Raw genomic sequence first — 144,179 nt, forward strand, 5'->3', positions numbered from 1 at the left:
GGAGAAGTGAACTAAAAGAATAGCATTTCTAAATGCCTGATTACAGTTCCAATTAAGCACAGATGTCTGCTCTGCAACACCAATCTCACCTCAAACTCAACCTCGAAGGACAAATCACTTGTTCACACATAAAACTCTCTCTGATAATGCAGATATAACATCGACATCCAAATTACATGAATATATCACCTATATATACAAGTCATCAACATTGGTAACAAGGTCGGCTAAACCCTCAACCCTTAATTACAAAATTACATCACACAATACAAAGATCGACTACCAAACCAATATAATGGTTTACATAACATAACATGGTCCTAAATCAAATTCCCAAATGCTCAACTCCACCGAAAATCACACCAAGATCAACCGCAACACGCTACACCACCAAAAAAACCACATAACACAAAAATCAATACCGCATGATAGAAACCACCAAAAACTCGCACAACGATCAATTTAGATTGCCAAAAAAAATAGGACATGAATAAGAAACACCAACAAGTATGTTAGAATCATCAAGAATAGCTGCACCAACACTACTTTTCAAATCTTCATCGATCAACGTTTGAAAGCTCAAGAACACAACCAATTAAAAACTGTCACTAAGAAAGATAACTTGCAGAGCACCAAATCATGACCCATCTGAAATGAAGATACACAAGACCATCCCAAGCAATATCCCAAAACCTCAACACAAGATCTAATCACACCGGAATATACCGGAGGATATACTAAACTCTACAAAACAATGATCAACAAACCAACACTACAAACTGGATCATAAGATCTTCCCAATCTACAATCAATGGAGAAAATCACAGGAATATGTTGACATTAATGACGACAACATATCCTAGCAGGAGAAATGACCAATAGTATCCAACACCATTTTCTTGGCAATAGGGCCAATTGAGTATATTTTGATTGCATGTGTTTTTGACAATGCATTTTATGTTTAATTGTTGAATTTTGGGAATGTGGGCTTAATTGTGGTAATATTTGGTATTGCATATTGGTTCTTGTCATGATTATCATGTTTTAATTCCATTGAGCCTAGGGTAGGTAATAGGGTCAATGATGGGAGTGGTGTCCAATGGGGGTTGGGGCATAAAGGGGTTGCCAAGATAACCCATTGAACATTTTGTAATCAAGTGATTTATAAAATGTACCAAGATAATAGATACCCCCTTTCTTGTCATGAGTGCTTGTTATGGCTATGGGCGCATTGGGAAGGCATGTCATTTGTGGGATGTTGCCTAATGGCATGATCGTGTCCCTTGTCCATATGAGAGGACTACTCGATTTTGCGTGAGCCAACTCTTTGAGCTACGTGATGAAACTCCTCACTCTTGAATCCTATGTATCTAGCCCTATAGTTATGAGTAGCACCCAGAAGAGGATTTTGATTCCATGTGATTGTACTTATTGATGGATTCTAGAGGTATCCATATTTGATGGCTTGTTGGCCTTATGATATCTTGGGTGATTGGTTTTCAAGATTGGATTATTCTTGATGGTTTTGGTGTTGACACTCCTTGTCGAGTACTTTCATACTTGTGTTGCATATGGTTGCATTGTGGTTATGCTTCTCTTTTTGTTATATATTGATGTGGCATTATGTTGTTGGTTGATTGTATGTTCATGTTGAGTGTCACTCTATGTTTGCTCTTGTGTGAGCCCATTTGTGTCCCTTTCTTGAGTGTGTGATTGTTTGGGCCGTGTGACTATCTTCACGAGCATAGTGGGGTTGGAACCTATAGGTTCCACATGGTCGGGTGGCGTTGCCAACCATCATTAGGGATCAAAGGACTAGGATCATGTGTAGTTGAAGAGTTCCTTCTCCTTCCTCAACACTTGTTCTTCTCTTTTTCTCTTTTCTTGCAAGTTGTAATCTATGTAATTGGATGTAAGCATTGTATTCATGCATGATTTGTATATTGGACACTCCCAAAGGAGATATAGGTGTAGACACCTAAAATTATCCTAGCCTAATTAAATAATTTTATTTATTTATTTAATTATTTTATCCGAAGCCCTCTATTAATTAAATAGATTTTTATTTATATAATTAATTCACTAATCCTTTTCTAGCCTTTCTCTATTTAAATAAATATTTTTATTTATTTAAATTATCCTTTCCCTAAAAGAAATATTTTTATTTATTTAATTGGCCCCACTTCTTCTATTAATTAAATAAATCTTTATTTATTTAATTAATTCATTATCTTTTTCTCTCCATGACACTTGGCATTCATCTCTGAATTTTCCTTTAACCACTTCTCTAATATTTTTCATACCTACCCTCTAATTTGAGCCGACCATTTATCCCTCCACCGCTTAATCCCATCCCTCCATTTCTAGAGTACTGTCTATATAAAAGGATCCTTTCATCCTTATCAATCCCAAATGAAAATCCTAATGTGAATGCAAATCCCTAATGATATAGCGATCAAGAGTCTACATACACAACTACAATTTGTTCTTTATTGAGCTCTTGTGCACACATACAATTTGAGAGAAACCAACAAATCAAACCAAGATCAATGGAGATAGTAAACAATTGAGGGCAAACCCTACTAAGCATGTGAAAGTATAATTTTATATTTGTTGTTTGTATTTTTTTTAGGTTCTTCATGGGTGTATGGTGGATTTCATTGTAGAACTAGGGTTTATATGGTTGGATTTCTATTTGGTTTTACAATTTTTGAATTTACAATTTCACCATATACAATATGTAATTGTAATATATGGTAATGATTTGATGTATCTTTACGTAAAACTGGTGTTGGAACCGACCACCAAACATAATTTTTGTTGGCATTCAGGTGCATTTTTGTATGACTAGTGAATGATATGGTTGTCATTGTTGGCAACATCATCTCCTAAGTCTTCACAATCTATCGGCAATAAGTAGACCGGTATATTGAGGTTAACCGACTAAGAAATGAGTAAACATGGTAAGTAGGGAGTAGACCGACACATAAGAGATCAACCGGCAAGCGGTGAGTAGACCGATGCACAGAAGGTCAACCGACAAGCAGTGAGTAGACCGACACAAAAGAGGTCAACCGACTAAGCAAAGATCAAATCGATATACAGGAGGAAATCGACTATGTAGATTTTGATCGGTACACCGGTAGAGTTTGTAACCGACAGATTGGTAATGTTCAGTTAACATTTAGTTAAACCGACAGTCTTCTCCAGTCAATCGACAAACTTATTGGCATGATCGACTGTCTTGACAGAGATTCCTGTAATGATTCCAGGAGAGTGATTTAAGGCATGGCAACATAATTTTGAATAGGATGTTTTGGAGGGAAAGTTGGCGACAGATTGATAGGATAATAAATTCACATAATTCATTCTCGAGAAGGTTGTTGTTCATGCAAATAGTGATAATGTGAAAGTGAACACAGGGGGAGTATAACAGAGTGTAGAGCCAAGTGACAGAGTGCAAAGTCGAGGATCAACAAATCTGTAGAGGGCAGAGTTGAAGGTATATTCAGGAAACCGGTGTTGTGCAGAGCAAACACAACCGATGCAGATATAGTATGATTTTCAATGTGATCTGATCAAGCTATCAATAGCCACTCCAACAAATCATCTTTATGTTGCTCTCTAACCATTGCAATTAAAATCCCTTAATAGGGTGGACTTTAATAGGTCCCATTGTAAAAATCCCTTAACTGGGTGTCATCTTAATTGATGATCTTAAGACCTTTGACAAGGCTACCTTTAACAGGGTAAAGGCACTAACAGGCCTTAGACAAAATACCTTAACCGGGTGGCACCTAACAGTGTCTTTGTAATCTCCTAACAGGGATGGCTCCTAACCGGGTGTACTCTAGATGAGTACAAATTTTGTGAGTTCCTACTCACACTATGGTTTTCTCCCATTTGGGTTTCCACGAGATAAATCTTGGTGTCACTGTGTATCTTTTCATGCATGCTTATTCTTCTACAATAGTTATTTGTATTGATGAATGTTAAGTTAGTGAAAAATTTAGTTAAAAGTTTTAATTGAGCAAAATTGGTAAAGTGTTGATTCACCCCTCCCCTCTCAGCATCGGTTGGGACTAACAATTTTGTATGCTTTTCTTTTAATGGGATGATATGATGTTGTCGTAGGAATACTTGGTTTGGTTCTTAAAATGAATGTAGTTGTTGATTCTTATGGCATCAAAGATTGAATTGGTTGTCTCCTATTATGGTCATGAAATGTTGACCAAGCCCAAGTGTTGGATTGAGCTCTCAAGAGCCAATCCGGGCTTAACTGAAACCAACTGGTGTGTGTTACATGATGTCCAATTGCGGAATTTAGTTGTGTTGGAAACCCAAGTGTCTCTTGGTGTTAGTTGTGGCTGAATTGGGTTGAGTGGCAGTGAAGTGAGTCCTTTCAAATTCTGCCTTGTCTTGTAGGAGTCATCTGGTGACCCAACGACTCAAGATTTGACCCATTTTCTCATTGTTTTGTCCAATTCTCTCAACTATAGGATTGGATGGTCATTATAACTTCACTAGAGGGTTTAGTATGTCTAGGGCTCCGAGTAGTTCATCCAAGAAGCTCATTGGTTTTGGACAAACACGCGCCTCAGGGACAACAATGCGACTTCATCGGTCTAGACGACTCCAACATAGAAATTGGACACCAACACGGGTTTAGGACACCTGTGCAATTAAAGGAAACTAACACATTGTGATAGTGTCCTCCTGATGTGCTAGTGTCCAATGGGGATACTCGTTTGGCTGTCAGGAGGCCTCTCTTGCCAGTTTAGTTCAGGGGTGTTTCTGGGGGCTAGAGTGGGCAGTTTGAACTAGTTTTGGTTGTGTTGAGAAGGTAGTGACATTAGAGAACCATTTGAGGGGTCTTGAGTAGGTTTTGAGTAAGTTTAGATGGTGTCGGGGGTGTTTTTCCATAGTTAGGGTTTTACCGGAGCCCATCCATGACACCTAGGACCTTGTGGTTGTCTTGTTTGACGAGTCAAACTTGGTATCTTTGTGAATGGTCTTATGTGATCCTAAATACCTCTTAGACCTTGTCCTAATGTTTGAGAGACCTTTCCACTTGTTCGTTTGGAGTGTTTAGTCTTCTACTTGTGCTTTGCCGGTTATCGATATGATTAATGATGCCTTGAGGTGAGTGATATAATTGTATTGTTATGCATGATGACACTTTATTACTTCAAAAAAAAAATCCTTGCATTTCTTGTATAATTTTCTCCTATCTTCTAGGGTTCCTTGGCAGGGCGTTACATGGAATCACTTTCCTCCTCCTCCTCGAAGAGATTCTCTTCCATTTTATCCACCATTAGGGGTGTGGTGTTTTCCTTCTTTGGCTCCTTAGGTGTGTCTAGTAGAGTAGTAGAGTCATTAGGAGTTTGGAACCTTATGTTTATCTTATTATTTTGCATTACAATATGATAACATATCCTTTAGGACCTTTTCCTATATTCTCTTATCAAAGCCCTTTTTTTTCATCCTTGCTCAATGTTCTCACTCTCTACTTGAAGCAAGGGCTGGGATGAAGCTTGCATATCTTCCTTTTCAAAGTCATATAACAATCTTCTATCTCCAAATTTCTTAGAGCAGTTGGCATCGATTGCCTCTATTCGCCTCTTTGGTTTCCCTCTAGGGTTTATCGAGGGTCCTGATCTATTGTGGGAGTTGGTTTCTCCTCTTCATAGGTCACCTTCAAGTACTCCTCTAACATATGGCCCTCAACTTAACACTTCTATAAAATGCTACTATCTCCTCCACCTCAAGCTTTCGTCTCCACACTCACTCTCATTTCTAATCGAATCTCTATCTCTTCTAGGAATGGAGGTAGAGGTTCTAGTTTCACACATTCTTGCATACATGCTATAATCTCTCCATTTAATTGATTCACCCACCTTTCAAAGGTCCCCAATTTATCACCAATGAGTTTTAGGGTTTCCTCCACCCAATATTCTATGGGAAAGTTATATAATTTGATCCAAACTAGTACTACATAGATCTCTTCTTTCAAAGGATTAAAGTTCACTTCCCAATTCTTGAGGTAGAAACCATAACCACCCATCATGTAAGAACACACATTTATAGTCTTCTTTTTGGTCCTTCTAGAAGGGCATTCAACTAACATAAATCCATTTGAGAGCATTTTCAACATTGTGCTTGTTCCTCAATTAGCATCACAACATTTCCCAACTCTGGTCGATGTTGACCATTCATTGAGTCACTACATTAAGAAGGCCTTTTCCTTTAACTCATAAATGGAGTTGGACAAACCTACACCTTCTAGATAAAAGGAAATACAACACTTAGCAATATTTGGGATAATAGGTATTTTATTTGCACCTAAAACTAGTAGAGTGTCCTTAAGGACCCATTCCTCTTGAAATCCAACTTGACTATTTTCTTGAAGTCCTTGATCCCTCTTTTGCCATCACCTCTACTCCAATCTTGCACTTTCACACTCTAGTGTTGGCGAGATCTAGGGTCTTTTGGGCAATTCCCTTTTGCATTCCAATAATGAGCCATCTATTTGGTATGCTTTTCGGAAGCCTCCCATCCCCATCCAACTTTGTTCCTCCACCTTGTGTTACCCTGCCTATAATTTTGGCACGAGATATCTATCCTACCTTTGGCACCAAACTTGAACCACGAGCTTTTGAACCCTTGAGAGATCTTCCCTCATACCATCTTATTCTAGTCCAACTCTTAAATCTAAGTTGACTGTTTATTTAATTCTCTTATTATTTTTATTTGTGTAGGTGTTATTGCTTCTCCTACATAATTATATATATCATCACGAAATTAAGTAACATAATTGTAATGTTGAAATTTGGATACTTGTGCCATTTTCCATTTAGTTCTAAGTATACTTTAAGGATATGTCTAGATAAATGTTTACATTGATAAATATTGCAATTTTTTGCAAAGTTAGAGTCACCCTCCTAACCTTAGTGTATCCCTATATACATTTATTTCCACATACTTATCACCTACCTTATCCTTGTATGTAAATGTTCTAATGCATTCACCTATACACCACATTTGTTTCACATATCCATACACTAATCACATCTATTTACTAACCACTAGTGATCATTTCATTGTCTAAGTTTGACTTTGTGGTGGTAGTTAACTTGATCTCATCCTTTTCAAAATTCAAAATTTAAATTTGGTCAACTGACCCCCTTTATTTTTCCACCCATAATTAAAAATGTGTTTTACAAAATTTGATGTTATGTGCAAGTATTTGAAAATATTCAATGCATTCATTTTAATCAATTTGAAACTCACATGTTCTCTCCCATTCTAGAACATTGATATAGCAATTAATAGAAATAAATTTCAATTTGATGCTTTAAAAAGAATAAAGAATTTGCATACACTATCATAATTCCTCACTTATTTCAAATCTTTATACACATTTATATTCTTAAATACCACCTATCTTACAAATATAGAGCAAAGGCACACAAGCAAACAGAAGAACAAAATTCTCTCATTCCTAAGCATGAATGCAGTTTTAAGAGACTAGTTTGCAACTCTAAACTTGTTCCCTTTTGTCTCCATATATTACATTACAGTATCAAGAGAATTAAATAACCCTATCTTCTTTATTACTTTCCTAACATAACAACAACATTATCCAAATTATCAATTGCTATCATTAATTTCTTTAATGCTTACTTGTCTACACCTGATTAGATTATACTATATTAATCTTAACGGGACCTTGTTTTTATTTCAATTATACAAATCTCTCACTAATTTATGTGACGTTCCCCAATCTAATACAAATTTTCGAATCCTTATGAATGGATATTGTTGCATTGCAGTTGATGTTGGGAAATTAGATAATGAGAGCATGGAAATAGCGAGAACAATTGGTGTTTCTGCTCTATGTAAATGCAAACCAATTGCGTGCTTAATTTTTGCCTCTTGCAATCTTCGAGAGCCCAATAATTTATTAAGCAAGAAAAATAAGAGGGTGGCAGTACAGCGAGTGCAGTGCGAAGCAACCAGAAGCAGAAGGCATATGTGCCTGGGAAGTGCTGGAGCTATGTGGGCATTGTTGTATGGGTTACAGTCTCAGGAAGCTGAGGCCAAGGAAATTCAGGTGGGCGCCTACCTTCCCCCTGCACCTTCCAATGCCGGCTTCGTACAATTCAAGGCTACCAACAAGGACACTCCAGCTCTCCGTGCAGGTAGGAAGTTTTGATACCCATTTCCAAAATCTTTGTTAATTTTGGTCAGTCATGGTTTATGAGATTTTTGGTGCATAAACCAGATAGTAAGGAAAGTTGCCAGAAGATTAGATTAAGTTGGTTAGTAGAGAACCCAATTTAATTTGTCTGGGTGTCCAGGAATGTTGAGCTTTTTAAGTTAATTTTGTGCTTTACTCCGAAAAAAATGGTTGTCGTCTAGTGGACCCGACTGTGTAATTGGTTCCACTTTTATATGATGGCAGTTCAAATTAGAGAAAGGGAAATATATTTTGGAAAGGGCTAGCCCAACCGGTGGTATTACTAATATGGGTTCCTGCAACAATCGGAAGCAAGCGATATAATATATTTCCTGCATTAAGATGGGAGCTCATTTTTTAAGCACTAATAACTTGGAGGTTGGTTAATTTACTTAATTTTATCTTATTGAATATTATACATTGTTAAGTCTCTTCCCTAAAAATCAATCAGCATTTTTTCCCTGAGAGATATATGATTTTCTCACATAAAAAATGCAGAGTTACACTTGTCAAGTCAAACATTTATTGTACAGTAAGTAACCTATTCTACTACTAACACAAGTTTGGAGTGTTCTTCAAACTACCCCTTTTAAGAGGAGGCAGGCACCACTCTTGTGGAATCGATAAAATTTGAACTTATTTGGGGAGTTTTGAATGCTCTCATTTCAGGTTGGACTGCCAATTTACCTAGGCTCCCTTCCTCGTACAGTAAAAAATTGACAATGAAACCTTATTGAAATCTGAAAATGGCCAAGTCAGGTCAGCATCCAGGAGCGTCCAAAGCAAGGGGCAGCTCCTCGAGGAGAAAAATTGAAATTAATACAAATGGTGCAAATGTACATAATATGTCACTTGACCAACCAATATCGCCATAGAATAGGAAAAAACATAAACCAACAACCGACTATTCATCTGGTCTTTGGAGGCAGAACAGTTGAAGGTATCGTGCTAAAGACATTCTAAGCCAAGTTCTAGATCTCGAAAAATAGTTGTCAGTTCATTCACTAGATCCTCATTGGTCCTCTTAATCTGAAACCACAAGATAGCAAATAGCTCATTATGCAGAGTCTTAGTGTTCACAAGCTTCCCTAAATGAGGATCTAGAGGTATGCACCCAGCTTGTGGAATGCCTCTAAACCATCCTAACAAGGAAATAATTTTGATGAGCACAGAACTTTCATCAGAATCGTTGATTCTTAATTGATAGTGGAAATTGTGTAAGTTTGTAGTGATTTCATAACTTGAACTTTGGTAGTTATTGATAGATGGCTTCACCTCCATGTTATAACTTAAACGGCTTTATGAGGATCACCTTGGTGCTATTTAGCCCCTGTTGTCAATTCATGCCAAAAGGAAACCACAAGGTTCCATGCCAATAGACAGAAGGGCTCATCACTCCACCACTAGTTGGAGTTTACACTACACATATGATACCCCTTATAACTTCTGGCACATACAAATCCCACACATAATAGAAATGACCATATAAAATTTGCAATTGCATATGTTTATGTTTTCCCATAAGATCCTTACGTTTTCCGTCATTAGCAAGTCAATTATCAAGCTATATGCAACTAGGCAGAATATGCATAGTTCAATCAATATCGTTTCTAATCCATAAATAGGGAGGTTATACCTCTATTTGCTACGGGTAAATGGATTTCAATGTAAAGAAAGCACCTCAACAAGCATTCTTAAATCACTTGTTAGTACCAAAATTGGTACCCCAAAGGAGCTTTGCACTTCACATCAGATTTTTAGTCAATATACTTGATTAGCTAGGTGGTCCTCCTTGTCATCCTAGTCAGTGTTAGTCACGTGATCATTTTTTGTCAATCTGTCAACTCATCAAGTGACAACCTAGTTTGTCTACTAACAATGTTTACAGGATATTCATGGATAAGGAATGCCAAGCTATGATCAGCCAAGCTTTCAGTGGTTGAAGGCACCATGGTGAAATAGAAGATACATCAACAAACGCCAGAAGGCAAGGACAACTGGATGGAATAGTTTATAAATTCTAATGAACACTCCATGCAAGCAAACAAATGTGAGCTATATTGTATGAGGAAAGCAGTTCAATTGATTACTTCACGAGAAAACAGTGATAGGGTGAATATATAGTCATCTAAGGCCAAGTTGTGTCACCTTTCAGATGGTAAAACCAGTCCAAAAGAGTGATTTCAGTGGCCAAGTTGGAGGAAAAGTGTGATGGAAAAGAAAAAGCAAAAACCATGAAGTGAAATTCACTTCTTTCAAGTGGCAGAACCAGCATGAGAACATGCTAAATGGGGCGGGGACCTTGCTCATCAGCACTCAGCCTAAATGGGTAAAAATAGATCTGAATGTGGCGCTATTTGGAGGAGGAAAAGCCAGTCTAAATCAGTGCTTAATATGGCAGTATCATTAATAAACCATGCCTAGACAAGGGCAATAAATCAGCAAATTGACATGCTGTTTTTGAGTGGCAATGACAGCTTGAAATTACACCAAAGATGGCAAATATATTATGAAACCCTGCCATCACTTAAAGAGCATTGAGTAAAATTATGTCCCACTTTTTCAATGGTTTTGCCAGTGCAGAAATGTGATCAAGAAGTGGTTCTGCAATCAGGAACTTGCACAAAGAGGGGCAGGGCTGTTAACCGCATCATGGCAAAATCAAAAAGTAAACTTTCTGAGTGACACAACCAGTCCAAAATCATGAATCAGAATGGCAAACTTCAAGTAAAATTGTGCCATGTTTTAAGCAAGAATATACAAGTGAAAGTCATGCTTTTTACATTGCAGAAATAGTCAAAAATGACTTCTCGGTTGAATGGCAGATGAATGTAAAAATACAACCAGCAAAGAAAATTAAAAACATAAAAATTGGTCATGATTTTCAGCCAGCATAATCATAAAAAAAGGGGTAATTTACATGGCAAACATAGAAGAAAATTGCACGTGATCAACAGCAGTTTAAAAACATAAAAATAGCTCACAGTTTTCACATGGTCCAGCCATCCAAAAAGTCTGCCATTCGAAGAGAATTAACCAGGATCAGATTCAGCACGAAGTGTAAGGGTTTTTTTTTAAACAATAAAGCAGCAAGACATAGACCATTCCTTGACATAATCAACCATTTTTGGTACTAAAGCAGATTTAAAGCACATGAAATCCCATTTCAGGCCATTTTGAAGGGTTTATTTCCTCTTTGCAATAAATAAGAGTAGGGTTTGCTGTAAAGATACTATTTTATTATTAAATATAAACAAAAAGATAATATTTTATTTTTTGATCCCTAAAGGCTACCTTTGGAAGGCTATAAATGTGTCTAAAGTACGTTGTAAAAAAATGATGGTCGATGCTAGACTTATGTGTAGAGATTTAATTTGAATTTTGAAGTCTCGTCATTGTATTTGCATGTAACAAAGGATGGTGAATGTAAAACTTATGCGATAAAAAATATATAATTATTATTGTTATATGGTAATTGTTAAACTTATGATTGTAATCCCACTAGTTAAACTGAATAGAGTGACTTTATTAAACTTTGCTTTGTTTTTCATTGTTAATTAAAATAATAACATTGCATATTGCTTTAGCAATTCATTATTTGGAACCAGGCGAGTAATAATTTTTTGTTGATGTAGAATATTGACTAAAGTTTTTGTGAATTTAGTCAATAGTCAACATCCTTTGATGTTATTAAGTTAAATGTTTGTTTATAGACTAATATTGGTCTTTTCCTTAACCAATAGGAGGCTGTGTTTGTTCACGTTTAAAAGTTTTTAACCTACATAATTTGAAGACCTAGCTGCAAGTTTTGGTTGTTAACAATCTGATCTCGCATCTAGGGAAAAAACAAGTCATTTAGATGTTTATATTTAATGCAAAACCCCCATAGAAATCTTGTACATCATGCTTACTTGTAAATTTTGTTAGTTTTAGGTTAAGTTAGGTCTCAGGGAGCTTCCCCTTACAATTTGATGAACAGTTCTACCATAAACTGTTTTGTTTTGCATTGTTTTGAAAGAGACAAATTAAAACATTGACACCACTTAACAATGATTGTCACACACACAATGATGCAAGTCAAGGAAATATTGAAGTCTTAACACACATGCAGAAAATAACAATGGAAACATACACAATTTGATCACATATATTTTGCCCTAGAGAAAAGTCAACTTAGGTTGAAAAAACCCAGCTCTAGAGAGCATTTTACCTTCTGTTCTAGAGTCAAATGGTTGATAATAGATGGTTATAGTGTCAATGTGGCTACAATCAGCTCACACAATGGTGTTAGAGTTTCTACTGCGCTTGCAACTTACTGTCACCATACACACATGCTTCCACCTTGTAAGTGGACTGTTACCACCAACACAATGAGAGCCAATTGCTTCTCATAAGTGGAAAGGCAACATATGACCTGATAGCTTCCTAGATACACAAGTATGGAAAATAAATCTACCAAATGAAAGACCAAATTCCAAACACTTCATATTTTATTCATTGCCCACACCATGATGAGTTCCTTGGTTTGCATAGTATGTGTTTGCTACCTGTTGCAAGTTGCAAACTTCCCAAAGTAGGTTTTTTGGATCTTTTCAAGGCTTGCAACTTTGACTGTGGACTTCTCAAAGATGTCCCATTCCATCCCTATATGTCCTTAGTCATTAGATTAAAACTCTTTTTTTATGCAATCATTGTTGGTGACCCAATGAAGGATTATCCAACTGTTATTTTTAGTATTTTCAGATTGAATAAAACTCAGAAAATTAGAATAAGGTTAATTAACTTATTGTTTTCCAGACTTAAGCATAATAAAGGAAATGAAATGCAAAAGACAAAACACAGTTACCCTGGGAAAACCTCCTAGGAGGAAAAACCCAGCCAAAGGATCCTCAGATCTGATTATGATTTTAATTCAACTGAACATTACATATGATCTGCAGCCTCTTATGAAGTTCGCTGTATGGTCTGTTGCTTCTTATGAAGTTCGCTGCCTTTAATTATGGATCTGCAGATGTCTGATGGAGTTCGCTGGCTGCTATTGAGGATCTGAAGTTCGCTGCCTTTAATTAGGGATCTGCAGATGTCTGATGGAGTTCGCTGTCTCCTATTGAGGATCTGCTGTTACCTAAAGGAGTTCGCTGCCTACTGCTGCTATCTATAGTAGTTCGCTGGTTGCCAGATACCTGAATATGAAGTTCGCTTTTCACTGAATATAATTTTCATCTGCTTGAGTTGAATGATAATAATGAGAAGCAAATGTCACATTTATAGGAGACTTATTTCCTTTTAACATGTCGGCCTTCTTGTATTTAAACATTATTAATTATATTAATTCCTTTAATTAAATAGGATAGGGTCGGCCCTATCAAGGAGGCGTGATGTGTTTAAGTGTAGCATGGGAGCCTTTTTAGGTGGGAGCCGAGGTGTATTGGGCCTGGCCCTATATGAAGGAAGTGGATTCCAATGTTGCCCAAGGCAATTGGAATCCGCTAGCCCTAATTACAAACAACACTCCCTCTTAATTAGGGAATAGAATCATAATCATAATCTTCCAGCTTGCACACAAGCATAGACTGGATCCACCTTGCATTGCTCACAGAGGGTGGAGAGGATCCTTTTCTACCATCTTACATTGCCCGCAGAGGATGGTCAAGGTTACAATACCATCTTACATTGCCCGCAGAGGATGGTTAATAAATACACTTCTCCCTGAGAAGTTTACAATACCACCTTACATTGCCCGCAGAGGGTGGCTAACATTTACAACACCATCTTACATTGCCCGTAGAGGATGGTTAAGAATTATACTTCTCCCTGAGAAGTTTACACTACCACCTTACATTGCCCGCAGAGGGTGGATTTATACAATACAAAGTATCACTGAACTTGAGACTCCCTCTCAATTAGAGTTTCATTTTCTACAATACCAAGTCTATCCTTGAAGTACACAAACTTCACTTTGGATAGAGGCTTGGTAAGGATATCTGCAACCTGCTCATCAGTGCTGACGTATTTCAGCTGAATGGCACCCCTTTGCACCATATCCCGAATAAAATGATAATGGGTTTCCACATGTTTTGACCTGTCATGAAACACTGGATTGATAGACATTTTAATACAACTCTGGTTATCACAGTGAATAACTGTAGGGTCCCATGGCTGACCAAACAGTCCAGCAAGAAGCTTACTAAGCCACACTGCTTCTCTGGATGCTACACTCGCTGCAATATACTCAGCTTCAGCAGTACTCAATGCCACTGAGGATTGTTTTCTGCAGGCCCAAGAGATCACTGCAGAACCCAAGTTGAAACAAATACCAGAGGTGCTTTTCCTGTCTTTGACGCTTCCAGCCCAGTTTGCATCAGAATAACCTTCCAAGGTTATTGGAGTGTTACGTGGATACTTCAGCCCAAAGCCAACTGTGCCCCGCAAGTATCTTAGAATATGCTTGGCTGCAACAAGGTGAACATTGCTTGGGCAAACTCATGAACTGACTGAGAGCATTCACAGCAAAACATATGTCTGGTCTAGTGTTAGCTAGATACATCAGTGATCCAATCAACTGTCGGTACTCGGATGGATTTGCAAATTCAGAGTTAGTTGCAGAAACACTTAACTTCTTTAAGTTAGATTCCATAGGAGTAGACATTGGTTTACAATCCATCATTCTAAATCTTTTCAAAATGTCAATAGTATACTTTCCTTGACTTAGAAAGATTTCGTTAGGTCTTTGCCATACTTCTAGACCTAGAAAATAATGCATTAGACCTAAATCTTTCATTTCAAATTCTGAAGCTAATTCTTTCTTGCATCTAATAATAAGTTCATCTTTACCAGTCAGAAATAAGTCATCCACATAAAGAACTAGAATTAGCATTTCATCATTGGCTACTTTAAAGTAAATGTTAGGGTCAGCATCATTTTTACAAAAGCCTCGACTTAGCAAATATTTATCAATTCTTTCATACCAAGCACGAGGAGCTTGTTTAAGACCATACAGAGCTTTCTTTAACCTGCATATATGGGTTAATCTATCCTGAATCTCATATCCCTCAGGTTGCTCAATGTAGACTTCTTCCTCAATGACACCATTGAGAAAGGCAGTCTTAACATCCATCTGGTGTAGTTTCCAACCCTTAGAAGCAGCAATACCAATAATTGTTCTAATGGAGGTATATCTAGCAAAAGGAGCAAATGTTTCTTCATAGTCTATGCCTTCCTTTTGGGAAAAACCACGCGCTACAAATCTAGCCTTATATTTTTCAATACTACCATCAGCATTATGTTTAATTTTAAATAACCATTTAGAGGAAACAACAGACTTACCCTTGGGTCTGGGCACAAGGTCCCATACATCATTCTTGATGATTGACTGATATTCTTCATCCATAGCAAGCTTCTAGGCATGATGACTTAAGGCTTCTTCAACATTGCAAGGTTCAGTTTCAATGAGATTACACATTAAAGAAACATAGTTGGAAAATACCTGAGGTCTCTTAGTTTCACGGAGGGTGCCACTTGGAGCAGCAAATCTTTCAGCTTCTTGAATGGTGTTTCTTACCCAAAGTGGTCTCTTCTTGGTAACGACAATGTCACTAGGAATATCAGTGGGATTCATGGGTTCTGGAGGATCATCATGATCATCTTGAGGTGGAGGTTCAACTTGCTCCCTCTGAATCTCAGGGTTAGTATCAACGTTTATATTTTGATTATCATTAGATTCATCAATAACACAGGAACCTTTCGATTTCTTAAACGCAATGTCTTATTCAAATTTAACATCCCTACTTACCTCAACATACCTTTGACCTGGGATGTAAATCCTGAATGCTTTGGAGGATTCATTGTATCCGACTAGCATGCCTTTCTTTCCGGAGGGTTCCAACTTTGATCGCTTTTCCTTGGGCACATGAACATAGACGGGACTTCCAAAGATCCTGAGGTGACTAATGTCTGGTTTGAATCCCGTGAAGGCTTCTTCCGGGGTCATGTTCTTTAGAGCACGATGAGGACATCTGTTCTGGATATATACTGCTGTTCTAGAAGCCTCAGCCCATAGGAAGGTCTGCAAGTCTTGATCGTGGATCATAGCCTTTGTAGCCTCCACAATGGTCCTATTCTTTCTTTTAGCAACACCATTTTGTTGAGGATTGCATGGAACACAAAACTCCCTCTTAATTCCTGACTCAACACAAAAATCATGAAAGCTACCGGAGGTGTACTCACCTCCATTGTCAGATCTTAAACATTTGATTCTTTTACCAGAGAGGTTTTCAGTTAATGCTTTAAACTCCTTAAATTTACTTAAGACTTCATCAGATTCTTTAGATTTCAAGAAGTAGATCCAAGTTTTCCTAGAGAAATCATCTATGAAGATTACATAATAAAGGAATCCACTAGGAGATGCTATAGACATAGGACCACATAAATCAGAGTGAACAAGTTCTAGTTTGTCTTTAGCTCTATTTTCACTTTTATGAAATGGACTTTTAACATTCTTACCAATAGCACAACCTTTACAAGTGTTATCATGAATTTGACTGAGTTTAGGCATACCTTTGACTAACCTTTCAAGGGATGGAAGGGCTTGATAATGTAGATGTCCAAGTCGTCTATGCCATAACTCACATGATTTTGGGGCCTCATTAATGAGGGCTTGAATAGGGTTAGTAGAGAGCTTATAAAGACTATCATATCTATGACCAATTATACGAGCAGATTTAAAACTATCTTTCTTAGACCAAGCAAGAACTTTTCCTTCAGAAAATGCAATTTGATAACCTTTATCTTCTAGAGCAGAAATGGAAATTAGGTTTCTTTTAATTCCAGGAACAAACAATATATCACTAAGATGCAAGGAAATACCAAAATCTAATTTTAGAGAAGTAGAGCCAGAACCTCTTACCGAATAATGAGCGTCATCACCAATTACCACGTGAAGGCTGGTATCCTTTTCTACTAGGCCTGAAAGATGATCGCAGTAACCTGTGATGTGTCTGGAGGCACCACTGTCAATCAACCATGTATTGCTATCTGAGGGAACACTGCTAGATAGAGCGGAGATGAATAAGAAGTCATCATTTTGTTCTGAGACTTCATTTAGGTTTGCTTCACTTTGGTTAGGGTTAAACTGACATTCCTTAGCATAATGACCGAATTTGTTACATCTAAAACATCGCACACGCGAGGTATCTCTTGGTTTCTTCCAAGGGTGTTGGGAACTAAAGGATTTGGAATCCCTATTTCTTTTAGGATAAGGTTGCTTCCAATTTCCCCTTTTCTTGCATTGAGCTGCAAGCATGTGATGTTTATCTACATGGGGGCTCTTCGACTGACTCCTTGTGAAGAGGCGAGACTCTTCTTGGATGCAATCATTCTTAAGGCGATCAAGAGTAGGTAACTCCGACCGACCACTTACGGTTTGGATAAATGACTCCCAAGAGTGAGGTAGACCATTAAGGGCAATCATGACAAGGTCTTTATCTTCCATGTTATGGCCAATTAAACTTAGCTGATTCTTTAGTTCTGAAATTTTTATGAAGTAGGAAATAACAGAATCTTCTTTAGCCATTTTGATATTAAGTAGTTGCATTCTTAACGTAATTGCCCTACTAAGATTGTTAACTTCATATGTACCTTGTAGGTGGCTGAACATTTCCCTTGCAGTGGTGAATGAGGCAATAGAGGTGACGAGGTGGTCTTTGACTGAATCAATGAGAATCTTCCTGGCCTTGATAGCATCCCTTTTGAATTGTTTCAACTCAGCTGCATCCGAAGGCTCAGTTAGCTCTTTCGCTTCAATGAATTGGAGAAGATCTTCTTCCTCAAGAGCCAACTTGATTCGAACTTTCCATGCAGTAAGATTTAGATTCCCATCAAGCCTATCTTCAACTTTCAGCCCCATTGACCTGATCTGCAAAAGCTACAACAATCTGGAAATAAAGGTGTACTGAATTTTAAATCTGAAGATTGATCTAACCAATTAGCTTTGATACCATGTTATTTTTAGTACTTTCAGATTGAATAAAACTCAGAAAATTAGAATAAGGTTAATTAACTTATTGTTTTCCAGATTTAAGCATAATAAAGGAAATGAAATGCAAAAGACAAAACACAGTTACCCTGGGAAAACCTCCTAGGAGGAAAAACCCAGCCAAAGGATCCTCAGATCTGATTATGATTTTAATTCAACTGAACATTACATATGATCTGCAGCCTCTTATGAAGTTCGCTGTATGGTTTGTTGCTTCTTATGAAGTTCGCTGCCTTTAATTATGGATCTGCAGATGTCTGATGGAGTTCGCTGGCTGCTATTGAGGATCTGAAGTTCGCTGCCTTTAATTAGGGATCTGCAGATGTCTGATGGAGTTTGCTGTCTCCTATTGAGGATCTGCTGTTACCTAATGGAGTTCGCTGTCTACTGCTGCTATCTATAGTAGTTCGCTGGTTGCCAGATACCTAAATATGAAGTTCGCTTTTCACCGAATATAATTTTCATCTGCTTGAGTTGAATGATAATAATGAGAAGCAAATGTCACATTTATAGGAGACTTATTTCCTTTTAACATGTCGGCCTTCTTGTATTTAAACATTATTAATTATATTAATTCCTTTTAATTAAATAGGATAGGGTCGGCCCTATCAAGGAGGCGTGATGTGTTTAAGTGTAGCGTGGGAGCCTTTTTAGGTGGGAGCTGAGGTGTATTGGGCCTGGCCCTATATGAAGGAGGCGGATTCCAATGTTGCCCAAGGCAATTGGAATCCGCCAGCCCTAATTACAAACAACACCAACCATGCAACAAACACACACAACACACATACACATCCAAACCTAATTGATAAAATAATAAAATTTTATTGATTTGCTTACAATCATGAATTGTATTACAATCTGTCACAATAGGCTAACAACATGATGCCCAGCAACCTTTAAAGATATATGGGCACTTTATGTGCGAATTACAAAATTCTCACTGCAAATTTTGAGTTAATGCTGAACTCCAATTTTTAACAAAATCCAGTCTTTTCCAGGCTAGAACCAGAGGCAATTGCCTTAAATTGATAATGAGTGATGCTTGTAAAGCATTCGTTAGCCTTTAGGATAATTCACGTCAACTGCAAGGTGGTGCATGGTTGGATGTAAGATGAAATGTGTAATTGGGTAATGTGTTGCAGAGAAACCTTTTAGAATGAATGTGGTGAAGACTGAAGAATATGTTTTAGATCTCTATATTGTTCATACCACAAACCTCCTTGGGATGCAAGGTTGCTGGAAAGCTCCTAAGGTTTCTACAAACTAGAAACAATGAATCTGGATTGGAATTTTGATATGCCTATAAAATGAGTTTGGAACTAGACTGTGCCTTTGTGGTGAGAACCACAACCTGCGCTGAACATATGATGGCTCAAAGGTTGTTGTAAACTTGCAAACAAACAAGCAAAGATGAAAAAAAATATCTCTAGTCTTTAGTTGATGCAAGATTGCTTTTACATCTTGGATGCTCTTGTGTTAGACGGTAGGGATATTTTGACAAGTGAATCCCTTCACTTTGGGACTGATGGAGGGAAATCATAACAGTCCACCTCATTTTTAGTTATCCAAGATGAGTTTTCAATCAACATTCCTTTCCATTTTACTACGTACTCTTCATACCATCTATTTTTGGTGCTTCTTCCTACTTCGTTGTCCAAATTCTCCTCAATTTCTTCTTTCTACAATTACAGTAATTGTTTTCTCTATTCTACATTTGTTCTACCTTCTTGCAACTTTCTTCTATGGTATTCATGTAAATCTGCTTTTTACTCTATTCTACATCTATACTACCTTCTTGCAACTCTCTTTCATGATATTCATGTAAATCTGCAATGTTGAAGACTAATGATATGCTTAAAGTTTAAACCCTCTAATAACTCTACTTCATATGCATTTTTTGAATTGAACTTCTTGATAATTCTACAAGGACCAAGATTCTTCATTGTCAATTTATTGTATGGCCCAACTAGAAATTTCTCCTTTCCCTGATAAACCATCATTTCATCTCCTGCAAACTCCTTATGTTTTCTTTCTCATCAGCATATTCCTTATACCTACCATTCGTTTTCTCCAACTAATTTCTTACCTTTTCATGTACTACCACAAATATAGAATTATAACCTCTTTGTGTTCCAGGGAATCTCAATACAAAATCAATACTCATGTCCTCCCTTGATCCCTTTGGTACTATGTGGCTTATACAAGCCAACATTCTGATGACTACCTTTTTCTACTTGACAAATTCTATAAGATTGAACATATTTTTTCACATCCTTATACATCTATGGCCAAAAATAGTTTTCACTAACCAATGCCATTGTCTTATGACTTATCTATCCCAAAATGTTATGTAATCCACTGCTATGTTTCCCTAATGTCACATTTTCTCTCATTGAGCTTTTAATAATACACATTTGACTATCTTTGAACAACATATCATTTTGAATCAAATGATCAAGTCACTTAATTTGTGCCAAATTTGGAGAAGGCTTCAATGCTTTGTATAGCATTTGCATCATGAATCATCTAACATAGGATAAACCTTGCCATTTTTTGAGTGAATCCACCACTACCAATATATAAATCATTTTGTAATACATTTTTTGGGCAAACATGCAATAAAAATCCATGCTCATTGCTAATGAGTTTCCACTTGTTACATGCAAATGATGAGGTCATATGCTCTTACAACTAGAGTTTGATAAGCCTTATTGAGCTTTAAGTTTCCACAATTCCATGAAGTTTCAAAACTTGGGGATGGCTTTCTAGGGCAGGATCACTAACTACCAAAAATTTGGGATGGCCGCACAAATATTATATAGAACTTGAAAAATTAGTCATAAAAATGTATAAAAAATTGCAAATTATGTTTCTCGTAAAGTTAAATTGTAAATGCAATGAATCAATTGAGCCAACAATGCATTGACAATTTTGAATATCAATACATAATTATATTCAATATCATGATTACATTCAAGTACAATGGGCCAGTGCTCTAATGATCTAATCATGCTTCCCAAATGTCATGGTAAACTCCTCTTCACTAGACTTGTTGGACAGATCTAGTTAAAGCTCCTCCAAAGAGACACCAAACAACCCTATTTGTGCAGCTTGGTTCTCATCAATATGTGTTGGTTTGTTTGGATGTACATCCAATTGTGTTGCTAGACTCTCCTTGTAATTAAGCTTTTTCCAATCCATGAGATGCAAGGCATTGTGTATAGCCACAAGATTTTCTACTCTCTAGAGTTAAGTGTGTTCGTCTTGATAGAGAGGATGAAGTTGTATGTAGATCAATACCTCTCAATAGAAGAGAAACTACAAACTTGTGACAAGAGGCAAATAGCTAGCATGGTTATCAATGAATGAGGCCTATGCAAAGTTGACCATAGTATTGGGTCATCTTAGACCATAGTCATCCTATCTAGCTTTGCCTCTTCCAAATAGCCCATGAATATGACAAATTTGTTTCACTCATGATGGATGGTCCTGGCCTTATTTGCATTGTACATCTTTTGATTACCTTCATGAATTCTTTCTTCACCTCAATATCTATCATTGGGATAACTTTATTAATCCTCTGTACATATCACTTCAGGTTCAATGCATAGGCAACCATGTGTTAAGGGATTGTTGATCTTAATGTGCTCATTAATAACTAAATGGTGAGGTCTTTCATCTGTACAAGTTTCATTTGGCCAAGAATTCATATAGTTCCTCAAGACTTGAGAGTGTTAAAATCCCCATATATAATAACTATGAAAATTGGAGATATGACAAACAGTGCATTTGTCATGAACTCAAAAAATGTTCCTCTTCACCATCTTATGTTACCCTCACTTGGATTGGGTCCACCTACTCCACTCAGGTGCCATGACTATTATAAATTAATCAACTTTGAGGTATGAAGCATATCTAATCTCAATGAGTTTGGGAATTCCTTATTGAAGAAAATAGTGCATATGGTATGTGGAGATTAACATCTGCACATCTCTTTCATTGAGTACAACCCTATTTGATTCATTTAATTTTTCCTATGACCTTCAATGCTTTGTTCATGGAATGCACACACAAGGGGTCCAAAATTTATATTTATTGGCAGCTTCGATCAACTTCCGTGTTGCCCCACTCATATAGGAGACATCTAAAATGACCTACATTGTATTCCCAAGGCTCACCTCCTCAATTACATCTCTAAGGAGCTGAAACTAAAAGTTTACATTCTTGTAGTAGTGCCTAAAACAATCAATAGTCCTAAGGAAGTAAGGGCCTTGTACACATGTAATGATATATATTGATGAGTGGATGTTTCCTAATGTTCATACTGTTTGCCCTCTCGGGTAAACGGTTAAATGCAGAAAGTAAATGCATAGAACATAATGGAAATATATTAAATAACCAGCCTCTATATTAATTCCACAATCCATATACAATAAGTGCTTATAACATTACATCTGACACGACTAACATGATCCCACTTCGAAGAAAAGGTACAAAATATATAATACCCGAAGGGGTGCGACACAACCGTCGCGACTCCAACTACCTACCCGTCGGCTAACTAACTGACCGCCATAACTCATTATTACTGACGACAACATAAACATAATATAACAACATAACATAATGATTATTCCCGTCAACATCATCCCCCCCAAGAAAAGAAGTCGACTCCGACGACTTAATACAAAAATAGAGATGAACGGCAGGAGCTACTGATGCTAGTCGGGCCCGGATCTTATACACTTGCTGTGTCCTCACCTGAAAACCCTTTTCTGCTACCATCCGATGCTCAAGTGCGGATTTCACCAATATTGCTTCCTTTGCCATCACAGTCCTCCTGTGCCTAACCCAAACTTGTCTGCAAAACACGTTTTCCAGTCTTAGCTTCCACCAACTGCTACTCAAATGATACTGTCTCCCTAGCCAATTTGTCCTCGATAGCCACCCGTGCTCCTCTCCCGACATCCAACTCCTGGGTACGCTGAACTAAGTCTCACACGACTATTGCCTCCAACCTGGTGGTCAGCTCCTCCCGAGCCCTCTGTGCATCCACCAAGGCAACCTCACGTCCAGCCGAGACATACTGCGAGTTCCTCAAAGCGTACCTATCCTGCCTGGAGGTGGCCACAATCCACTGGCACAAATGCTAGGAGACACCTCAAATCCTCCATCACACTCCCCAAAGGCTAAAAACTGAACTGAATAACTCCCTAGTGTCATACAACTGCGCGGACCTGCAATGCCTTCCCTCGAACTCTGTTTGTTCCCAACCTCGAAATCCGCCTCCCTCTATGGCTTATGGCTTCCCTGCCAATGCTTAGCTGTGGGCTTCTTTCTCACAATACGAACAACCACAACACTTCCCGTGGTCTTCTGTAGCTCAAAATAAACTGGGGGTCTGGGGGCAATGCCCCCAGCGGGGTCGAGGGGCAGCACCCCCGCGGGGTTGAGGGGCAGCGCCCCTCGCGGGGTCCTGGGGCAGCGCCCCATACGAAAGTCCATGGCGGGCATCATTTCTGTGATATTTTATGATGTCAAAACCCTTCTTCTACACTCCAATATTTTCAGTGTCTAGGCTCCAGATGTCATCGAATCATTTTTCAATCCGTCGTCGTTTTTTTTTTTTTTTTTTAAAGCACTGTAAAGTCCCCGATGGCACCCCGGCCATACAACCTCCTTGTACGGTCAACAACAGCACTGGCACCTCTGATCGTGCGGCCACCTTCCCATGCGGTCGACACCCTTCTTATCGTATGGACCCACCTCCAGTCAACAACAGCACTGGCACCTCCAATCGTGCGGCTGCTTGGTCTACCTGTGGCGGTCGTTTTGCCCTTACGTGGCTGTGTGGATTGTGCGGGCTTGGTCTCTTTTTTTCTTTTTCCTTTTGCGGCTGCTACGCGTTGGTGTGCGTAACCCTTGCTATGCGTGTTGATCGGGCCGTGCAGTGCGTGGTCGGGCCGTGCGGTGCGTCTTCCTCCTCCTTTATCCCTTGCTGTGCGGCGGTGTTTGGTGTTGTGCGGTGGTTGGGCTGTGCGGTGTGTGGTGGTGGGTTCATGTCTCGGCAACAACCTTCGGTGGCTCCCACCGCACGGTGTGACCGCCGCACGATGGTGTCACCGTCGGTGGTTCCACCGCACGGCGGTGTCACTTTCCACCACACGGTGGTGTCACCTTGGTGGTTTCACCGCATGGTGGTGTCACCTTTGTCCCACCGTACGGTGGCCATTTTCCCTTTTTCTTTCTTTTTTTTTTTTGACCGTACGGTCGCCGTCGTACGACTGTGCGATTTTTTCAAATTTTTTTTTTAATAAATTTTTGATCGTACGGTCGCCTGTCATACGACCATACGTTTCTTTCTTTCTTTCTTCCAACCGTATGGTCATCTGCCGTACGGCCCCGTACGGTGGTGTTTTTTTTTTCACAATTTTTTTTTTTTGGTTAAAGTTGTCTAGAGACTCTTCGGCTCGAGTCCCCTGTCTCTGGGATCGCTCTTCATCCTTCTCGGTTTTCCTCGCCCAAAAGTCTCCTGCTTTTGTCCCATGCCTCTCGAGTCGCTTGCCTGGCCTCTTAGGTCCCCTTCCATCCTCTCGGGTCCCCCTTCGGGCTCTCGAGTGTCCGTCCGGCCTCTCGGGTCCCCTGCGCGCTTCGCGTGGTAGGGTTTCAATTTGGGCCTATTGGTGGCAAGTCTATTTTCAATGGCCATCGGAAGACCTGGAACCACAAATTCTACAGGGACCATGACCTCCTTCCCATACATAAGAAGAAGAATAATAAAGATTTTGAAGACTGCGGTCTTCCACACAGGGTTCCAATCGTTGCCGACACTCTTCAGATTATTTACATCGCCAGGGTTTGGGGCGTCTCCCTTCCAATATTCTTTGTATTCCGGCAGGTACACCTCTGTTGGTTGCTCTGGTTCCTCTACTTCGAGCCTGTAGCTTTGGAACATTTCATAATCCTCCATTTGCCAGTGGAAGAGCCCGTTAAGTGAGCATACCTCATCTTCAGAACATCCCTCCAATTCGAGCACCCCTTCACTGTTCGGCTCCATCGCGCTCTTGCCCTTGCTTTCATTGGGACCCTCTTCCCCTTTATTAAAGTCCTCTGAGTCTGAGTCGGAAGAGGCGAGCTCTTCGCCAACATCTTGGGTGTGTAGGTCAATGGTATATTTCCGCCCTCCCTTCTCCATGGAAAGTGTATTTTTCTTCCAGTTGTGGTTTACCCTCGCGTTGATCAACCACGCTCTCCCCAGGATGGCGTCATAGCCTTTCTTCTTTGAGGGAATAACCACGAAATCTAACAAGAATGGTTGCGTACCAATCGTCACTTGTTGGGCCATCAACAGGCCGAGTGGCTTAATGTCGTGTTGGTCCGCTCCCACCAGGTTGAACGTGCGTGGCCACAGGGTGGGCTTCCCCAGCCGCTTCCATGTTTCTTCTGGTAGTACATTCACCCCAGATCCCCCATCCACAATGGTGTCCTTTAGAATGGTCCCACGGATACCCATTTCTACCACAGCTGGGTGTCTACCACTGCTCAAGGCTAGTAACATTGGGTCAGTCGAAGGGCTGACGGAAACCTCCACTTGTGGTGTACTCTTCGAAGCGGTGGCGGGAACCCGTACCTGTGGTGCACTCGACGATGCGGTGCTTTGCATATTGGTGAGGATGGCAGTCCTCAATTGTGGCATAGAGTCTAGGTCTTTTACCTTTATCGGCACCTCTATCTGCAAGATTTGCCCAATGATGTTATTTACCGCTTCCGTACGGGATGATGTACTCGCCACCTCGTTGTCTAGTTGTTCGGTCGTCATCTCACGTTCAATATTGGCCTTTGCCTCCCGTAATCTCTCCTTCTCCGTACGGGGGTCGGGATAAGTGACTTTTTTCATCTGGGCGCGGGTGATCTCCAGTACTTATTTCTCACCAGTCTTCTTAGCCTTCTCAATGTTGAGGAGATTAACCCCTGCCTGCGAGCAATTTGCGTCCTCATGGTCGCCTGGCCCACACCAACGGCAGAGGTGCTGAGGGGTGCCTTCCTTTGTGCAATCACGGGCGAAGTGCCCCCACTGATTACAGGCCCTACATTGGATAATTGGCCGGCCCTTGGCGTCATACTGGATACGGCTTCCGTTATTGTTTTTTTTGCTATTCCTTCCGCCGCCGCGTCTGTTGTCTCGGTATCCTCCAGATGATGCCGTTGTGTTAGTATGTTGGCCAGTACCCACTGGTGCGGATGTTGTGCCCTGCTCCGTGAACAACACTTGGTTCAGTTGCGTACTTCGGGTTTTCATGTTGTATGGGCACTCCTTGGTGGAGTGTCCCATCACTTGGCAAATCTCGCAAAATGCCTTCTTTTGGCAAGTACCCTTTGTGTGCCCTTCCTCTTTGCACTCAGTGCACCGTATGTCCCCTTCGTTTTCATTATTTTGAATTCCTTTCTCATTCGCTCCATGTCTTTCTGGAGCGCTTGCACCCATTTGCCAGCCTCGTCATCGCTGCTGCTTTCCTGTGAAGAGTCATCATCCTCGGATGAGGATTTATTACTTTTCTTTTTCTTTGATGTTTTGTGTTCGCTCTCCAAGTCCATCGCCCTATTATAAGCGTCGTCATATGACGTCGGGGGTACAATTTTCATCTTCCTCCGTAGGGAGGATTTCAACCCTTCAACGAACCATCATTTCTTCAATCCATCTGCGGGTTGGCTTTCCATTTTACCCAAGAGTTCTTTCAACCTTCGACTGTATGCCCGTATTGTCTCCCTGGTACCTTGTTTGGTACTGTATATCTCCGTTACAATTTCATTGTCATCACAGAGCAACCGAAACTCCCCCGCGAATTCCTTCTGTAGATTGGCCCACGTGGCCACTTTTTGCTTGTCCACATCGGAGTACCAATCTATGGCAACTCCTCGTAACGTGGCTGGGAACTACTGTACCCAGTCATCCTGGTCTGTTACTCTGTTGGCGGACCAAATGGTTTCACATGTACGGCAGTGCCATAAGGGGTCTTCCTTGCCCTCCCCTGTGAACTTTGGCAATTTTTGTTTACTCGCCATCCCTCCGCTGGGTCTCGCTCCTCTAATTCCTTGTGTGCTTGTACCTGGCGATCCTCCGCCTCCTGCAACTGAACCTCCACTCGTGGGTCCTCCGGAAAAAGTTGCTGACACCGAACCAACCAAATTGCCTCCCGTATGGTACCCTTGTGCTCCCTCGGCACCTTCGGTCGTACCGTCACCTTCCGGTGTCTCCCTCCGGTTGTCCTCTGAAATGGACAAATTCTTTAGCAAGTCTCTGGTAGCGTTGATCAGGTTTAGACTTCGCCTTGTTTGTTCCACCAACTCTTCGCAGCTTCTTACCCTATGGTGGTATTCTGGCGAACTGTAGAGTTCTCCTTTGGCACCCTCCATGACTCCTTCTGGCAGCCCTACAACAATGTAGACAGTGTAGTTCTCTCCGTCTATCTCTGCCTCCGCAACCTCCGTGACACCTCCTGGGTTCCCTTCGGGCAACCCCTCGACCGGTCGTCCCTCAGCAAGCTGCCTTAGCCTACGCCTTCGTTCTATCTGTTGTTTGAGATTCAACGCGGTTTGTGCCACTTCCCATTCGTCACTCTGTATCTTTTTATTTTTGTCCTTATTTAGTCTATTGGGCATAAGTCACTTCCATACACAACAAATACACGCCATGTACACAAAAAAACTTTTATTATTTTTATTTTTATTTTGCCTTTCGGTCACAGTTTATATCAGCAGTGTGTCGGGATTATCACAAGGTTTAATTTCCTCCTGGCCTGGCGCCATCTCGTTCTGTTTCCCGTCGACTGTTCTCTTCGTAGCGTTGCAGGATTTGTTGTCGTCGCTCTTCCTGGGCAATCTCCTCCAAGCGGGCCTGTTGTGCCAGCGATGCCTGTGCAAGCAACCGGGGGAGGTGGTTCATCAACCGGTTTACTGCCGGGCTAACCTCCAGCGCTGTCCACACGGCACTTGGTGGGATTTCTGCCTCCGCCGCCTCTCGTCAGACGTAGGTTTGAATGGCTACCTGGAGCAAAATTGAAAATTCTCGCGTTGCCGTGTCTTCTCCTGTGTAAAGTTCTGTTCGGGTGTCGTTGGCCTCCGGGTTTACTTCACCGACGGGTAGGCCCATTGTGTCTGTGCGCCATCCGTGTCTTCTGTTCCCGAGTTCGTCTAGGCAGCGGCGCCAAATGTTTGCCCTCTCGGGTAAACGGTTAAATGCAGAAAGTAAATGCACAGAACATAATGGAAATATATTAAATAACCAGCCTCTATATTAATTCCACAGTCCATATACAATAAGTGCTTATAACATTACATCTGACACGACTAACATGATCCCACTTCGAAGAAAAGGTACAAAATATATAATACCCGAAGGGGTGCGACACCACTGTCGCGACTCCAACTACCTACCCGTCGGCTAACTAACTGACCGCCATAACTCATTATTACCGACGACAACATAAACATAATATAACAACATAACATAATGATTATTCCCGTCAACATCATCCCCCCCAAGAAAAGAAGTCAACTCCGATGACTTAATACAAAAATAGAGATGAATGGTAGGAACTACTGACGCCAGTCGGGCCCGGATCTTATACACTTGCTGCGTCCTCGCCTGAAAACCCTTTTCTGCTACCATCTGATGCTCAAGTGCGGATTTCACCAATATTGCTTCCTTTGCCATCACAGTCCTCCTGTGCCTAACCCAAACTTGTTTGCAAAACACGTTTTCCAGTCTTAGCTTCCACCAACTGCTACTCAAATGATACTGTCTCCCTAGCCAATTTGTCCTCGATAGCCACCCGTGCTCCTCTCCCGGCATCCAACTCCTGAGTACGCTGAACTAAGTCTCACACGACTATTGCCTCCAACCTGGTGGTCAGCTCCTCCCGAGCCCTCTGTGCATCCACCAAGGCAACCTCACGTCCAGCCGAGACATACTGCGAGTTCCTCAAAGCGTACCTATCCTGCCTGGAGGTGGCCACAATCCGCTGGCACAAATGCTAGGAGACACCTCAAATCCTCCATCACACTCCCCAAAGGCTAAAAACTGAACTGAATAACTCCCTGGTGTCATACAACTGCGCGGACCTGCAATGCCTTCCCTCGAACTCTGTTTGTTCCCAACCTCCCGTCAGCTAACTAACTGACCGCCATAACTCATTATTACCAACGACAACATAAACATAATATAACAACATAACATAATGATTATTCCCATCAACACATACACCCTCCTACGATAATGTTGCATTTTCTTGAGGTCCATGTGGCCTTAATTTTCTCCATAAGAATAATTATTTTGGAATAGATCTTATCTAAGATAATGCCTTAGTTTCATCTTCCTTGTTGGCACATATGAAAAACTTTCTTTTGCCACCTTAGTGATGGCCTTCTTAATGTGAGGAAAGTGAACATGTAATGGAATTTCATTGGCAAAGAAGAATTTGCCAATGACATCATTTGCCTCATCTTTGATTTGTACATTGAACAACTGTAACATTAGGTCAAGAGTTTATGATGTCATTCTATATTTTCCCTCATGCTTTATTGCACTTGACACATAAAGAAAAACCTGTGCATGTTGCAAAGTGTTAGGAACCCTCAATGTCATGGTAGCAGCTAGTGTGTCATTCTAATCATTGCCATCAAACAATCTTGGTATCTCTACAGTTTATTTTAGTGACAAACTGTCAAATACCTCAATGCATCTGCTAGGGATTTGCAGGAAATGCACATTTATTCTAGTCATGTTGCTATAGAATTCAAGGACACAAAAATTCCTTTTCCCTAGTTGAACCCCCTCGAACTAGTAGATTTGTTTGACTGTATCTTTGAAGAAAACTGTCATAAACGGGCCTTCTTATTCAAGGGATCCCAATTAAAGTGAACAGCACTGCCAATTCACTTAGCTTCTTCACTCCCTTCCAAAGAAACGGGACTCGGACTCGGCTCGGACTCGGCAAGGCCGACTCGGACTCGGACTCGGGACTCGGCGTCGGACTCGGCTGGACTCGAGAAAGTGAAAAACTCAAGAAATTTAGAGATTTTTAAAGATTTAAAACTTGTTTCAGACACCCTTTATTGAATACACCTTAAAGACACAAAAACATCATTAAACTCGGCTCATTTGATTACATACACAAGTATACATCAATCACATAAGCATAAACGCAAATTGTAGCTGAAGAAAATAAGAAACATAGATATATAAATATTGTCAAATGTATACAATATTACAAAACTCATGGAATAAAAAATCCATGTCATCATATGATCATCATCAAATGTTTCATACAAATACCAAAGGTAAATAGTAAAACTAAATACAACTACAAGTGTACAAGCCTATGGCTGAGATGGCCGTGCACCCTCTCGCCCTGGCCCCCTGCGAAGGCGTTTAAAGTAGGTCCTGGATGATTCAGCAGCCATAGTTGCTCCCCGTGACACCATGCCATGCTCACCAACATCAGGAACGACTGTGTCATGCTCACCAACATCAGGAACAGCTGTGTCACTCCGAGTCTCAGTATTTCCTGTCTCTGCTCGTGTTCTCTACTCCTCCTCTACCATGGCTACAGCCTCAGCCTCTATATCTACCTGGTCGATCCAATCAATGTCATCATCACTAAATACAGCTGTAGGAGTCCCAGGAGCTGTCTGATTCTCATTGGCCCACTCTGCTTCAAGATCAACCTCATCTAGAATGATAGGAGACATGTCAACTGTTGCATTCTTTCTCATTCTCAGGCAGAGGTTGTAGTGAACAAAGACGAGATCATTCATCTTCTCCACAGATAATCTATTGCGCCTCTTGGAGTGTATGTGCTCAAACATACCCCAATTGCGCTCACAACCTGATGCGCTGCATGGTTGGCTCAAGATACGAATGGCCAACTTCTGAACATTTGGTGTCTCTGGGCCAAAAAAGTTCCACCAATGATCTGAGTTTGAAATGAGAAAAATAAATAAAATCAGTCTCACTCATGAACTCATTTAACAAGTTACAATATAGTATTGAATACAACTAAAATTAAGCCTAACAATTTATTTTTACCTGGCATCATAGTTGTTCTAGCGTGTTTGGCGACAGGACGAGAGAAGGTCTCCCCTTGTGCATCTGAGAACATCTGTAGCTCTCGAAAAAGGTCTATCTGAGAAGTACCGGCAGGTCCCATCTTCTCCATGATTGCATATAGCCCATTAAGGACCTCCGCATCAGCCTTGAAAGAAGGGATAAAACGGAATGCCGGATTCAGATAATAGGCTGCCGCATGGATGGGCCTATGTAGCTGATGATGCCATCTCCTATCAATGATCTCCCAAATGGGACCATACTCGCTCTCATCTGCTCCATAGACGAATTTGATGGCCTCCTTCGCCCTATCCATGCCCTCATATATATAGCCCATTGCGGGCTTATCTCCATCCGCAACTCGCAACAAAACCACCAAGGGCTTAACAAACTGCAAAATTGAAAATATTGTGTAATTTAGAAAAATGAGCAAATAAGAGAATACATATAATAACTTATAAAACATGAAGCTAAATTGTAGAATTTATAAAAAAATTACCTTCACTATCTCATCACAAGGGACCCAAAAGCCTTGCTCATCAAAAATGCAGTCTGCCATCTCTATCCCTGCAGGGGTGGTAGCATAGGATGAGGAAGACCACTCCTCACCAACAATCATACGTCTCAAGGCAGGCTTAGACCTAAGCATGGACTGCAATGTGAGGAAGTTTGTGGCAAATCTTGTGATTCCTGGACGATGCAACTCCTTCTGCTCTGTGTATTGTCTCATAAGAGCCAACACCCATGAATGATTATATACAAATTTGCAGACATTTCTTGCCCGTTCTACACATCTCTTGACCCATGGGATTTTTCCAATATCCTCCAACATGAGGTCAATGCAATGAGCAGCACATGGAGTCCAAACTATAGATGGGTGCCTCTCCATCAATAGTCTACCTGCAGCAACATAATTTGTTGCATTGTAAATTGTAATTAATGGAGGTACAAACTACAAGATAGTAATTAATTTGCAAACAAAATTAGTTTGTAATCAAAAGTTTACCCGCAGCAACATAATTTGCTGCATTGTCGGTCACCACCTGTACCACGTTCTCCTCACCCACATCTTCAATCACCTCCTCTATCTCCTCACATAGGTAGGTGGCATTCTTGCAATGGGCGGAGGCATCAATGGACTTGATGAAAACGGTGCCCCCTGAAATAAAAAAATAAAGCTAGGTCAATGATCATTCAATAAACCATTAGATAAAAAATAAAAAATTAAAGACTATATGAAACTATAATTAATCAATCACCTGCGGAAGAAACAAGAAAATTAAGGAGAGTTCTATTTCTCCTATCCGTCCAACCATCAGTCATGATGGTGCAACCTTTAGTGCTCCATATGTGGCGTTGTTCATCTAAATCCTTTTTCACATCATCCACCATTTGAGACAAAATGGGTCCCCTCAAATCACTCTCACTAGGGGCTTTGAACCCCGCCCCGCATATGGTAATGGCATCAACCATTTGTTGCCAATAAGGAGACCTGTCACAAAGAAACTCAATGAGATAAGTTAAGTATAAAAATTCAATGAGATAAGTTAAGTATAAAAATTAAAACAATCAAAGTTATCAAACATAAAAGTAAAACATTCACCTGGCTACAAAGAATGGAATACAGCTGTAGCTCCAAAACCTGCCAATTGCCATTTTAGCAGCGTCATGGACCTCCTTGTTCCAACCCATGCCCTCAAGCGACGGTTGGGACCCAGGAGTAGTGCAAGGCACAAAGAAGGAATCCAACCTAGATTTACGAATCCTAGGTCCAATGGTAACATTCCCACTATGACTACTAGTGGTAGGAGCATGAGAAGTGGCGATGGCAGTGGCACTGCCACTTATAGAAGCAGAAGCAGAAACAGAAGCACCAGCAGTAGCAAACTGAGTGGGACGATATGGAGGTAAGGAAGAAGGGCCTCCAACACAACCTAACTGTGTCCCTCTTCCTAAAACTGTCTCTCTCCCAATGGCCGCTCGATCCTCCTTTTGTTTCTTTTTTCTTTCAATCTCCTCAACCATTACATAACAATCATGTATGGCCTCAGAGACTGCTTTTAGGCATGGTTCGGCATCATGTCCACGCACACCAGCAATATGGTATTTCAGCCTATATATACCTCCATGGAATATTGTTTTGCAAAACATACATTTTGTTTGCCCCTTTCCTTGCCCTGGAAAATCCTCATGATATTTCCAAGCAGGGTCCTTTCTCATGGGGGGTCTAGAAGCCGAAGTAGACATTTTAGGATAGTTTTGTGAAAGTTGAAGTTGAGGCAAATAATAAAGTGAAGTTTGCTGCAATAAAACATTACAAATACAAAATAAAATTAATACATACATTCAAAAAAACTAAAGTAGGGTTTGTAAATTTTTTTTAAAAAAAATTGTAGGGTTTGTCAAACCCTACAATTTAAAAAAAAAAAAATTTACAAACCCTACATACAACCCTACATAGTACAACTACATACTACATGCTACATACAAATTACAAACATACAAAAGATCTTGCATACAAGAAAATGTAAAACTTTCAAAATAAATGAATAGAAAATGGAATTTTTGCATATAAGAAACAAAATAATGTTAAAAAAAACAATCATACCTCTTACAACAAGCTTGAAATGAGCTGCAAACTCTTCCTATCCAACTCTTGATGCACCAAATCGAAACACAATGTAGCTCTAATGTGAAAAATTGAAGAAAACTTGAGCTTCCTCCTTGCTGGTTTTTCTTCTATGCACCCTTGTTTTTCTTCCCAACTCACTTTACTCTTCCTTTTTTTGCAAGTGAATGAAATGAAAGTCACTTTTAGGGCTAGAAGACAATTAACATTAAAAAACGGATTTAAAAAAACTTTACAAACTATTTTTTTTTTGACTTTTTATTTGCTGCCAACGCCGGCCGAGTCCAGGGCTCGGGACTCGCCGAGTTTGGCGATTTTGGGCCAAAATCGCCAACTCGGCGAGTCTGCGAGTTTAGCCTCCAGACTCGTCCGAGTCCGAGTCCGAGCCCCTGGGACTCGTTTGGCCTGACTCGGACCCGGACTCGCCGAGTTTAGGCGATTTCGGGCGAGTCCCGTTTCTCTGATTTTGCCCCCTTACTTTACTTCGCACTTTGACTTTCCAAGCCGAATTCGAGAGCTCTTCGGCGATTTGGAGGGGTTTATATGGAACTCGGCCATTTCACAGAGAATGTGTGAGCTCCCTCCTCCGCAAAACTCGCAATTTTGGTGTTTGTGTGCCCTTTTGACAAAAAACGAATTTTGGGCCGGTTGGAGTTTTCGCGCTACTTTCTTTGTTTAGCATTCTGCAAATTTCGGCCATTTCAAGGGGTCTGCACGATTTTAGTTTTTCTACTGGGCCGAACAAGGAGGATGATCGATGGCCTTGTTCATAGAGACTCCCGATCTTCCTCTCTTCTACAAGGGTAGGCAAACATGGGGGGTCCCTGTCAAAAGGATGGGGGTGTGCTGTGCGAGGCACAACACACTCCACCTGCAATCTATTTATCCCATTCTTCTTCAATCTGAATTAGTAAATTATCGTTTTCATTTTCACATGTATCCTCTAAAGGATTCTCTCTTGCTGCAACCTCATTATCCTCACATCAATTTCCATAATAACATTCAGAAAAATTTAACTTTGCATCATTTACCTTCACCATTGCCATTCTTTCTTCAATGTCACTCATCATATCATTCAAGCATAAATCAAATTTGGTTCTAGCCTCATCAAAATCTGATAACTCTCCTTTCCTTACTGCTACAACATAATTTTCAGCCTCCTTATATCCATCCATTCCATTCACATGCAAATCAGAATCATCTGAAAACTCACAAACTGTAAGCTTTATCTTTTCTTTTATGGCTGCACCTTGGTTGTTCTATCCTTCAATGCCACTCAATTCTTTTTCTGTTGCTGCAACCTCTATATTTTCGTCCACCATGTCTTCTAATAGACATTCTTCAGCTTCAGGTTCATCAATCTCTTCATATTTATCCTCTTCTTTTTCCTCTATGTCACATGCATGACACTCCACTAGTTCTTCTTTCTTTCTTGCATTCAAAACATCATTAGAATAATAAAGATCAGCATCACCTCTTTTGTGATGAAGGGCTCTTCTCCTTTCCAACTCTTCTCCCATTTCTTTCACTTGTTGCTTCAACTTTATAAATTCTTCTCTCATTGGATCTCTTATTCCATCTAATGAAAAAAGTCCTCTTTCTCATTCTCTTTTCCATGCTGAAAAAATCAAAAACCTTGACACAAATCCTCAAACCCTCATCCCTCTTTCAATGTTCACAAGCATTATTGTAAACTGCCTGCTTCGGCGATCTGTTTATGATCACAGGAACTTCAGCTCCTCAAACCCTCTGAAAATTTCTTCTTACAACTTGCACATTCATCCGCAAGTAAAATCCGTACACTCTCCACCCTTAGGTCCTGGTGCAAACTGCCTCCATTCAGCGCTTCTGTCTGCACACTCAGGAACTCCAACTCTGATAGCACTAATGCAAGGACGAGACAACAACTCTGCCCTCAAACTTCAACACAACTCAACACACAAATGCAGTTAACAAAGAAGAGATTCTCTGCTACTAACCAAAACCCTTAACATATAACAATTCTTTTCATTACTACAAGACTAATACAGATTACAATTCAAAATTAATCACATTGAGAACAAACATAAACTCTGTGAATACAGAGACCAATCATTATCAAAAACTCCCTTCATCAATGTCTGTGAACTTAACATCGGGCTCCTTTTCACCACTTGGTTTGTCTTCTTTTCAAGCGTTCATCTCTATCGCAGTCATTCATGATAGCCTTACTACGCAGCCCTCAATCTCAAGGGGCCAGTGCCTCCACTATAGAGGTCCTCTTTGCAGAATCGCAGCCCCCCCTTCTAATCTATTTTGGTTGATCCTTTTAAAGTTGCAGCTGGCTATCTTATTTGATTCCCTTTTCCTCCTCTTGCTTTACTAATTTAGTACCTTTTAAAATTAGCATCCACCTCCCCATATCAAATTCAATTCCACTACACTTCATGCACACCTCTCTCCTTATGTGTCACTCCTCTTCTCTGCAGCCACCCTCACATTTTTGTCCACCTTGGCTGATACCTATTCAACTTCCTTTGACTGCTAACAACACTACACAGCCAGTCCCATAACCGATGCATTCTCTGCAATGTATTGATGTATATTTGAATTCAACCCTCTACTACCTAGGCCGTTACCCCACTCTCCCATATTTTGGGCCCCTACAGGATATTAATTAGCATCCACACTATTATTAGCTGCTCCACATTCAGATGAAAACAAATATGTAGATAACTGACACCCTGTTTGCCAGATGCTCCTGCATCAAGTGACCTAGAGTTTGTACCAACGATTAAATTTAGCAAATTTGGTTCAGATTTGCCTTGTGAAGTATTTGAGGGTTTGATCAAGTATTTTCCATCATTATTTTCAAATTTCAGTTTGTCTCTTTTCAAAAAAATCAGAAAATACAAAGAAGGTATAAAACCATAAAAAAATATAAAGGGGACATTACATTTGATAATTAGTGAAGTTCAATAGCTGTTGTTCGTTATGTGTTATTGATTATAGTTTTGTATAAATAAATAAAATACAAAAATATTGTTGGATTTAGGAAAATTCTGAAAAGGGACATTACAATAAGTTAGAGAGGCAGATTGGAGGATGTAAGCATGTGGAAGTTTGAAGCAAAACATGAACATTGTATATTGATGGGGGATGAGGAAGTAAAGTACATACTAAATGAAAAAAATTCACTTTCTCCTAACCAGGAAAGTATAATACAGGAATATCAGCCATAAGAAGAAAATAGAAAAACAGAATTTGCAAGAAAATAATACTTGTGAAATGAAACTTAAAATCATAATTTTGGTGATGAATCAATAATCTGGAAAATGGCAGCTCACACTATTATTCTGCGTGGAGATTTCATCCCAATTATGAGGGAATAAATATGGAGAAAAATATTTGCAGCTCTAAGTTTTGTTTATAGTAGAGAAGAGAATGTATGAAAAACAATTGGTGTGATGAGTGATCCAAATTTTTATTGACACTTGGCAATCCCATGGAATAATTGTTATATGCGGAAGACTAATTACTGAATTAGTCATATATTTAGATTGTGGGTGCTTAAGAGTTATAGTCAATTAAAATTTCACTACTTGTTAACAAAAAAGAAATTATATTAGATTAAAAAAATAACCAAAAATGTAGGCAAAGAGGACTCAAAATATACATTCAATTTTACTAGCAAACTACTAGGGTAAGAGGACCCTAGATAACAAAAATATAACCACGTAACTAAAACTAAATAAATGTAAACATAACAGTATAATAAGCTTACAACTACTAAACCCCAAACCATAACATCTAATCACAAAGATTCCTACGAGGATAGGACCCCTCAAGGAAGCATGGAGCTAACGAGGAGAAAAATAGGAACCATGACCAGCCAAGCTATATGTGTGTAACAATGCTCAAGCCAAAAAGATCCAATCTCGCCAATAGGCCAAAGTAAGATTAAATAGCACTCATAAAATTGTCTAGATGATAGTTTAATTATTACACCTATATATTAAGTTTACTTAGGTAATTTCTTTGTCATCACTTAGGTTGGATGGGATAGTGATTTCACATATATTCTCCTTTTATGGGATTCCACTTTTTAATTACCCTCTTGAATTGGAAACTTCAATATTATTCCCTTATTTTTTGGATTTTTGCCTCATTCTCATCGAATTTGGAAACTGTGAGGCTATATATTGTAGCTCTTTCCTTCCATTTCATATAGTCTGAATATAGACATTACAATATTGTTATTCATAATTTGTTTGCATTGAATTTATTGTTATCTTATAGTTCATCCTCGGGTAGATTTAGTTTTGCAAAATGTTTATTAAATCTAGCATGGTATTAGAGTATGTCAATCAATTTGAATACAAATATTGTCTTTTCTTTTTTCACCTAAGTTCATAGGCTTGCAAACTGGATGTTTTTCACATCACTCATTGTAAGAGGAAAATTAACTAGGTTGGGCTTTCAAAGAAATTGATTTCAAAGGGATCAAATTAGCTAGGCTAGGCTTTCATTTTGTCTTAATTGGACATTGTGAAGTCAAGTAGCCCGAGTTTCGTTTAACATAAGAGGGGCATTTAAAGTTAAAATTTAATATGATTGTTAAATTAATTTATTTAATTTTTCAAAATGATTATTAAAAGTGAAATTGATTGTTTGCAGATTATGATCGACAACATCGGAATGACTAAAGCATCAACCTGAAGAGTAAATTGGAGATGCGATCACGAGTGACGCCAGGAAGCAAAAATGAGGAATGCGCTGCAGAGCGCAGGATCAAAAAACCAAGCATGAGGAAGTGCGCCATTACCAGACCACAAGACGAAGCCCACCCTCAAGACCAAAGTCAGAAAAACATAGCTGGAAGAAATTCCAGAAAAACAGTTAAAAAATTGAACTGTTTTATTGTAAAAGAACTGCTTGTGGGTCCCGCTCAAGATATTTTAAAACAAGGGAACACAGATCAGTTATTTACAGCTACCCGATTGACCGAATTAATGCCATATAGTGGTAGGTAGTTGAGAAGGTTGGGGGGATAATTGAGAATTGAGTAGGCATGAGATAAAGTTGCCAGGCTTCTAGAAGGCAGATCGGGACTGTTGGATGCAGTCAATCGTGGCCTCTGATTCAGCATTGTAAAATCTATAAAAGGCAGGATGCCTCTCATTGTAAGGGGTTAGATTTTTAGAGTTAGACAGTTAGATTGTTAGATTCTGGTTAGATAGTTAGAGTTTTTTTTAGAAGGTTAAATTTTAGCAGTAGCATAGAAATGCTGCAGAAATTGTTGTAATAGCAGCTAAAATCAATATAATGGACATTGATTTGGTGTTTATCATCTTGGTTTTATTTTGTTTGCATGGTTTCTTTCAACAGGTTTAGATAGATTATTTCTGGTGTGCAGGTATTTGATGGATTTGGGTTCATACCATTGGGGATATGCTGATTGTGTATCCCTATGTATGGTGAGCCTGAGCCTTTAAAATTGTGTTTAGTTCAATTGCAGGTGTCCATCTGAGTTGTGCCAAAATTGGGTGTTTGGGTAAGCACCTGCAGTTTGAAAATCTTCTAAGTCCCCTTGAAGATTGCACCCTTCTTGTGAGGTTGTGAGTTATTCTGGCCAAGCAGGGATTGGTTATGTTGGATCCGTCTACTCGCACACTAGTCTAGTTAATTTTAGGTCTCCTACCCCTTCTTCTTTTCTTTTATTTCCCAGTTCGAGAATCAGATGTTGATCAGCTTGTTGCAAAACGTAAGGCCCCTTGCTCTCCCAACAAAACACATCGATCGTTGAGTTATCCTGTAGCTATGATCTGACAGTCGAAACATTGAGGTCATCCCCGGTGGTCAATCTAAACAACATTAGGGATTTCCTTATTTCAAGAGAGGATAGGATACTGAGCAAGAACATTCTATTTTGCGTTGGCCGGAGAGAGTTGTAGCGATATGATTTTAGCCACGTCAACAAAATTGGCACTTGAAGGAGGGCCCCCCTATCAGGTTCCCTGCAGCAAGTTAGTCTATTGAGCCCTTCAATGTTATATTTGGGATATGCTAGATCCTAGTTAAACTAGAAAAACCAAAAAAATCTGAAAATATCAAAAAATTCTGAGTCAAAATGTCGGGTCAGCCATTTCATGAAGACTGTCTAAACAACATTAGGGATTTCCTTATTTCAAGAGAGGATAGGATACTCAGCAAGAACATTCTATTCTGCGTTGGCCGGAGAGAGTTGTAGCGATACGATTTTAGCCACGTCAACAAAATTGGCGCTAGAAGGAGGGCCCCCCTATCAGGTTCCCTGCAGCAAGCTAGTTTATTGAGCCCTTCAATGTTATATTTGGGATATGCTAGATCCTAGTAAAACCAGAAAAACCAAAAAAACCTGAAAATCTGAAAATATCAAAAAATTCCAAGTCAAAATGTCGGGTCAGCCATTTCATGAAGACCGTCCGCAGTTCGAGATTTCCCAAATCCAGCAAAGGCTGAGTCTGCAATTGTATCCAAAGCAACTGTCTGAATTCGCATCTATAGGTCATTGCAGAATTCATGGCACAACGGAGCATGAAGAGTTGAGTTGCTTGACATTTCTGTCAATAGTCGAGTTAGCATTGCAGGGGCAGATATTCATACAGCCGGATATCCCCAGTCCTCCATCAAGCATTGATGAGTTTACATGATTTAAGGACCGGATTGAGAACCAGTTTGGTCTCAATGAAGAATTATGCTTGGAGAGCGTGTTGTCACCTTGGTGGTGTAGAATTCATCGCACTCCACATTCAGAATTCACCTGCTCATTATGCATGGAGGCAGTCAGTCAAGTTAAAGCCCAATATGGACTGTCGGAAGAACTAGAGGAGAGCATCACTAGCAAGGTGTGGAGTGCCTACCTTGCTGCAGACAAGTACCGAAGGATGCAAAATCACTACAGCGTCGCACTTTCTGAGGATGAAATTATGGAGTTGCCAAGTGCTGAGCAAGATGAACCAGTCAATCAGACTATGGTAGCGAATGATTTTGCTGTCGTTGTGCCAAAGGAAGATGTGACAGAAGATGACTGTGTTGTCCCTGCACTTGATGAGGACAGTGTTCAAGAGGATAACCAAGTGAGCCCTGTAGAGCAGCCCGATGCTGAAAAGCAATTTGCAGTAGCCCCACCAATGGAGGATATGGTCCAAGAGCTAGTTGAAGACATTTTTGAGGACCAATCAATCGAAGAGTCCTTGCTATTTAAGGATATGCTAACAGAAGTGCATAAAGCCGCATTGTTCATACAACCCGAAGATGCACCGACAGATGATGCATTCCACTTTCTTGAGTTCGAGTTCGAGACTGCTTTTCAGCCTGTACCACCCGATGAAGAATCTGATGCTGATTTGCACGAGCCGGATGCAAGTCAGATGCTGCACCACCAATTGCGATCTCCTGATACAACTGCCGAGGATCTTCTCCCACCTGACCCTCTGCATGACTTAGAATCGCACTAGGTTGTTTCTTTCCTTTCTGCTATTGATTCTAAAAAATTTCAATTTGATTTTGAATATTCTGGGAAAACAACCTATAAATGGATTAACCATGGACCTAATGAACTTCCTTAGCTGTTAATATTACCCGATGTCATGGTTAAACCTGAGAGTGTCCAACTGAAAATTTTCTTTTTAGAATACAAGGACAAGTCAGCCAAATTTAGAACTACCCCCGCTGCCTTGTTACTGCTGCACATATTAAGAAATCATCCTGGGTTGGGAACACGTGTATAGTCTGCATTTTATACAATCGGTCTCTTCTTGTATATAGTTAGTTTAGGGTTTTATTTTCTATTTTAGAATAGTTTATTTTCTATTTTTAGCTTAGATTTCTTGTTTTCTACTTTAGTCTAGTTTGCTTTCTGTAGCGTAGGTTTGCTTTCGGAAGGAGCTGTCGCCTTGTTGTTTTTGTAGGGGTTATGTTTGCTTTTCCTAGCATTGGTGTGCGAAGTCAGGATGTTTTCTGGTCTATTTCTTGGATGCCGATTTTGGTAGAGCACCTAATTGACGGTTGCCCCCGTAGTTAGTTCATTTGGTTTAAGGCTTAGTCATTTTAAAATTTTAGTTGCTTATTGTGTCTTGTCACTAGCATTGCAATCACTGCACATTTAATGCTTAAAATTGCTTCAGTCTGTTGTTTTGTCAAAGGGAAGTCGTTGCAAGTGAAAATTCTGAAGCTCTGCTTCAACAACCACTGTAACGCTCAATCCCACGTATGCTTCATTGCTTACCAGCCAATGTGAAAAAGTGAAAATAAAAACAAAATTAAAAGAAAATAAATTGAAACGCAAAGAAATATCAAATTACTTGGCTTTGGGAGTGCAGACACCTCTGCCGATATTCAAAAAAGAAAAATTTATCAAAAATAGAGCAATCTCTGTGAGCTTATAGGTGATAACCTCGTTCGGGCTATAGACACTCGCTGGCAGGGAGGCAATATCCAAGTTGTTTTTGAAGTCAGATTCACCTACTTAGTTTGCCATAACTAAATGATGATGTTTCAACTTTCTCTAAGTTGGATTGAACTTCACTGCACACACTTATTTTTCAAGGTTGGTGATTTGATTCAGTTTGCGACCTCATTTTTACTTTGAATCTGTCTTTTGTCATTTGGGTTGTTTTGTGGGGTATAGACTAGAGATTCTGGGGTTCGATCCGGATTGTCATCCTTGAAATGTTTAGCAACATTTCCCAGCCGAGTCGCCATTTGTTGTGCCTCGCACAACACATCCCCATCCTTTTGACAGGGACCCCTCATGTTTGTCTACCCTTGTAGAAGAGAGAAAGATCGGGAATCTCCATGAACAAGGCCATCGCTAATCATCCTCCTTGTTCGGCCCAGTAGAAAAACTAAAATCGTGCAGACCCCCTGAAATGGCCAAAATTTGCAGAATGCTAAACAAAGAAAGTCGCGCGTAAACTCCAACCGGCCCGAAATTCGTTTTTTGTCAAAAGGGCACACAAACACCAAAATTGCGAGTTTTGCAGAGGAGGGAACTGTTGACGTGTCTAAAGTCGCGGAACTACGACTTCATCTAGCCAACGTAGAATAGAATACTAAGAATTCTATCCTCTCTTGAGATAAGGAAATCCCTAATGCTGTGTGAATTTGATCAATGGGGATGACCTCAATGTTTTGGTTGTCAGGTCTTGACTGCAGGATAGCTTAGTAGTTTGATGTGTTTTGCTGGAAACACAAAGGGGACTTACGGTTAGACAAAATTAGTTTCGTACTGGTTCCCTAAAGTCTTACAGTCCTATATCATCTAATTTGCTTCTGATTGATGTTATTTCAGCTTGACTGGAGGGTTTCTTTAATGAAAAAGGAAAAAAAAGGAGGGATAAGGATAAGGAGTGAATAAGAACAGCTAACTAATTTTAACTAAGACAACATATTTCAACGCATAGACGGAAGTCTTAATACAACTAGAAACTACTTTGCCAGCTAATTAGCACAACTAGGTAAAAACCAGTGCAATCATCTAAGGATTTCAAATTTTCAAGCTATTTAGATATGAATGATAGACTCTTACACCCATTCATCCAAATTTAATAACCGAACTTAGCACAAGAGGGGTTCAGACTAACCATGCAGAGGAAACAATAATCAACTATTTCCTAATGGTATGAACCAAGCTTGAAAAACTCGGATTTTGCAATAACTCGGCAAGGCCAAAAAATTTTAAAAACTCGGGACTCACCAAAACTCGGCAAAACTCGGCAACTTTATCGAACATTTGAAAATACATTTTTTTTTTATATATAATTCAAAAACACACATTTACACCAAATTTGTATAACATATATGATTTCCATGATATATAAATCAATTTTTTTTGGTAATACATAGCAACAAATGCAAGTATCATAGCATAAACCAAAAATCAAGTGCAACATATGAATAAGAGTTCAATACATATCAACGTATCATAGTGACAGTCTCATAGAGTTATAGAGTCATAGACCACAAAACAAGAACCTCTGAAATTCTGATTACATATCAAGTTCAAAGTTTGGTATCAATGAAAATAAGAAATCATAAATTGCGTCTACGACTAAAGCTCAAAACAGATTGTGGCCGCTGGGTGGGTGGTGCTGAAGTAGTGGCAACATCCTCAACACTAACAGGTGCCTCTGCTGCATGATCAACCTCCTGCTCCTCCTCACGTGCTGCCACTTCCGCATCCCATTCCTCTCCTGCCCTCTCCAACTCACTCAGCTGCTCATTAGTAAGGAATGGATCCAAATCATTATCAACATCATCAGGAGAAGCAACCCATTCTGCTGCATATGGATCAATGTCATCCAAGTCAAGTGCTTCATGTGAATCTTGCCTAGCACCTTCTTCTCATGTAATCGAATGTTGTACCGCACATAGACAAGATCATTCAAGCGTTGTTGAGTCAACCTATTGCTCTTTTTTGTGTGGATGTTCTCAAAAACACTCCAGTTGCGCTCACAACCAGAAGCACTACAAGGCTGTGATAATATGCAGATGGCAAGCTTTTGAAGATTAGGCGTTGTGGCACCATAATCTTCCCACCACAAATCTGCAAGGATACAAAATGTGATTTATAACTTGTAAAGATTTCAATAATCTTAAAGAGAGAAATAAATGGTAAAAATTAAACATATGTTTTTTTTTACCTGGTCGTAAGGTGGCTCTCCTACGTTTGCAATCAGGTGAAGAAAACAATTCCCCTAAGGCCTTCTTATAACTCTGCAACTCATCAAGTATCAGGTCTCGAAGGATCTCATCATCAACTAATCTCCGAATGCATGTGTCAAGGCCAATTCTAACCTCTGCATCTGCTCTGAAACTCGGAGAGTAAAAAAACTTGGGACTCAAGAAGTAGGCAGCAGCATGAATATGTTGGTGGAGTTGATGGTTCCACCTCCGATCAATTATGCGCCATATGGGTTCATACTTGGTCTTGTTTGACCCATACAAGTGTTGAATCGCCTCTTTGGCCTTATCCATGGCCTCATATAGATACCCCATGGAGTTATGATCCCCATCCACTATTCGTAGCACCCTCACCAACGGTTCCGACACCTAGATATAAAAAATCTAACAAAATCAGCAGATTGAAATATTAGAAAATTAAATAATAAATCATCAATTAAAGTTTCAAAACTTACATTGATGATCTCCTCCACTATCTTGGCAAAATTAGTATCAAAAATGGCAATCACAACCTTCTTTGCTTCAGGCTTTGTAGCATAAGGACTCCCCAACCATCTTTCACTCACGAACATCCGCTTCAGGTTGGGCAATGTAGCAAGTATGCTCTGCAAGGTGAGGAAATTGGTAGCAAAGCGTGTGACCCCCGACCGCACAAGATCCTTACCTTCAGTGTGCTCTCTCATAAGATTCAGGACCCATGTGTGATTGTAGATGTATTTGGCGATATTCCTTCCATCTTCAACCACTTTCTTTACCCAACTTAGTTTCCCTATGTCCTCAAGGAGCAAGTCAAGACAATGGGCAGCACAAGGGCTCCAAAATAATGTCGGATGTCTAGCCATTAGAAGTTTGCCGGCTGCCACATATGCAGCTGCATTATCAGTCACAACTTGGATGACATTCTGCACTCCCACATCCATCACCACCTCATCCAACATGTTGCACAAGGTCTCCGCATTCTTCACTTCATTGGAGGCATCAATTGATTTTAAACATACTAACTGTCCTCCTGAAGCAACTAGAAAGTTGATGAGTGTCCTATTCCTACCATTTGTCCATCCATCAGAAAGAATGGTGCAGCCATTCTTTTCCCAATTAGTCCTTTGCTCTTCCACTAATGCATGAGTGTTTTGGACCTCATCCTGCAATAACGGTCCACTTACCTCGTAACGGCTTGGGGATTTGAACCCCTTACCTGCCACAGTCAACGCGGTGACCAATTGGTCCCAAGATGGACTAGAAATAGCATTGAATGGAACATCGTTGTAGATAAAAAATCTAGCACACGCCACCTTGGCTTGTTGGTGAGCCTCTTTATTCCATGCAGTGCCAAGCAATCCAGGTTGTGCACCAGGAGTGTTACGTGGAATAAAGAAGTTTTCCATGTTGCTGTCCAAAGTTCCCTTTGCTCGTATCCGTGGCCCAAGGGAAGAACCAGATGTCGCCGCATCTGTATGTGACCCTATGGAACTCAAATCTGCCCTTGGGGCTGCCATTGCCTCTGCTGTTCTCTTTTTTGTTGCCTTCCTTTGATCATATGCTTCAAGCGTTGCTATTGCATCTCTCGTAGCCTCTTCAGTACATTCCGTACAGCTTGTGGTATCTCGGCATTGAATTTTTGCAAGGTGATATTTGAACCTATTAATGCCACCTTTTACAATTTTTTTGCAATGGTTGCAAAAAACATCTCCTCGTTTTGGACCTGGTCTCCCTTGTTTCCAACAAGGGTCTCTCTTTTTGCCACCAACTTTAACTGTAGAAGCTGAATCCATTTTCTTTCAAAAAGATGTGGAAAAGAACCTAGCAAAAGAGAGACAACATTTAGAGATAAATAACATTGTTACCAAAAAAAATCACGAACATCCAAAAATTACAATGACTGTATAACTGTATTTTATTTACAGTCATCTATTAATAGATGACTATCTAAAATTAAAATTTTTAATTGGTTGTGTATTTTTTTAAGTTTTTAACTTCAAATTTAAATTTAAATGAAATACTTTAATACACGTTGACATTACACAGTTGACAGTCATTTCAAATGACTATGAGTATGTATTACACAGTCATTTCACAATTGACTGTGTAATACACAGTCATTAATTACAATGTACATTAATGATTAATGTATTACATAGTCATCAGTCATTTGAAAATTTGAAATGACTGTAATGACTGTGTATTACATAGTCATTTGAAAATGACTGTGTAATACACAGTCATTTCTCATTTGAAATGACTGTAATGACTGTGTATTACACAGTCATTTCAAATGACTGATGACTGTGTAATACACAGTCATTTGAAAATGACTGTGTATTACACAGTCATTTGAAATGACTGTGACTGTGTAATGATGAGTGATGACTGTGTAATACACAGTCATTTGAAATGACTGTGACTGTGTAATGATGACTGTGTAATACACAGTCATTTGAAAATTTGAAATGACTGTGTATTACACAATCATTTGAAAATTGAAATGACTGTGACTGTGTAATACACAGTCATTTGAAAATTGAAATGATTGTGACTGTGTAATACACAGTCATTTTCAAATGACTGTGTATTACACAGTCATTTGAAATGACTGTGACTGTGTAATACATAGTCATTTTCAAATGACTGTGTATTACACAGTCATTTCAAATGATTGATGGTGACTGTGTAACACACAGTCATTTTCAAATGACTGTGTATTACACAGTCATTTCAAATGATTGATGACTGTGTAATACACAGTCATTTGAAATGACTGTAATTACTAATGATTGTGTATTACACAGTCATTTGAAATGACTGTGACTGTGTAATACACAGTCATTTTCAAATGACTATGACTGTGTAATACACAGTCATTTGAAATGACTGTGTATTACACAGTCATTCGATTAAAATTTAAAATGACTGTGAATTCGAAATAAAACAATACAAAAAGATACCTGGTCGCGCGTGCAAATGCAAACAATACACAGTCATTTCAAATGACTGTGTATTACACAGTCATTTGATTAAAATTTAAAATGACTGTGAATTCGAAATAAAACAATACAAAAAGATCACGAATAAACAAGTAAAAACCTGGTCGCGCGTGCAAATGCAAACCCTACTGGAAATCGCGTGGTGTTTTTTGCCTTCCGGAGTCGCGCGAAATGGAATAAAGACTTAGGTTTTTTTTTTGCCTGCGACTTAAGTCGCATTTTTCTCGCATTTTGTGCCGCGTTTTCGGGCGGGTTTTGGCGATTAACGGCGAGTATTTGTCAAAAAAATCGCGGCGACTATATGAAAAAATCGCGCTGAGTATTTCCGCGATTAACTCGCGCGCCATTATGGATCGCGATTACTCGCGAGTTTTTTAATGGCTCGCCGACTTTTGCAAGCCTGGTATGAACCTATATTTTCCATCAAATATATGCATAAATAACTATCTGAAATCAAATATAGTTGCAAAAATATGAAATAAATGGAGAAGAGGACCATGCACTCACAGTAGAACAAACACAACTTTAACATCCATTAAATCCTGTATATATTTCGCCAGAGTTTTTGCAACAATCTTTGTTTTCTCCTCTTTACAAAGAGGAACTAATTCCTTTATATAGAATTCCAAAAACGGATGAATGGCCAAGATTAAACTTTAACAAGTGGGCCGAATTCATCCTCTATCAAAACTGCCCATACCCATAAATGGGAGGCAAAATATCAACAACAACAAAAGGAGAAACAATAACTACCAAAAAGGTAATCAATAACTACCTAAAAAGCTGCTCCAAAAGTGCACATGCACGAAGCTCAATATTTACAACTGTTTTGGCAGTTAGAAGTGAACTTTATGCCTAAAAAGTGCTTTTTAAGATTTTAAAAGAAACTTGCACTTTATGAAAGCACTTTCTCCCTTTCTGCTGTAGACCCTTTTTCCAAAAATTCATCCTCGCTGTGCAAATACTCCTTCCAGATGTCCCTACCTGTTGTACGCTCTGCCCGAACATATTCTTGAAATCTGATGCATAGCTGGAACAACACCATGCTTTGGGGCATGGGAGGATGGCGTATTTTATATTGCATACCCTCCAAGTGGCGATCTACATGCTTTAACCCACCCTTCCAGTCGGACCGATGAGCCTCAAAACTTAATATGTCCGAATGCAACCCACTGGCAAACTCTAGGTTCTCCATGGAGTATGCGACCTTATCAATTCTCAATCTATCCTCCCAATCTGGTTGTAGTTGATCATCGGACAAACTTTTTTTCCAGCCCAGAACCATTGATTGGAGGATCTTCCCACCAAGATCCCTCATGTTTTTCAAAATTTCCTCGCACTCCTCCTTCTCTTTATTAATGGTATCTTTTGTGTCATTCTTCATGTTGGCAGTCCAGTACCATTCTTCGTTTATCAAGGTCCTGCATTTAGCAGGATTCATGTCGTAAGCAACTTGTGCCTCATCTATAGTTGTAGCAATGGGATTATCGGGAAATGGGATGTCAAATGCTTCCCCAATGGCCTCAGGTGTGAAATCAGCTAGCACCATATTTTCTAGAACCACTAATCTGATCTCTGGCTGATAATGTCGAACAACCTCAACTACTAGCTCATAATTTTGCACGGATGGAGGGAAACTTGCTGCCTGAGCGATACGACTCTCCATCATCCGCCTAGGTTTGCTATAGGCGTTAGGAGAATATACCCTGTTTTTGAAATCTTGAATGTCTATGTGGCCTAAATCAGTATCACCTATGTTCTCCCATATGCTCTGGACTTTCGACTCCCTAACTCCTCTTTGGTACTGGTACTTCATCTTCTCGCCCCTGCGGGGAATGTCAGATTTAGAGACCCGAGATGTTCCGGTTGCACCAGGTGTTTTTGAGGATTCTACCACTGATTTAGGCATTTATCCTACACAACCGGACACGGATTACGAGACAAGATGAAGGAAGTGAACAGGTTAGTCAAAATAGAGGATGATGTTAGCACATAAGGATCAATGGGAAAACCGAAATTTGAAGAAAGTACGATGTTTTAGTAAAAGAGCTTGTTTATCTAGAAGCGAAATGTTATGAAATAGGAAATTAAGTTGGATTGTTTAAATCTGTTATTTTGAGCGAGCTTCAAAAAGTGCCACTTCCGACTAACTATGATGGCGCGGACAAATGTTCAATTTTGCAGCTGAGGGTTTGGGTCTTTTAACGATTGCCAATCTTTGTACATGGAGAAAAGTTTTGCCTAAGTCCAGTTTTTTCAAAATGTTCAAAATTTCCCTAAGTCTGAATTTTACATTTCAAGGTTAATTTTCTTGACAGGTTTTGCCTTTGCGCTATGTTTAATGCTTTGCTTGATACCTTTCAAAAAGAAAATTGTGATCTACAAAATTTCATCTGATTAATTCTCCATTATCTGTTAAGCATAGTGACTAGTTTTGCATTCATTAAAGATTTAAAGGAGAGAAAACGAACTATACTTGGCGACTTGCCCAATCAATGAACGAACTTCGGCTAAAACGACCCTTAACAAATTGCAATTTTTGAAATTTCGGAGAAAAAGGATCCTTTGAAAACCTCGCGGCTTATCCTCCTTGACTTGACTTCACGATCTTGGACGCCTTAGCGATTTTTGGATCAAACAGGAAGAATGCAGACGTTCGCGGTTTTAGTGCTTCGTGATCTTGGAGGTTTTAAAGACTAAATGCCTTACACATAACCCGTGCGATATTGGATTGCGAGGTTTTCTTTTGAAAGTTTTCCCTTTAAAATATCAATGCCATTCCAACCTACTTGCCCTTTCGGGATGGAAGCATAAAACGTAAGTGTTTGAAGACACCTCCTTTCCTCCTTGGTTTGCGATCTTGGATCCTCAGCTATTTTCAGGGTAGAAGAGACTGAAATGCAAACATTTTAAAGTTTAACGCCCCCTTTTAAACATTTCACGATTTTTACTTGCTTCGCGTTTTTCGGATTTGCCCATTTTTGGGCTAAGAAAGGCTTTTGCAAACTTCGCCAAAAATGAATGCCTTTCGTCTTTTCGCGATTTTTACCTTCTTGCCGATTTTCGAGCTGGAGGGGCGTTTTGAAAAGGTTTATCACTTATTAACTTGTCACTTTCGGGTTAAAAGTCACTTTCGCAAAGTTCGTAAGTATATAACGCCCTTTTCACTTAGTTTGGCATTTTCAGCCCGTGAGGCCCTTTTGCAAATGTTTTATAATTTCACAATTTCTAGTGCTTGCCCAATTTCGGGCTAGATGACCTTTTTGCGAACTTTAAAACTTAACCTCTTTTCACTTGGTTTGGGTTTTTCGGCCAAAAGGGTTATTTTGAAAAGTTTTCAAGTTATATCGCCTTTCTCATTACCTTCGCGCTTTTCGGCCAAAATGGGCTATAATGCCTCGCCTTTGACGTTTTTCGGTCTATGAGGCCCTTTTGCAAACTGTCAAAGTTTAAAACGCCTTACCAATTTTCGCGATTTTCACTTGCTTTGCCCATTTCCGTGCTGAAACTCACTTTTGCAAACTTCGCCATTTTCAACGCCTTAGCGATTTTCGGGGTGGAAAGGAGTTTTAAAAGGTTTTAAGTGAAACGCCCCTTGCAATTTCGGGCTAGAAGACCCTTTTGAAAAGCCTGATCTTGAAACCAAATTTGGCCCTTAAAGTGATTTTGCAAACCCTGGGACAACTAACACCCTTGCCTATCTAGCCGATTCTCAGGCTTGTGCTAAAACTTAGTCTCCCTTGGATTGATTTTAAGCATTTAGATTGCAAGACTCAACTCCGCCGGACTCCCAAGCCATGCAACTTAAAACTAACAGATACCCCATCTCCTAATGGTGACATAGCTCATTGCTTCACTACTACTTGTTGGATCCCAAAATGGCAGATAAAAAAACACATTCGAAAACTCAGCAGGACGAAGGTTGGAAAAGAAATGAGGGGGACCCTGTCGGCGACAGGGAATGTGTGCAACGCACAACAGGAACTCACGCATTCTCTGTGAAATGGCCGAGTTCCGTATAAACCCCTCCAAATCGCCGAAGAGCTCTTGAATTCGGCTTGGAAGGTCAAAGTGCGAAGTAAAGTAAGGGGGCAAAATTGCAAAAACGTTTCTCAAAGCTGTGAAAAGTCCGGACTCTCCAAAATCACGCATTCACAATAAAATGGCCGAATTTTGATTTATGCCTAAGTCGCACAGAGAACCAACATCACGTGAATGCTAGAAATCACGAATTTCATCCTTAAGGGCCGAATTTGTAAGTGAAACATCCCAAAAATTTCACTCATTCCAAGCTTAACGCCCGAGTTTGTGAGGCATCTGGAGTTTGGTGAAGAAACTGAGTCGCATAGAGAAGTTGAAATCACACAAAATGAGCCCATTAGCCGAAGGTTAAAGTGTCCAAGTTCACGCTTTTATCTCATTTGCCCGAGGAGACTAAAAGACTAATATCGCCCAAAAGGGGCTTCATTCGCCAAATTTAAGCTAAGTTCGCTTCCTTCACATTAGAGCCCGAATTTCATAAAACATAGGGGGTGAAGTAATAAAAGAATCGCACTTTTTTAACAAAATGCCAAGTTTCTTTTAAAATGGAAAACAAAAACGCAAAGTTCGTCATTTTGCACAAGGATAAGTAAATCACTCAAAACCTCCATGATGCCCGAAATTCTTAAATCAACTAGGCATTCAAATCTCACATGGCAAAATAAATCGCATTTGATAAGGAAGTTGGATGTTTAAACAAAAAAACCAAAAAAAACAAGATATACAAAATCGTGCAATTCCGCTGAATTGGCCAAAATTAGAAGCCAACTCCCAAAATCGGCTTGTAAGCTGAAAAAATTAGTCTAAATCCGCACAATAAGGTCATTTAGCCGAAATAATGTCAAGAGTTTAACATCGCACAAGATCCCCATCTAAGCCGAAAACTCAAAAAGTCCTCAAATTCGGCCTTTAAGCCGAAAATTAGAAAACAAAATGAAGTCTCACATAGGCCGAAAAGGTAAGGAGACTGAAGATGTGCAAAATCGGATTGGACGCCGAAGTTGAAAGATCGAAAGGCATCAAGTTCGCAAAATAACCTCATTTGGCTGAAAAACAAAACCTTCAAAAGGTGCACAATTCATATCAAATGGCTGAATTTCACTGTCGGAAAGGAGGGCGTTTTAATGTTTCATTCTCTCCATAGCCCGAGTTTCGCTTAACATAAGAGGGGCATTTAAAGTTAAAATTTAATTTGATTGGTAAAATATATTAATTTTAATTTTTCAAAATGATTATTAAAAGTGAAATTGATTGTTTGCAGATTACGATCGACGGCATCGGAATGATTAAAGCGTCAACTTGAAGAGTAAATTGGAGATGCCATCACGAACGACGCTAGGAAGCAAGAATGGGGAACGCACTGCAAAGCGCAAGATCAAAAAACCAAGCATGAGGAAGCGCGCCATGACCAGACCACAAGACTAAGTCCACCCTCAAGACCAAAGTCAAAAACACACAATTGGAAGAAATTCGAGAAAATTAGTTAAAAAACTGAACTGTTTTATTGTAAAAGAATTGCCTGTGGGTCCCGTTCAAGATATTTTAAAACAAGGGAACACAGGTTAGTTATTTACAACTACCTGATTGACTGAATTAATGCCAAATAGTAGTAGGTAGTTGAGAATCTGGTTGGGGGGATAATTGAGAATTGAATAGGCATGGGTTAAAGCTGCCAGACTTCTAGAATGCAGATCAAGACTGTTGGATGCAGGCAATCCTGGCCTCTAATTCAGAATTGTAAAATCTATAAAAGGCAAGATGCCTCTCATTGTAAGGGGTTAGATTTTTAGAGTTAGACGATTAGATTGTTAGATTCTGGTTAGATAGTTAGAGTTTTTTTTACGTTAGATTTTAGTAGTAGCATAGAAATGTTGTAGAAATTGTTGTAATAGCAGCTAAAATCAATATAATAGACATTGATTTGGTGTTTAACATCTTGGTTTTATTCCGTTTGCATGGTTTCTTCCAGCAGGTTTAGATAGATTATTTTTGGCGTCCAGGTATTTGATGGATTCGGGTTCATACTATTGGGTATATGCTGATTGTGTATCCTTGTGTATGGTGAGCCTGAGCCTTTAAAATTGTGTTTAGTTCAATTGCAGGTGTCTATCTGAGCTGCGCCAAAATTGGGTGTTTGGGTATACACTTGCAGTTTGAAAATCTTCTAAGTCCCCTTGCAGATTGCACCCTTCTTGTGAGGTTGTGAGTTATTCTAGCCAAGCAGGGATTGGTTATGTTGGATCCGTCTACTTGCACACTATTCTAGTGAATTTTAGGTCTCCTACCCCTTGTTCTTTTCTTTTATTGCCCAGTTCGAGAATCAGATGCTGACCAGCTTGTTGCAAAATGTAAGGCCCCTTGCGCTCCTAGCAAAACACATCGATCGTTGAGTTATCTTGTAGTCATGATCTGACAGTCGAAACATTGAGGTCATCCCCAGTGACCAATCTAAACAGCATTAGGGATTTCCTTATTTCAAGAGAGGATAGGATACTTAGCAAGAACATTCTATTCTGTGTTGGCCGGAGAGAGTTGTTGCGATACGATTTTAGCCACGTCAACAAAGTTAAAGTTGAATAGAAGGTAATGAGGTAAATTTTTATGAATTGTAAAAGAATTTGACATGGATTTGTGTGCTGAAGTAAGTGAAAAAGAGGATTGTGTAGTGACAAGGTAGAATACAAACGTTGCATATTTGTTTGTGGAAGTTGTGAAAGGTTGTGCAGGTGAAACTTGGTGGAGGTGGTCAGTTCGTGGTGGATTGAAATCCACGAAAGGGTGGAAGAGTGGAGAGGATATTTGGTGGAGGAGATCAGTTGATGGTGGGTTTTGATGGTGGGTTGGACCCTATGAAGAAGAAGAGAGGAGAGAGCCATTGCGGGAGGAGGGTGATAGTTGTTCTGACAAAATGTTGGAAGAAGAGGAAAAAGAAATAGTTTCATGCACAATTGCCACAGCGAAGGAGTCCGCTCAAAGGGTGATTCTATCACTCAACTCCACTTTTGTGAGCCTATGCTCACAAACTTTCTACCAAGTGCGTCTGATGCAGGAGCATCTAGCAAACAGGGTGTCAGTTATCTACAAATTTGTTGTCATCTGAACATGGAGCAGCTAATAATATTGTGGATGCTAATTAATATCCTATAGGGGCCCAAAATATGGGGGAGTGGGATAACGGCCTAGGTAGTAGAGGGTTGGATTCAAATATACATCAATAAATTGCAGAGAATGCATCAGTTATGGGACTGGCTGTGTAGTGTTGGCAGCGGTCAGAGGAAGTTGAATAGGTATCAGCCAAGGTGGACAAAAATGTGAGGGTGGCTGCAGAGAAGAGGAGCAACGCATAAGCAGAGAGAGTGTGCATGAAGTGTAGTGGAATTGAATGTGATATAGGGAGGTGGATGCTAATTTTAAAAGGTACTAAATTAGCAAAGCAAGAGGAGGAAAAGGGAATCAAATAAGACAGCCAGCTGCAACTTTGAAAGGATCAAACAAAACAGATTAGAAGGGGGGGGCTGCGCTTTTCTAGAGAGGACCTCTATAGTGGAGGCACCAGCCCATTGAGATTGAGGGTTGCATAGTAAGGCCATCGTGTATGGCTGCGATAGAGATGAATGTCTGAAAAGAAGACAAAGGAGGAGGCCTGATAAGAAGTTCATGGGCATCGATGAAGGGAGTTTTTGATAATGATTAGTCTATGTATTCACAAAGTTTATGTTTGTCCTCAATGTGATCTATTTTGAATTGTGATCTGTATTAGTCTCTCAATAATGAAAAGAAATGTTATATGTTATGAGTTTTGGTTAGTAGCAGAGAGTCTCTGCTTTGTTAAGTGCATTTGTGTGTTGAGTTGTGTTGAGTTTGAGGGCAAAGTTGTTTTTCGTATTGCATATCACTTCAAATGCTCATATCAAATTCAAACATAAATTTGGAAACCCTCAAATTCTGATTTTATTATTTTTGCAATGACTACAAGTTGGAGCCTTAAAACCAAAAGTAATCTGAAATTACAATTTTAAACTCACATGGACCTTATTGGAGTGGTACAGTTGGCTAATCCAGCTAGGTTAGATTGGCACAACAACTGTACGGAAGTGGAAGGAGCTTACAGTTACTACACAAACTATTTTTAACACTCTTTGTTGATGTAATGTAGATCAGACCTTGGAAGCACAAATCAGACCTCAAAGTGCCAAATAAGCATTTATGGACTGTTCTCACAGCTGGTACTTACCAAATTAGCAATATTTATCTCAAAAAAATTGTTTGCCACCCTTGAAAAATACTTTCTGAATTTTTGTGTAGTAGGGCTACCTCCAAAAATAGTGCCAAAACCCTCCAACGATGCCTATTAGTAGCTTGTGTGATTATAAGAACTCAGATTCAGCCCTTTAGGATGCTTAAAATTTTTCAAAAAATCTGAAACTCCATATATAAACCTTAAAATATGCATTGGTGATTGAATGATGGTTTTTTCTTGCTAAAAAGATTGTAGTGGCACTATAGCAAAATCCATATCCATCACAAATCAGCACAAACGTGACTCTTAGGGGGAAACAAGGGTTTTTGTCTTTGATCCCAAGAGAGGAATTCAAGAGCATTTCCATCTTTTCAAACCTCAAACAAACCAAGGGTTTTCATTCTTGGATGCCCTAGATTGAACAAACTGCACAAGTTTGAAAATTGGATGCAAAGGGTAATTTGAATGACAATCAAATGAAGATAGGTGCATCCTTGATATACCTTTTCAAATTGGGTCCTTTGGTCCTAAATTTCCCTTCATGTATTTAAAATACTTTTTTATTTTTTTATTTAAGTATGAGAAAAGACTTTAATTTTGTACTACTGTTTAAAAATACCTTTTACTTTAATTATTACAATATTATTAAGCTGCCCTTAAAATTAGAAATTGTAGGCCCAACTTCAACAATATTATCAAATTTTTAATCCAAAAAAGGAGACATGACAATCTACCCTTCCTAGAATTGTTTGCCCACAAGCAATTGCAAACTTAGATGACAAATCATTTTATACTGTCCATAGAATCTATATCCTATATTTGTCAAATGAAACTACTTCTATCAAAAACCACTAGGCAAACATGGATGCTCAAATACTATCATGTCAACACTATGAATCATGCTATAGCATTTGGATCTTGTTCTTGTCAAGTGAAACAACTACCAAAAATCACTAGGCTATTCTCACCATCACTCATATTCTTGAGCAATCCATGAACTCTTATCACCTCAAACAATTTGACCTCTACAAGGAAAATAACAAAGAAGTGCATGACTCATAAAAAAATAACACAAATCCCTTGGAGATCTGTGATGAGATGCACAATTATACTTCTCCACCTTCGACTTGGATCTAACAATGAAGCAACAAACCCACAACATGCTCCTCTTTGATGTGATGATGGATGTTGCTTCCTTCCCCATGCTTGAGGATATCTTCAAGCTCCCACAAAACCAAAAACTACCCTATAAATTGTCCCCCACATTTTTGCTACACCCTCAATTCTCAAAATGGGCATGATGATAACTCTTGCAAGTTCCACTAGGTCTTACCACTATACTATACACTAAATCCCTCATGAGTTTCAACCAACCTGTTGATGTGTTTTTTATGACATCATGCAACACAGAATAAAATACTAAGTATCTTATCTTCTCTTGAAAAAGGACCTCTTGGATGCTAAACGATGTGATCAAATGAGATGACTCCAAGGTTCCGATAGTCAGATCTTGACTTTATACATGGATAGACTCAGTGACTGTGATGTAATCTTGCTGGAATCACAAGGGGCACTTATGTTGAACCTGAATGTTTGAATGTTGTTGGAATGTAGAAATTCACTCAATTTAAAAAAAAAAAAGATAAAAAGAATGAGGGTTTAGAAAGCTAGTCTAATCCTAGGAATGCAAGACACTATGAATGATTTAATGAAACTCTACTAGACTTTGCTTTGCCATGCAAACCAACAACTTCACAAAGGTTAATGTGATCTTCTAAGGTAGTCTTATGATATTCAAATCACCACCAACAACATAGATACCATCAAAGGGATGCATATCAATGAGCAAATAGCAATCAAAGTTAAGTTTATAAAGAGTTTAGTTGACCACGCAAGATCTTTACAATCAGCGAAATACTAGTAGTATGAACATGCGAATTTCACCATTAATCATCTACAGTAGCTTCCATCCATCTAATCAACACCATCTAACATGTGGATATAACAAAAAACCACACAATTATGTAGAAGAAACAACACATTCCTGATTCCACCATAAATTCAATGAAAAGGATGTTTATTTACAAACTTGGCAACAATTTCTACCTTCTCCTACTCTACTCTAGCTATCTACTATTGAACTATCAACCTTTACAAATGAGAGAGTGGAGCCTTATGTAGATAGCTCTTTACAATGAGTGGCTCAGATTGATTCGCAATCAATGGCCGAGATTACAAATGAAAAACCTAATTAGGGTTTGTTACACCCGTTACATAGCATTTAATGCTTGATCAATGATAAAATTATAATAAATGGGACACATGTGCTTCCTTGAATGATAGACCAATAGATGATGAGGGCAGGTATCTCGAACTTTGTGCCCACATGTGGTAGTTATCTGCCTTGTTGGACGAGACAGGTGTATTGAATTTGGACACCGTGAATTGGAATGGCGTGTGATTGGGTTGAAGATGACCAGGCGCCACCTCAGCTACTTGCTCCTTGTAACTCATCACAAGAGTTTGTGATTGAGGCATATCTCTTGATAATCAACATTTCCAAGTGCCTGAGGTGATTGAGGTGATGGTGGGAGATATTCCAAAATTGCATCATCTCTCTGACTTGATCACCTTCACTTGAAGCCTCCGTCTTGCATTACTCTTTTGCCATACTGGCAATAATTTCATGGATTTCCGGAGGAAATTCAAGATTACCTTAACATTTCTTTCATCATCAATATGATGTCTTTGAGTATCTTAGCTCTTGATCTTGCATGCTCACTGCTGTCTTTCATTCTTTGTTCAACGGCGTCCTTGAAGGTGCTGATTATTCATCCTTGAAACATGATTTCTTCACTTGTGTCTGCTCTTTCTCCTTCTTTGTAGTGTGTTTCTTTGATGCCCCCATGATGTGATGTCTCTCTCTTACATCCATCAATGTGAATATCTTTGATTCCTTCAAATTGTAATGTCTTCTCTCCATTTTTCCATGTGCTTGTTTCTTGCATCAGACCTTGATGTCTTCTTCATCTTTTCATTCAACGTCATCCTTGAAGGCGATGATCATTGCATATGTACAGCATGAGGTCATGATGCCTCTCTCTCGCCTTGAAGATGCTGATATCCTTCTCCTTCTTGTGTAATCTTGTGAAATCTTTCCCTTCAAGCAGCTTCCTTGTATCCTTCTACCTGCTGGTAAAGCCTTCCATGTATGTCCTGTCACATGTTGCAGTTGAAATGCACTAACGTATCTTTGTGCTGATCATGCCCTTTGCATTTGCTATCATCCTTATGTTAATCTCAAAGTCCTCCTTCACTTTCTCTCATCTGCAAAACGAACAAAGACTGCATCAAACAGATTTCACACATTTTTCTAACTTTCTGATCTGATATGCATTCCTAAGGATGCTCTGATTTTTGACCTTATGTCAGATTTTCTAATGTTTTAAGTCTGATTTTTATGTTTCAAGTCTGATTTTCTGATATTTGAAGTCTGATTGTTCATGTTCTCAGTCTGAGACTTCACTCTCTGAGGTCTGATTCTTATCTGTTTACCCTTGGTCGTGGATTCAAGGGGTCACTAGAAATGATCTTAGATGGTCGTGCTTTTGGGCTCCTACTGGAAGTCGCATCAAGTAGGTCGTGATTTTGGGGCCCAACTGGAAGTCAGCAAGGAGGTCGTGGATTTGAGGTCCAACTAGAAGTCAGCAAGGAGGTCATGGATTTGAGGTCCAACTGGAAGTGCTCACTGGCTGCTCGTGGATTTGATTACCAAGTGGAAGTCTTCATTGGCTGGTCGTGGAATTCACCCCCAACTGGAAGTGCCAGCAAGCAGGTTGGACTTCTGGAAGGTAAGTGGAAATGCTTTCAAGCCAGTTGTGGATTTTGAGTGTCACTGGCTGTAACCATGAGGTGGTTGTAGATTTTGAGGTCCACTACTGGAAGGGCTAGCAAGGATGTTGTGGTTTTTGGGGTCTACTGGAAGTAACATCTTCCTCAATCTTTTGCATCTTTTCATCAATTTGATCACTTGCAGGTTTAAACATTGAAATCATTCTCATCTTAGCAGCACAAACATCATTCATGAAGGCAACTAGCAGTGCAATCACCTCTTTATGTCCTTAGGCAGGGTTTTGAGTGCCAAGTGGAAGTGGCCTAGAGCTGGTCGTGGATTTCACCCCCAAGTGGAAGTACCATATGGTGGTTGTGGATTTCACCCCCAATTGGAAGTGCCATAAGCTGGTCGTGGATTTCACCCCCAACTAGAAGTGCCAGCAAGCAGGTTGGACTTGTAGAAGGTAAGAGGAATTGATGCCAAGATATCAGCATTACTTGTTAAATGAATTGCTCAAGGCATCTTCATTCCTGCTTGGTAGATTTTACCAACCTTAGTCAACATCTCCCCTCAAAACATTAAGTGTTCAACTTCATCGAGTGTTGATCTCATCAAGTAGAAGGACCTGCTCATCCTTGTCGGGCTTTTGATAGCCAAGTGGCAGTTGATGTGAAGGCAGGTCGGGGTTTTAAAGGGTAACTGGAAGTCATCTCAAGCAGGTCGGACTTTTGGAGGGTCATTGGAAGTGGCTCCAAGAAGTAGCTCGGGGATTTAGGCATCAACTGGATGTGGAGATGAAGCAATTCGTGGATTTTGGGGGTCACTGGAAGTGACCTGACTTGTTCTACTTTGCTGATTGCAGCACGCACTTCATTCATTTCAGGAGTTCCCCATTCACTCATCAAAGTAACCTCACCATCAACAAGTTCTCTTCATTATTGTTTATGCTCTAGCTACCCTCTCACCAAGCATTTCACTTCATCAGCCTGTCTTCCACACTTAAATTCAACATTCCTATCCTAGAACTTTGAAAGCCGCATGGTGATGATCAAATGAAATGATCATTCCCAAATCGCTCATCACTGAGGCATTGAGTGTGAGGCCCAACCCCTAGGATAGATCTGCATACTCATAGTAGGACTATTCTAGCCATCATTTCGAGACATTGATGATATATTTTGCTATCATGTTGTTACGAACTTATGATTATGAGTATTTGGGTTGGACTAATGACCTTCACATTTGAGCATGGTACACGTGATGATAGATTAGATGATGCTATACTTATATATGTGCACATGTGGTGGATTATCTTAATGATCTTGATTAATAAAGCTATGCATGGTTGATTTTATTATTAAAAACAAAGTATGATAATGTTATATGTAGAGTAGCCATCACTCTTAGTTAGAAATGATATAACTAATGAATGATTGCCATGAAATGAATAGTAGGAGATGATATATGTGATTTTGTTACAATGGGTGTTTTTAAATTTATTTCGTCTTTAAATGCTATTATTATGAGCTAACACGTGCTCGAGTGTGCAGGATGCCCATGGCCAATGGGATCGGGGAGACCACATGGCGGTTGCTATGCTAAACAGTTAAGTCAGTCTAGCCTATTTGGAGAGGCTAAGATCTTTTGCTATGTGTGAATTGTTATGTGAAGTGAAAAGTGTTCTTGTGTTGTGATATATATGTTACGTATAATTGGGTGTTTATGTAATGTAAAATTGTCTTCTAATTGTGAAGTATGAAGTTATGTTGCAAGATCATGTCAATGTGGTGTTTTAGGTGAGACAAATTATGAAATGTAACACGAAAGAGTTTTGTGAGAAAATTCCATCTATCCAAGGTTTAAATGAGTTTATTGAGTCATTTTCACTATATTATGTGTTGCCTAATGTCCCAAGTTATGGGGCTATGGGTTGGGGTTCATTTGGAAGCCTTAAAGTTAGACAAATTTGAGTTTTGACACCTTTTATAGTGCCATTTTTAAATATGGCAGTTTGTTGTGACCTTTTCACACATTGCCCCATTGCAAACAGGGACCCCCTCTTTCTTGCTTTTTGCATTTGTTAGTTTAGGGTTTTGGCAGCATAGTGGGCAATTTTGAGTTCCCGTGCCTGAGTCTCGGAATTTTGATCATGCCTAATTGTCATTAGGGTTTTAAAGTTATAGGATCAAGTTTGCAAAGTTGAGAGTTTAAGCGATCCTAATTTTGTCCAAGTGTAGACCTTTTGAGCGTTAACGTGTTTTTGAATGTCCTTGTCGGTGATAGGACCTTTAAGAGTTGTTTTCTCTCTCCTAGGAAGTTATTCAAGTTTATTTTGCACTTTATCCAGATAGATTTCCTTTTGTTTCGCTCAAATTTTGGTGAATTTTTCTAAGTCCAGATGCGTTTTATTGAAAATTTCAAGTATCTAGATGATTTTGAGTGGTTAAATTGTTAAATTCCTGATGAAAATCCATGTTCTAAGGGTCAAAATGTCAAAATTCTTGATGGGAGGTGCTTTTCCCCCACATTTATGATGACTCATGGTTTCCCCCACTCAAAATCTTGATGGGAGGTGAATTTCCCCTGGTTTCCTGATGGATCTAGTTTTTCCCCCATTCGTATTCCTGATGCATGGCGATTTTCCACCAGGGAGGTAAAATTTTGACTAAGTGTTGGGAAATCCTCCTGATGACCCACAAATTTCCCTTGGGAATGCGGATGACTTTGATGATGACTAGAATGATGATTCCTGATGCCAATCGATTTTCCACAAAGCTTTTCATGATGAGATTTTAAAGATTTTTATGCGTATAGTAATTCCACACATGAGGCGAATTTCCACCAGGGCAAGATTGATGATTTTGAGTTCGGACAACTATCTAGATAGGGGTTGATTTTCCCCCAAAGTGATTTTTTGAGCTTAAGTGCGAAGTAAGTTGGATTTTTGACTCCAAACATGGATCAATCTTCCACTGGAGGCCTTTTCATGCAAATGTGATGAAATTTTGTTGAGATTTTTATCCCAATAGGGGTCGATTTTCCCCCAAGTGCACAATTTTAAGTATTTTAGGGATTTTTATTTGGATTTTTAATCAAAAGATGGGGCGAATTTCCCCGAGAGGTCAATTTTGATTCAAATTTTAAAATCTTTTAAATAAATTGACCCAAATTTAATTGTTTTTACAAGTGTTGATGATTATTTAAAAATAAAAACAATTATTTAATGACTTGCAATTTAAAAAATAAAATATCCCCAGGCAAGTCGATTTTCCAACCCAAGTGTAAAAGTGCAAATGTTTTATCCCACATTGCTTGTGTAGTGTGTTGTCCTCATTTTTGTTTTTCAAAAATGATGGACCATTATATAAATTTTTTGTCAAAAAATACAAATTTTACTCTATGGAACGCTTCCCGAGGCATAATTTCGCCTTACTCCTGGACTGGACTAATCTTCAGTCCATCCTCAAACCACGTTTCAAATTTCATCGCATTCTGGGTTCATTTGCTATGTTTTTCCTTCAATTTCGAGTTTTTTCTCCCTGATTATAGTTGAGAAATTTTCCTTAAGTTGCAAGTTTTATGTTTTCCTTTGTTTTAGTGTTTGTAGGGAAATTTTAAGTTAATTACAAGTGCACTTTATAAAAAATAGAACTTGTAGCTTACTTTTTATTTCCCACTTGTTGCTTTTTGACTTTTTAAGTCATTGCGGGAACTTTTTAGACATATTACAAGTGAATTTTAAGTTATAAAGTTTAAATAAAACTTGTAATTCATTTAAAATGTTCCACTTAAGTGATTTTAAGTTATGGTAGGGGTTTTTCTCCTCCATTACAAGTTTTATAAAGTCACTTTAAGTTGTAATAGGGATTTTATTTCCCTATTACAAGTTTTATTTTTAAGTTGTTTTTGTGACTTGTAAAGGGAATTTTATTTTCCCTTTACTAGTCTTTTGTTGAGTTGTTTAAAAAACTTGTAAAGGGAGTTTTATTTCCCTATTACTAGTATTTTAAACTTGTAGTTTGCTCTCACAAACCCGATTTTGCCTTATGCATGAAAAAGTGAACATTTTTAACTTGCAAATAGGTGAAAGAAATCTGATTTCTTTTGTTCTATGCATTTTAAACTTGTCATTCCTCCTCAAGAACCCGACCAGCAATATTAGAGGATTTAGTTGACAATTTCCAACAATTTTTGTGGCTAGATTCAAGGAGGAAGAAGGCGTTTAGGTTTCTTTGCTACTTTCATGCATTTCTCAACTCCTTACATGCCATTTGGAGGAGGTGTTTGCTGGTTTTAATGCCTTCAAACAGCAAAACATGTGTTTGTAGAAAACCACAATTTTGCTCCTTGGAATGCCACGAATCTTACTTCTTCCAAATCGTTTTTGCTTGTCTTTCTTAGGCATGGGGTTTGAATACTTCTCTTGACCGATTCCTCATGCTTTGGATGGGCGTTTTGGCAAAAATGTGGCCAGGGTTTGGAGTGTGTTTTATTGTCTATTTAAGAGATTTTCTTTCTTCTTTCAAGGATTGTTTTTTGCTTCTTGGAGGACGTTTTGATTGATCAAGGTATGTTCTTTTCCTTTCTTCTTTGTTTTCATTTTTTGTTTTTGGTTTGTTTTGATTTCCTTGGTTGATTTGTATATATGCTAGTTTTGTTAGTTCTTGCCTAAAATCAGTTTTGTAAGAAATTTTTCCCCTTTGTTCCAAGTTTGCAAAGCAATTTGTGAATTGCATTGTCTTTCCCCATTTTCCCTCTGTACTTGCATTCGGGATTTAAAAACCCGATTGCAAGTAATATGAAAATAATTGATCTTCCCCTTTGGTTGGAAAATTTTAAACATTTTTTGGTGAAATTCCAAGTTGCTAAGTTGGAAATAACTCATTCTTTCAAAATCGGGTTTTTAAAACTGGATTACAAGCTGAAAGTTCTTCCCATTTTCATAAAGATGATCTTCCCAAAATCTTTCCATTTCCATTACAATCATTCGTACCTACCATTCCCGCCATTTCCCACATGTCAAAATCTCATTTTTCACCCACTTCTTCATTTTCCTTTTTACAAGTATACTTGCATTCGGGTTTCAAAAGTCTGATTGCACATTTGTTCTTCCCCACTTGTATACTTGTAAAACGTTCCCCAAAATCCGAAATTGGTCCAAAATGCACTCAAAAAACACTTGAAAATGAGTTTTGGACCATTTTCAAGGTCCAATTGCAAGTGCAAACTTATGTTTACCCATTACACATATGAAGTTGCATGTTTGTTCTCCACAATTGCAAGTTAATGCTCTTGTTTTTCCCACACATGTAATGCAGCTTCCAAAACCCGAAATTCACTTGTGAGCCCATTTTTGCATCAATTTATCCCTTCCCATGTCAGTCTAGTTTGCACACACGATCTACCAAATCAATGGATTAAGGCATGGGCCTTATTTTGCAAGCAGATTTCAAGATTGGAGGATGATACAAAGAAGAGATACAACAACAATTCATGGTTGAGAGCATAGAATGCTTTCAAGACAGAGAGGATCATGACATGAAAAGAGGAAGGCAGCCCTTTCCTTCTTGAAAAGCCAGGACTACCCCAAGCAAGAAAATAAGGTTGAAGTTCGTTGGCCAAGGACACAAAGATCATTAAGGATGCAAGTTCTCGTTCTGGTTCAAGATGTCTTCACTGATCTAGAATACTTCAAGTTCTAGCATCTTGAAGCGGCATGAAGATCATCATAAACAAAGGATGATGCAGTTGAAGTCGTGTCTTTGAACACTTTGATTAATTATGCATTTGTAATTTTGTTTTGACAAGTTACATATAAAAAAATAACTTTATAATTGCAAGTTAACTCATCACTTGCACTTTTGTAATTACATGTAAAGCAACTACAAGTTGAGTTCCATTAGGACTGTTGGTTGAAAATTTTGTACACTTGGGGAAATATACAAAATTGTGGTTTCAATCACAGCACGGGTAAAACTCTCCTAATTAAGGGAAGGCTCCCCCTATCTAACTACAACTTTGAAAATAAAATAGGATGGGACAACAATCTTTCTTCTTCTTTCAAGAAAGACAATATCATTTTCTCTTCACAAAAAAGGATAGCAATTGAATATAAACAACAATAACCACTTTCAAATGAAATGAGAGAAAGGAAATGAAGTTTTCTGAAAGCGCAAAGATTTCCGTCACTTACTTCGGGACAGGACGACAATATCAAGCTCAAAGACTTGATTATGTGAAGTCCTATCTACCCTTTTCTACACTGATGCTATAAAGAACAAGTTATGACAGCTCAAAAACTGAAAAACACTATTCTTTTCTTCTTTAAAACAATGAGAAGTAGTGTAAGCTCAAAGACTCATAGCTATTTCCCACAAAATCTACTCCTAAATTCTCTTAAGAACAAGTGAAAGCACAAAGACTTGCAGCTTATCTCAACAAAATATTTATTTTAATCTATATTAAACTCAACTACTTGCAGCACAAAGACTGCAAATCAGATGTGATTAAGCTATTTAGGAACACTTGCAAGAAAGATAATATAGAACACTAACTCAAGAATGAAAGACAAAGACTCAAAGCTTGAGCAATTTCCTTCTATTCCTTTCAATTCTTGGATTTACACATGAAAGCTCAAAGACTTCTTTGCTGTAAATTTGGCAGAGTTTTTGCTTGCTTTCCAAAAGACAAATATTATAATAGACCCCTCAAGTATTTATAGAAGAGGAGCCATGAGAAAAAGGTGGGAGGATCCCAACTAACTTGAGAAATTCTTTCAACCACTTAGACTTATTCAATAACTAACTAAGACTTATTCCAACTTGTTGTGACCATTTCACACATCGCCCCATTAAAATGGGGACCCCCTCTTTTTTGCTTTTGTTTTGCCTGTTCTTCTCTCTGCTTTTAGGATTTTGAGTAAGTGAGTGAGTCGTCTGGATTAGGGTTAAGCCTTAGGAGTTGCCGTTTGATATTTTCAAGCCGAGTCCAGTCTAATTTTGAAAGATTATTAAGCATCCTAACTGAGATTGCAATTTTGAAATAGCCTGAGTCTGTCAGGAAGTTGAGTATGTCTCAGGATGGGTCCAGTCAAGTTTTGAAGGCAAATTCAAGTTAGGTCTAGGGGTTAGCATTTTAATGATGGAATTATACATTCTGTCTGGGCAAACTCTAACCAAAATTTTGGAAGCAAGGTAACCGATTCCTGGACTTAAAGACGACCTAACCCTGCATGATGAAGTGATTTGAAGACCTAAAATTTTGATATTTTGGCTTATAAGGGCAAAATCGCTCCTGTCCCTCTCTCAGACGCTAGGGCGAAAATGATATTTTATGCATCTTGGTTATTGACTTGTTTTAATTGTTTTGTGCAGGGTCGCCAGGGGATATAATCGAACATGAATTGAAGATTTTGAAGATTTTGAAGACTCAAAATGACGAGTTTTTAAAGGTTAAGACCAAATCGCTCCTGTCCCTCACTGAAGGACCAGGTCGAAATGGTTTTCTTAGGTCATTTTGAGCCTTGGTTGATCGAACTGGAGCATCAAGGACGCAATGAAAGATGAAATGAGCATAAAGGAGTATCCAGACTTCATCGTTGACAACGAAAGATTGAACTTTGGGCCTAACAAGACAAGTTCGCTCCTGTCCCTCACCCAGGGACCAGAGCGATTTTCCTCAAACACACCTTCTTGGACATTTTTTGGATTTGGACTTCTGTTCATAACTTGCGAAATGATGGTATTTTCCCCAGCAAAGGAAATTTGAGATGAAAATTATGAAGATTTGACCTTGAGGACCAAAATCGCTCCTGTCCCTCACCGAAGGACCGGAGCTTGTTTTTCAAAGTTGCACTGTCCTTGCAGGATCAAGACAATTTTATGATTAGAAGAGATCAAGGAGGGCATGTTTTGTCCATTGAATATAATTTGAGCGACCAATTAGCAAGGAAATATGCTAAGATGACAAAATCGCTCCTGTCCCTCACTGAAGGACCAGAGCTTGAATTCCAAGTTTGCCCTATCCTTGCAAGATTTGAATGATTTCGCGATTTGAGAAGGACAAGGAAAGTGTCTTTTATTCGTTGAATATAACTTGAATGGACCACAATGGAGAAAATCGATCCAAATTGGCTAAGGCGCTCCTGTCCCTCTCTCAGGGACCAAGGCGAATTTCAAAGGTAGCTCTTGTCCCTCTCCCAGGGACCAGAGCGATTTTCCCTCAAGACAAGTTTTTGGCAAAGGAAAAGCAAGTTTTACGTTTGGGATGAGTAAAGGAAGGCATAATCGATCCGTTGAAGATAATTTTGAAAGATTGCAAAACACAAGTGGAGCCTATTTTGGCCAGGGCGCTCCTGTCCCTCTCCCAGGGACCAGGGCGAAAAATGCATTATTAGGTCTTCCCTTCCAAATTTGGTCGAATCCAGGCCAAGGCACATGATGAAGATGATATTTGAAAAGCTTCAAGGGAAAACAAAGTTGGAAAGACCGCAAAATTGGATGAATAATGGCCAAGGCGCTCCTGTCCCTCACCAAGGGACCAGAGCGAAATATTCAAGTATGCCTAAAATTAAAATGCCACTTTCGTTTCCAACATTCAAGATGGAGTAAGCAATGACGTTTTTCGCCTTGAAGGCAATTGGAAGTTGACACGATCAAGGGTTTGTACCAAGAACTAAATGGCGCTCTTGTCCTTCACTCAAGGACCAAGGCGATTTTCATAAAAACAATCATTCCCTTCCAAAGCCATGCCAAAGCAAGGTTGTACAAAGTCAAAAATGTCTTTCGAAGGGCGATGAACAAGGAACCAACCCTAAAAAATTGACTAACTTAAGCACAAATGCAAAATCGCTCCTGTCCTTCACTGGAGGACCAGGGCGAAAATCCTAAGAAGGTCAATTTTGCCTTGAGGAAACAAGCAAAACATGCATAAAACGAGAAATGATGACCATTGCCTACCTCACATCATGAATTGGCGATTTGGAAAATGAAGTCCAAAGATAAAAGGTAGAGCGTTCCTGTCCCTCACCAAGGGACCAGAGCGAAATCTTCAAATTTGCCTGATTACCTAACATTTTGGAGTGCCACTTTCATTTACAAGACTCGAGATGGATTAAGGAACAATGTTTTACGCCTCGAAGATGATTTGATATTGATATGATTAAGGATTTGTGCCATGGACTAAAGATCGCTCCTGTCCTTCACTGAAGGACCAGGGCGAATATCCTTGAAGGAGCTCATTTGGTATTGAAGAAACGAGTCATGCATGCATAGAACAAACGAGGAGGATCATTGATTGCCATGCAACGTGAATTGGCGATTTAGAAGATAAAGATCAAGGGCAAAAGTAGAAAATCGCTCCTGTCCCTCTCCCAGGGACCAGGGCGAAAATGTTCCAAGGTACGCCCCTTCCAAAGATCACATGAATTGAACTTAAAGTTCCAGATAAAACGCCATTTCGAACGTCAAGGATGAAGTTTCAAACGTAAGAAATAAAGGATGGAGGACTAAAATGCATGGGCGCTCCTGTCCCTCTCCCAGGGACCAGAGCGATGTTGATAGATGTCCCTTATTCCTCCCATGCTTAGGCGCCAATATTTTTCGAATTGCATTAAATGCTAAATCTGCTAAAACTTTGGAATATATTTTAATTAAATTGGCATTTAATGAGTTCACATAAGGCATTTAATAATTAATTTAGCCTTTTAAAAAATCGAAATTTTAAATTGCAAAGGCATTTAAATTAATTATTATTAAAATTAAATGAAAGGAGTGCGCTTGGGGTATTATTTCATTATTTTTATAAAGGTCGGCCTCCTCTTTTATTTAATTTTTGTTTATTTTAGGCTTATTTTCCAAGTCGGCCTATGGGCAATTGCAATGCATGAGCGCCTATATAAGAAAGGTACTTTGAAACATTTTGATCCATCATTCAATCATTGTTTACATGCGATTTGGAGAAGCAATAGAAGGAGCGAAATTTCAATCCAAGGAGAAGTGCGAATTTTGATCCAAGGAGAGGTGCGAATTTTCAATCCAAGAAGGAGTGCGCATTTTGTTAGAGGTGGAGCGAGTTTCCCTCAAGGCGTTGAAGACCCAAAGAGTGGTGAAGTTGATGAAGGAGGCGCCTTTGCTAAAAGACTTCGATCTTCATTTTGCCTAGCAAATTTCTTAATTTTTGCATCGTTTTTTAGAGGTAGTTCTCAAAGAGAGGTATGGCAAGATCTCCCTTGGTTTGAAATTTTGAATTTCCAATTGCGTAGTCGTATTTAGGAAATGATAATTCAAAGATTTATCATGAAGTTTCCTAAATTTAAAGCTTAAATCCAATCTATATTTCTATGTTCCAAGGTATATTGCTCATTATGAAATGTTGTGTAGGTGTCAAGATGGCGACTCCAAAGGCAGGAGCATCCACCAGTCGTCCAGCCCTTATGAAGGAAGATCAAAGGAATGAAGAAATGGAGACCAAGATCGTATCAAAATGGAGCAACATTGGAGATACCAACTTGGGAAACTTCAGTGTGAAGAAGTTTCGAGAGGTCCCTTACATTGGAAAGCCATCACCTGTCGCAAGGAGAATAATTGAAAGTGGCATTATCAAGGCGGCCGGCTTTCCTCCAGCAATCCAGTGCCATGAGCTGATGATCGAGTGTGCTCGCCATTATGACCCACAGTCAAGATCGATCGTGTCCAAGGGAGGAAACACTTTGGCTTATCTTTTAGATGAGGCAATCAGTGAATCTCTCCATCTGCCAGAACATAAAGATATGATTTACAAAAGCTTGGAAGGAGCAAGATCCATGTACGAAGATGATCCAGACACTTGCTTGAGCATCATCAATAAGAATTGGTTACTCAAAAGTCGTCCTCGCCTGAGCAAGATTACCAACACACCACATAGGATCGACTTCCAGGAGGAGTACAGAGATTTGATAACCTTACTCAATCGAGTTACAGGGGCTCCTCAAGCCTTCTATTTTGAGAAGTGGATGTTCTTCTTCATCCAAGTGATAGTTCAAGGAAAAGGAACAATTCATTGGGCTAGAATTATTAGCCATTGCTTGGACGTGCAGTTGAGAAGACTGAAGGCTACCAAGTCATTCCACATGAGCTCATACATCATGTATGCCTTGATCAGGAGTTTTGAATATGCAGGACTACCTCACAGAGGAGCGATTGGAAGAGGACCTGGAGAAGTCAGAGTTTGTGACTCTTATGTTCATTTTGCATCATCCACCTGGGAGTAATTACAAGTTAGTCAATGATACCTTCACAATGAACATCACCAGGACACTGCAAGGCGGGATTCACAATCGGCTATCTCAGGAGGCACAAGAACTTGTAAAGAGGTATGGTGCTTGGTTTATCCAATTCCAGAAGTTTACATATATTAGAGTTCATGGGTGTCCTTCACCTCCATATATGTTGCCAAGATATCCGACAGACAGGATAGTACTACTTGAGGTGACTAGGCAGTTGGCAGCTTATGCGAAGGCATTCAGACACAGGCATGGAAATGGGATTCCTGTACCTATCATACTAGGGAATTCAGTTGAGGTATGTCCTAATGTTCCAGCTTTAGATGATGCAGAAAGGGAGTTGGCCTTATATTCATTTTCATTCTTTTCATTGAGGGAGAATTTTGATCCTTATGGGTATATAGAAGAGACAGTTGGTAGAAAATACAAGCATGAATGTCAGGTAGAGGACTTTTGGATGAATCTCTCAGATGATTTAGAAAAGAAAGATGCATTCCAGATTGCCTTTGGATTTCATCAGGAAATGCAAAGTTTACAGAGTGGCCGATCAAGCTCAGGACAGTGGCAGGCACCTCCAGTCATCCTATGATAGAGAAGATAAGGCAGTAAAGATAGATTGGAATGAACCTGAGGTTGTGGACTTAAAAGCTTTGATGGCCCCAGTTTTGTCTTGTACTCGCAGATGGGTTGATGTGCAACATCAAAAGTTGAGAGAGCAGAACATACCTATGACTTTTACTTTGGAGGAAAGATCGGCAGAAGGAGGAGCAAGTGCAAGTGAGGGCCATCCTCATCCTAGAAGCACAAGCGAAGGCAATCCTCACCCCAGAAGCGTAAGTGAAGGAAATCCTCATCCTAGAGGTGCAAAGAGGAAGGAAAGACCTGAGAAAAGAGAATCTTCCAAGAAGAAGCAAGAGGCCAATCGAGATCGCTCATCCGGCACATCTTCTCGACAAGAGAAGAGGACACTTGAAGTGGAGGAATCTATGGAATCAATGGTTCAGAATGATAAACATGAAGAAGGACAGGCATCTCAACGTTCATCAAGTCAATCTCCCCAGGTCAATGAGCTACATGAAGACCAGAATGACGATGAAGCGACATCTCCTCTCCGGAAAGAAGAGCCACTACCTAAAGAAATACAAGTTAGAGAGACAAGGTCTACCATTCCAGATTGGTTGAAGGAGAGACTAACAAGGGTGATTGTGATCGAAGACGAAGATAATGTGATTGATTTAGATAGCCTTGTTGGAAATTCTCAGGGAGTAACAGAAAAGAAGAAGGCCACCAAAATGTCCAAGATGATCAGAGATGAGACAGGGTCCAGGAAGTTGCAGATAGCTACACCGGCAGTGGACAAGTACGAGGGTGAAATCCTTGCAGAAGAATATGATGTAGAAACCGTTGAGCTTGGTCCACTCACCACCGAGCAGGCATTGGATGAGGCAACTGATTCATTTGAGGCACTTAAAGACAAGCTTAGAGGAGAAATGGAAAAGAATAGAAAACTTGAGAGAGAGGTCGGTGCTTGGAGAGGCTACTTTAGCCACCTCAGTCAGCCTTTGGGACGGTAGGATCCAACAGTATCTCCTGTGCAAGCACTTCCCCTTGAATCAGTTGGTGAGACAGAGAGAGTCAAGAGCTTGGTCCAGCTTATGAGCTCTTGGATTGACAAATCCCATACAGTTGCCGTTGAGTTTGCAACAAGAATGATGCAGACCATTCATCGGGCTATCCAGGTCCTTGAGATCATCCACAACCTAATGATAACAGTAGCCGCCTTTGCTCATACTAAAGATGTTATCATTCCTGTTCTTCAAGTAATCAGGCAAACACCAAGGAAGACCTTAGCGCAAGAAAAGATAATGGATGGAGGAGCTCATAATTTACTCCAGTGGTCTACTTTACTCCAAATGAAGGAAGTTCTTTTCGAGGACACCAGCACCAAATGCAATCAAGTGGAGGAGGTCATCCATCCAATCCAGGACAAGGTGTTTGGGGTTTTATGTACTATTCTTGGTAGAAGGATCGAAGTTGAGACAGATGTGGATCTTCAAGAGTTGGAAGAAAGGGTCAAGGTCATCTTTTGCAAAGATGAGAATGTTATTACAGATGAGCAAAGAGATCAAATGTTTGCTACTATGCTCCTGATTGAGAAAATCAAGGAACTCGAACCTGAATGGGACGCAGCTCTTCTCAAGGCCTTTGATCAGATTATTCACTTGGAATAACGAATGAGGAATCTTCCCGAGATTCCTATTGCTGAGATTGAGGGAATCGTGTCCAGATTCATTGCATATGCTAAAAAGGAGCATTGGAAAGGGAATAAGGTTCTAGAAGAGAGGTTGTTATAGATGACATGGCACCTTAATTATCATTGGTCTATGTTTCCTAGATTTTTGTGCCAAATTAAATATTTGGCTATGCATTTAATATTGTTCAATAAAAAGGGAACTTTTGTAATAAAACCCTAATTAGGGTTTAGGTGTCAGAATCTCAGCCGTTGATCTTCTTTTGATCTGGGCCGTTCATTGTAATTGAGGATGCTATATATACCCTCATTCATTTTCATTTTGTAATTAGAGATAGAGCAATAAGAAATAGTTAGAAGTTTAGAGCTTTTGGAGAGAAGAAAGTTAGTTTTGTAGCAAGATTGAGTTTTGAAGAAAGAATTTCAAACAATTGTTGTCTATTTTGGCTTTGAGATCAATAAAATATTGAAGTTATGGTGTTTTATTGCAATTCTTGTGGCTATCTTCATGGTTGTTTGTTTTCTTGAATCATTCTCAGTCAAAGTAGTATTTAAGTTTGAAGGACTAAGTGTTGGGCTTGATTTTGGTGAATATTCACGTTCCAAACCACTAGCTTCTTACTGATTGTAGGAACGCCTTGTGTGGTCAATTGGAGAGACTTGAATTGCTTAAACCTTCAATCGTCATTGAGCTTTGGATATGTGCCTTTGTGGTAGTGTCCATGATCCTTGATGAATTGAAAATCATTTGTTACCTTAGAAGATCGCATCAATTTCAGTTGGGTTGTTATTTCATGGCAATATTGAAATTGGTAGAATCTTGCCAAGTCTAGCCAACATTAGGTCATTCTTAGGATTAGATTAGAATTTATCCCTTGCAAACTCTACCCTTTGATCTTTTTTGAGAACTTGTTAGTTTAGAGAAATCTTGTTCCTACAGCTTGGAGGACGTAAGGCCCCTTGATGAAACAGCATTCACAACGACCACTGGTGCTTATCCACACGTAGAGACCCTACATAAAAGAACATTGGAGTCACCCTGATTGATCCTTTTTTGCGACATCTTCAGCAATCAGAGGCTTTATTCAAGAGAGGATAAGGTACCCTTGGGTATTTTATTCTGTGTATGATTGTGTACAAAATACACGTCAACACAACTACAGTCCTAATTGGACATAACTTGTAGTTGCCTTACATGTAATTACAAAAGTGTAAGTAATGTGTAACTTGCGTTTTACAAAGATAATTTTACATGTAACTTGTCAAAACAAAATTACAACTAAAGATTACAAAAGCGAGAAAGTACAACTAAGTGTTGAAAAACACTTAAGTTGCATTACGTGAAGAAACGAATCCTCTAAACTTCTGGATGCTCATTTGTAGTTCCTCGGAATTCGGTTCTTGGGTGTTCTTGGCAACAACCATGGTCTTCACAATAGTGTCATGACATCGGAGCAGCGCAGAGTTGTTTTTATCCAGGATAGACTGGATTTGATGCAAAAAGGCTTGGTGTTTCATCAATATCTGAATTGAAGCGGCCGAGAATTGTTCGCTCTTCCATTCATTATGAATCCTCATCTGTAAATCAGCATAAACTTCTTCTGGAAACAACTCTCCATCCTGATTTAATATGTTGCAGGAGGCCTTTTCACAATGTGAGACAATATCTCGAAAAACTTCACCCCGGAATCTCTTTGCATCACCGATCTCCTCAATGAGGGATTTAAGAACAAGGGTCTTGTTTTCTAGGAGTTCTTCAAATTCCAAGTACATGATCCTGGAAGAGATGATGGCATGCTCTTGCAAAACACTCAACTGTTGTTGGGGCATGGTACGCTAGATTGTCAAACTTTCTTCAGCACTTTCCAAATTCTTTTTGAAAGTATTAGAAGTCTGATCCAATTTCTCCTCAATGGTCTCTAACTTAGACATCATCTGAAAAATGTCTTTCATTACTTGTGCACATAGATCATGAAGCTGATCAACCCAGGAATCAAGTGCTTGTACCTTCTGAGCAGCCCTTTCCACTCCACGAATTGATTCTTGGGAACCAGAAGAACCTATGGAGTTACTCCCTTCAGCAGCAGGTTTTGTGATTTTATGAATGGCTGCCATAAGTTGTCGGTTTTCCTCTTCTAGCTTGTCTTTCTTTGCTAGAAGCTCATCACACCTTTGCACCAGAGAAGCAACAGAAAATTGAGCATCATGTTTAATGACCTCATGTGTCTGTTTGCCCAACTCTATCCTTGTAACCTTATAATTGGCAGCTGACATTTCCTCAAGTGGCTTATCTGCAATAGGTTCCACAATTTCAGCTACCTTCATCTTGTTGTTGTCAACAGTTACTCTGGAGATAGTCTTGGCCTTCTTAGCAACTTTGGATCTGGACTGTTTCAGTTGCTGATAGTCGAAGGCATTAGGTGAGATTTCTTGCTTCTTCCTTTTCGGAGTAAAAGAACTGAGCCATGGAGGCAAAGTCATCAACTCCCCTTCAATAGCAGTTGTAGGCAAAGGAGAAGTAGTTTCGGTTTGAATCATCGTGGTCATCCTGGGAGGAATATCTGTTTGGACAGCGACCACGGTTTGCTCAGTTACCAATGGGCATGAAGATTGCCTCATGAATTCTTCAAAACCAGAAGTAGAAGTATCAATTTCTGACAGCCGAATGCAAGTAGGAATATCCTCAGGAACTTGCAACACACTTTCTTGTTGATGATTAGTAGATGGCTCATATGCTGAAATGGGAATAGCATTCTGAGGAGATTCATCCACAAGCAAATCAGGATGAGAAAGAGGTGTCTCAATGGAAACTGGAGGAATGATCTCATGAGGCGAGTCTGAAACTGGAGACTTAGGAGCATCATCAAATTGCTGCCCTTCTTCTAGATTATCCAGATCGATCACCTGAACATGGAATCATGATTTTTCCTTCCCACGAACTGTCGTCTCTTCAGGAGGAAGCACTATTGCCTGACTTACTCGCAACTTGATCCTTGTGCCCGAAGATGATGCACCCTCCTTGTTGTCAACCTGAATCTCAGACTTATGTCCAAGAGGCCCTATAGAATCATCTTTTTTTCCAACCTTGATTTTTATAAGTCTAATAGCATTATTTTTCAACCATGCGTTAGTGTTAGCCAAGATAGGCTGAAATTTCTCAAGGATGGATATGCACTCTTTGTGTGACCATTGGATCAAAGGAAGTGGAGCTTCCTCAACCCTCCGAGAAATGTATTCAGGATCAAGTATGTGCCCATCATCAATCATCCCTTGTGGGATATCCACTAAGTTCAAATCAACAATTTGCTCAACAGTGAGCCTGCAGTAATCCATCTTCAGAACTTTGGCTTCTGTGCGGAGATCTACCCAGATGTCCTCAATGCGATGCACATGCACAAAGGATTTCTTGATCTTCTCCTTCATACCCCTGTAATCAAAATCAGCTCTAGGTTTAAACTTTTTGAGCTTGATTTCCTGCAATTCAGTCTCCATCGCCTTAGCTTTCACAAATATGACAAGGGAATACCGGCCAATTTTCAGTGGATTTGTGGTAGAGATCCCCATTCCAACCTTGTGTCTAGCAGACTGAAAAGTGTGGACAGCCATGATCTGTCTTCCCAACTCCATAAAAATGATCTTATCAGTTGGGTATCTGGGAAGCATATATGGCTGACCACCATATCATTTGATCCTCATATAGGTGAAGGTGGGAAACTGTAGAAACAAACATCCATATTCGCACACCCTTTCCCATGCCTCATCTGATACTCTTTTGTTCTTCAGAGTTCTGTCAAACTGACACATGAAATATCCGAAGAATGCATCTTGAACTCTTCTGAAATGCAATCTGCTGGGTCTCAATGGCAACTGGTCATAATATTCTCAAACTGGTATAAGTGAGCGATCACCCTTGGTAGAAAGACCTGGAAAGTGTCTAAGTGATGCTGCCAAGTATACCAAATACGAATTCATGAAGAAAGTCATGGTGGTAGGGACTGCTGCAAGTTGTTCACACAAGACATCGCTGATGACTTCTCCCCATGAAATGCGATGAGACTGCTTTATGAACATGATGAATTGGTACATCCATGGCTCAAAGACATTAGAATACTCGAGGCCCATCATCCTGCTGAGAAGGGTTATGGTGTCTCCTATCTCCCATTTGAAATCCCAGCGGTACAACTTTGCCCACCTTGAGAAGGAGGCTTGTGGCTCTTGGATCCACCTGTTGATATGTCGCTTGCAATCTTTTTCCCTCTTCACTTAATACTCTGCTGCACTTTCTTTGGAGATTTCCATGTAAACAGGTGCAGGAGGTATTTTGAAGACCTTCTCGATCGTATCTACATCAAGACGGATTATAGCTTCGCCATCATCATTTTTGATGACTCTTGTCTCTTTATCAAAATGATGGGCGCAGGCAAGAACAAACTCAGGTTCTAGGGCAGCCACCGGGAAAGAAGATGCATGATGGATATGGCTGTCCAACAACCGCTGGATGCATGATGGATATGGCTGTCCAACAACCGCTGCAAGTTATTATCCTGTGGATCTTCTACCCTCTTGGTGAATTCCGACATATCCACGTGCCCTATTTCCGTATCTCTGATACGATTCAAAGGGGAAGAAACTTGGGAAGGTGCTACCTCATTTTTATATTTTTCATATTTGTGCTTCATCTTTTTTCAAATTGGAGATGCCGACAAATCAGACATTGATTGAGAACCTGGAATATTGTGATGAAGACTTAAAAGAGTTAAGACAACATCATAGTCAGCTGCGAATATCATTCTTCCTTCTTCAAATGGGAACTCAAATGGGAAAAACTTCGATTCTTGAACTTCACGATTTTGTGAGAGAGAGGGGAAATATATAGAAATGGGAAAATCTTGACTTTGACCAATTTCGGATCTTGGGGAAATTTTTGCAAGTATACAAGTTGGAAAGAACATACATGCAATCGAGGTTTTAAAACCCGAATGGAAGTACACTTGTAAATTTACAAATGGAGAAATGGATGGAAAATGAGAATTTGACTTGCGGAAAATGATGGAAATGGAAAGTACGGATATGGGAAACATGAATAGATAGAAATGGAAAAATCCGGGAATGTCATTTTCATGAAAATGGGAAGAACTTTTCAACATGTAATCCGGTTTTTAAAACCCAAATTTGAAAAAGTGGGGGGGGGGGTATTTCACGCTTTTCAACTTGGAATTTTAACCAAAAATGGTTAAATTCCTTAATCGTAAGGGAAGAACAAGAATTTCCAGCTAACTTGTAATCGAGATTAAAAATTCCCAAATACAAATAAAGAGGGAATATGGGAAGAACAATGCAATTCAAAAATTGCATACCAAGGGGAAGATCTCTCTCACAAAAACCGATTTTTTTGGGGAAGAACAACATATTTTAAAAAATGCAACTAATAAGGAAAACTAAGAAAACAAGAAAATAATAAAATGAAACAAAGAAAGAAAAGAGAACATACCTTGCTTCAAACTGAAAATGCTTCTCCAAAAATGCAATCAAACCTGGAATGAAGAAGAATATCCAATAAATAGAAGCAAACCGCAATCCCCAAACCCTTGCCACGTTTTTGGAAAAACGTGGTTATAGATGCAAGAAAATAGGGCCAAATCCTTAGGGAAATACCATGTATGAAAGTGTCAAAGCCAAACGCCCAAGGAGGAGATGAAGAAATGACATTAAACCCTTCCAATACACAGCCAAAGGTGGGTCACGTGGAAAAAACGTGGCAACAAATGCTTCTTGAATGGCTCATTAAATGACTGAAAACTTATCACAAACTCCACGCCTAGGTAAGAGAGGTAAAAACGAACTAGGAGATTGCAGCTTCATGAAGTCTTGATCCCCCAAAATGTGGCATTTTGGAAACACGTGGTTGCTGATTTGGACCAAAAAAACAGTAAATGCAAACCCCAAATTGCGTGATAAGTGTTTTCAAATGCATAAGAATAGGGTGAAATCCAAAACGCCTCTCCTTCCTAGAAGATCTCCACAAAAATCGCTTGAAAACTTCAACAAATTTGCTTCCAACTGAAAATCGGGTTTTTTGGAGACAAGAACAAGTTCGAATTTGCACATACATGTGAAAATCGGGTTTTAGAGAAGATATGACAAGTTCGAATTTGCACTTTTTCACTTACAAAGCCAAATTCGGGTTTTTGGGAATGAATTGCAAGTTTGAAATTGTCAAAAATGCACTTTATGTGTAAAATCGGGTTTTTTAGACCAAAGTGCAAGTTTAAAATTGTCACTTTTTCACATGCAAGGCAAAATCGGGATTTTTGGAGAGAGATGCAAGTTTTACTCACTTGTAAAGGGGAAATAAAACCCCTACAACAAGTTATAACTTACTTGCACATATGTAATAGGGGTTTAAAATCCCTATTACATGTAAAAACCATTAAAGTAGGGGTTTTTGGAGAGAACTACAAGTTTACTTGTAACTTAACCAAAAAATCCCTATTTTAACTAAAAAAGCCAAAAAACGATAAAAAGAATAAAAACAACGAAGGGGAAATTTAAAACAAATTACAAGTATTCATTTTTTAATAAAAGTGCACATGTAATAAGCTAAAAATTCCCCTACAAAGACCAAAACAATGGACATCATTAAAACTTGCAGTTTGAAGAAAATTCTCCACCTGCAGTCAGGATTTTAAAACCCGAAAGTGAAGGAAAGACATAGCAAACGAACCCAGAATTTGACGAAATTCGAAACCTAGTTTGAGGATGGATTGAGGATTAAACCAGTCCAAGGATTAGTCGAAATTATGCCTCGGGAAGCATGCCATAGAGTAAATTTTTTTCATTTTTTCACAAAAATTTCATGTAATGGTCCTTCATTTTTGAAAACAAAAATGAGGACAACAAGGATTGTAGTTGGAATAAGTCATAGTTAGTTGTTGAATAAGTCTTGGTGGTTGAGAGAATTTCTCAAGTTAGTTAGGATTCTCCCACTTTTTTCTCAAGGCTCCTCTCCTATAAATACTTGAGGGGGTCTATTGTAATTGTTAATCTTTTGGCAATGCAACAAAGTTCTGTCAGTTTGTATGTGCACTTTAAGACTTCGAGCTTAGATGTAAATCAGATTGTTTTCAATAAAAGAGGCAAGTTGTGTTGAGACTTTGTGCCAATTTAAGTTGTTATGGGACGACATTTTCTAGAGTTGATTGTGAGTTTTGTTCTATTGTGAAAGAGGGATTTAAATTCAATCTTGCAGACTTTGAGCTACTAATTGTATTTAGAGTTATATGTTTGGTTTTCAGATTTGGTCTTGGAGACTTTGAGCTGCTTATCATATCTGAAACTAGTGTGGAAAGCTAAAGTGGGAAGATAGCTTGTAGACTTTGTGCTGCTTCTATTTTTAAGACTTGTGCATGTAAGGTGAAGTGCATCATGTAATTAGACTTTGAGCTGCTACATATTGTGCTTAGTTAGCAGAAAATCATCTAAAAAGGTTGATAGGAGAATAGATAGTTGAAGACTTTGAGCTTTCTTTCTGTTTTCCCGTCCTGGGGAAGTGATGGAGGTCTTTGTGCCTTCATGGAAACTTTGCTTCCCTTTATGTTCCAAAAATCCTACAAAAAAGTCTCATTTTTGTATTTGTTGTTATTTATTTCCAATTGCTATTACTTTTCTGTGAAGAGAAAAGAGTATAGTTTTTCTTGAAAGAAGAAGAAAGATTGTTGTCCCACCCATATTAGATTAGTTTAGTTTGTAGATAGGGGGAGCCTTCCCTAAATTAGAAGAGTATCATATTCACACTATGGCTGAAACCACAATTTTGTACATCCCCCAGGTGTACAAAATTTTCAACCAACATAGTGAAAACTCAAGGTGAAAACATGTTTAAGAAGAGGCTTGCGTTATAATAATATTATATTTGCCAAGTGTGATTGCTAAGTTGCTGACTTTGGCGATTTTTCTCCACCTAGGCGATTTTGGTGAAGTGTCTACTTGACACATTTGGAGCTGAAAGTTAGTTTTGTTGTTCATTTTCTGCCTATTTCCAGTTGGATGATATTTCCTGGTAGCCATTGGAGCAAGTTTTGAAGAGATTTTTTAAGATTTGGGTGATTTTGGAGGTGGTGCCACTTCTCCAAGTGGGGTGATTTTATTTGGGAGATCATTCTTCCCCATGTTTGGCGCATTTCCTCCATAGTTGTGGGCTGTCATTGTTGCTCCTTGCTGTTATAATTTTTAGACCTGAGTTTTCCTCCATTGCTGAAGATTATTTGGACTCCATGGTTGACTAGGAACACAATTTTTCAGAATAATTCTTCATTTCCAGCCACTTGCCAACTCGGGCAATTTCACTTGGAAGTCATTTTTGTATCATTTTGTGGCCATTTTCTGAGTTTGCCACCATCGTTAGAGGTGTTGGTAAGTCTGAAACCTTCATTTTCGGACTTGTCTTCAAACTGAAAATTCATTTCCAGCCCTATATTTGTGCTCAGATTTACCAATTTTTGCCTTGGGAAAATTGTTTTTATTCCACATTTGCATTTCACGCGATTGCAACATGATTTAAAGTGACTAATTTGTAGAGTTGTAGGTTGTCTTCAGACTTACTAGCAGCTATTGTTGACGTGGGAAAGGTGTCTTCAGACATTTTTTGAGTGAAAATCCTACTTTTCACACCTTTCCTAAGTCATTTCCCAATCTGGTATACTGCTTTGCACTCTAATTTTGATGAAATTTCTAAGTATAAGGAGGTGTCTTTAGACTTTGTTAAGTCTGAAAATTGATAATTTTAATGAATATCATGAGGGTTTCATACCCTAATCTTGTCATATTTTGTTCTATTTTCAGAATTCGTTTAAAATATGGATAAAAATCTTGATTTTCATACTAAAAAGTGTCTCAATTGTAAGAAATCAAAACTTATTTAATTCTGAAAATAGCTATCAGGATAAATTTTCCGTTATACAGGTGCAATGTTGAAGTCCGGAATTAGCATTCGGAAGGAACAACAAAAGATAGTTGAGAGTGGATTCTACCCAGAATCCAAGATGTCATCCAGATGGAAGGAGATTATTGATACGAATATACATTTCTTGAACATGGACCAAATGCGGCAGCGGATGTTCGGAATTGGAAACCAAATCCCTTCTCCTACTTATATAAACATTATGAAGAGTGGTATCTACCAGGCCATTGGATTTCCATAGTCCATATAGTGTAGCGAGCTAGTCCTGGAGTGTGCACGATGTTATGATCCTCACTCTCGAATGATCAAGACTCCTAAGGGTGTTACCATTGCTTTGCTAGCTAAGGATGCGGTTGTTGAGGTGTTCGGAATTCCACATGGAGCAGACATGAAAGACAGGACAAAAGATATATATGAAGAAAAATACAAGAAGAAGATGGATGCGTGCAAAACTATAGTGAACAAGGAGTGGATGATCGAACCAAGTGCTCATCATTCCAAGGCTCCCAAGACACTCAGGTGCACAGATTTGAAAGAGGAATATAGCGATTTGGTATTCCTGCTTAACTGAGTGATGGAGATGTCACAAGGTGCATTATATCATGGATGGATGTTCTATTTTATCCAAGATTGTCTGAAGGGAACATTGATCAATTGGTCAAAAATCATAAGTGACAATCTAGATTTCTAGTTGAGGAATGTGGAGAGATCTAAATCATTTTCCATGACTTCCTATCTCGTGTATATACTTGCACGATTTGTTACTTACAAAGGATTGATATGCAGAGGTGAAGTCGAGAATGGACAAGGGCAGTACAGAAGTTATGAATGCTATCCACAGTTGAACATGTATAGAATTGAAGACTATAAGAGAGTGAATGATGCATTCACTATGTATATTACAAGGATGTTGCAGGGCGGAATCCACAAGAGGTTGTCCAAGGAGGCAACAAAGTTGATCGAGCAATACGGATCGTGGTATATCCAGTTTCCCACTTTCACATACCTTAGGATTCATGGATTTCAATCCGAACCTTACAGGCTTCCTAGGTATCCTATAAACAGAATGATCATGTTGGAGGTGGTGAGACAACTTCTGGAATATGATTCCATCCAGAAGGAGAAACATAGAACGAGGATGACATTTCCTATTTCGGTAGGGAAGACATTGGAGGTTTGCCATTCCGCCACTGTAGCTAACACGGTGATTGAGGAACTTGCATTTTATCGCCTTGTGACATACAAGAGAAGAGAAAGATTACTGGACATAGAATATTATTGGGCCAACCTAATGGGCAAGCAAGCAGTGAAAAGAAGAATGTGGTCTAGAATGTCTGTGGATTTCATGAGGAAGTGTGAACTTTTCCTCATTCCCGATGAGATATTGGATGACAAGGATCATACGCGTCCACAATATGAGAATGAAATGAAGAAGTCGATTTTATTGCCTAATTGGTCAGAACAAGAAGTGACAAATTTGAGTGTATTGATGAGTGAAGTCTTGAGTTTCTCCCGATGATGGGTAGACAGTCAGATGAACAAGTTAGTCAACATGGGTGTTATCTTCACATATGAAAAGATGAAACAGGAGGAATCCTCTTCTGAAGATGATCAAAGAACTATCAGTGACATAAGGATTCATGAGGATGAGGAAAGTCAAGCTCCCAAGCGAAGGAAGAACACACCAGGAGAAGTTAAGGCTAGAGGGAAGAAGATCGAGGAGGTCAGGAAGAAGAGCCAAAAGTTTATCATTCCTTCACCTCCCTCAGTGTCTCATCAATCAAAGAGATTGAGGTTCAAAAACAAAACAAGGAGTTTGAACAATGTTCCAACACAATGATATTACCAGAGAATGTTCAGGACTTGTATGCCACAGCTACATCTGCTTCACCTAATGAAGATGATGATCAGCCGAGATCTCCTACTGTCCTTTTGGAGGTTAGTTTGGGGAAGAACGTATATGCTTTGACTAAGGATAATCCTGATGATGATGATGATGTTATCTCGGCATTGAGGGAACTAAATCGAGAGACGTGTCTCGATGATGGTATGGAGATGGTCGCTATTCTTGATTGGTTGATGAAGAGTATGGAAAAAAATAAGATGGTAGAGGCGCAACCAATTGACGACATTGATGACTACTTAGCCAAGAGCAACAAGGGAAAAGATCAAAAGAAGGCTGAGATTTTGTCACGCATAACTAGAGATGAGACAGGAATGTAGATTGCACAGGTGGTTGTTCCTATTGGAGATGTGACGAAAGATGATGCTACTCCCATGGATTTCCAGATTACTTTAGTTGCCCTTGGTCGTACTACAAAGGAGCAGGAATTCCAGGAAGTTGGTGATACCCTCAAGGCAATCAATGCGAGGTTGGATAGGGAAATAGAGAAGAAAGAGAAATATAATGAAGAAAATATCAGACTTAGAGAGTACATTGCAAGGATAAGGCGTGAGAATCCCACCCTTATTTCCCCTATTGCAGTTGATTGTGGTTTACACGTAGTAGAATTCAGAGACAAGATGAAGTTCATGTACTTCAATCAATTGGACTCTTTGAAGAAGAGTCGGATGGATGATTTAGTTTCTTTGTTGATCCATGTCCACAATTCGCAGAAGCTCATGCCAAATTGGGAGAACATCTTGGATGCTTTCTCGGATGCGTTGGACATAATTGTTTTGCAACAGGATGCCTTAACCCAACATTTCCATGGAGGAATTAGATTTTGTATTAGCTAGATTCTTGGATTATGTTGTGAGAGAAAGAGATGCAAGACAAAATCTTCTAGAAGATTCTTTATTTGATGACTAGATGTCTTTCTATTGGGCCATATGTTGGTGGCTCCATTTTTTATGTAAACCCTAATTAGGGCAACTCTAGGGCTTTGTTAGCATGAGCTTGGCCTTGATTTTGATTGAATCTTGGCCATCCATTTTGTTTGAGACTATATAAACCCCATTGCCTCTCATTTGTAAGAGAGAGATTTTTGAGAATTTTGGTAGATGCTGCAGATTTGAATACAAATGATAGTTCGAATTGATGGTGATTTCTGTTTAAGTGTTGTCTTGCATTCAAGGTTCTCAATTCCTCCAAGTTAGATTAGAATTTTAGATTAAAATTTGCTTTCAAGTATTGTTAGATTGAATGAAAGAATTTGTTGAATGTATTTGTGTGGAATCCATTTATCCATACCACTAGCTTCTTGCTAATTGTAAGTGTGCCTTGTGTGGTCAACTGAAAGTTTATGCAAGCTTAACTTCAATTATTATACGTCATTGTTATGCATTAACTTGAATGGTATCAATGTTTGATGCTAGTAATTTGAAAGTCTACGACATACACCTTACATGATTGCACTAAGGTTGTGTCAAGTTGTTCGACTTGATGGTGAGACCTTGCCTAGTTTGATTCCACTGAATTTGTTCATCACTTCTTGCATTCTAGGCTTTAGAACATAATTCTCTAACCCTATTCCCTTTTGCCATTTTTTAGAAAATCCTTGTTAGAATAGTTTCAAGAGCTTCATTGTTAAATCCTAAGTTATTAGTGCACCTATTCCATATTCATGATAAGCAAAGTTGATATGAACAATTGTGTAAGTCCCCAAGTGAAAACAACAATTCACATCGACCATTGAGTTACCCACTCGTCAAGACCTGACTGTAGAAACCTTGGAATCATTTTAGTTGATCTTACCCTTAGCATCTGAGGTGATTTTGTTCAAGAGAGGGTAAAGTACTTTGGTATTTTATCCTGATGCTTGCATGTGCATAAAACACACATCAACACGGGTTTAAACCAAATAGGTTAGTTGGCAAGTAGAGCATGAGGGAGTGGGGGTGGACACATGGGACAATCTTGTGAAGTGAATCTCTCCCACTACCATGCTCACACATTTGAGTGAAGGACATGAGAAAAGTGTGAACTCATGGGCAAATTGCTCACAGACGTGTGAGAAAAGTAGTTAGGGCTTCTAAAGAATCAAGTGTGATAGTGACATGGGAAGTGATCTTCTACATAGTTCCAAAAAAAAAAGTGAAATAAAAAGGTATAAACCCTCTTGGAGGAGAGGATTCCCTAGTCTTGTTGGTAAGGAAAACTTGAGTCCATGTTTTTTTTCTGTCCATGTTTTGAGAATGGGGAGTTTTGAGAAAAGAAGGAAGAAGTGGAAATTGGGAGAGGAAGAGCTGGAAGGAGAGTGATTCATAGTGTTGCTTCAATATTCATCAAGGGGTAGAGATAACTCTTGGTATGCCCCTTGTTCATCACTCTTGCATTGTAAATGCGAGTATGTATATTGTTGTTCTTGTCAAATAATACAATGATGTGATATAGTTGTTACATTGTGAATATGTTTAATGTTGTTTTTTGTCAAACCATATTATGTTGTGGTTCAGTTGTGTTGTGTAATAGTTTATTGTTGGTTTGAATGATAGATTAGAGGAGATTCTCTTAGTGAGGAGTTCACTCTATGTGTTGGGGTATGAGAGAGGATGAGGCATTGTGGGAAGAATTGCTTCATATTGGTTATGAGTACCCTTAAACTTCTTAAAAGAATCTGTAAGAATTTGGTGTATGGAGTTGGTTGCTAATGGGTATGAGTACCCTCATGTCTTCTTGGGAGAGTCTTGTGTGCTGGAGGGAAAATATGATAATGTTGGATGTGAAATAATGGTGGTATGGTGGTGATTGAATGTGAAATAACATGTTTCTGCTATTGAACTACTTCCCACAAGTGTGTTCCTCTCTCCCCCTACTAAGGTTCTATTGAGAACTTTTGTGTAGTGTATCCCCTTGGACTGTTTGTTATAGTGTAAGAATATTTTCTGTGGTGTTCTCTTGTCCATGTTATATGGAAATTCTGTGGTGTTCTCCATGTTGTATGGAAATATTGTCACATTGTTGTGAGCGTTACCTGATCACCATGTTGTCTCCCCAAGCTCGGGGGTGGACTGTATTGCAGTCCTATGGTTGGGAGGTGAACCCCCATTGGTCCAAGCTCTGGAATAGTTTTCTTGTTGGTTCCTTGTGCAGGTTGCAACTTGAAGACACCTAATTGTGAAGAGAAAACCAGTTTCCATGACATCCTAAAGTGCAATGCAAGATCAATTAACTTACTTGTATACCATCATGCATTGAAATGAAAAGTGTGTTGTTTTTAGAAATATTCAGTAAATGGGAAGTGATTGAGAGAATATAATAATAAGTGGGGCTATGAAGATTTTCTTCTTGTCTAATGAAAAGGTGTTCGTGTTTGATGAGTTGGCTTTTGTTTGTGCACAAAGCTGTGATAACCTCTCTCAAACAACTTATGTAGAATTATTGTTACCTGTATTGTCAATGTCTTCTACGTGCATGTTGAACAATGTCTTCTATGTGCATGTTGTTCAAAAGAAAATAAAGAGAAGAAACTTAAATTGTTTGTATGTCTCCATTGTTCTTGTGAATGAATAATGTTATTACCTTCCTATAATTGAAAAAAATATTTACATATTTGTCTCTAAAGTCTTGCTTGGTGTAAAGAGGAAACAGTAATAACACAAACAGAAATGAAAGTTTCGTTTGGCAATAAGCTAGCTTCTACATCATTGGTTGTTACAATAAAAATCTGTAGTATAACTATTTAGAATAGACTCAATCCTTGCAATCATATTGTCGAGATATGTATGCATTACACATGGTATCTAACTCTGCAATATTTCCCTTCTATGGGATTATCTGACTGCAACTTACTACAGTGAAACAAGACTAGGAAGGGTGTAGTGTATAACTCAAGCAACCCTTTTTTCCGATCAGTAATGTCTTTTTTATACTGGAGTTTCTAACCAGCGAGGGTCACATTGGGGGACCCCCTCCCTGTGGTTACATTGGCATTATGAGGTACTAACACCTCCAATTTAACTCCACATCACGTAACTCCTTATATCTCTCCGCACCTTATCACTCCACAATAACACTCCTTATCACTCCGCTACCTTATGCCTCCCCTCCTTATCACTCCATAGCCATCCACCAACAACACACGACCTCCACCCCTTATCTCTCCGCATGGTTCGACCAATACAACATTTGCAACGCACCTTCCTTGATAGCGACCGACTTTGCTTACACCGCTAGGAAGGAGGACTCCACAGGGAAGCCGAGTCAGCACCAGGGATTTCGGGCATTAATGCCCCATTTTTGACTTCATCTACCGCACTTCGCCGACAGCACCGCATTGATCAGACCAAGGCAAGGGTACCTGCAGGGGATCGAATATTGAACCTCCCTATCAATAGGGATCGCAACTTACCGTTGTGCTGCGGGGCTTGCCCCCAACTCAAGCAACCCTTGAACATGGCCTATTATTGCAATTTTCTCATGTGCTGAAGAAGTGGTAGATACAAATAATTAAGTGATAGGCTCTTCTCGTGCTTTGACCTGTAGTGGTACACAAAGACTAGCAGGGAACTAATCTAAATAATCCTATATGTAGAGTCAACTACATCTTTCACTTTTATGCAATATATATATTTAGGCGTAAATGGCATGGCTTATCATGTGTTTTCTTTTCTGGAGGTTGGATTAAAACTTAATCATATATGTTTATTAATACTATTGTGGGAAATGGCTTACAATTTTTGGCACTCATCACAAAGTACTCAACAAATTCATCTAAAAAAAAATCAAACTAATGCATATAGTCAACTGGGTACTTTTACTAATTTGTGATCAACCATTTTAATGTATAACACGACAATGTGAATCTAAATTGACTAGTGCAATTATATATAAAGGATAGAGTATATGTAGGATTACAGAGGAGCAAATAGAAAGAAGGGAATGAGTTTGATCATTTAGGTATCTATCAATGAAATTAGGTCTAACAAGAGACCCGACATTCCTTATCAAAATAAACTCGAACGAGTATGGAAAGCCTCAACATGTACGCTAGGTCGCGGCCCTGGCTGGGCATAGCACAATCTCTTGCAAGCCAAGGGAACATTAATGTACTGTTAATCAGTAGTAGCACCTTTACGGAAAAAATATATATAAAACCCTAGAAAACTCAAAAAATAGTGATGGCCTAGCCGTTGCCATCAAATGCTTGCATAAACCCTACCAATATAATGAATAATCAAATCCATGCTAGAAAATTCCCTTCCTTGTGGGATTGTATCATACAAACAACAACAAAAAATAAAAATAGAGATTAACATAATGGGTGTGCTTTAAACCATGGTAGCTACATGATAATATTCCATTTCCCCACCATAGTCTATTGGTACAATATTAAATCCTAGAAAAGAATTCTAGAATGACTCAATCAGATGTTGAATCCTTCATTGACCTACTTTTGTTGCCATTAGAGATTGAGGGAATCGGGTCTTTGGGCATTCACTAAGATATCCTCACCATCATAGCCGCTGCCCTACTTCCCTTCATTCTCCCTTTCATGCCAAAGCAAAGCAATTAGGGCTTCCCTTTATGAGTTAGGGTAAAAGAAAACTTTGTGTTTTATTCAAAATGAAGTTACATTGGGAGCTTTGGTCTTGGAACCACGTGGACAATACAGAAGGGGTATAGGAGAGTGGGAGTGTATATTCCAATGCATGGGGTCGACTTGGGGCATTGTAATGGTTAACAATATGTTTAGATCAATTTATACCATCCCTCCATTTTAGAGTATTTTAAACATAAGTAGCCCTTCCTTTGTGGCAATTATTGAGGGCCACGTTTGAACGATTGGAATTGCTCCCTCTCTGCATGTTAGTTGTCTTTTTTTAATTTACTTAAAACTTTCCTAAAATAAATCGATTTGCTAAAAGAGGGAGAATAAAGGTATAAACTTGATTCTCCTTTTAAATATATAAAAAGTAAAACTTCAACTGCTATATTAATAAGATAAAAAGGCAAGTACATATTTTCATATTTAAATAATTAAAAGCAAGTCCTCCCAAATTATTAGTAACTTTCTAAATAAAAGATTGTCTTTTATATTAAATTAGTTTAACTTTTTAATGAATTTTTTTTCTTGATTGGTAATGGGCACTTTTTAAGGTGTCGAACACTACTGCTCTTCAAATCCGCAAGCACACCAGCCCAGCAAAAGTACCAAGCTTGCGAGCCAAGCAGCCCAACGGGGATTTGAACCTTGGTGGTGGTTTCACCAAGCAAGTGTTTTTACCACTGTACTACATGGGTCACCCCACACTTTTTAATGAAAATTAAAGTAATAATATGATTTAATTATTTGAAGCAAATTTAACTCTTGTGAATATTTTTGAAATGAATTTAATTAAAGTGAGGTCTAAATCACATAAATTATTATGAATCTTTTTAATCAATGTAATAACCCAATATTAAAAAGAAAATATTATTGTCAAAAAATCTATCTTAGAGGAAATTCATAATTAGGGCTAATTTGATATCATGAAATAAATGCCACTCACCCTATTGTAAGTGCATTTATTGATGATCGTTTAAGATCCTTATAAGTTAGTATTAGGATGAAAAATCCAATCTAGTGTGATGAAATCAAAAGGGTAATCAGATTACTCGTTACATGTCCTATTTTAAATTGGGAATGAAACCCTTTTTTTTTTTTTGTACTTTAGAGGATCATCATGAGAACTTGAACCTTTTTGTTCTTATTGAATTCCAAGGTAACAATCCATTAAGGGATCTCCCTCAAAAGTGTATTGCTTGCAATACGCTAACCCACCTAAGCTAGCCTCCACCTTGGACTGGGCTGACTAGGTTAACTATACTCATTCACATAGCTCTCTTTTCACCTTCTAGGCGACATAGCTCTCTTTTCACCTTCTAGGCAATAAGCTCATTGTGAAGGCATTTACAACATCCTCAAGTGTGCACTTTTGGGTATCATGTCATCCGATGTCAATGGAAGTTGATGGCGTGGTCATGTTTTCAAAAAATAAAATTTGTTTGAGTGTGTTATGTCCACAAATAAAAATTATGGGCATTACATTGAAAGCTAAACTGACCTCATTCCAACTTAAAGAGAGAGAGATATGACTTGATCACTTCCTGACAACCTTGGGCACTGCACCTCCTACAAGTAAAAGGTTAATAGCTAAAGACACTACTAGATGACTTAAACTAAGACAACTAACCTACAAAGCGAAAAAGTGGGGGGTACTGTTGACGTGTTTTTTATACACAATCATACACAGAATAAAATACCAATAGGCATCTTATCCTCTCTTGAGAAAATAGTCTCTAACTGCTGAAGATTCGTGTAAAGGATCAGTTAGGTAGACTCCAAGGTTCTTTGATGTAGGGTCTCTACGTGTGGACAAGCTCCAGTGGTATGATGTGATTTGCTGGAATCACAAGGGGACTTACATTGAACTTCCGATCTGCTTTGCTGGACACAGGCTCTTACTAACTTAGATTAAAAAAATGGAAAAAGGATAGAGGGCGAAGAGAGGATCTATTCCTAATACTAAGAATGTAGGAGCAATGATTTGATTTTTGATGAAACTCTAACTAGATCTTGTTTTGACATCAATGGAACATCTACACAAGGCTAGTGCGATCTTCTAGGGAAGCTTTATGATGTTCAAATCATCACCGCAGGCATAGATACCATCCAAGTTGATGCATATCAATGAAGAGGCGACAAATTGAAATTGAGCTTAAGCTGAACGATTCCAGTCGACTACACAAGGCAAGTTTGCAATCAACAAACTGCTAGTAGTATGGATGTACGAATTCCACCATCAATCAATCACATTCCCTCCATTCATTTAATCATCTACCATCTAAGATTGAAGACTCAACAAGAAACCATGCAAATTGCAAGAAAAACGACATATTTCACCATTACTTCAATGAAAATGGAGTTTGTTTACAATCAATGGCAACAATTTCTTGCCTTGTCCTCCTATTCTACTCTCTAACTACTAACTACTTTCAACTATTTCTAACTTATCTCTCTAATTCTCATCTTTTACAAATGAAATGTCTGGGCTTATATAGTGCCCACAATACAATTTGATGGCTTAGATCAATTCAAGATCAATGGCCAAGATTCAACAATGAAAACCCTAATTAGGGTTTGTAACAACCATTACATAACATTTAATGCTTGACCAATGATAAAATTGTATTGCTTGGACACATGTCTCCTCTAGAAAAATCAACCAATGGATAGCCGGGGTAGGTACATCAGACTTTGTGCCACCTTCCATGAGTTAAGTACATTGAATCTGGACATGCTGAGATGGACTTCACTGATTGGAGAAATGATGACTGGGATGCCACCTCATCTGACACTTGTAGCTTGCTAAATATTCAATCTGATGTCGTTGAGAGGCTATCTTTAATTAACTCTGGTTCTAACTCCTTGTGTCCTTGATGTGCAAGACGATGATGTACCTCGCCTTGGAACGCTGGATTGAAAGAGGTTGCCCATGTCCTGGCGAAGACCGTCCTTGATCCGGCTTGATTTTCCTTGATGAGATCTCCATTTGATGCCTACACAACATTTCAAAATTAGTAACATGATTTTGCAATACATAACATAAATTAGAGAGCAAATTTTTAGGAAACCTAATGATAAGTCCTTTGTTAACCATTTCCTAAAAACAATTGAGCTAAGGAAAAACAAAATTTCAAAATTTCAAAATTTAAGCTACAATAAATCCATATCGCCATACCTCTCTTGAGAGCCTAACTCTAAAATGCAAAAGAAGGAATTTGCCTAGGCAAAATCAAAATTAGATGGCTTCAACGTGATCTCCTTCTTCAAAATATCAACTTCGCCACCTTTGATATGTCCTTGACTTGATCCTCTAACACCTTGGCAAGTTCACCCAATATAGATTCGCACCACCTTGGAAGTTACTAGCGCCTTCCCTTTGAAATTCGCTCCTCCTCTTGAATGATACTTTCGCACTTCCTTTGTATACTCCAAATCGCATTTCTCCTTTGTCTTCCTCAAATCGCATGTAAGAGATGAAAATGATGATGTGAAAATGAAGATTTTCACCCTCCCTTTATAGCGCTCATACCTCTTACCACCATATAGGCCGACTTGTGTAAAAATAAGGCAATTTAAATGATTTTTAAAACAAATAACAAAGGCCGACCTCTAAAATACCAAGCGCTCCCTTTTGATTTTTATTAAATTAATAATTAATTATTAAATGCCTTTATTTTTAATTAATAAATTTCGATTTTTTACAAAGGCAAAAATAATTAATAAATACATACCATGCGCTATTTAAATGCTTTTAATTAAATATCGATTTTTTTCTAGCATTTAAATAAATTCAAAAAATGTGTTTGAGCGCCAAATTGAAAAAGTGAGAAGATACGTACCTCATCGCCCTGGTCCCTGACTGGGGGACAGGAGCGATCCATCAATTTGATCAAAATTCTTGCATTTTTTACGTCCAATGTCCTTATTTCCACGTTGGAATTGCCATTTTCGCTAGGTCCTTCAAGTTTGATTGACTTGCATGTGTGAATAAATGTATCTCATGACCATTATCGCCCTGGTCCCTTGGAGAGGGACAGGAGCGATCTCCATTGTTTCTCCTTGACCTTGCATCTTTGATCTCAAATTTCCATCATGAGGCGAATAATAACCTTGTTCCTTTACTCCACGCTTGTCTTACTTGACCTTCACAAGGCAAATTCAATGTTTGGAGGATCATCGCCCTGGTCCCTTGGAGAGGGACAGGAGCGATCCTTGTCTTCTAGCTTGCAACTCTTCATTCTTGATTTTAACTTCTTCGTTCATCACCCTTCAACCTTTCAAAAGACATCTCAAACCCTTTGCAACTTTGTTTTAACATAATTTTCGAAGGATTATAAGTGTTTTGGCAAATATCGCCCTGGTCCCTTCCTGAGGGACAGGAGCGATCCTAGTGTCCTGACTCAAATTTGCAAACTTTTGATCTTCGTTCTTCGTTCATCGCCTTCCAAAGGACGTCCTCGACCTTAGCTATCCTTGCATTGTCTTGATTTTGTCGGAACATGAGTGTTTTAGTAAAAATCGCCTTGGTCCTTGTCCAAAGGACAGGAGCGATATGAGTTCCTTAGCTTAATTGATAGCATTTTGACGTTTGGAACCTTTGTAAATCATCTTCAAATGACACCTTATACCTTGTATGACCTTGCAAAACATTGACTCAACGTGATTTTTGCATGAATTAGCAAATATATTCAACATCGCTCTGGTCCCTTCCTGAGGGACAGGAGCGAACTTCAAGTTGTTGAGCTTGTCATTGCCTTGTTCAACTTGTCATCGCTATCATCGTGCAAAATAAAGTTCCTTTGATCCTCCTTGATACTTGGGACGTGATCAACTTTCAAATTTCATGTCCTTATACAAATTTCGCTCTGGTCCCTTCCTGAGGGACAGGAGCGAACTGGGGATTTGAGTGCAAATTCCTTCAACGTGACGACCTTTGTAACTTCGTGCTTAATTGAAATGCCTTGAAACGCCTTTGCCACCTTGCTCCTCATCTTGGAATGTCTTGAACTTGAATAAGAAGCAATATAACCATCATATCGCCCTGGTCCCTTGGAGAGGGACAGGAGCGATCTTGCCCTTGTGGGTTTCACTTCACTTTATCACCTTCAAAGTTTATATTCAACGGATTCGCAATGTTCCATTCCATTCGTTCATGCCTTGAGATCGGTTGTAACTTGGCAAGAAAATCATCTATAACAAAAATCGCTCTGGTCCCTTCCTGAGGGACAGGAGCGAACTTAAGCATTTTGGTCCTTTGTTGGCACTTGGCAATCTTCAATTTATCTTCAATGAGTTCATTTCACCTCCTTCCTTGCCTTCAAACATAAACTTGACTTGATCTTCGCCCAGATCGTACCTTATGAAGAATTTCGCTCTGGTCCTTCAGTGAGGGACAGGAGCGAATTTGACCCTCTAGGAAAAAACTTCATCATTTCATTGTTTTTGATCAAGTCTGGATGCTCTATGATGCTCATTTCGTCCTTCACCATGCCTTTGATGTCTCGATTCGTCCCAACAAGGTCAGGAATGGCTCAACTAAGCATTTTCGCTCTGGTCCCTTGGTGAGGAACACGAGCGATTCGCCTTGGTCCCTTGGAGAAGGACACGAGCGAAATTTGACTTTTCGCACTCTCTATCAGGATAACTTTTATGGAATATAACATTAAAGTATAAGTGACATTTCCTTCTATGTTTCTTCTTTCTTATACTTTAAGTTATATTCCATATATACTTTCAGGATGTTTGAGAGTGGTTTCAGACCTCCAGGAGTTATATTGCAAAATCTAGTTTTTGGAGGTTTTTTTAGTTTCCAGACTTAGTCAAATTTCAGGATCAGGGCATTCCAGACTTAGCCAAATTTCAGGATCAGGACTTCACTCAAGCCGGACCTGCTACCCTGTTGATCTCCCCGACAGCACTTCAAGTTATATTCATTTGATAAAATATACCTCTTTGGACCTTTTCACATCGTCAAGACGTTAAAATCCTGCAAGGACAAAGCAAAATTGGATTTGTAGCTCCGGTCCTTCACTGAGGGACAGGAGCGATTTTTCCCCTGGAGGCATTTCTGTGCTCATGAAAATCTTCAATTTATATTCAATGGAAAGATCTCGCCTTTCTCCATCACTTCCAATTCGTAATTCATCTTGACCCTGCAGGAATAGTAAAATATTTGAAAACGAGCTCCCGTCCTTCACTGAGGGACAGGAGCGATTTTGCTCCTACAGGCCAAAATAACATGATTTTAGACATTTTAACACTTCACAAGGCGAAAACAAATCATTTGAGATGCCTAGGATCAAAAATCAAAAATGTCAAAATTTGGTCAAAAATATTCAATTGGACAAAAATTCACATTTCATCTTCAACACTTAGACAAATTTAAGCTCTGCATTCAAAATTCCAATTGAAAATAGACCATTCTGGCGAATTCATTTCATTCAAAATTTGCATTCTAGAAAAGGAAATTCAAAAAGCTCCCAAAACCGACTGGATTCTGGCCTGAAAAGACGGTAATTAAAACCCTAAGGCTTGACCCTAAATCCAGACAACTAACAAACTAACAAAACCCTAAAAACGAAAGCAAAAAACGAGCGAAAAACAAGCAAAAAGAGGGGGTCCCCATTTGCGATGGGGCGATGTGTGAAAACGTCACAACAGGTACCCATTTACAATGGGGCAATGTGTGAAAACGTCACAACACAACCAACTTGCATACAGGCTGGAGTTAAGTTACAACAACCATAATTCATCCAAAACAGCAGTACAGTTGCTGGAACAATTGTTATCTTCAGTCCTAATGGCTGAAACCCTTCACAAATAGCATAATACATGAAAACTCTCCAATAAATTGCAAACTAGTTGCTGAAAATGACTGATAACAATAGTCCAAAACCAGTCAAACTAGCTGAAAATGGTACAACAGCTGTCATACTAAAGATCCTTTAAAAAATCAGCAACACAAAAGCTGGAAACGACCACATGATGACTAAAAATATTCCAACAGTAGCAACAAACTGATAATCACTCTTTCCTATGATTGAATACACTTGCATTGCTATAGATAGTGGAGTATAATAGCTGGAAGTGGTGAGGGCAATAGTATAATAAACCCCCTTAATTTATTTTGATTTTTTAACAAGATTGCACACACAACCCCACCCGTTAGGGTTAGAATAAGAAATCCAAAACCAGCGAGAAGGAACCTGTAATATCCCGGATAATATTTTTTTGTTTTTAGGAGTAATAAGAATTATCAACCAACACATAACCCGTTAAGGTTAGAAAGCATAAACTCAAAGCTTGCGGAAAATGCAACCCTTCCACTTTCTGATCACCAAGTGCCCAATGTGGGAAGGTGAGAGCACACGGTGAAGAGGGGATCATTAGATAACAAATTTGCTGAAATGATAAAGTAAATACAATACTGGGCAGCAAGCCAGCCCCTTCCGCTTATCCAGCGGGAAAGCAAGAGACTTGGCGGTGAACCAACCAAGAGAACCATACAGTAGACACAAATCACTCAACCGCAGTATTTCAGCGGGAGGACTGAATTACAAAATACTCAACTCGACCGCTTATGCAGCGGGAGGACCATTACATCCAATCATCACTCGACCGCTTATGCAGCGGGAGGACTGAATTACAATTTAACAGATGTAGGCGGCAAGCCAGCCTCTTCCACTTTTCAGCGAGATGAGAGATTACAATCCAGAATGGGTTAGTAGTACTACTACTTAACCTTACAATATAAGGGAGAGTGAGAGTAGAAGAATAATGTTGAACATAAAAGATAATGATCATGAAACTCTTCTAACATCAAAAACAGCAGGCTGGAAATGCATAACCAGCAGCTTATAAACCCACTAAATCACTCATATCTCTCTCAATACTCACTCAAAACACCCCAAATCACTCCCAAATTAACACTATAACAGAAACGACTAAAGCAAACCAAATGGAAGCCATCAAAACCCCCCACATTATTTGGCACGCATCCCAATGCACCCTCAACCCCACGCCTAGCTAGGAAATTTCGATTTTCTTTAATAAATTCAATACTCAATGAAAGGTGCCACAAACTTACAGTATGAATCGCCAGCAGCAGGAAGGATGGTTGAGCCAGTACCCAGAATGACCAGACACTCAGGCAGAGAGGTGTGATAAAAAATGTGCTTCAGCCACAGGGAAACCAGCAACTCCAGAAATCACTCCAAACACCAAAAAGATTGAGATATGCGATGAAAGTATGGTAGATTACAGCACATAGCTAGGTACTATATTTCAAGTACGAAACTTGAAAGCACTAGGGAACCACACTTCGAAGCCTCGAAGTTCTGACACCAATCCGGCAGCATAACAATGCAAATTTTCAAGATGTCCAGAATGAAGGCCCAAGGCTCATATTTATAACTCCACGCCTTCCCAAATGCAAATGCAAATGGCACCAAACTTCATTCAAATTCAACTTCATTTCGCCTTATGTCTCCCCACTAACTTGGCGCCCACTTACCTTTCCTAGGCAAGTTTGAACTTCCTCATGGTGGCGTCCTTTTTTTGCAATAATAAACATTAGACCAAAGATGTTTAATCCCCTAAATGGCCACCACAAATTTGCCCTCTGACTTAGGAGATAATCATATGAATATTAATTAATTATTTTTCCTAAGTCATCTCCACAATTAATCAGTAACTGCAAATAGTTAAATATTAAACCTTTGACAAGGATATAATATTTAATTAAATTACTTATGACTCCCATACTAATCATTAACAGAAACCAGGATGAAGCGGAGTGAAAAGACCAAAGAACTGCTGCAAGACTAGGACCCTGTCCACTGCCAAAAATAGAAATACTCCATACTGCCACTTACTAAAAATAGTAAGTCATGAACTACTGCTCCGAAAAGCATGATTTTCGCATCCAGTGACAGAGCATGGAAAGCTCAATAGGATAGCATCATCCAAGCAGCCAACCCCTAACTTACTAAAAATAGTATGTTCTCGCCTCACCAATGTTTGAAACCCTAATTCTTATTTCCACATAGCCTACGGGTCTCAGGAATAGGCCAATGGACCACTGAAAGCACATCATTGAGAAGGGGACATTACAGAACCCTACACCTTTTGATCACCGAGAGCCCAAACTGGGAGGGTGAGAGCATACGGTAGTAGGGTATCGTCACTAGTAAACTGTTGAAGCACTGAATACAATAATGGCCAACAATCCAGCCCCTTCCGCTTATCCAGTGAGTAAACAAAGAAACTTGGCAGTAAACCAACCAAGAGAACAAACACTCCAAAGCATGAATCACTCCACTGCAATGTTTCAGCGGGAGGACTGAACACACATAACTAAGCTCAACTCAACCGCTTATGTAGCGGGAGGATCATTACAACAAATATCACTCAACCGCTTATGCAATGGGAGGACTAAGTTATAAATATCAAATATAGGCAGCAAGCCAGCCTCTTCCACTTTTCAGCGGGTATGCTTACAATCCAGAAATGATTGATAGTACTACTATTCAACCTTACAAAAGAGAGGAAAGATAGAATAGAAGAATAATGCTGATCATAGAAGATAACTATCACCAAACCAGCTCAAACAATAACTTCCTAAAATCTGATATAGATAACAGCAGGCTGGAAATGCATAACCAGCAACACAAAATCACACTAAAATGCTTCCAACTCGCTCCAAACTCACTCAAAACACCCCACAACTCACCCAAACTGTCACTAGGTATAAAGCAACTAAGAACCAACTGAAAATGAGCTTCTAAATACCCCCAAACGCCTAGCACACATCCCAATGCACCCCAAAACCCACGCCTAAGCTGGAAAAGTACGATTTGCATTATAAAATCAGAGACTCCAAATTAGGGGCTAAAAACTTACAAAACATATCGCCCAAAGCATAGAAATAGTTCGAGCCAATACCCATAATGATAGGTCGTATAGGTAGGATCGAATCTTTGCTTCAACCACACCAAAACCAGCAACACTGAAAATCACAGCAGCAAACTAATTCTCCAAATCCACACACACAATCCACAAGAACACCACGCAATCCACACAATCGAACCACAGCTAGGAGTGATGTCTCACACTTGAAACTGCAAAGGATAATCTAGGAGGTTTTCACCCTCGAAGAAGTCTGGAATCATTCCGACAGCATAACATTATAATTTCTCTAGATAATCAAATGAGGAGTCAAGCACCTGTATATATAGATTTCCAAGTCTGAAATTCAAATTCAATTGCCTCCAAATTCACCCCTCCTAATTTGCATTTCATTTCCAAGGTGGACTAAAGTATGGCATCCCTCCCTTAAGTCAAAACTATGCCTAGCAAAGGGGACCACGATTTTTGGCATAAAAAACACTTTGTCAAATAAAAATAAAGTCTCCACATTCACTTGGGCGTCCTTCATGTTGATGTGTTTTTTATGCACATGTGAACACAGAATAAAATACCAAGGTATCTTATCCTCTCTTGAACAAAATCACCTCAGATGCTAAGGCTAAGATCAACTAAAATGATTCCAAGGTTTCTACATGTTAGGTCTTGACTTGTGGATAAGTTCAGTGGTTTGATGTGATAATGTTGGAATCACAAGGGGACTTACGTTGTACATGAATGCTCAATCTTATCATGGATTAGGATGGGTATGCCGATGACTTAGGATTTAGCAATAAAGCTCTGGACTAAATTTTAACAAGACTTCCTAAAAAAAATGACAAAAGGGAATAGGGTTCAGGAAATCTATTCTAAGCCTAGGAATGTAGGAAATGATGAACACATTTAGTGGAATCAAACTAGGCAAGGTCTCACCATCAAGTCAAATAGATTTTGACACGAGCTTAGTGCAATCATCTAAGGTATACTTTAGATTTTCAAATCATCACCATCACCACCCAATTTGATGCATATCAATGGACACATAACAATTGAAGTTAAGTTTACATAAATTTCCAGTTGACCACGCACAACACACTTACAATCAGCAAGAGGTTATTGGTATGGATTAAGGATTCCACACAAATATATTCAACAAATCTTTCAATCAATCTAACAAACATAAAAGCAAATTCTAATCTAACTTGGAGGAATTGAGAAACATGAATACAAAACAACATTTGAAAGACAAAATCACCATCAAGTTGAACAATGATTTATATTCAAATAGCTGCAACATATACCAACAATTCTACAAAAACTATTGCTTACAAATGAGAGGCAATGGGGTTTATATAGAGCCTCAAAAGAAATGAATGGCTCAGATTGATTCAAGATCAACGACCAAGATTACAAGATAAAACCCTAATTAGGGTTTGTACAACCACCATTACATTGGCCACTAAGAAACGAGGGTAGTTAAGATAATAATATTTGATGTAGTGCCATGTGTCACCTATTCCCTCCTTGAATGAATGTTGACTTGGTACCCTTTGATTGGATGGATGGTGACCAGGATGCCACCTTAGCTTGCCTTTTACACTTAATCAATTTGCCTTGTACATTCCTCTTCTTCATAATGTTTGGAATCCCTTATGATACTTTACATTCCATCCTTATGTTAACGAATTCCATGAACTGTTCCCTCCTTATGTTTGGAAAATTTCCCAATCTTGGAATCCTGAAATATTTCCTTCCTTGACACACTTTGATATTGAAATCCCCTGATGTAGTTTTGGATTTCCTAATGTGGAATCCTTTGTGTTCATTTCTTGAACTTGCTTTCCTTCATTTGTTCATCATCAAGGTGAAGTCTTCTCCTCATGATTGATCTAGTCCTCATCTTCACCTTTGGAAATCCTATCCGGAAATCCTCATCCAATCTTTGAAGTATTGATCTTCCTCATCCGCATTTGTGTGCATCCTCCTTCACCTCAAGCCTTGATCATCATGCTTCCTTTCCTCGTAACAGTCCTGCAAAACAAACAAGCATTGAATCAAATACCTATTGGGATAAACTTGATTTCAACCATGGTGGGAAATCCATCTGCATACGAACGGATCAGTCCTCAAAACCATCCTCATCATCCCTGTTCATTTCTTCACTTGGTGGAAATTTGATGCCTATTTGGACAACTTCCTTTGTAATTCCGCCCTGCAATGGAAATCCGACTCCCATCCGGACACTTTGTTCTTAAAAATTTTGTGTTGATTGGATCACCATTCGATGGAGTGGACATCTGGACACCATCGGGACTTTGTTCCTGACATTTGTCCCAACATGTGATAGGTAATCTTAGAAAATTGTAACACCAATTCTGGAAAATATGAAGGTCTGGATTGAAATCTAGAAGATTTTCCTCAAGAAAAACTGATTCTCAGACTTAGGATAAGTCTGATTGCAATAAATAAGTACGAAAAGAACCCTGTAAACTCAGAAATGAAGTATTTGGAGCCCAAAAATGAATGTCCAGGTATGGAAATATCACTTGGAGGTCTGAAAACACTCAGAAAGTGACTGATTTTTTATATCAAAGTTGTAATAAAAGTCTGATTTTCTGAGGACAAAGTCTGAATACACCCTCCAATGCCTCAAAATACTCAGAAAATGGTGTATTGAAGTCTGATTTTCTGATTCTTAAGTCTGAATACCCCCTCTGAAAGTCTGAAAATGGCTCCAAAAAGTCTGAAGACACACTGAAAATGATGAATATCAATGGCTAGAAGTGGTCACAGCCCTGTCACATGCTTGCATTTGAATTATTTTGACCTTCAAAACTCAAAAATGGTCACATCTGGGCACAACTATGTGGCTAGAAATGAAGTTTCAGTCTGAAGACGGCCTGGTATACTTAGGAAAATTTCAAAAATGGAGTCCAGAAGTATACCACAATGCTTGGAAAAGGGTGTGGAAAAGTCTGATTTTTAGTTCTTAAAGTCTGAAGACACCCTTCCAAGGTCCAACAATGGCTGCCCAATATCTGAAGACAACCTACAACTTCAATAAATCAGTCATTTGAACTTGTTGGTGTCATAGGAAACACTTGTATTTGATGAATTTCACCTTCCCAAAGTGAAGTTTGTCAAATTTGGGCACGAACAAAGGGCTGGTAAAAAAAATATCTAAGTCTGAAGACAAATCTGAAAGTGAAATTTCAGACTTAGATCAGCAATGGAAGCTCCACCAAATGCCCAAAAAACTCATAAGGATGATGCACAAGTGAAATTTCCCAAGTGTGGAGGTAGCTGGAAATGAAAAATCAGTCTGAAGATGTGCTCCCAGCCAACAATGGAGGTCAAATCACTCCCAGCAATGGGGCCCAGCAAGGTCTGAAAATAATGGCAGACCCTTAACACTAAAAAATATCACCAAAATTCATAAGGATATGGAGGAATCAGCCTCCCAAATAAAATCGTCCAACTTCAGCCATGGCGCCAATTCATAAAAATCACCCAAGACATCAAAATCATCCTCCAAGCTTGCTGTAATGGTCTCCAAACATGGCGCCTAGGTCTGATTGGGCAAACAAATACTCCAAATCTGCAACTTCAACTCCAACAATGGTGTCAACTTGACACTTGGGCAAAAATCGCCCAACTGGGACCTCCAATCTGCCTTCAATCAGCCACCTAACTGTCACATCAGCAACTTATAATGTTATTTTATTGCTGGGCAGGCATACTTAAACACATTTTCACCTTGAAACTTCACCACACAAGCAATGTGGGATAAAACTTTGATACTTATACTTGCCTGGGGAAAATCAATTTGCTTCTAGAAGTATCTAATCATTAAATGTTTATTGTAAATGATTTATTAATTGTTTTTTGATTTTTTAAATAGTCGTCAACACTTGTAAAAACAATTAAATATTGGGTCAATTTATTAAAAATATTTCAAAATTTAGATCAAAATTGACCTCAAGGGAAAATCGCCCCCTTTTGGGATAAAAATCCCAATGAAAAATTATTAAAAAATCATTAAAATGCCTTTGGGGGGGAAATCAACTCCAGTCTGGATAGCAATCCGGACTCAAAAATCTTCAATTTGCACTTGTCCGTACTAAAATCCACAAAAAACCGTCATGAAAAGCTTTGGTGGAAAATTGGTAGACATTAGGAATCCTCACTTAAGTCATCTGCAACTTCATCCACACTCCCTAGGGGAAATTCGAAGGTAGTCAAGAAAATTTCCAACACTTAGACAAAATTTAATCATCCTGGGGGAAGATCGACCCTAGTCTAGATTTTGAATGGAGAAAATAAGGCCTGTCTAGATTCCAAGGGAAATCCATGTCCAGTCTGGATTTTGAGTGGGGGAAAATCATGGGTAGTCAGGAATATGAGGGGAAAAGCACCTCTAGTGTGGAATTTTGACCTTTTGACCCTTAGAATGTGGATTTTCATCCGGAATATGATGATTTTTCCACTCAAAACCACTAGGGAACTTCAAAACTCAATAAAACTCATCTAGACTTAGGCAAATTCATCAAAAATTTGAGCGAAAAACAAGGAAACCTATCGGGATAAAGTGCAAAATCTACTTGAATAACTTCCTAGAAGCGAGAAAACAACTCGTAAAGGTTCCGAAACACCTTGGCACTCAAAAATCACCAACGAGGACGTTGAAAAACACGTTTACGCTCAAATGTCAACGCAACACTTAGCAAGGATAAATCAAAACCCTAAGGCAACCCCCAGACTTAGGCAAAACTCAAGATCACTCTAATATTTTGACATTTTAAACACATGATCCTATTTAAAATTCAAAAAACCCTCTCATTGGCAAAGGCAAACACTAGGAAATTAGGCAAAACTTATACTCTAAAAAGTGAAAAGTGGGGGTCCCCATTTGCAATGGGGCGATGTGTGAAGATGTCACAACACTTCATAACACAAATAATTCGCCTAGCAAACTTAGGAAAATCATGTTATGCACAATTCTCAATAGCATTAATCAATAAAAAAAATAATTAAATATTAAACCTTAGGATAAGGAAATAATATTTAATAGATAATTAATCAAGAATGAAGTTGTGTGATGAAAACCGTTGAATTGAACTGGATTAGGACCCTATCCAAGACTGCCAAAAATAGAAATTCTCAAACTGCCACTTACTAAAAATAGTATGTCGTGAAATATTGCTCCAAAAAACGTGATCTTCGCACCCAGAGAAAGAGCTTGGAAAGCTCGGTAAAACTGCACCATCCAAACAGCCAAACCTTAACTTACTAAAAATAGTAAGTTCACACTTCAATGTAGAATCAATTGCATGTTATGCCACCCTGGAGTTCATGGAAAACCCAGAAGGAAACCATAAGCAGAACTGAATAATTCCCTCCTGACAAACCCTAAGAAGCTCGTGCAAAACTCCACAAAAGTTGGAAACCCTAATTCTCCTTTCCAAATAGCCTATGGGTCTCCAGAATAGGCCACTGGACCACTGAATGAACATCACTGAGAAGGGGACATTGCAAGTAGTCGCCAAGCTGAGATTTATGACGACTGTGGACTTTGTTATGTCTCCTTCACAACATATTTGTAATTTTCCATCACTATTCTTCTCCATTATGCTCCCTCATCATTCTTTGCAAACATATCTAAGTTTCAATGCCTTTGTACCAAACTTATAAGTATCCCCTTGATATCCCTTAATGGTGCATTTTAAATAGATTGAATACCACCACAAAACGCATCTCACCTATGGATGGAGTTATCAATTGATGTTCTATCCTTGTAGCCATGACAATTCTTGGAGCTCCATTCATAATGCCTCAAAGCACTACTTCCCCTTTCGATTTGAATTTCAGCTCCACAGTTTTATAGTTTAGGGTGAATTCCTCAAGGGAATAAAGCAGTTATACACCCAAAACCATGTTAGTATTTCCCAATCCAACAACATAGAGTCATCATGCATTTTATGTCTTCCTAAGGTGATGTCGAGCTGCCTTATCTTCTTAAGACAAGGAATGGTGAAGTTATTTGCAACTATGACGTTGAATCCCTCAAGTTTCTCTATGGCTAGTCTCCTCTTGGATACCAAATCCTCATCAATAAAATTATGAGTAGCTTCACTATTAATCAACATTGTAATCTTCTATTCATGCAACACTCCATGCACTCGAAACAAATGATATATAGGAGCACCCAAAAGAGAAGCAAGGATACCCATCCAGAAGTTCTTCTATGTAATGTACTTGTCTTTTGCCCAAACACCCAAGCACCCAATGCTCACTACAAGAGCAACACAGATTCTTCCTCTAGAGTTCATTTTTCAAATCCCTCATTCTTATTAGGCCTCAAAGGTAACACCTTGGGTTAAGGAAAACACTTTTGGAAATGTTTCTTTCAGTGTCCTATTGGAAGAGGCTTGGAGCTAAACTTGTTCCTGGCCACTAAATCCCCAAGATTCAAAATTCTTTTGGTGCCATCCTACAAAGACTTTGGATCAAATGCCCTCAACAAACCCTTGAGTGGTTTGGTTAGATCATCCACAAATAGCACAATTAGTCTCCTCTCCATCACGTTTGGAACCATGATTGATAACCTTTGAAACTCTGCCATAATGTTCAAGTGTACCCTCTTGCCTCAACAATGCTAACTCTTAAAAATGAATCTCTATATCCTTCCTGTCAAATGTCTCTATCAATTTCTGGCTAAAATCTTTAGAGTAGTAATAGAACCATGCCCTTGTGTCACTATGTTGTGGTATTACGGTATTACCATTCATGAGCCAAACCCTCTAGGTGTAAGGTAGTGAACTTAATTGCTTCTTCTTCATACATAGGATTCAATGAAAGTAGGTATCCAATTTCTACAACCACACCCTAGCTGAACAATTATTCAATCCATCATATGTAGGCATAGTGATTTTCCCCAGTCTTTTGTATGTCTTTCTTGGGCTGCTCTTGATAATATCTCCTTCTCCTTGTATGTACATTCCTTGTTTTCATTTCATAGTATTCAATGAAGGACGTGTTACAGCGGATTGCTAGAGTTAGAGCTTTGTACTGTGTATAATATCTTGCCATCTCATCCTTTCACTGTGGTGGTGATTGTTGACCTTCTTCAAATTGACCTTCTTCTCTTTGCAAAAAATTGGTCCAGAATGTCTTTGAAGGGGAATAAATTAATACTTAATAATTGGTTGAGTTGATTCCTTCTGCCATATTTTGATTTGGCTTTGCAGAACTCCATTGTTTGTTCATTCCCCTCAAAATGCAATCTGTTTATGGACTCTCTCATTGAAGATTGAAATTCCCTGGCCAACTCCCTTCTTTCATGGCTGATGATTTCCTAAAGGTTTGCCTTTTCACCCTATCACCCATGGTTTCCTCTGTCCTTTTTTCTCTTTGTCGATATCTGATTTCCTTATCCCTCCCTTGCATGGATTTACGTTACAAACTGATCCACAACTGGCAAGGATATTAGCTTTGATATAACTTTAATGTCCCCTTTATATTTTTTTAATGGTTTTATACCCTTTTTGCATTTTAAAATTTTTTTGAAACAAGAAACAAACTGAAACAGCAAATTCAAAATTGAAAATAATGATGGAAAATATTTGATCAAACCCTCAAACACTTCATAAGCCAAATTTGAATGAAATTTGTTAAATTTATGAGTGGTACAAATCCTAGGTCATTTCAAATGCTCAGATCAGAATCAAACATAAATTTGGAAACCCTCAAAGTCTGATTTTATGGATTTTTGCAATATTTACAAGCTAGAAATTGTTCTAAAACCAAAATTAGATTTGAAATCACAATTTTCAACTCGCACAGAAGTTATTGGAGTTGTATGACTAGTTGAAACTTGATTTAACCAGGTTAAGGATTGTGCAGACTAACACAACGATTTTTTCGGTTGTATTAAGAGCCGACAATGACCAAACAAACTATTTTTAACCCTCCTTGCTGCTGATTTTGTGCAGATCAGACCTTGGAAACACAAATCAGACATCAAAGTGCCAAATAAGTATGTCTGGACTGTCCTTACAGCTGGCGATTCCGAACCAGCAATATATATCTCTCAAAATTGGTCCCTCCTCTTTGAAAAAAAAATTCCAAATTTTTGTGCAGCTGGGCTATCTACAAAAATAGTGTCAAAACTCTCTAGTAATGCCAACCAACAACTGGTATGACTGTAACAACTCAGAATCAGCTCTTCAAAATGCTCAAAAATTAGCCAAAAAATTGAAACTCTGTATATAAACCCTCAAATATGCATTGGTGATTGAATGATGATTTTTGCTTGCCAAAAATACTGTAGCAAGCAAAATCCAAATCCATATCAAATCAGCACAGTCATGATTTGTGGATGGAACCACCCAAGATTGGAAACATGGGTTTTCATTCTTGATCTTAAATGTGGAATTCAAGAGGGTTTTTGTCCTTTCAAACCCCAAACAAACCAAGGGTTATCATCCTTGGATGCCTAGATTGAACAAATTACTCAAACTTGAAAATTGGATGCAAAGGGTAACTTGAATGATAAAAAAATTAAGATAGGTGCCTCCTTGATATAACTTTTTGAACTGGGCCCTTGGGTCCTAAATTTCCCTTCAAGTATTTAAAAACACTTTTTATTCTTTTACTTGAAGTATCTAAAAAGACTTATTTTGTACTAATGTTTTAAAATATCTTTTTCTTTTATTATAATAATATTCAAGTGCCCTTAAAATCAGAAATTGTCAACCCAACTTAACTAATATTATTAATTATTTTAATCTGAAAAATGGGACATGAAATCAATTATCACGTTTAAGACAAAGATCTGAAACTCATTGATGCTGATGCAAGGTACTAGAGAAAACTTTTATACTCATCATAAACCCCAAGTTACATTAATAATAGTCAGCAATAGTAAATATGAAAAATAATTTTTGAAACTCATAAACATCAAATATTATTACTATTATTGCAACAATCCGAATACTGATAGATATTGGTACACAGCACAGCAGTTACCATTAACATATGTTATCGCAAAAACCGAAAATATTATTTATCATAAATACTGAAGTAAATGTTTATCACAATGAGCAGCATTGAGATGGTGAAATAAGCACACCACATTGAAACTCAACAATTCTCCTTGCAATCAAATCTGAAATTTGCCGGCAACCTTTTCCATGAAATAAATACTCCAAAAATGCTCCTTATTTCTCCGAATCCAGAATTAAAAATGCATTTTTTTGGTGCTATTGTGATCCTCGTATGGAATCATCTCTCTTGGATAAGAAGGTTTTCATTCTCTAATCCCAATTAAAAACCAAGAGGGCTTTTCTTCTCTAAATTCTCACAACTAAGGGCTTTCATCCTTGGATGAGAAGATGAACACAAGTGCTTGGAAAAGGGTTTGATTATGAAACATGGATGATCCGTTTGCTCCATTTGCCCTCCTTTTATAAATTTCTTTTGGGGCCCTCTTAAATTTGAATTTGTTTCCTTCCTAAAATTCCTTTCCAAAGTGCTTTAAATAGTCTTTTAAAATCAAATATTACATGAGGCATTATGATGCCTCATTTAGGTGGCCACTTTATTAAAATAATAATTATTTAAATTGTCCTTATAAAATAAAGTTATTGGGTCCAACTTAAAGTATTATCCTTTCAATTTTCTTTTAACTTAGCCTATGGGAAATGAGGAATTTGTCCCCAATTAATTTAATTAGAAAATGGGGCATGGCACTTTCCTACCTAATGGCTATATTGCTTTGATAAATTCGAATTACCTCTCTATCCTCAACCCAAATTCCCTCTCAACTCTGGTAATCCAATTAAACATTTTATCCACATTAACACTAAATCAATGACTAGTTTTCATTTTAAATTCAATAAAATTACTTCACTCTGTACATCTTTGGAGATTGGCCAATCATCACTTTGTTCCATCTTTGCTGCATCATCCATAGACTGAACAATCATATTTGATGAATTTACTTCGAGTAGTAAATAATGTGATGTATAGTACAACGTAATCTTTCCAGCATCTAAGTGATAGTACACTCTTTATGTTTGTAGTTTCATCTCAGCTTCTACATTCATGTTATCAGGCGTTCTCTTTTCTCCACCTTGGTTTGGTTCTTACTCCAAAGAATCATATTTGAGAAGTTTTACCAATCTCATTTGTATCTGGATACTCTTCATTGTTTACTTTTATACCTTGGGCATCAGTTGCATATCCCAAACAATTTCATCTGCAACTAAAATAATCTTATTCTGCTGCAATATCTTCTACAGATGCTACAATATATTCATTCTCTCACACATTGACGTACTTTTCTTACATCCTCAGATTTTTATGTACAAATTCATTAGTCTCATCCTTTAGTGATATTGTCACACCTGCTATGATATATCCATCTTCTCCGCTATTTGTAATTTTCTTATATGTAAGATATGCAGTGTGATAACTGATTTCATCTCTTCATACTATTCATGTATGTATGGATTCCAAAAATGAATAAAACAATTCAGTACTTACCAACTCAACTCTTTCTTAACTCCTGCATGTTATGCATAGATAGTGAAACTACCAAGTGTACCTAGGAATTTGGTCCACATTTGTTTTTTCTTACTGCCTCTTCTTTGGAATAAAAAACCCAGACCCAGTATAATTTGTTTACATAATTTATTTCCCCATAACTAGTGGTTATAAATATCCTTCACACAACAAGGTCATAGTGTTTCCATCTCTGAGATTGTGGTTTTTAGATTCTGTTTCATTATAACTATAATCCCGCATGTTCCTATCTGACCATTCCTGATGTACCTGCATCACTTTTAATTCCGGGTAAATATATCTCATCTTGTTGCTATAGGGATTACTAAATGCATTAATTCATTACATAAGACATATAATTTTAATAATGATATTGCTTCTGGATTCTTTCATTTAATGTTTTGGATCACACTCAGTGATCCATCATTAGGAAGAGGACAATGAAGAATCAGATTGCAGACATAACCTTAAAAAGAAGCGAAGAAAAGGGAGGGGGACTGGAGAATGAGGAACGTGACAGGAGGAAGAGGGGGTAAATATAGAGGAGAAATCAAAGTACATGAAAAAAATACAAATACAACAGAAAGTATATATATACATAGTAATTAATAACCAAATGAATAAATATGAGTAAAAACATAAAATTATTCAAATATATACGTGTAAGAAAGAATATATATATAAAAGGATCAGTCACCAGGCAATGGGTGCATTAGCCCTATAATTGAAACCTGCTAGGACTTGAAAAGGTTTATAATCTAGTACAAATTGCTTTTAGCCCTCCAGATTGTTCAGGCTATTGTTGAAATTATGCAACACCTAGAGGCATCTACAGAGGATGGTAAATATATAACAAGTGATCAAAATCAAGATAAATTTAGCTCTATCCTGAGAGTTATTTCCAATCTACATGTACGTTGAATATGAAAATTTGAAAACAAATTATAAAACCAAATTTATACATTAGAAGTAATTTTTCTATTTCAATGGAACTTGTGGTGTCATGTATCTCATTTCTGTGCTTGCTCTGTCCTCCTGATTTTAAGTTGGGTTTTTCTCGGGTTTCTACCAAGGTAGAATTTTTGTTGACCTAACTTATTCCAATTGAGATCTCCTGTCTTTTTAATCTTCCAAGCAAATCATTGTTGAAGTAATTTTGAGGGTTTTAAGGATAATCTAAGTGGGTTTTTTTGTAACTTTGAAGTGCATTCTCTGACTGTAAGTATCCCTCAAAATTACTTGATCACAAGCTATAGTATCTTGTTCCTTTTTTATGAACTGCATTTATGATTTTATCAACTCACCATTTATTCTTTGCCAAATTTCCAGGAAACGTGGAGCCGTATCAATTCATTCTTCCTTCCACATGGAAGCGAGTGCGAGTTGCTAACATATTGTCAGGTAACTACTGTCAGCCTAAATGTGCCGAGCCATGGGTGGAGGCAAAGTTTGAGGATGCAAATCAGGGAACTGTGCAGGTAGTTGCGTCTCCTTTGATCCGCCTCACAAATAAACCAAATGCTCAAATTGAGGAAATTGGGAATCCAGAGAAGCTGATCGCTTCATTAGGTCCCTTTGTAACTGGGAACAGCTATGATCCAGATGAGCTTGTTGAAAGCAACGTGGAAAGGCATGATGACCAAACAGTAAGTCTGCTGGAAAAAGCTTTCTTAGTACTCTTTTGGAATGGAGATGTCTAAATTTTAATTGGGTATTTGTGGCTAATATTACAAAACTATATTTCTAGGCGTTATTCATTGCCAGACAATCAATGTTGCAATAAATCTAATGCCATGCAATGATATTGTCACATTTGCTTGCAGATTATTTTTTAATCATTATAAATATTTGGATTCAATTAATTTACCTGCATTGATTTGTCTCTTACCAGTATTACAGTTACACATTGGAGACTCCATATGCCTTAACTGGTACTCACAATCTTGCAAAGGCTACTGCAAAAGGTAATACAGTCGTACTCTTTGTAGTCAGTGCCAATGACAAGCAGTGGCCAAAATCAGAAAAAATACTGCGAAGTATAGTCAATTCATTCCAAATTTAGCTTGCTTGTCCAAGCTAGCTGGGAAAAGTGTATATTATATGTAATTATTTGCTCTTGGCTGCAAGTGATACTTAAAAATTTGAACATAATTCAATTATTTTTCATTCAATATCCTATTGATCAGTTGGAAGTTGTGTTGGCCTTAGGTACTTTATTTTCTTTGCATTTCTTAGAGAACGAGCTTATTTAATGTTTTGACCACTTACCTGCCTTGTTGGGTACAAATAAAGTGGCCTATGTAATTTCAGGTTTGGATGGCAACTCTGGGTAGGTTTAGCTGTATATAATTATTATTTTGAAGTAAAATCTTGTATGCTTCTCCTCGTTGGTTTTTAGCCAAGGAATTAACTTCATCCGTGAATGAAAAGAAGTTCAGAATTCCATTCATTTACTCATGGATGATACCACTGAATTTTACTGAATAATTTAAAATACATCTCTTTTCTTGAACTAAGTGCATATCCACTTAGAAACTGCGGATGATTATATCTATTGCTAAACTCTAAAATTGCTTTAAGAAAATTTTCTACACAATTGCAGTGGGCTCCATGCGAAGAGCTTATGCTTCAGGTGTTTGCCAAGTCCAGCTGACATCATGGGCAATTCTGGCTGCCTGTTTACATATTCAACATCATCACTTTTCAACCAATCGGGAAAATATTTCCTGCATGTATTTTCCAAGTCCAGCAGACATCATGGGCAGTTCTGGCTTCCTGTTTACAAATTCAATATTACAACTTTTCAACCAATGAGGAAAACATTTATTTATTTTGTTCTAAATAACAAGTACCGGATCTCATCAATAGCAGCTACTTTATGCTTATAAGCAGTAGGCAATGATCTCAGCACTTTAGCAACAATCCCATCTTCTTCAAGAGTTCCACTGGCACATCTGATGTTCATGACAAGCTCATTCACCTTAGCCATAAAGGATGTTATGTTTTCATCTTCTCCCATCATTGCAATAAACTATAGGGATATCTATGCAATGAGATCTGCTGTTTAGTGTGTACTGTAATTCTGTCTTTTACTTTTCTGGGTTTAGCATTTTGTGGTCACCAACCCAATTAGCACTGTGTGTAAGGAGCAGGCAGAAGGGTTGGTAAGGACTTTCAGATAACACCCCTAGAAACATATATTGGACTTCTTCATTGCGTTGCTGCTTTTGGGAAGGGAGGTGGCTTTACATTCAATTACCCTGCAACATAATTTTGAACCTTTTATAAATATATATCATATATCATCGGCAGAACACTTAAAAGCTGAGATTCCACGAAATAAGTAGAAGTAATTTGTCGTACAAGATAGGGCATGAGATTCTTCAGTGTCTCAGAAAGCTCACTCTATGAAACTAAGCAATTTTGAAAGTTACATTGCTCCCAAAACAATCGTAGTTTCAACATTGTACAATATTTAAATTTTCAGAAGCCTGGCCCAAGGAGTCTGATATCCATATAATCCATCAAAAGAAAAAGAAATAAAACGATGAGCTCCTAGCTGTGACAATTAGGATACCCACCAAGACAAGGCATATCCTTTGAAACAATCATACATTTCTTGCATAAATTGCTTATCTCGATTAATTAGCTTCAATCATTACTCTATGATAAAAATATATAGTTAGCTAATGATTGAAGCTAACTAGTAATTAAACTAGTAATTAATCAAGGCAAGGATTTTCATAGATTTGCCTTTTCAGGTCTGGTTGAATCAAATTGCTTATTTTGAGTAATTAGCCAACCATTGCTTTTTATAAAGCTTTTGGTACACAAATTGCTTGATTAATTAGCATACCATAGAGTTGCATTTTTTAGGTCTCGTCTTGTTTTATCACTAGCATGAATAGCATTAAATGATAAGTTCGCTTCTGGCTCTGGAGCTACCTGTATTTATTGATCATGGACAAAGTTTATGTTCTGGTTTAGTAACACCAAAGTCAATCAGTTTCATGTAACTCTAAATTCTAACGTTTGATAATATAAAATGCAGTACTTAGCATTTAGATCTTGTGGAGTAAAATAGGAATAGAATAACTTTCTGGCACTACTCTATACCTTGAATCTTTGTGATTGAAGTGCTCCCGAGACTATATGACCCAAAGTCTAGCTTGATTGTCTCAATGAAACAGTGTAGTATAAACAAAATATAACACAACTTTCTAGCTTTTTATTTTTATTTTAAATGTAAACTCTTGTATAATCATATTAAGCAAATAAAACCTTGAGATAGTGTTAGTTGGGGATTGACTAGAACCAGGAACAACAACAGAATCCTACCGCAATCCTCTACAAAGAGGTTGTGGAGCTCCTAGCTGGAGAGACACCCTCTAGGATATGAGTAAAATGTAAGGGATGTATCCCATCAAATAGATATTTGTGTAAGTTATAATATAACATAGTAGAGGTAGAGATAGAAGTAAGAGTAGAAGAGTAAAAAAAAGTAATAATAATAATAGGAAAAAGGATAGAGCCCAAAGAATATGTGGGAAATGGCTATTCAGCCCCTAGAATGCACCAAGGCATGTATCTTTTATACATTATAATAGATGTTTGGTGTATCCTAGGGGCTGCATAGCCATTCCCATTAATGCACAGTGAATGGCAATCTGATTAATCTTTTGGCTAATAAGTCAAGTTGCTATAATTTACACCATTGAATTATTGCTTTTGCTAGAAAAGTTATTGCCATCTTGCAATTTACACATAGTTAAACAATTTAAATTGTTTCAGTTGTCTAATTTTAACAACTTGAGGCTCAATTGCTCGATTGGTAATTCGGTGCCAAAATTACTTTGTTTTACATAAAGAAGATATGAAAACGGCTCTATGGTAGAGAGGCCAAATTGTACAACTATAATAGTGTACATAATTTAATTTATTCATTTTTTTTTGGAGGAATTTGGACTTTTGTATTTTAGAACCTATAAGAAAAGTAAGCTATATATTTAGCATTTGCTAAAACAAATTTTCCTTGTGCCTTAAAATCAGAGGAAATTGGGCATAGTAGGGAAGAGGTTCAGTTACCCCATATATTCTAACTAAAAAATCGTCTAGTGGGCCAATAGCCTCCCCTTGGTATATCTAGTAGGTAGGAAAATTGTTAGTAATTAAACCAATTATGCAACTTTATTGGTACCAATAGCACACAATTATTGGGGCATTTGTGCATAAGTATTGGACCAATTGTGCAAATTTTATGGTGGTCAAAGTGAATGGTTAACCAGATAGTAAGGAATATGTATGAGACGCCAACTCAAATGACCGCTTTTTGGCCCTTGCATGCATAATGAATGTCACAGCGTTTGTTGTAACTATCCAGAAGTTAAAACAATAGTTGTAAGCAAGTTAAGTCACATATGAATTGACAAGTAGGAATCATCAAAATTAGAAGCCTTGACAGTCAAATGATAAGCAGTAGCATCTTTCCACAAAGTAGCAACACCTTTATGGCATGAGAGAGAACAATTCGAAGCTAAGTGACTTGTTAAAAAGCATCTCCGATAACGAAAGGGGAGGCCCTCATAATCCAATGATTGAGTCCATGGCCTATTCCCAACTATAAGAACCACATCCCCAGGAAGAGGCATGGAGATGTCAATGTTGATTAAAATGTGAGCAAAGTTAGAATGACCCATGGAGGACGTGGAATCATCAACCTTCAAGAATCGGCTGATAGAGTTGCCAATGGCCTTGTAACAAGAATGCTTCTTGAAATGAAAGGGGAGATTGGGATGGCGAACCCATACTGGACACACATTGAGTGGTTTCGTAAGAGGGTTAAAAGAAGTTGCCCAAGGTTTGATCGAGAGAGGGTTAACTCCCCAAGTCCATAACTTGCCCAACACCAAGTCACAATCATTAGAAGAAGGAAAGGAAGCAATAAAAATACCCTTTGCACAAGGATAAAACTCAATGCTACCAGCAATGAAAGGCTTCCAAGAATCACTCACCGAACGATAGAGGTCAGGGAGAGAAGGCCATAACCCCGCAAATCTGCACACCAACCCACAACGTTGGTAGAAACCAATGTATTCTACCACATCTTGCCCACAAACTGCCAAAGTCTTGGCACAAGGAAGAGGGCGATTCCCCTTGGGAGGATGAGTAGCAAATCTAACCATGTGAGCAAACTTTGCCCACTAGAAAGTCTGGGAGGGGGGGGACCCCAACATTAGAGGTCCAGACCTGATCACCATCATCAACAGCACCAGACCCACCCATAGCCAGTGGAGGAGGTGTCGCGGAGAAAGGCAAGCCCGAGAGCTTAGCAAATCTCTCATTCAATGGGATTGAGCTAGCAGCAATAGGGGTAGTGGCGGCAATGACAGTCCCCAACGAACCTCGATGAAAAGAATCACCTGACACAGAGGCCACAATAGCTGCAACCCCAACCAAGTTAGCCATTAAAGCATTCTGAAATGGAGCAGCCACAGACTGAGCAGAAGCAGAAGACTTAGTTGTTGGAGCAGTGGCTGTAGACTGAGCAGGATCGGAAGACATTTCAAAACTTGTTAAAACAAACAAATAATGTTGTTAATTGTATGGAAGAAAATTAAAAATCTTGGTGCATTATATTCTAAAACAAAATCACAGTTACAATCAAAACCGAAATCAATACAAATAAGATTGAATTAATTGAATGGTCCTCTCTTTTTAAATGAACATCACTAGGGGAAGAGCACTAGTAGCTCTTATAGTTCCAATAACCGTGCACTCTTTGTGCACCCAAATCCTAGTTACTAAGTTTAAAGGAACCAAAAAAATAATAACTAAAAGCCCATTAATATACCAATGGTCGTTCATTTTTTAGCTTTTTAGGACCATAATTGGTCCATTTGTGCATGACTACTGGGCCATTTGTCCACAAGTATTGGCAATTTTAAGTGCATGGTTATTGGGGCAGCTTTAAGTAGGTATATGACGACACTTTGCAATGTGTACTTTTTGACCCTTGCACCCATAACCGATACCACAACGTGCATCGTTACTACCCAAAAGCCAGAACAGTAGTTGTAAGAAGCATTTTGAAATGTGTAATTTTTTACCCTTGCGTGCGCATAACCGATCCCACAACGTGCATCATTACTACCCATAAGCTAGAACAATAGATACAAGTAGTTAAGTTGCATACTAAGTGTCGGCAAGAGACACTGCACAGATCTTTAGGTGGTGTCATTGATGGCAACCCAAGTCAGTTATCCCATCCGCAACGTGTGATTTGATCCTACCGGAAGTCAAGTTGGAGATTGGTTTCAGTCTGGTGAGTTGAACAGAGTATTCGACGGAGTTCAACACTTTGGTTGATACATCTTTTTATGACATCATTTTGTGTTCCGGTGCCGAGAGAAGGTAGATGGATGTCTGGAAAGCCTTATTCTGGAGCTTCAGGCTCCGATGATGTTTGGTTCATGAGTTAGCTGATCCTGTATATCGATCTTCAGTGTAACAATGCAATTCAACAAACTCATGTGGATTATGTGGATTGACTTTGATGACCAATTTCGTGGTATAGATGTTTTGGTAAATTGTTTTGATAGTGTGTGGACAATTGTTTTGGTCCGCATCGGTTTATAAGCTCAGATTGAGCCGACTATGTATGCATGTTTCATTATTTGTTAAGTTTTCTTGAAGCCGACATATAATAGACCTAATTTCTTGTTGCAGATATATAAGGTCGATTGTTATGATCATTTTCAATATCAGTAGTTATGTGAGAGATGTTCATGATCGATTGTGCGTAGTTGCACGTGCACAAGTTGAAGATTTATGCTCCGGAATAGTGTAGAACAGTGGAACGGAGCAGTTTGTGGCAGAGTGTGAAAAAGTTGTATATTGTGCTTAACCGAAACTATAACCAGGCATTTGTAGATGTTGTTTAATAGTTCAAACTCTCTTGTGATCATTTGTAAGGCAGTGAGCCTTCCTAGGGTTGTAGCACGTCTTTGTTTTGAACAGTAAGCTCTAGGTAGTGTGCCTGAATGCATGTGCATTCCATTGTAAAACATTATATATGAGTATTGTTTTGTTCTCTTGCATCTTTCTTTTGGTTCTATGCATTAAGTGGTTAAAGGAACCAATAAATAATTGCAGAACACCGATTCACCCCCCCCTCAGTGTTCCTTGATTCCAACACTAAGAACCAAAAAAAATCATCGAAATTTGATGTACTATTTAGGGTATGTGGGTGCCAAAAATTAGCTATAATGACTACTGGTACACTTCCCCTAGTGATAGATGGTTCTTCACAGGCAACAAGGGTGAAAAATTGCTTTAGCAAACTGATGGTGAGATCTTCTTTTGATCTTCATCTATTCTTCTCTTCTAAGCGCAATAATTGGTTGAACATAAAAATTAGTGATATCTTTGAGTTTTGATCAAGTTCTCATCATATATCAAATCTACTTGCAATTAATTTTAAATATATTAATTAGTTTGAAACAATTATCTACCACGTAGCTTTCTATTTTGCCGAAGACATTTTATTTTTCAAATGTATGTCTAGGTCATGAATATTAAATTAAATTGTGCGAATGAATAAGAATTAAATGGTGTTTAATTTAATTTAATTCGTGATACAAGACTACATATTTTAAATTAACATTTATTTGAAAGCAAATTATTAAAAACAATTGTAGAGGTGATAATCTTTGTAAAGGTTTTTCAATAATTAATCAAATATTTTATACTATTATTGTTATAATCACTATTTTCTGATTTTCATATGAAATTCAATATCATGACAAAATCATTATTGATAATAAGTAGGCCAAACCAAGTAAAAGAAGCAAGGGCTTAGTTTCATGAGAAAAATTATTGATGTTTGATAATTGTGTAATAAGTGTGTTAATAAAAGTAGAATTGAGTGGTCAAGTATTTTTGTAGATTTTTTAAGTTTCAAGAGTTGTTTTTGATTAAGGAAAAACAAGTTTTTAAGTGACCAGAAACCCTTTACAAGACAGGTTTTAGAAGGACCTGCAACCCGAACCGAAAGATAAACTTGAAAGACCGCTCAAAGAAACAAAACACAAAAGAGATTTGGCTCGGCCAATCAAAAGAAAGGGAACAACATTTACCCCCACCAAAAACCTACAGGCTACAAAAAACCAGCAGCCCTAACCCAACCAGGAAGGATCAAGAATTTACCTACCCTTATGGGATCGAAGGGTCATATCAAAAGAGAACTGGGACAATTTAGATTTTTTACTTTTGACAGTAATCCATCCCTCCTCAACCCTAGCAGCAGCCTTTTGCCAAGAGGATGGGTCCAGAATAGAGGACCTCCCCTCATCAGGAGGAACAGAGCCAACATCCAGAGAGGCAAAGTGGGCAGCCACAATCTGAGATGCGGGAGGGTCGTCCATCGAAGAGGAAGATCCATCATTTTTCAAACAATCACTCGAGATGCCACCGCAGGCATCCACACATTCCTGAGGCAAGGCAACACTAGAAACAAGAGGCGTACCCTCAGTCTGAGGAACCTGTGCCACCACCTAGGAGAAGCTTTTCTTTTTAACAAAATAGTGTTCAGAGGATGCACCCTTCCACCAAGAAGTAGATCTTTTTTTTCTTTATATTTGTTTCACACCCTGCAGCAACATGTGCAGTCTGTTTCAAGAGTTGTTATAGTGGTATGTAGCAAATAATTTATATTTATTTTTATAGTTGTTATAACGGTGTGTACTAATATCACACCCTCTCTCTCTATCCATCTATTGAGCTCTCCCTCTCTCTCTTTTATTCACTCCATTTCTCCTTGTCACATCCCATCTCTTCAAAATTGATTTTTATTAATAAACCTATTTACATTTAACTATGCATATTTGGTTAAAATATCAATTTCTCCAAGTAATTATTGTGGTTTATGTTTTTATACCTCATATTAGCTCACACATATACTATACAGATATAAACATCCAAAAATAAAATATTATATTTGATGCTTAATGCTACAAAATATAAGAAGTGTCTCTCTTTAAAGTTCAAACTCAAATATTGCAATTTGAATGCAACCTAGTAAACATGGATAATAATATCCATACGTTACAACCAACAAACAATTTTGAGGAAAATTGATCAATAAAAAAACACTGGTAAAAGAAATGGTATCAGCCAACCATGCATATACAATAAAATTAATTGGTACATACAAAGGCTGAAAAATATGAAACTAGAATATGCAAAAATTGATATCCATTCTAAACTTATGTATAAAGAATACATGAGTTTATGAAAAAACTTTATTCTCTATCTTTAGTAGATAAAAAAATCATTCATAATCCTTCTTTCACATAATAATATTAGATAAAACCATCTTAAAAACAATCATGTTCCCCCTGGTGCGGCTGGTGAGACTTGGCCTAGTGCTGTGAATGGGGGCTCTGTGGGGGTTTCCTCGAAGGACAGTGATACGGTGCATCCAACACCCTTTGCTGCTGATCGGGGTGTCCGTGGCTTGGGGGCTGTGGTTGTTTTTGTGTGCAAACCTTTGGTTTTTAAGGTGTTTGTTGATACTGATATGGAGATCATCCACACTTCCTCTGTGTTTGAAGCTCATGGTCTGATCTGCAGGTTTCGGGGTTTTTCGCCAAGCCTTCCTCAGCTGCACACTTGGATTTCCCAAAGTTGGGAACCGATCATAAAAGGTTCAATTAACATTTTTCCTTCAGCCAAGGGTTTTTTCATTGCTAAATTTGAATATGCAGAGGACAGATCAAAAATCTTAGGGATTAATCCTTTCAGCTGGGAGGACAAATATGTTTTGATGGTTAAACCCTGGTTCTCAGGCTTTAACCCATCTATTGATTCATTTAATGAGATTCCTATTTGGGTTAGGCTCCCTAACCTTCCCCTTCATCTATGGACGGACTCTCTGCTAGAGGAAGTGGGGGAGGCTTTAGGCGAATTCCTAATGATTGATAAGGAATCTTACCAAATTTATCATTCTACTTATGCTCGTATTTTGGTTAACATTGATGTCTCTAAAGGGCTTCCATCTGATTTAGAGATTGAATCTTCCTTGGGATCTTGGGTCCAACCACTCGACTTTGAAGGTATCCCCTTTAGATGTCGAAAGTGCTTCCAGATTGGACATGTCACTGCAAGTTGTGAAACAGATAAAAAGAAAAAAAGATCTGCTTCTTGGTGGAAGGTTGCATCCTCTAAACATTATTTTGTTAAAAAGAAAAGCTTCTCCCAGGTGGTGGCACAAGTTCCTCAGGTTGAGGGTTCGCCTTTGGTTGCTGCCTCTGTTTCTGGTGTTGCCTTGCCTCAGGAATGTGTGGATGCCTGCGGTGGCATCCCGAGTGATCGTTTGAAAAATGTTGGATCTTCCTCTTCGATGGATGACCCTCCCGCATCTCAGATTGTTGTTGGATCTTCTGTTGTCTCTGCCTCTCTGGATGTTGGATCTATTCCTCCTGATGATGGGAGGTCCTCTATTTTGGACCCATCCTCTTGGCAAAAGGTTGCTGCTAGGGTTGAGGAGGGATGGATTACTGTTAAAAGTAAAAAATCTAAATTGTCCCAGTCCTCTTTTGATATGACCCTTCGATCCCAGAAGGGTAGGTCAAATTCCTGATCCTTCTTGGTTGGGTTAGGGCTGTTGGTTTGTTGCAACCTGGTGGTTTTTGGTGGGGGTTTTTATTGTTGTTCCCCTTCTTTTGATTGGTTGTGCCAAATCTCTTTTGTGTTCTGTTTCTTTGAGTGGTCTTTCAAGTTTATCTTTCGGTTCGGGTTGCAGGTCCTTCTAAAACCTGTCTTGTAAAGGGTTTTTGGTCCCTTAAAAACTTGTTTTTCCTTAATCAAAAACAATCTTAAAAATAGAAAATAAAATAAAAACAAAAACTCTTGAAGTATTATAATGATCACCCCAATCAAATTCCCTAATATATTCATATGAATATCTATTTAATCATTAAAGATCACATCCCTCATTGAAGCCTTTCTTCGTTGGCACAATATTTATATTTTTCTAGAAAAACTATTTAGTAGAACATATTTTGCTTGATCAGTAATTGAATAAAAAGATTTGCAAAGGTAACTTTAATTCCACTCTCTAGAATGGTATCCAAGGGATGAAAATAGATTCCAAAAATTGTATTGTTCATTACACCCCATCGTTGAAAAAGGAAATTCAGACTTTGACTTGTGGTTCCAAATATGTAGTAATATCACTTTGAAATAAAGTAGAATGAAAGTTGATAAACCATTGTAACAAAATGTCAGGTGATAAATCACAATCTTGGTAGGAGACTCTATCCCATATAGAGATATGCTTTTATATTTTTTAATCATTGATTGGAGACTCTATTCCATATACAGATATAGTTTTGTACTTTTCAATCATTTGATTGGATTATCTTGTAGATTTTGTATGTTGATGATAATTGTTTTTTTCTCATCTATTATTTAAACTTTGGGCATGTTTTGTTGATCCATTAAAAAAATTGGTATGTTTTAAATGTGAAAAGATGTTGGTATGTATGTTAATCAATGTGGATTTCTAAAAGATGTTGGCATGTATGTTAATCAATGTGGATTTCTAAAAGAATGATTCAAAACTGTAGAATGGAAGAACAATCCATTAAAATTTATCCATATTTAAAGGATCAAAACACTACCAATCCAACATATATAGCAATCAAATAATTCATTAAATTTTTATTACAATGATAGAGATTACATCATTGTAAACAAAAATACTTTTTGTTTCATGTTTCTTTTCAATTGCTTTTTGTTTTATGTTTTCTCTCCAAGTCCATATGTCTAGAATATTAAAAATCATTTTAAATAAAAAAATTAGGGAGAAATAGTTAAGGATGCAACTTATATGATTAACAAATTACCACATCATCACTCGTTAAAAAAAAAAGGAAAAAAGGAAAAAAGGTAAAAGGGATGGATTGATTAGGAAAACTTTTGTGAAATCTTTGTTTTTTAGTTTTGATTATAATGTGTATGTTACAAAGGAAAGAGGAAAGTTAAGATAGATTATTTACAAGAAAATACTATATTTATATCATGTATAGTGATATGAAATTTGGAACCCATAATTGATATAAGATTAAATTGAAATCGTAATATAAAGAGATCTAAAATCATCCAATAAAAGAATAAAAAAGACAAAAACAGTTTAAAAGGTTTCAATTTTAATTAATAGGTGAAAAATGTGTATCTAAATATAAATTAAGAGAAGAAGGTGAACTAGTAAAGGAAGAACCTCATACCTTAAAGAAGATTAATTTGAGAAATAAAGTGTACCTAGAAAGGTTAATGGACTTAATTTTGTTCTTTTGTTTTTATCTATTATTTATGAAGATCTTATAATAGACCATCAATTTTCCTAAAGGATAAGACTTATAAGTTATAACATATACCACCTCCTTACAATTCAAGTTAACTTCTCTAAATCTTAGCAATTAATCACCTGCGTCGAAATATAAAATAAATCCAATTAAGATCTTAATTACTTAGTGGTGTTATACCTACCATCTTGATCACTAAGCCTTTTTCTTGTGAAACATAATACATACTTGAGTCATAGACTTTGTCATTTAACTCACTACATCTAGGATTTTGCCTTTATCAAGTATCATTTGATCTAATGAGCTCATATAATTATCATGTGTCATTTGATTGATCTCATTTAATATCTTTGATCTCATTTGGTCAATTTTCATCCAAGTGTTACCTCGCCATTTATAATCCTTTTATTGATCAAGTTCACTTAATTTGGTAGTTAAAACATGCTCATACTAAGTATCACTTAATACCATCACGAGTTCTTCATCTCATCAAGTGTTACTTGATAACCACATTCTTTTTTAGTTGTGATAAACCATATCATGTTCTTCATCTCATCAAGTGTTACTTGATAACCACGTTCTTTTTTAGTTGTGATAAACCATATCGTGTTCTTCATCTCATCAAGTGTTACTTGATAACCACGTTCTTTTTTAGTTGTGGTAAATCATATCTTGCCTACTCAAAACATCACGTTAATTTCATCACTGAAAAATAATAATAATAATTCTACGTATATATATTTAAATGATTCATAAAGATCCATGACCAGATCTAAATAAGAGATAACTAATTTAATAATATTAAACTAATACTTCTATTTAAGAAGTATCTTCTTATAGAAGTTGTCCTTGAAACAAGGTTATCAGTACTTTTTAGGGTGAATTTTGCATATCCATCTATTTTTCAATTGGTTTTGTGTCCATTTTGAGTAGTTTTTATCCTTGTTATGTTTATTTCAAACCAAAAATTATGTTTGTTTAACATAAGCAACATTGTGAACCCTTATCACATAGGTCCCAAGACCAATTTCACATCTAGAAAATAAGATACTTAAATGAATTAAGAGACTTAGTTTCTTAAATAAAAGACAGGTTAGAACCATTTTCTATGAATTTCTTTGTGAGGAGTCATAATGCATTATTGTTTTGTTTTAAGATGCTAGTAACATTTTTTTGTATTATCTTTATCTATTGTACTTTGTTATTGGATTTGATCAACCCAATAATCTTGTATATATAATTTATTTTATAATAAAAGAGGATACTCATATCATCTAGAAAGCATGATTATCATCTTGGAATATATGTTGATCAATATTTTTTGATATATTATAAATAAATACATTTAAGATATATATACATTTTATTTCTTTTATAATTTAAAAATTATTTTTTAACAAATATTGAAAGTTAAATTGTCTTATACCATCAATAATCCAATACATTGTATCAATGTTTTGTACAATAAACAGTCATTTATTTAACATTCAATATGATAAAATCTGGAATGCTCCACAATCATATTATTATTTATTATAAAATGTACAGTATTCTACTTTTTAAATAGCTCTGTGAAAATTTGTAGACAATACTTAGAAAATTCTAGGTCCAATCCTATCCATGTGATTACTGACGAAACAAATACCAGTCTACAGTACAGTCAAGCACATCAACCTGTAAAAGTAAAACACACCAAATAAGCATATCAATTATGGAGCCCAAAAATTGTACTTTGCCTACTAAATCTATAGACTGGTCAGGTAATGGAACAATCGGTTTACCCACAAAACGTAGATCTGATGTTGCATGCGAAGGACTCATGAGTTGTTCAATTGAACCCAGCAAGAGAAAATCACCACTAGTGGTTGCAGAGAAATTGAGGAGAGATCGAATGAGAGATCTTTGTGCAAAACTGGAATCTCTGATACCAATTACTCGCCGTAAGGTAAGAGAAAATTGTCAATGGTTGCTAGTTAAGTGCAGCTATAACTTATAAGAGATAGATATGGCTGATCGTGTTGAATTCATTTATGATTATTGTTGATTTTCTATAATTTATCATAAGAATAATAGAAAGTTAAAGTTCTTAAAAAAAACAGAGTGATCTGAAACAATTTATAGGACATGGATATGACTGATGTATTGAATTCATTTGTGATTGTTATTGTTTTTAGATTAGACTGAGTTTTTATTATCAATGCTTTAGATTACACTGGATGATCTCTCATCAGAATAATAAAGAGTTAGAAAAGAAAAACATACGAAACTTGCACACAATTTAATTCAGAAATAACAGAAAAAAATGTGCAGAGTGTGATCCAAAGCATTGATAAACACTGGGGCACAATCTAATCCAGAAAAAAAGAATTTTGGAGTGTGATCCAAAACATTGATAAAAACTCACACATACAATCTAATTTAGAAATAACAAAAAATAATCACACATTTGATATAGATATGACTTACTTTGTTGAATTCATTTATGATTTTTGTTATTTTTTTAATCAATATTTTGGATCACTCTTTGATCCAACATCTGAATAAAAGAGTATGATCTGAAATATTGATAAAAATTCTTACACAGTCTAATTCAGAAATAGAGAAAAAATCAAGGAGTGTGATCCAAAACATTGATAGAAACTCACACACAATATAATTCAAAATAACAAAAAACGAATCACTGAATGTGATCTGAATGTTGATATAAACTTCCCACATTTTAATTTTTTTTTTAAAAACCAGAAAAAAAAAACTATTGAATGTATTTAGAAACATTGATAAAAAAATTTACTCACAATCTAATCCATAAATTAAAAAAGATCAAAATATATTATCCAAAATTCAAACATTGATTTAAAAAATCACACACTATCTAATCTAAAAAAAAATAACATCCATTAGAATTATGAAATGTGAAAATCTGATACCATGAACTCATTTGTACTTGGAAATGCAGATGGACAGATGCGCGATAGTGAAGGAAGCGAGTGACTACATTCAAAAACTGTAAGATGATATATATCGATTGAAGGAACAAAGAGAAAATCTCCTTGCAAAACAGAAAGGTGGGGAAACAGGAAAACAAATCAGAGTGCTTACTAAGGTGGAGGTGGAGGTTTATGGAAAGGAGGTTATAATTATCATTTGTAGCAGTAAAAAGCCGAGGTGCATTTCCAAGTTGATTGAGGAGGTTGAAAGACATGGCCTAGATGTGCATATGTTACAGTTTTCAACAACTGAATTCATTGCATATCTCCACTTCCATGCCATTTTTAGGGTAGATATCAAAGAGCATTATGCTCCCCAGTTACAATCTTCTCTGCAAAACAGGCTACTTCTCGTGTATTAAATTATCAGTTCCAGATTTTCTATAAGGTAAAAAAAGAGCATATGCAATCAAACTCATACCCCCCCCCCCAAAAAAAAGGCAGGAATAGTGGCAGAATAAGAAAGAAATAGTGATGGATACAAAACGTACGGGCTGAGCGTAGATCATGCATCTCTAGCAAGTCTTGAATTTGAATAAAAAAAATTAAATGACCTCAACAAGCTTTGGGTGAAAAAGTAAAAGGAATACATTTAATAATAATGGAGAGGAGTCCTAAAAGCTTGTCATAGTTTAATGGAGAGCTTGTTAGAATTAATACATAATATGGTTATTTAATAAATAAATAATACTAAAGTTGGAGTTATATATTAGTCAAGGGAATTGGAGTAGAGTGAATGTTGGATGTTCAAATATATGGGTATATGATAAATATTGATAGAATTTATGAATTATTGTACAAACAATATTATCAATCTAAATATTTGGTGTCTTATATATTTTGTTTGTTTTTTTATTTTACTATAAATGTAATTTTTTATTATTATTTATTGATTTGATCTTAAATTCTATCATGGTATTAGAGCAAGTAAATAAAATAGAAGGATGAATTAATTTTTATCTAGATATGGAAAGATCAATGGATTGAATTTTAATTTCAATTGTTATTTTATAAGTCTATGTTCGAGCAATAAAAACCTACCTATTTTTTAAGTCTATGTTGAGCAATTAAAATTTACCTCCATGAACATACTATTAGCATTTCTATCTTACACAATTTACTATGTTGTAGTTACATTAAGTGAGCTTAAGTTATTAAAATTGTAAATATTTTTTGGAAACATGCATTTAGTATAAGAATAAAGATTAAAAGGAGACATTTTAAGAATAAAGAATGTTTTATTCATAAGAGATTAAAAGGGGACATTTTGACATCTTTGCACAAAGAAAGTTACTTGGATTGTAAAGTCAAATTAAAGTGGACAACTTATATATGATGTTATAAGAATATATTTCTTTTGTTGTGTTTATTTATTTATTATAATTTTGTTTTGATTTCAACATGGAATAATGAGATTGGTAGAAGTAAAGTTGTCAATATATTAATTACATAATTGTTTAGATTTAATCTTTAAAAAATGTAATAATAGAAATCCAAAACATCTACATAATACAAATGAATTTATAAAATGAGCAACTAAATATTGTAAAGTAACATCATTAATTAGTCTCTCATTATATCATGCACACTTAAATCTCATATATCCAATAAAAAAAGACAAATAAAATATGAGATGGTACTGATTCGTTATTTAGATCTCAAGCTTCTAGTGTCAGGATGTCAATCAAGTAGAAAGTCTTTATCTTGAAGATGACTAAAGGTAAAAGTGTTGTTGAACACATCAATACATTTTGATCTCTTCTCAATTAACTTGTTGACATTAATAATAACATTAATGATAATGATGCTAAGTACAAAAATTACTAGTATGCACACAATTTTTTATAACCTCGCATTTGTATTAAACAAAATCAATCTAAGTTCGAAAAAATGTGATTTTTTCTTTGATTTATGATGGAAATCAATTCATGAAACTTCACTTATTTAATAAAGAAATTACTTCTTTTTTTCCAATACTTTTCTATTAGGTTTTAGAGGAAAACACTAAAAGTTTTAATTGCTTCTATGCTAAGAAGAAAAAATGTTTTGATGAATTCATTCAATGTGTCAAGGATCTCATCAACAATTTGAAGACATATTAATTTTTTTTTACAACTAAAAGAAAGGTTAAATATTGTGATTTTCCAATTAAACATTTTGACTCTCCTCATCGAAATAACATCATGGAGGAATATAGATTTCAAGAAATAACTCGGTCAAAGAGGTTGCTATAAGATAGACAATATTAAATGAACAACCCATCTCAAGCTAGTATGGTTATATTTAGTTATTTTTAGAGTAAAATATAATCAAAATTTTAAGAAGATTACTTCACATGAAAAGAAAGATTTTGAATAAGACATCAATATTTATATAAAATTATTATGATGTATTTATCTATGCATTTATATATTTATGTATTTATTTATATAAGTGTGTGTGTGCACGTGCGTATGTGTATATGTGCATAAAAAAAAAAAATTATAATAATAAATTGTCTTAGTATTTGAAGAATAAATTCAATTGTTGGAGATAAATATTAGCTCATGATGGAGTCACTCATTCTCCAATACCATATTGAAGCTCAATATTAGCTCATAATGGAGTCATTCATGCTTTGATACCATGTTCAAGTGAGAAAATAGGATGCAACCAAGAACTATGATCTACAACACTAAATAACCTTCTATGCACATAAGAAAGAAGAAACAAAGAAGATGATATTCAACCAATCAAGAATACAATATGCTCAACATTCTTTACAATTTTAGAGGAACCTTGCTTATATAGGCATAGTGAGAGATAAGATTAGACAAGATCATGACATATGTCTTAATCCTATGACATGATACAGCTAACATAAATAAATGTTAAAAGACCTAGAACACAAGAAGTAAATGAGATAAGATAAGTTAGTTTTTCATTGACAACTAAGACTTGTACAAAGAATCCTAGGACCCAAGTAAACTTGACATGTGAATAGGACCTATAGACTCTAGGTGAATTATTTAGGTAAAACACCTTGTTCACACCAATAACCCCATTAAGTGCAGCTTAGGGAGAAACAAACCAATGCAAAGATGCAAAATATGGGTCCTAAAAGCAAGCTATGATGAGGTCCCAAAAAGGGAGAAAAACCACATGGGATGAAAATCCCCTCTAAAGGAGAGAAAAAGAAAAAGGTGAATAACTAAGAAACATCCACAAAAATGTACCAAAAATAACATGAACATGGAGAACATCATTGAAGCAAGATTAATTTGTAGATAGCTATCAAAATATTACTAAGTTATAGTGTTGTAAGTGAAGAACCTTTTCTAAAAATAAGATGACTATCAAGATCAAGAAAACAATAATATACATGTGTAACTCAAACAACACTACTCAAAACATAATCAGATGACAAACAAAGAAAAAAAGATATCAAAGTTGAAGATATAGATGATACGAATCTACACAAGTGGCTTAAATGTAACTACTTAACCAATACAAGTAAAAAATGTAAGTGCCAATAGTTTGAAGATCACTTATCGACTAAGGATGGAAGGTTTCCTCAAAAAAATAGGAATGAAAGAGTTACTTGTTGTTCACTCCAAAGTGAAACCAAGCAAGCATTAGCACATGGATAGTATAATAGCCCACATAATACTAACTAGGGAGAGTCTTGATAGATCCACATAAATTTTGTCACTGAGTAGTGCATGAAGGAGAAAAAATAACATATGAAAGTACTTAAGAGAGAGTACCTAAAACTTAAAAAAAAGAGTACAAAAACAAGGTACACACATGAGGCAAGAATCAATAGGATTTTTTATTATCGTGGAGGGACGCTCACTTGAAAAATATGTGATTTGAGAATAATGAAGAAAATACACAAATCCCCCATGAAATTTTACAATAGTGTAACTAACAATATGTGCAAAATCCCCAAAAGTATGTACAAAAATGTTAATTTATCTTAGTACATCTACAACAAGGAAAGTACATTAAAAAGATGCTCAAAGTATCCATAAAGGACCAAAATACTAGATACACATATAAATTAACCCAATTGAAGCCGTATGACACAAAAAAAGGTTTCCAATTGCCAAAATATCCTAGTAATCAACAAATGTGAAAATACTAAAGTGATGCCCACTTTTTAATACATGTGAACACAATACAACCTCCTAAATTTAAATTGGGCATGGCACTAGATATCAAAGCATGGTTTCAACACTAGGAACTTTGGATTTTAGTTGTTTGAAAAATAATTTTGTTTATTTTATTATTTTTTTAATATATTTTAGATGATGCATTGATCAAAGAAAGGACACTATGTGCTAGTAAGGCTCATTATAGGTCATAATATTCTAAGGGTAGTCATCATCAATCTCGGCTAGATTTAGGACCTTAGATTCTACATGCATTGTAGAACTTGGGAGGAGTTATTGAGGAGAGGTTATTGCCAATACAAGAAGATCTTCAAGATGATCAGGCACCACTATCCACTAAGGAGCATGTTTTTTTCTTATTGAGAGTAAAACTAAAGTCCTACTCGTGTACATGTATGAATTGAGGGGATGTTGATGAGTTGGTACACAATCCACCACTGCATCGAGCATACCCTCAACCTAAGATGAACTCACCACCAAGAGCTTATCGAGAATGAAAGGAAGTCGAGGTACAAAAAATGATTCAATGCTAATCAAAATAGGAGATTGAATGTAAATATTCTTAAAACTTTAATAGTTGCAATTTAGATGCACATTAAAAGTAAATCAAAGATTAAAAATAATGCAAATCATAACACAATGTTTAAATGGGAAAACCTTTTCAAAAGAAAACCAACACTCCCAAACACAAAGCTCAATTATAATACCAACAATAATAGTTACAATACAATGAACAAAGCCAATGCCCTACAAGAATAATTACAACAACAAACAAATTAAGAGCAATTTTGGTAGCATAACATAATCTCATAAAAATTTAAATCTATCATAGAAAATACTCTAATGCACCGAGAATTTATGGTGCTCACACATGAAGATTAGGAGCCCATGGTTTCCAAAACCATCTCCAGCTAGATTACCTTATCTGCATGATATACTAGAGTGGAAATAGGATACTATTTCCATGGATTTTATTTCATTTTTCTTTGTCTTAGCTTGTTCATTATTACTAGGTTTTATTTTCCTAGTCTTTGCTTATGTTTGTTTGTTTTTGTTTTTTTCATTTTTGGCTTTTTAATTGTAAGTGTTTGTGTTTATGTTTATTTAATTTCTTTTTCTTTTTCTTTTTCTTTTTTTTTTGTTTGTTTATTTTCTTTTATTGGGATTGTGAACTTTTCTTCTATTTCAACTTTTATTTACTATTGTCTTTAATTTTTTTTCTTGGTTTGTTTTCATCTCTATTAACAACTTTATTTTTTATTTTAATATAAATTTATTTAATTATCATTTTGTTATTTAGTTATCTTTTTTTCAATTTATTATTTTAATTTCTCTATTTTTAATACTTCCATAGGTTTGATTATAGTTCTTTGGCATCATTAAATTATTTCTTATTCTTTTTTATATGTTGTCCCTCTTTTTCCTTTTTTAGTTTTAGCATAGGCTCGGTTAGTTTCTAGCCTTTCTTCTCCTTATTTTTTGATTTTTCACTACTTTGTAGTCTTTATTTTCTTCTTTCCCTTGGGTATGTGCAAGATCAAGGGGGGCCAAAAAGTGGCAATAGAGAAAAAAATGCGCTTTCAACCTTTCCAAACACGCCAAAATCCGCTTTGACTTTTTGTTTGGGTCGGGCGAAATTTGAATTTGGTTTGGTAATACCAAACCAAATCAGATATCCGATAATATCGGATATCTGATATTATCGGATATCCGATTTGTGATGTCACCATTGTGATGTCACTAGTGTGATGTCATACTTTTCAAATCGGATATCCGATTTTATCAACATAAAAAATATAGTTTAGTAAAATGGCCATAACTTTTGCGTTTCTTATCGAAATTTTGATTTTTTACAGGCGTTGGAAAGGTAATTCATAGACCTATCAAATGGATGAGGTAGTTTGATTATTTTATAGACCAAAAATTAATTATAATCATTTAAAGTTAGTCCTTCAATTTTAAAACTTTAAATACTCACAAATTTTGCATACAAAGTGTCATTTTTTTTCCTATCACCTCCTTTATCTATCACTTGTCTATCTATACTTATTTAATATATTTTATATATCTCTTTGTTCTCTACTTATGTCACTTGTTTTCTCATTCCATGTAGATAAATAAATTCCCAAGTTACATGCATCTCTGCATATATCTCCATCTTTCTATTCATATCTCTTCCTCTCCCACTCCATCATTGTCACTCCTTATTTCTATATTTCTCTCTAATAATATCTCTTCTCTCTATTTATCTCCCTCCTTTACCTTATCCTACCTATACTTATATATTACTTGTCTCTATCACCTCCTTTCTCTCCCTATCTTGTCCCCTCTCTCTATATATATATCCCTATAGATCTATCTTCAAGTATATTTATATTTCATTATCTCTAAATCTCACTTATTCACTCCATCTCTCCCTCCATTTATCTTACTCTCTCTATCATGTTCTATCCATATCTATCTCTATCTCCATATTCACATCTCCATCTCTTTCCCTATCAATATCTCTTTTATATGTTCCTCTATCTTTATATATATTCATCTATACATGATTAATCTACTTCTTTGTCTCTTCCTTTATCGCCCTCTTGAAGTATCTTTCCCTTTCTCTACTTTTATCTCTTTATTTACCCTATCTTTATATATCTTTTGCTCTCTCCCCACATCCTTCTCTATAGTGCCTTTATATATCTCTATATCTTCCTTTTTCTCTCTCTCCCTCTCTATCTATCCCTATCTATAATCTCTATCTCTCTTTCTCACTCTCTTGCACTATCTATATATCTCTATCTATTGATACTATCTATCGATATTTCTCTTCCTTTATATCTCTCTATCTCTTCCTTTTTTTATCTCTCTCTTTACCCCTCTCTGTCCATTTTTCTCCATCTCTTCATATATTTATCTTTGTCTTTACCTCTCTCTTTCTCTATATCTATTCACCTCCCTCTCCCTTAATCTTCATCTTTTATCTCTATCTTCCTCTCTCCTTTTCAATATCTAGATATGTCTACCTCTTTCTATCCATCCTTGTCCTTTAGTTTTTCTCCCTCTCACTTCATACTCCTTAATATCTATATCTCTATTTATGTCCTTGTCCTTTAGTTCTTTTCCCTCTCTTTAGTTCTTCATCTCTCTTCACCTTTATATCTCTCCTTATTTGAAAATTAGTATATATGGTCTCCTAAGGGGTTATATCATGTCCTAACGGGTCATAGAACATCATATGATCCCTTAGGACACAATATGACCCCTAATGACACCATATGGTCTCCTAAGGGGTCATATGGTGTCATAAGGGATCATAAAACACCATATGACCCCTTAAGACACAATAAGACCCCTAATGACACCATATGGTGTCCTAAGGGGTCATAAGACACCAAATGACCCCTTAAGACACAATAAGACCCCTAATGACACCATATGGTGTCCTAAGGGGTCATAAGACACCAAATGACCCCTTAGGACCCCATACAACCCCTAATGACACAATGTGGCATCCTAAAGGGTCATATTGTGTCCTAAGGGGTCATAGGACACCATATGACCCCTTAGGACACCATATGACCCATAGCACCATATAGTGTCCCAAGGGGTCATATGGTGTCTTAAGGGGTCAAAGAATGTCATATGACCAATTAGGACATAATATGACCCATGACAACACCTAAGGGGTCATATAGTGTCATAAGGGGTCATAGGACACCATATGACCCCTTATAACACCATACGATCCCTTACGACACTATATGGTGTCCTAAGAGGTCATATAACACCATATGACCCCTTATAACACAAGAAGACCCATAACGACACGATATGGTGTCCTTAGGGGTCATATGGTGTCAAGAGACACCATATGACCACTTAGGACACAATATGACCCCTAACGATACCTAAGGTGTCATATGGTGTCCTAAGGGGTTATATGATGTCCTAGGAACCTTTAGGACATAATATGACCCCTTAGCACACCATACAACCCCTAATGACACCATATGGTGTCCTAAGGGATCGTAGGACACCATATGACCTATTATGACACAATATGACCCCTACCAACCTAAGGGGTCATAGGACACCATATGACCCATAACGACACTATATGGTGTCTTAAGGGGTCATATTGTGTCCTAAGGGTTCATAGGAGACCATGTGACCTGTAACAACACAAAATGACATCTAACGATACCTAAGGGGTCATATGGTGTTCTAAGGGGTCATAGGACACCATATGACCCCTTAGCACACCATACAACCCCTAATGACACCATATGACCCCTTCGGACACCATACGATGCATATTGATACTATATGGTGTCCTAAGGGGTCATAAGACACCATATGACCCCTTAGCAGACCATATGACCCATACCAACATAATATGGTGTCCTAGAGGGTCATAGAACACCATACGACCCCTTAGAACACCATACGACCCATAATGATGCCATCTAGTGTCTGAAGGGGTCATAAGACACAATATTACCCCTTAGGACATAATATGACCCCTAATGACGTCATATAGTGTCCCAATGGGTCATAAGACACCATATGACCCCTTAGGACACCATATGACATCATACCACCCTTTACGACACCATATGGTGTCCTAAGGGGTCATATGGTATCCTAAGGGGTCATATAACACCATATGACCCCTTAGAACACAAGAAGATCCATAACGACATGATATGGTGTCCTAAGGGGTCATATGGTGTCATAAGACACTGTACGACCCCTTAGGAAACAATATGACCTCTAACGATACCTAAGGGGTCATATGGTGTCCTAAGGGGTTATATGATGTCCTAGGAACCTTTAGTACACAATATGACCCCTTAGCATACCATACAACCCCTAATGACACCATATGGTGTCTTAAGGGGTCTTCGGGCACCATATAACCCGTTAGGACACAATATGACCCCTAACAACACCTAAGGGGTCATATCATATCCTAAGGGGTCATATAACACAATATGACCCCTTATAACACAAGAAGACTCATAACAACATGATATGGTGTCCTAAGAGGTCATATGGTGTCAGGAGACACCATATGACCCCTTAGGACACAACATGACCCCTAACGATACCAAAGGGGTCATATGTTGTCCTAAGGGGTTATATGATGTTCTAGGAACCTTTAGGACACAATATGACCCCTTAGCACACCATACAATCCCAAACGACACCATATGGTGTCCTAAGGGGTCGTAGGACACTATATGACCTGTTAGGACACAATATGACCCCTAACAACACCTAAGGGGTCATATTGTGTCCTAAGGGGTCATAGGACATCATATGACCCCTAATGACACAAAATGACACCTAACGATACCTAAGGGGTCATATGGTGTTATAAACGGTCATAGGACACCATATGACCCCTTAGCACACCATACCACCCTTAATGACACCATATGGTGTCCTAAGGGGTCATAGGACACCATATGACCCCTTAGGAGACCATATGACCCATAATAACATAAAATTGGTGTCCTAAGGGGTCATAGAACACCATATGACCCCTTAGAAGACCATACGACACATAACGACACCATGTGGTGTCCTAAGGGGTCATAAGACACAATATGACCCCTTAGGATATAATATGACCACTAACGACATCATATAGTGTCCTAAGGGGTCATAGGATACCGTATGACCCCTTAGGACACAATATGACCCCTTAGGACATAAAATAACCCTAATGACACTTAAGGGTCATAGGACACCATACGAAACATAACAACACTAAATGGTATCCTAAGGGGTCATATGGTATCCTAAGGTGTCATAGGACACCATACGACCCATAGCACCATATTGTCTCCAAGCATATGGTGTCCTAAGGGGTCATATGACACCATATGACCCATTAGGACACAATAAGACCCCTGATGACACCTAATGGGTCATATATTGTTGTAAGGGCTCATAGGACACCATATGACCCCTTAGGACACCATACAACTCCTTGCGATACCATATGGTGTCCCAAGGTATCATATGGTATCCTAAGGGGTCATATAATGTCCTAAGGGGTCATATGGTGTCCTAAGGGGTTTTAGGACACCATATGACCCCTTAGGACACCATAAGACCTATAAAGACACCATATGATGTCCTAAGGGGTCATATGGTGCCCTAAAGGGTCATGGGAAACCATATGACCTCTTAGGACATAGTATGAGCCCTAACAAAACCTAATGGATCATATGGTGTCTAAGGGGTCATACGATGTCTTGTGACCCCTTAGGACACAATATGACCCCTTAGCACACCATACAACCCCCAACGACACCATATGATCCGTTCAGACACAATATGACCCCTAACAATACCTAAGGGGTCATATGGTGTCCTAAGGGGTCATAGGATACCATATGACCCCTTAACACACCATACGACTTGTAATGACACCATATGGTGTCCTAAAAGCTCATAGAACACCATATGACCCCTTAGGACACCATAAGACTTATAAAAACATCATATGGTGTCATAAGGTGTCATATGGTGTCCTAAAGGTTCATGAGACACCATATGACCCTTTAGGACACCATATTCTCTCTCACATTATTTCTTTTCCTCAATTACCCTCGATCACCTCTCTCCTCCTATGGGTTTATAGATACTTCCCTCTCCCCCTCTACCCACCCCCTAATTACTCTCTATGTCTCTCTTCACCTCTGTCCCCATCTCTCTTCTCTCTTTGTTGATAATTTCCCCTCTCCTCCTCTCCTTCTACCCCCTAATAATCTCAAACTCTCCCTCTCATTCTCTCTTCACCCCAATCACCCCCTCCTTCTCTCTCTTCACCTTCCACCTAATTACCTATAGCTCTCTCTCTCTCACACTCTCTCTTCCCCCCAATTAATCTCTCCTTCTCACCTCTCTCCCCCTCTCCTTTTTTTGATACTTCCCTACGCCTCTCCTTCTCCCCTCTGAATTTTGTTGCTAGAGATGAGAATGAAATGTAGAGAGACTAGTCTAGATCTTAGAGAAGAGAGAGTGACATAGAGGAGGAAATTAAGAAGAGGTAGAAATATAAGCACCTTGTAGAACTTGAGAGATTTAATGAGTTATTCATTGATAGTTAGAGATACAGGTCTAGAGAGAGATGTATAAATATGGACAAAAGAGAGGGAGGAAGAAACAAATAGGTGGTGTGATAGGTTTAGGAGAGAGAGGTGGAGAAAGGAACAAACATAGATAACATGGTTTATCAAAATTTATTGAACTCAATAAAATTCATAAATTTTCTATTATTAATTAATTACTTATTTAGTTTATTTTGAGATGATTGTTACAAAAATTCATGCAATAGAGAAATCATATGAAAAAGTCATGAGTTTTTTATGTTTTAAAAATGAAGGATGAATTTAAATGAATTATAATTATATTTTAAAACAATTAATTGAAAATATACCTATTCCATATCATAGATCTCTTAATTACCTTTCCAACACCTATAAAAAATCAAAATTCCGATATAAAACGCAAAAGTTATGCCCAATTTACTAAAATATTTTTTTTTATTTTTTCAAAAATCGGATATCCGATTTTATCCAATAAAATCCGATATCCGATTTTATCCAATAAAATCCGATATCCGATTTTATCCGATATCTGGTTTTAAACATAAATTTTTCCCTCCATATTTTGGTTCGGGTTTGCTTTGGGATTTGGCTTGGAAGTGACAAGCCTGGAAAGTCAACTGAAAAAACGTGTTTTTTAGTATTCCTTGATTTTCCAGACTTTACACTGGTGGCTGACGACTTTTTTTATAGCCAAAATTTATAAAATGAAAAGGGTTTTTTAAGGACGTTCTCAGCTTTCCAACAATATAAGGCTTGTCTTATTTCGACTTTAATAACTAATTATTATTTATTTTCTAATTAAATTCTGACAAAAGTCCTGATTGATAGACTGATTGAAAAATACTCATAACTTTCAAACCGCATAACATTTTTTGAATTTGAAACATGCGTCACATCCTATGCTTCGTCTACTATAGGGAAAAATTTAAAAAAATTGAATTTCATAAGGTTTTGACCAAGTTAAGGTGGTCAGATGTAGGAGTTTCTGAATTTCTAAAAAGTTGTAGTAAAAAATTCATAAATAATTATTTACTTTATAAAAAATTATAAAAAAATATGTGTCACATCCGGACATGAGTCTAATACTTATATTATAAATCTTATAAAAAAATATTATGATTTGATTGTGATTAGGGTGGTCAGACATACACCTACTTCTTATCTTTTTCCTGAAATTTTTGTACCACTGCATTGAAATTTGAAATTTTCATCAAATAGAATTTTTTTTTTTCAAAAAACAACTAGTAGCTTAGAAACTGCATTCAATTTCCTATAGATTCTCTTCTTACATATTTTCAAAATAATGTTCATAACTTATTCAATTTTTCATGTCAAGTTGCAAAACTCTGATTTTTTGAAATTTCATTGCCACTTAAGGGCCTGTTTTGGCACACCATGATCTTGCACATACCTCCTTGTATTTTACTTCTATTTTTCAATTATCCTTTGGATCCTACCTTGAGTCATGTGCATCAAATCCTCTCTCTCTCTCTCTCTCTCTCTCTCTCTCTCTCTCTCTCTCTCTCTCTCTCTCTCTCTCTCTCTCTCTCTCTCTCTCTCTCTCTCCTCTATTCCAATCATTTTCTTATACCTTCATAGATTTTCAGCTTTCTATTGTTCTACTTCATGAGATTTATATCATCCTAATGATTAATTATAGAGTGTGATCTAGAACGTTGATGCAAACACACACACACAATCTAATCCAAAAGCAACAACAAGAACTATTATGGATTGTGGAAAACTAATATTTTTAAGACGGTTTTTATTGGCATAGGAGATGGAGAGGTGGGTTATTTTGATTAGACAATGATTGTAGGAGGCCTGGGGCTGAAAAAATAAATGTGCAAACACTAACATGATTAAATGTAGATTCACTATGCGAGATTGAGTCTTCGTGGGAGTGAGATATCATAAGAGTCATATCTGATAAAAAAAAGGTTTGTAGGGATATTCAATATCTTGGAGAGATTTGGCTCCATAGATTATCATTTATCCTTGGCACCTAGCCTTTTGTGGTTCCATAATGTGTTTCATGTATATTTATGTTGAGGTGATACATCTATGATAATTTTTTATGTTTTGGATTAGACTGCATTATAGGTGTAGGAGGGAGGATAATTTGCATGAAATCCAATCTACATATTGGGACATCGAACATTGACACTCTATGATCCAACTTGGACTAGGTTAGGGCCTAGTGGGATAGATATGATGAGATATTTTCTACTTGGGAAGATACTTCCCTTTTGAGGGTACTATACCTACACTTTTTTTAGGACTCCTAGGAAGAATTCCAACCCTAAGGGGTAGGATGTGAGGCCCCTCCTTTAGCTACTTTTAATTTTATGCTACTTTGATACTTTTGTGTCATTGACATATGTGAGAATTTATGGTAATTCATTTGGTTCTTGAGATAGATCTTAACATTATGCTACATCTTTCATTATGTTGGTTTTACTCTTGATATTTTGATGGTTGTGGTTTATCTATCCTATGGCTATAATGATATTTGTGTCAAAAGTTAATTTAGATCATATTAAATTCTTGATAAACCCTAGTAAATGTATGATGACTTATGATTATGAGTTGATTGTGAAAATTTATTATGATGTGAATTATGAGCTTGAGAACTTTTTAAATAAAGATATGTTAAATGATGCTATATGTTATGATTTTAAATTGAGATACATTAGAATGAATTGTGATTAATTTTTCATAATAGTGTTGGATTATCCTATTTCATTGTATGCTATGTACATTAGTTAAAGTTTAATAGAATTTAATTTCCAACGCTTTAGCTATATATATGAGTTATCCTATATGCACTAACATTTTATAATGAGTGTGCAAGTAGTATGCTAATAGGCGATTCAGGGGTGTATGACAACTAACTCATATGAAGGAGTTACAGTAAATTGTTGTGTGTAAATTATATATATGATGTTTAATAATGTGAGTCATTTGTGAGCATGTACGTTGTGAGAGAAATATTAAAGTTTTTAAGTTTTTATCAACAAAAAAAATTGACTAATTAAGGAAGGAGAGGGCCTTGATCCCAAATACAAAACAACAATTCAAAGCATTAATCAACAGAAATAGCAGACAACCTAGAAATAGTCAAAAGTTGCTAATCTACCAATAAGCACAAACACAACATCTTTGAATCGATCAAAAATACTAACATAGTCTAACCAGTGATTACCTAACAAGTCTAGAACCATACTAACAAAATAATTATCCTTGTTTTGTGAGATTTTGTGGTCAAGAAAACAACCCTTTTTATAATAAATTTATTCTGAAGTTATATATTAATGGCTTAGGTGTATTTTTAAGCATTCAAAGAGTAAAAATATTAATTTTTATTACTCTAAAAGGTCACTTAAATCTAAAAGTGACAATATTTGGAGTTGGTTGAGATGGATAAGAGGCCATCCCAACTCGTCCTCCAAATGTTTTGAGAAGAATAAGATTTTATTTGGAAGAATAAGTGTATCCATGCCACTTGGAAGTTTTCCAATGAAGAAAATTAACAAGTGGGAGGTGTAGGAAGTGGTAAAGTACCAATTATGCTTTTGTTTTGGGTTTTGATAGACAAGATGAGGAAATGCAACTTGTCATTTCCACACATATTGATGTAAGAACAATTATAAATATAGTCTAAAAAATCTGTCTTTTTGTGTCTATCATCAAATGCATTGTTATCCCATTAATAAATGTCAAGCCTTGGAATGTAAAATACAACAAATTATTAAATTTGGTATCATTAAAATGACAAGTGACAATGAGTTGCACATTTATCCTGTCCCACCCAAAAAACACTTTGTTCTATTATGTTGCTCCTCACTATGTGACATTAGTAGCAATATATGGGGCCTCATTGTCATTCATGGTGGTACAATCTCAAGTGCAACCCTTCTTTTTCTAGGGTCAGAAACATAATAGTCATTAATGTGGTTGTCATTTATTATAAACTAAGGGGCATGGACAACTTGTTTAGAGGTGTGCATCTTTGTTTGAAGATCTCCTTCCTTTGAAAAAATAGGTATCCTTAAACAAGGATCATCCCCTCTCTTAGCCTCTTTGATAGCTATGTATTCATGATGAGGATCTCTTTACTCTTGTTACAAGATTTTCCTTTATAATGATCTCTTCCTTGCTTGAAGATTTGCATATTCTATAAAGATCTTCTTCCTAGCTTGGAGCACGTGCATTTTTGAAAAGGATATCACCTTGGTGTTGAAGGTGTTTATCCTTGATATGGATCTCTATCTTCCTTAAGATATCAACATAGTAACATGTTGACATCTTAAGGGGTGACATATGAGGCCTCCTTGTTTCTTCTTTTGTTCATTGATGTAACCTTGGAGCAATGGTGTTGCGTTATATAACACCCCTAAGGCATGGTTATAAATCCATCTCTAGCAACTCGCATGGAATATAACCTTTGTTTTGGTCATCTAGTATTTGAATTACTAGTTTGATCCTTAAAGTATTGATGATCTATGGGTCATCTAGCATAATGCAACTTGCTAGCCAATGACATCCATATGACTCATCTCGATCATATCTAGCATAACACAACCTTCTAGCTTGATCCTGTGATAAACATGTGTTGGCTGAAAAATAGTATACAAACATCGGTCCAAAGATACTTAATATTTAACCAGAAAGAAGGGTCCAAAATAGGAGCTTGGAAAGATAGAATGTACTATAGGTATATTATCTAAGGGTCACGTCCCCTATTGTAGCTATAAGTAGTTAGTAAGATTTATTCACTAGAATAGATGATAGAAGATAGATTGGTTGGTGAAATATAATGTATAAAGGAGAATATATGATATGAGGATATATAAGGAATGTAATGAATAAAAATTGATATTTAAATAAAAAATATTATAAATTTTGATCTATTATGTGTATATGGTATTTTTTTTTATTTACAACTTGTATAGGATCCAGAATACCTTTCCTTGTTGCCCCAATAGGACTAAGTCTTGGCTAGGTAGAAGAATACAACATCAAAGATCCTTTGGGTACAAAAAATTGGTCTATTTTTCAATAACATTGGTTTTATTGTCAGGACCTTGGTTAGTTTTTGTTGATATTTTTTGGGAAAAATTTTAAATTCTATAACTATTATTCAATCAAGAATGTTCAAATAGTAGATATGATTAATCAAATTTCCATCTTCTTGAAGTGTACCCTATGAGAGGGGGTTAGGCACCAAGGGGATGGGAAATGGAAAGGGGAAAAAGGTTTAGAAAGACCTATGAAGGATGTGAGGTCATTAATAAAACTATCGAATAACCATCATGGGACACAATATAAGAGTAATGAATCTAAAATCTTAAACACCTATGGCCAAAGAAAACAAGAGGAATTTAGGAGAGATTAAGGAGCAAATTGATTTAGAAAGGAGAGAAAGAATATCCAATTCTAACAAAGAGGAAAGAAGACAAAGAAAAATGATGGAAAGAGAGGAAAGACATAGAAGAATAACAAAGATGACGATAAAGTCAAGGTTAGAGCATGTCATTGGGGGTGTTGTTGAGCACGTCGATGTGGGTGTCATTGTGAAGAGAAGAAAATATAATATAAAGAAAAAGGAGATGACACCAAAAAATCTGAGTTTATTACTAAAAGGAACTGGAAGGTTGTCAAGTAGTTTTTAAAAGATGATGCAAAATCAATAATCCAAAAGCTTTCCATTAGATAAAAGTTGTAGCATGGAGGTTTTTACTCTGTCAGAACCTTCTATAAACCCTAAACCTAATCCAAAGCTAAATAATATAACAATTAAACTAGATGATAGGTTTAAGGAGTTCCTAAAACTTTCAGATAAATCCCCATCTATCAATGATGCATATTTGAACAATATAATTAACGCAAGTATATGTTAGAAGAGTAAAATAAGAAATAAGAAGTTAGTCAAGAATTGGGCTTAGAGGTATGACCATTAACGAATCAAATGTAATTTACTAAAAATAGGGCAAAAGGGTGTTATGAGGAGTCACAACCCCTAAACCAAGACCCATTCCCATTAAGATATAAAAGTAGGAGAGTTGTTGTAGAAATATCACCAAATCAAACTAAAGACAAGAGAGAAGAGAAGTAAGAGTAGGCAAAAGAAAGTAAATAATAGGACACCCCTTGGAGCAAAATATTCCAGGAAGAATACTTTAACATGAAACTTGAGAGAGACCTTAAGGGAAAAGAGACAAAGTCTTGGAATATAGTATCAAGAAGGAGATAAAACAAGAAACACCAAAACTGGCCAAATAACCACTATTCAAACCTATGACAATGCCAAATTTAAGACAAAG

General features: G+C 37.7%; 2 protein-coding genes across 3 annotated transcripts; one reads left to right on the forward strand and one right to left on the reverse strand.

Annotated features, from left to right (window-relative positions):
• Nucleotides 1-7,776: 7,776 nt before the first annotated feature.
• LOC131067788 (psbP domain-containing protein 6, chloroplastic) lies at nucleotides 7,777-112,680 on the forward strand. Its single transcript, XM_058002939.2, has 3 exons — nucleotides 7,777-8,201; nucleotides 111,563-111,879; nucleotides 112,125-112,680. Exons 1-3 carry the CDS (start codon nucleotides 7,808-7,810, stop codon nucleotides 112,293-112,295), a joined length of 882 nt encoding a protein of 293 aa, XP_057858922.2. The 5' UTR covers nucleotides 7,777-7,807; the 3' UTR covers nucleotides 112,296-112,680.
• Nucleotides 30,387-32,154, reverse strand: LOC131874582 (uncharacterized). Of its 2 annotated transcripts, none has more exons than XM_059218115.1 (3): nucleotides 31,877-32,154; nucleotides 31,360-31,768; nucleotides 30,387-31,219 (listed from the first exon to the last, which is right to left on the reverse strand). In XM_059218115.1, the coding sequence occupies exons 1-3, from the start codon at nucleotides 32,105-32,107 to the stop codon at nucleotides 30,858-30,860; spliced, it is 1,002 nt and encodes a 333-aa protein (XP_059074098.1). In that variant the 5' UTR covers nucleotides 32,108-32,154; the 3' UTR covers nucleotides 30,387-30,857. The 2 variants fall into 2 exon arrangements, with proteins under 2 accessions (XP_059074098.1, XP_059074097.1); XM_059218114.1 differs by having other exon boundaries at nucleotides 30,387-31,246.
• Nucleotides 112,681-144,179: the final 31,499 nt, after the last annotated feature.

The sequence above is a fragment of the Cryptomeria japonica genome, chromosome 3, assembly GCF_030272615.1.
Source record: "Cryptomeria japonica chromosome 3, Sugi_1.0, whole genome shotgun sequence".
NCBI lineage: Eukaryota > Viridiplantae > Streptophyta > Pinopsida > Cupressales > Cupressaceae > Cryptomeria > Cryptomeria japonica.

Coding starts and splice junctions, on each gene's coding strand:
- LOC131067788 (XM_058002939.2), top strand. CDS start 7,808: ATGAATGGATATTGTTGCATTGCAGTTGATGTTGGGAAATTAGATAAT. Junction 8,202..111,562: donor CACTCCAGCTCTCCGTGCAG/GTAGGAAGTTTT, acceptor CCAAATTTCCAG/GAAACGTGGAGCCGTATCAA. Junction 111,880..112,124: donor AAAGGCATGATGACCAAACA/GTAAGTCTGCTG, acceptor GTCTCTTACCAG/TATTACAGTTACACATTGGA.
- LOC131874582 (XM_059218114.1), bottom strand. CDS start 32,107: ATGAGACAATACACAGAGCAGAAGGAGTTGCATCGTCCAGGAATCACA. Junction 31,769..31,876: donor CTTGTGATGAGATAGTGAAG/GTAATTTTTTTA, acceptor TCAATTTTGCAG/TTTGTTAAGCCCTTGGTGGT. Junction 31,247..31,359: donor TAGAACAACTATGATGCCAG/GTAAAAATAAAT, acceptor TTTCAAACTCAG/ATCATTGGTGGAACTTTTTT.